Source organism: Dasypus novemcinctus, chromosome 17 (genome assembly GCF_030445035.2).
Source record: "Dasypus novemcinctus isolate mDasNov1 chromosome 17, mDasNov1.1.hap2, whole genome shotgun sequence".
Classification (NCBI taxonomy): domain Eukaryota; kingdom Metazoa; phylum Chordata; class Mammalia; order Cingulata; family Dasypodidae; genus Dasypus; species Dasypus novemcinctus.
Window position 1 is genome coordinate 63,718,247 of NC_080689.1, and position 144,179 is coordinate 63,862,425.

Sequence of the window (144,179 nt, forward strand, 5' to 3'; positions counted from 1 at the left end):
GCAAAGTCTTCAGCCACTCATCCCAGCTGAGAGTCGATGCAGGATCAGAACCTAGTCTGGCTATTCCAAGCAGATTCAAAGAGCTTTCCAAGGGCTTTCTGTGCTCACTGATGGGGAGAGTGGAGTGCCGGCTCCTGCAAGACCTGGCCCTCTGATCAGCCCCACAACACCAGCCAAATGACCTGCCCTGGAGCACCTGTCTGTGATGCTGTTACTGGAGCTCTGAGCTCAAGGACATACCACAAACGCTGCGCTCCGTGTTCAGGAAGCTTCTGCCACTACAGCTGCCACCTGACACCCACAAAGCTAGTGAGTGGATACGGCGAACTTCACATCTCCACCACCTTGCTGGTCCACAGAAAATAGACAAAAAGGCAGAAAGATGAGTCCTGCCTGCATTCCACCACCTCCTCAGTCTCACACAACTGCTTCTACTTAAATCATCTTGACTAGTGTCCGGAATCCTGGACACAGGGGATTCTGGGAAATGAAGCTGGGCCTTCCTGCCTCTGCAGTGGAGAAACACACCCTGGGGCTAAGGGGCCCGAGCCTCATCCTTCTCCTCTTGGAGACTCAGCAGAATTGCCCTCTCTCCTGCGCATGCTTCAGCGGATCCACCTCAGGTGTCTTTCCTCCATCTGTTGCCCTGGGACCCAGCTGAGATGACCAACCCCCTCAGGGACCACCCCTCCCACTGATCAGATTTGGCTCAGACACAGATTTGGTTCTCTCTTCTTATCAGGGAAGGCATGAAAGAGTTTCCACAAAGCAGACTTAGTAAGAGAAGGCAAAGAGTGATGTAAAGAAAGGATCAAGGGGAGCAGCTGTGGCTCAAGCAGTAGAGCTCCTGTTTACCATAGGGAGGACTGGGCTTTGATCCCAGGACCTCCTGGTTAAAAAAAGAAAGGCTTCCCAGACCTGCCAACAGGCACAGGCCCCTGTGCAGCAAAGTGACACACCAAAACATGATGAGGGAACAAGATTTATATAAATTAAAAAAAAAACTTTGTCCAGAATACCTATGTCTAGAACTCAGGTCTGCCACCTCCATTGCAGTTCTTTTACCATGAGGTATGAGCGGACTCCCCCCAAAGCTGCCCCCCAGTCACACATTCCTGGTCCACCCAGCCCTGCAGGTGGTCCTGCTTACCAGGCTCCATATTTCACTTTGCTTGGGGCCCCTCCTGCCCTGCCCCCATGGGAGGAGCCAGGGTTATTCTCTTGGTGACACTAGTAGAGTCAACAGAGGTCAAACATGCCTCTAGGCAAAGACCAGAGAAGAACAGCAGACAAGCAGGCGCTCCCATAGGCCATCATCCCAGGAAACCGAGAAAAGCTCTGTTCCCCACAGAGACCCTCAGGTCAAGACCTTCCTGTTGCTGGAGCAGCCAGTAGGCCTCGAGCCCTGCCAGGATGCAGAAAGCTACCTGGCCAATTCCTGGCACCTGCATGGCCTAGCAGAAGAGCAGACGTTTAAGCAGGGTCTGGGGGCTACATGCAGAGGGTGGACGCCTTCGTGGTCAGAGGGGAAAGAGTGTTTACAGCACCGGGGTTCATATGCACTTTGAGCAAGTCATCCAAATTCTTGGCCTCAGCTTCCCATCTGTAAAATGGGGTTGAAATGTTTAGAGAAGTTGGGTGTATGTGGTTGAGAAGTTGGGTTTATGCAATATCGAAGGCCAGGACACAAGGACTCTGAGAAGGAGGTTGATCTATTTCGATTGGCCAGACTCAGCAGACTCCTGTCCTAATAAAAACTGAGCCCCAAATCAAAGTTTTTGGTCCCTTTTATACAGAGGAAATAAGAGTAGGGAGACAAATGGTGCTTGTATAAAAGACTTCTTGTTAGTTTCTTCAAGTGTTTTATCTGAGTATTAGATAGATTATTTCTTCCAGATAAGCTTGATTTAACACATATTCCCCACATTCCAAGCCAGCTTGGATTGAGCATATCCTCCACATTTCATATGGGTGCAACCTTGAATCCACTTTCAGTCTTACATCCTTTCTGAGCATTCAAAGACTGTAGGGCCTTTATTACTTATTTGGATTTCTAGAGACTAGGTACACTTGGAAACAATTTTGAATTGATGCACAGGCTATATTATATTCCTCCCTCTGAGGCCAAGCTTAAGTTATTAAGTTTCAGCATCACTATTGTCTGAGTCCCTCTGGACTGACTGGTATGTATATAGAGCCATGAGATGGGCAGCTGTTTGCCTTGTTACTATACCATTTATTAGGGTGCACATTCTGTTTACGATGAAAGGGAGGAGGCAAGGAAGGATGGTGCATGCTCCTATGACGAAGGCAATTATTCCCAGTAGAAGCTTGAAATTTTTTACTATTGACTGCCAGCTTCCAAAGGGATTATTTAAATTCCAACCATTCCAGGTTTGCACTGGGACATGAGCAATTTTTCCTATTTTGCTTGTAATTTCATCAATAACCTTTTCAGTGCTATCTAATTCAAGGCAGCGGTTAGAGAGATTGAATTTTTCACAAAGTCCCCTTTCAGCTGCCAAGAGATAGTCTAGGGCAAGACGGTTTTGATAGAGAGCATTTCTGAATTTAGTTTGCTGTTGGGCTAGTAAGTTTAGTGCATGGGCAGTTTCATTAGTTATTATCTCTGCCACAGTTTGTAGGTGGATGATTCGGTTTAGCATATAGATAGGGTTTCGATAACCCCACATGCCATTCTCTGCCCAAATATAGGATTATATGCTCAGGGGGCCGTTCTTCACTTCCTGAGGTAATGACAGCCCTTTTTTTCTCTTATGTTTTTATATACTGGCTGTTTTGGCTCTTTCCCTTCTGTTAAGGGAATGAGGGTGAAGGAGGGTTTTATTGTACTGAGCATACAAGTACCACACCAGTTTCACAGAAGTTCGACCCAGCAACCGTCCCACAAATCCAGTACAAACCATTTGGGGCAGTAAAGGGGCCCTTTGTGGTGGAGTTCCACACTGTGATAAATTTGGGGAAAGTACGATTTATGAGAACAAGGTCAGATTCATTCCATGTTCCGCAAGGCTCGTTTGTATTTGTGGTATAATTTTGGAAGTTTCCCCCTGTACATGTTAGGTTTCCAACAGCTATAGAGGAGCTTAGGCAGGCCCTTGAAGCACAATATTTTCCTATGACAGAAGTTTGCAAGGGCCACATACTATCTCGGGGGACAGCCGGGAGGCCAGTTGCATTATATGGTTGGCGGTAATTGTATTCCCTGGTTTCCCAGGGCCATTGGTCTCCCATATTAGTACCTCCACATACCTAGCATGAGGAGACATTTAAGGCTGCCCCTACCACTTCAGCCAGGCTTATACAGAGATTTCTTGCTGCTTGTGGGATGGAACAGGGCCTTTCGATTTCTTCATAGAAGGAGTGGAACACAGAATGGGCTTGACTTGTGAGTGGGTATTCCCGATACCCAACCCAAATGTAGGCTCCTGGGTCTATTCCTTTATCATCAATACAGAGGCCCATTTGGACTCCCTGAGTCTGCCAGGATTCAGGTTTAAGGATGGTGAGGTTTAAGGGGTTACATGGACCATGTGGACAGTTAGCTGGGGCCATACCCCTTGGTGAGGATGGCTGTTTGTTTAGCTGTGTCTGTGTTGCAGGTGGCCCAGGTGACACAGGACCAGGAGGGGCAGTAGTATGCACCTATGTATTTCCACCAAAAGCCCCCCTCCTTGGGCTTCCCTTTACATTTCCACATATACTTATTGTTATGAGTACAGGTCTGCTCCCAGCTGAGCCCTCCACAATCTGTGTTCCATGGTATCCCGGAGTCTATAACTTGACATGCATCAAATAGGAGGGACACTCGTTGCTTCTGGCTAGTGACGGAGGTAGAGGAAAGTAGCTGCCCATGTTGATCAAGCACTCTTATTTCCCATTTATGGGAGACTGTTGGGGTCTAGAGTCATAGCAGGTTATTTGGCCAGATGCGTTACAGACACTACAGGAGATTCCCTGAAACTGACACGTGGTTACCTGGCCCTTGCAGGTGTAATGGCTATGACATATTAATGTGGTATTGACATGGGTCCCTGTATGCACCTTTTGAACACAAGGCTCACACTCTGTGGTGTCGACCTGGAACCAGGGGAGGTTCAGGGCTAGAAGCAGGAAAAATAGCCAAAGGCGCATTGTAATGGATTAAACCGGATTCCTATTCTTCGTGTGTGTAGACCAGTCAGCTTCCAGGGTGTGATTGGAGCAGGACTGGGTGTTCCATCCTCAGTCTTCAGCAGTGGGTGAACCAGTCAGCTTCTGGGGTGTGACTGGAGCAGGGCTTGGTGTTCTGTTTTTTTTCACAAGATGAGTTTGGTTGAGCTGTGGGTATCTGGAATACAGGTCCAGGACTCTGGGGCAGCTCGCTTGACTCGGCTATGCTGTATCCACGGGGTGATTTCAGCTACTTTAACTGCAGTGGGGGTGGATAAAATGACAAGATGGGGCCCTCGCCATCGAGGGGCTAGTGGAGCTGACTTGCAGTCCTTGACCCAAACTGCGTCTCCTGGCTCATACGGGTGTACAGCACTGCTTAAGCTAATGGGGCCCTTTTTTGGACCCAGTGATGCAGGCTCTGTAGGGTTTTTCCTAAGCTGGTCATCTGCTGAGCTATTGATAAGTTTCCTCTTTCTCTAAGATCCCCTTCTATATTTCTGATTAAGGGAGGGGCCTCCCAAAGAGGATTTCATAAGGGGTTAGGCTTAGTTTTCAGCTTGGGCTATCTCTAACTTGTAGGAGAGCACTTGGAAGTACTTGCACCCATGTTAGCTCAGTTTCTTGGCAAATCTTGGCAATATAAGTCTTTCTGGTATGGTTCATTCACTCTACTTTTCCTGAGCTCTGAGGATGGTAAGCCGTGTGCAGTTTCCATTAGATGCTCAGTGCCTTTGCAATCTTTTATGTGATTTCCGAGATGAAGGCACGTCTCCTGTCAGAGCCAATTGAGAGGGGTAGCCCATAGCAAGGAACGATTTCGCTAAGGAGAACCTTGGCTACTTCTTCAGCTTTCTCTATTCATGTGGGAAAGCCTTCCACCCAGCCAGAAAATTTGCAAACAAGGAGTAGGAAATATTTATAGCTTCCAGATCGTGGCATTTCAGTGAAAATCAACTACTAGATCTTCAAGAGGCATACTGCCAATGCTCTGGACTCCTGGGGCTCCTATGGGCCCCTGGCAAGGGTTATTTTTTGTACATGCCACACACCTCTGGCATACAGCATGGGTGATAGCGACTAGTCTTGGGATGTAGAAGAATCTCTCTAACAGTTCCTTAAGATGGGTTTTTCCCAAGTGTGTGTTCTCATGGTAGTCTTGAACTACAGGTGCTGCTAATACTTGTGGCACAACTATTCTGTGATCAGGCCATGTCCACCATCCATTTTCTCCTTGTGTGCCACCCTCAGAGAGTATCCACTCTCTCAGCTTGAGTATATTGTGGCTCTCAGTGACTCAGAGGCTGCAGGCCAAGAGCATGTAGTGTATACTGGAGGTTCTGATAATTAAGAGGTTGAGAAATGAGAGCAGTGGCCAGGATTTCAGATAGGGATCCTTCCCATGCCACTCTTTTTGCTTCAGCATTCACCCTCTGATTTCCCTGGGCATTGGGGCTGTGGCTTGCCTGGTGTCCCTTACAGTGCATTACAGCCACTTTGACAGGTTTCCAAACTGCTTCTAGTAGCTCCAGAATCTGTGTGCCTTATTTAATGCCCTTCCCTCCCAAGTTAGTGAGTCCTTTTAGTTTGTAAAAGGCTCCATGCACATGCAGGGTAAGGAAGGCATGTTTGGAGTCTGTGTGGATGTTAACTTTGGCTCCAGCTGCAAGTTGCAGGGCTCGGGTGAGGGCAAGGAGTTCAGCTTTCTATGCTGATGTGTTATCTGGGAGGCACTGATCCTCTACTGTGGTCTCAGATGTTACTACAGCTTATCCTGCTCAGCTATTGCTGCCCTGCTTAAAACCACTCCCATCTGTGAAGAACTCCATGTCAGGATTTGCCAGTGGCTGGTCTTGGAGGTCTGGCTGGAATATGCTTCTTGCAATGTTTCCAGGCAGTTATGGGCTGGAACCCCTGGCTCCACGGGCAGCAGGGTGGCGGGATTTAGGGTTTATACAAGTTCCAGCTGGATGGATGGATTTTCACATCATAGGGTTTGATATTTCACCAGGCAGCTGTTAGCAAGCCAATGTGTTCCTTTGGCTTCTAAGATTGTGATTACTGCATGCGGAACCCAGACAATTATAGGCTGCCCGAGAGTTAATTTTATAGCTTCTACTGTAAGCATGGCTGCAGCTGCTATGGCTTGCAATCACGAGGGACATCCCTGGGCTACAGTGTCCAGTTGTTTGGATAGATACGCTACAGGTCTTTGCCAGGAACCGAGGTATTGCGTGAGTACTCCTACTGTGATGCTTTGGCTGCTGTGAACATAGAGGTAGAATGGCTTAGTGAATTCTGGAAGTCTGAGGCTCAGTGCTTCCATTAGAGCTTGTCTGAGAGCAGTGAAAGCATTTTTCTGTGGGCTTCCCAGAGCAGGGGATCATGATCTCCCCCCTTTGCAGCTTCATATAAAGGGCGCATGAGGACCCCAAAATTGGGGATCTGATTGCAGCAGACTCCAGCCGCCCCAAAGAACTCTCACAGCTTCTGGTGGGTATTGGGCTCAGGGAGACTACAGATCGCTTTCTTTCTTTCAAGTCCCAATTCATGGCACCCCTGTGTTATTTTATAGCCTAGATATTTGACCTGAGGTAGGCAGACGGGCTTTTCTCTTAGACACCTGATAGCCTTTTTGCTGTAGATGCTTTAAAAGACCACGGGCTCCACCAGTGCAGTCTTGGTAGGTGGAACTTCCAAGAATGAGGTCATCTACATATTGGAGGAGAAAACAGTTATGGCTTTCTGCTTTAAAGGATTTGAGATCACTGACCAGGGCTTGTCCAAAAATAGTGGGTACATTTTTAAATCCCTGAGGCAATCGCATCCATGTAAGCTGCTGCTTTTCACCTGAGTTTGGATTTTCCCATGTAAAGGCAAAAATTGGCTGGCTCTGGGGTGCTACCCAAATGCAGAAGAAGGCATCCCTGAGATGTAGGCATGAAAAGTAGATTGCTGATGAGGGTATTAACCTGAGAAGAGTGTATGGATTAGAAACCGCAGAATGAAGGGTTATTACTGCCAAATTAACTGCTCTTAAGTCCTGGTCTGGGTGGTAATCCCCATCAGCCTTTTTGATTGGGAAGAGTGGGGTGTTCCATGGAGACTGGCATGGCCTCAATATGCCTTCATTCAGTAATCTCTGAATATGTAGCTGGACCTTTTCTTGCACTTTGAACGGAACTGGATATTGCCTTATGCTTACTGGACTGGCGGTAGCCTTTATTTCAATGATGATTGGAGGAATGTCACTTGCCATCCCTGTTGGGTTACCCTTTCTCCCTACTTCAGGCACATCTTCAAAGGGGAGCTGTGTGGCCATGGATTGGCCAGTCTCACTGAGGCAAAACAGTCTCCATTCCTCCTGCAGAGGAAGGGTTAGTGCTATTTTTGGAGGTTCCTATGGCCCCAGTGTCAGTGTGGATTTCCCTGTGGCATCAAAGGTAATTTGAGCCTGCAGTTTTGACAGCAGGTCTCAACCCAGGAGGGGGACTGGGCATTCTGGAAGGTAAAGGAATTTGTGAGTGACCTCCTTACCCACAATGTGCAGGTCCTGGCTTGAAGGAAGGGCCGTTGGGGACTTTTGCCAGCTGCCCCTACGATAGTGGCTTGTCTCTTTGATAGAGGCCCAACAGGCTTGGTCATGACAGAATGTTGAGCCCAGTGGCAACCATCATATGTATGGTGTGGCCCCCAATTTGGACTCCGACCATAGGCCCTTCGGGGCTGAGAGAATAGGAAACCGGTCTGTCCTAATAATCTCTATCAGAGTCCTCCATTCCTGCCAGCCCAATGATCTGATTTGCAGGGTTTTTTCCAGAACCTTTAGGGAGCCAGCATTTGGACTGTGATGCCCCACTAGCCTTTCAGGCTAATGTTTTGGCTGCAGAGGCCGGGTCAAGTGGCCGGCTGGGACACTCTTGCTTCCAATGCCCATCCTCTTTGCAGTATGCACACTGATTTTGCCCTAGACATGGGCCTTTCCCTCTCCTTGGGGCTAGGGCTTGCCAGGTTACTCTCCTTGACACAGGAATGGATTTTTCCACCATTGCCACTTCTAGAAGATCTGCCTATATTTTCATCTTCTGATTTTCTTCCCTTCTTGTTTCTACATCACAGTTGACATAGACCTTAGTAGCTACTTCCAAGAGCTGAGAGATATTCATTCCAGCAAACCCATCCAACTTCTGCCGCTTTCTTTGGATGTCAGTCTGTGACTGGGCAGTGAATGCTGCATTGACCATTGTTTGGCTCTCAGGTTCATCTGGGTTAAAGGCGTGTATACATGTAACGCTTCACACAGTCTATTATAGAACTGACCCAAACTATCATCCAGAGCCTATAGAATTTGACTGGATTTTGCCATATTCACTGCCTTGTGGCTCCCTGCCCTGAATCCTTCAACTAAGGCCCTGTGCAATGTTTCTAGTTGGCTGAGCCTGGCAGCACTCTTTGGATCCCGCAGGGGTCCTCCTCTGGGAACTGCAAGTGGGCATATTGATCACTGTACAAAGTTCCCTCAGGTTGGTGCTCTCTAAGCCAGGTTAGAGCTCCCTGTGTGACATGCATTCTTTCTTCAAAGTTTAATAAAGTCATTATAAGTTGTTTACAATCAGCCCAGGTGGTTGTGGGTCTGTGTGATGGACTGGAAAAGGTCTGTCATGGCCTGAGGCTTCTCCAAGAATGGTGGGGTATGGCTTTTACAGTTAAAGAGGTCCCTTGTCCTAAAGGGCTGATAGATGACTGTGTGGTTCCCCCCTCCTGAACCTGGTCATCTGCATAAAAAACTGGGGTCGGGGTTCAAGGAGATGTAGCTGGAAGGCAGCCTTTCTCTCTGCTCCCTCTGCCCCTGGGGCTCCCTGTGGTTTGAGTTGCCGCCTCTCAGCATCTCCCTCCTGACTGATGGGCAGCTCTGCAGTGGTGTTGCCTGGGGCAACCGGCCATTAAAGCAGCTGGTCTGCATTTTACATTGTGGAAAGTGCCAAAGACCAATGCGGAGACGTTAAAAGTTGCTGCAGGGATGGCGTAGGGCTCTCAGGTTCCGATGGCGGTAAAGGCAACTGCAGGGATGGTATAGGTGCCCTCTCTGATGGTGATAAAAGCAGCGGCAGGGATGGTGTGGGCGTCGCACTTCCCCAATCGGATGATGACAACGCGGCACTGCCTCGGGAGCCTAGCTCATTTTCATTCCTTAGTACTGCCAGGGCAGGAGTCATCGCATAAGGCCGTGGAAATTCATGTTCATATGTCCCTTCTAAGATGGGCGGATTGGCACTGGACTTGGGACGCACTTTCTCTGGGCCCTTTGCATGGTGATTGTTTGGTCTGGTGCCTGGGACGGCACTCCTCAGTTTTTGTATTAGGCAAATTCTAGCTTCCTTAGTCATGCACTTCCCTAACCAAGGTGGGTTTTAGCTCACAGCATTTTCCCAAGCATCGATGTTGGGGAATTGGTCTGGATGCCCTGGATTTCCAGTTACTGCATCGTGGACTTTATGGATGATCCAGGGATCTAAAGTGCCCTCCTGGGGCCAGCCCATGCTGAAAGTTGGCCATTCTAAAAAAAAAGATTTATTTATTTATTTCTCTCCCCTTCCACCCCCTACCCCAGTTATCTGTTCTCTGTGTCTATTCGCTGTTTGTTCTTCTTTGTCCACTTCTGTTGTCAGCGGCATGGAAATCTGTGTTTCTTCTTGTTGCATCATCTTGCTGCATCAGTTCTCCATGTGTGCAGTGCAATTCTGGGGCAGGCTGAACTTTCTTTAGCACTGGGCAGCTCTCCTTACGGGGTGCACTCCTTCTACATGGGGCTCCCCTATGTGGGGGACACCCCTGTGGTGCTTGACTCTCCTTGTGCGCATCAGCACTGTGCATGGCCCAGCTCCACATGGGTCAGGGAGGCACGGGGTGTGAACTGCAGACCCCCCATGTGGTAGACGGATGCCCTATCCACAGGGCCAAGTACACTTCCCTAATAAGTTTATTTAAATGTAAGGTAGCTAGTCTATGAGGTTGTGATTAATTGTAAAAAAGTTTGTGAAAACATCTTTCAAACTGAAACATCTAAACAGTTCTAGTTCTAGAAGTCATTGGATCTAAAAACCTAGGTTGGTATTGATGGCAAAAGGTAACCTTGTGGTAATAAAATCTGTCTGAAAGTCACCACTAGGTGCATTGTTAAGTAAATGGTAATCCAATGTCCTCTTTTAAAAAACAGGCAATCCAAACTTATAATTAAGTTTGTTTCTTTCAGAATGAACATCATATTAACCATATGAAAACTTTATCCAGATTCATGCAGAATGCCAGATCCATCTTCCTCAAGTCGAAATAAAGAAACAAACTTTTTACACCTTGTTCAGTGCTGGAAAGAAATCTTCTTCTGGAAGAAAATAAGGCTTGCCTGATTGTGGAGAAGAAAAGGATTTATTCTCAGTCTTGCAAGAAGGGGCGCACAACCAGAAAACGTGGCTGGCATGCCTAACAAAGAAAAGTGACACTATTTATACCCCTAAGCCTGGCATGCAATCCTTTCCTCTGTTTCTCCATAGATTGGATACTTCAGAAGTTACAGCTTATCTGAGAAGATCGAACTTTCCCATGCAAAAGTTTGTGATTCAGAGCTTCCCCCATCACATTCCAACCATTTTAGTTTTTACCTGCTTCCCTTTGCCAAATAAGGAATGGAACTTAGTGCTGAATTGGTATTGACTTGGCTCTTTCTTGGGCATCTTTTTGACTGCCTATACGGCTGGCTTAAACTGGTTTCTTTTGTTCTTGCTTACCCCAGGAGTGGGAGACTGAGGCAGTAGGCTGCCAGGTTACAGTTATCAATATTTTCTTCCTTTATGTGAAAACTAAACTCATCTTCATTTCTTACAATTGCCCCTCTTTCTTTTAAACTCTTTTTAGTTTTCACATGTCCATTCTTCAAATTTTCTAAGCGCTATCTCACACTCTTCATAGTAAGAATCTCCTTCTTTAAGGGCGTACAGATTGTTTTGCCTACACTGTATGGGCATTTGTTTGGTTAGGGCAGTTTCAATGAGTCTTTGAACTAGCCCTCATGCACAGGGAATGATACAGAATCCGACTGTTGTAAGCCCCCCGCTGAGATAATGAGGAAGTTAAGATAGACAGTGCAACCCCTTTCCATTTTCCAAACCAATTTTCCAGCCATCCTGTGAGTGAATTACTAATGCCAGAATTCTCTGCTAATTCCTCAGATAGGGCTGTTAGGCCTTATAAAGCTTTAGATTTCAGGGGCAGTGTTATTAGGGATGAATGTACAGCAACTACCTCCAATCATAACACAGACTCCCCCTTTCTCAGCTAGCATCCTATCTAAGGCCATTCTATTTTCCCATGCCATTCTGCTAGGAGCACCTAACTGTTCTGCAATTCCCTGAACTGCATTCCTGGTATAATTAATAAATCCCTGTTGATTATAATAGATATAATTAATCCAGTCTACATTTTTATTAATGGTGATCCACCAGAACAAGAATGACTGAAACCCCCCTGCTACCTGATTTATAGCCTTAAATTCATCTGGGACTCCTTGAGGAACTCCCATATTGTCTAAATAGATCCACTCATCAAAAGAACCAAGGAAACTTCCTTTCTCGCTCCCTCAGTGGGATGATATTCTTGCATCTTTTTCAAAAGGCAAGGTGAATGGGATAGCCAATCGGACCAGAGCACAGGTTCTGCCCCACCTCTCAGGCAGTATTGGTTGGAGAACACCCTTTCCACAGTACCACCACAGGTCTCCTCGAGGTCTGAACAAACTGGAGAAATTCTCAGTATGATCACTGCTTACATTCCACACTTGTGTATATGAGGCCATAGTTCCAAGGTCCTGGAATCCTTTCCCCTGTCTAGAGAGACACACAGAATGATTTCCTGGGCCCAGATAAGAGGCAGATATGGCCTTGATGTATCCGATTTTGACTGATGCAGAGAGAGGACAACATACTACAATTTTCACCAGGCTTAGCATTTTCATGCTTTTCCATACCAAGCAGAAAGGGTCCAATTTAAGCTGTGGGCTGGCCTGCTGCACGAGCATAACAGTTGGTTTTGTTTATACTCTGGACTGTATATTTGATCCATTCAACCCAGGCACTTTTGTCCCTATATCCTGTCTCCATTTCTATGGTTTGCTTTAAATCTTCTGCCTTAAGTATCCTAACTGCTTTGGGATCATTTTGAATTGAGGAACTGGCCTTTGGTGAGTTTTCCTGTGGTCTTTCTGAAGGGTTAGGTGGAGAGGGCATTGTGGATGTCATATCTACAGGGGGAGGAAGGACACCCATATCTTTACCTGTAACATCTGGTCCCATTCCATATACTATATTGACCACTTGGTCCCTACCACTGCTCCCAGCTTCCAGTTTGTCTGCTTTCTTAATAGTTACTACTACTGAAGGCTTTTGCAGTCTGGTGGGGTGTTACCTTTATAAAAGGTTACCTAAGCCTTTAATGGCCTTGAACTTGGTGAGACCCATCCCTATTCATGGTCCATCCCTTAAACTGGGTAGTCCACCATATATCATCCCAGGAGGGGCAAGGAGGGGCTTGACTAGGCATTCCCCACAGCTCTGGGCATAGGTATTTATTTTTCCCACTCAGCCAGCACTGGTGCTCTAAATTCCCACAGTCTATTATTTGGCAGGCATCAAACTGCGCCATCTGGGACTCCAAACCTTCAGTCACATTTTTAACTAATTTGATGGGGCTAATTGCTTCTTGGGTTTGAAACATCATGGCTAGTAAGATTATTTTCATCTGTAAATTAAGGTCTGAGTTTCTCCTTTGGTAGTCTGATAGGATGGGGGCAATTGTTGACTAGGACAATACACACCTCAATTCCCTTCCCACCGCCCCCCAGTCATTGTTTTTTCAGTGTGATCTTTAAGGGATCTGGGGCAGAAATTATTGTCCAAGACTCAGACGAAGTTGTTGGGAATGTATTGTCCAGTTGAGGTACTGGTCCCTTTACTCGAGTGTAATGAGTCCAGCCTTTTTCTGCCATTAGGACTGCTGTTTCAGTTGTCAGCAAGACTTGATAAGGTCCTTCCCACGTCGTTTGGAGTTTGGACTCTTTCCACGACTTGATTAGGACCCAGCTGCCAGGTTACTGTTGGTGGGCTGCAAATTCAAGAGGCAGTTTGAGCCAGCAAACGCTGATGTCTGAGGGATGACAAAGTAGAAGTCAAGGACAGTATATAATTTTGAAGAAAGAGATCCTTCAACTCAAAGGAGGGGAATTCTCCAGGCTTCCCAGGGAAGGGCAGACCAGAAAGCATTTCATAAGGAGAAATTCCCAGTTCCCTCCTAGGGGCAGTTTCGATTCTTAACAGACCTACTGGTAAACATTTAACCCATGGTAATTTGGTTTCTAAGACCAACTTAGAGAGATGTTTTCTTAAGGTTTGGTTCATTCTTTCCACTTTCCCTGAGGATGGTGGGTGCAGGGTGTATGGAAATTCCATGTGACACCTAGACCCTGCATAATATTTTGCAACACTCTGGATGTAAAGTGACTACCATTGTTTGAATCTATGTTTTCTACTAACCCATATCCAGGAATGCTTTCTTCAAGGATAATTTTTGAAGTCCCTGATGCTGTAGCTGAAGCAAGAGGGTATGCTTCTACTCACCCTGTCAGGTGATCCACAATTACCAGAACATACTTTGGTCGACCTACATGGGCCAATTGAGTATAATCAACCTGAATGCTCTGGAATGCTCTGAGACCAGGCTCTCTGCCCCCTGGCACTTGCTTCCTTAAGACTTTCTGATTAACTTTCTGACAGATTAGGCATGGTTCACTTATTTGTGTCACTATAGTAGAAAGGCCCATACACCCAAAATGCTTGAGGATGAGGTCATACATGCCCTCTACTCACCACTGACTACCTTGGTGTAAAACTGCTAGTAATTCCCTCATTATTTGCTTATTCAACAACTGCTGGTTGTCTGGGAGGAGCCACTTCCCTTGGTTATCTAAGGTTGGCCCAGTTGTTCTAGTTCTTTTACTTCCTTTTCAGAGAATACAGCGATTCCAATTTCTTTGGGGATTGTTGGAGATTTGGGCTTGAAGTGTATCAGGAATGAAAGAAAGAAAAAAGGAGAGTGAAAGAAAGAGAAAGAAAGAAAAAGAAAGAACAAGAGAGCTGCGATCAGGGGGTCTGCAAGTAGAGACTCATCAGACAACTTTATTGTTTACAAGGAGCTCTCTATATACCCCAATCTACGTGATAACAAGCAGGAACATGTAGCTAATGTGAGAACAAGGAGCAACACATAGCCTATGTGACAACAAACAGTAAATGCAGTTAACTGTCAGAATTACCCATAGTCTAAGGAATTTTTAAAAATCTCATCTGAAGGTACAAAGTCTATGTTTTCTATTCACTACAAAAGGTATGTGCTCATCTTTTCTTTCAGCCTTTAACTGCTTCATCCCATTTGATGGGAACTCTTAATTACTGCATTCCTGAGAGTGCAAGCATAGCCATGGAGACAGCACTAGCATGGAGACAGTACTAGCATGGAGACAGCATGTTTCTCCTTGTGAGGCCACTGTGCCTCAGTTTCCAACATCTCCCCTTTTTGTTTTAGTCGAGGTGACTGTGCCTGTCTTAGGTTGCCCTCCTCTGAGAGTCTTACCCGTCACTGACTACCAGCCAAGCTCTTCGACTAGGGGAAGTGTTTGAAGTGCTTTTCCTAGAACCAGATTATTCGCATGTCTCTTGGCTATTATGCTTTGCAATGTTCTTCAAAAGCAGTGTCCAGCACAGGCAAGAATCATGAGCAACAGAACAAATATGATTAACCCTATTCTGAAAGCTGACAGGAAATGCTGTGATTTCCACCAAGTAACTAGGTTACATTTTGTAATATGTGAATCATCTGAGAAAATATCCTTGATATTGGCTACATGAATTTGATTTTGAGACATTTCTAATATTTTTCTTTGTAAGTCAATTATTTCCTGAGAGATATTACTTTACTGGCCTAGCAAATGATTAATCTTTTTTTCTATATCAGATGAATTACAGGCAAGAGGAGTAATACAAAAGTGGCTTTCATTCCAATCACATTTCAATCCCCTTAACAAGTTTAAATTATACAATTTATCTCCAATATGCAAAACAGCTATTTCTAAATCATTAACCCGATTATTAAACTGTTCATCAATGTGTTCTTGGCTATGCCACAAATCACTAGCATTTTTACGCCAATCGTGCACGTATTATTGAGTCTGAACAGTCTCATGCAAAGCGTCAGCAGCAGTTGCAGCAGCTCTGATGATTCCAATTAGTCCCATTATACTAATTATTAGGAGTCCAATAAATCTTTTTGTCCATTTCATGATTTCTTGCGCCATGTGTAGCAATAGCTGACTTTCACATGATGACTGCCATATTCGGTTCATTTGCATGGGAATCCATATACCTCGTCGTCTTCTGGCTATTGTGACGGTGTCTCAATCCTGCAACACACTTTCTGACAGATAAGTATACAAGGCACCATTTTTATAAAACAAGGCATTATCTTTTATAGTTATTTTTCCAATAATGAATATGAAAGGATCCCTGACACATGCTTTCAATGGATAGATTTGATTTAATTGTAGATATTAACCTGTTTGACTGTAATTATCAATCCATTCATAAGCAGGGGCAGTTCCAAGAAATACTTTCCACAAGTTTTTATGTATATTAAGACTATAGGTGTCATTAATTCAAGGGGTTGGTAAACATTTTCCTTTACATTTCCAAACAGTAAAATTGTTAGTATATACCACTTGTTCACCCAAGAATAGAGATTCTGAAAAAGGATATTGCATATGTCTAACTTGTTGACCCTTGTTAAGTCCATACCATATAAATCTACCATTATATTCTTTGGGGTCTCCATAGAAGCACTTTCCCTCACTATTCAATAGGAATCATTAAAAATGGCAGATCCTCTTCCTATATGGCATTCCTGCCATCCCTGTTTTCAGGATTTTTGGGTGGACAATTATCATTTTGCTTTTCAGTTACTGAAGAATTATATGAAGGAAACAAAGTTATGAATAATTTTGTACCATTATTTGTCATGGTAACCATAGTCCAATTTTTTGTTTGCATGCAAGGAGGACTTTTTCCAATATATAATGGTGTATGATCAAAAGGAAGGATAAGATTATATATTTCCTCCCTTCTTCATCAGGTTTTAAGGGTAGTCTGTCATCTATAGGCCCAGGAAACACATGCATTTGATTCACAAATATAGGAAATGATGGGTCTCTCCATGTTTCTACCTGGTTGGGATGTACAACAAAGGGCTTACAGTTTGATTGTCTACCTAACAAATATTAGTGGTAGAAAGAATGGGGACCTCAAATCCTTCTCCTTTTATCCATGAGACTGTAAGGGAACTTCCAGAAAATTTGGTTCCTCTGGGGAGATAAGTCACAGAGGATCAGGCTGTGCCAGTGTCCACTAGAAATGTAATTTTTTTATGACATGGGCCTACCGTTAGATTTACTAAAGGCTCCCAGTGGGCTTTAGAAGTGAGGAGCCTCAGACCCCCCGAATGCTCAAAATTCATGAGGGGAATTACCGGACTCTCTTTCATTAAACTCCGGCAATCCCTTTTGAAATGACCCATCCTCCCAGTCAGAGCACTCTGCAGAGCCTTGCATTCTCCTTGTCCCCTTATCTAAATAAGACCAAGTTGCATCTTTATCTTGCCTCTGCCTATTCCCTCCCTGACCCATCTCCAGTCTTTTTCTTACCATTTGATCGACTTTGCTAATCACCACCTTTGCTTTCTGTTTCTGCTTTTCCTTCTCTCTTCTTACAAACACTTTCTGGGATTCTCTCAATAACTCTTCCAACGGCTTATCCATCCATCCTTCTTTTTTCTGAATCTTCTTCTGGATGTCAGGCCAAGAACCTTTTACATAGCTGACTTTTAACATTCCCTGAGCCACTGGATCTTCAGGGTCCATCCCAGAATATTTCCTCACTTGGTCCCTCAATCGTTGCAGGTAAGCAGAGGGCATTTCATCCTTCTCCTGGGCTACTTCAAAGGCCTTCTTCAAGTTTTGAGATTTGGGTATGGCCAATTTGATCCCCTGTATAATGAGGTCTCTAAAATCTTTCATTTGTGTTCTGTCACCCAGGTCATTATGATCCCAATTAGGGTCTGTGTTTGGGAACTTCTGTTCTATTGCCATCACCCCCTGTCCAGGTGGATGCTGCCTGTCCCACTCCTTCATAGCTGCCCTCCACACCATTCCTCTTTCTTCTCCCGTAAAGAGGATATTCAGTATGGACATAAGTTCAGGCCAGGTGTATAATCTAGGACCCAGGAATTGATCTACTTGTTCAGCCAGCCCCACTGGATCTTCCATTAGAGATTTCATCTCCTCCTTGAAGTTCCTTACTTCAGTACTTGTCACTGGGGCATTGACATAGCCAATCTCCCCTGGCCCCATTGGGACTTCTCTCAGCGGATACAACGGCTGAATGAAGTTTTGTTTTTTCACTCTCTTCTCCTCAGATGCTCTGGCGAATGGAAAACTGTGTATATCTTTCTTACACTCTTCCAGTTCTTTCCTCAGCTGTTGGTGGGTGGTAACCGGTGTGGCTGTTGACCCTGCTTGATTCTCCAGTTCCCAAGGGTTTAGAATGGGTTCTATTGGGCCCTCCATGTCTAATGACCCTTTTCCTGGGAGGAGAGGGGGAACATGTGGAGGAGGGAGATTAGACAGGGGGTCCCAGGCTTTAGTTTCTACAGCTTTTCTTTCTGCAGCCATAGTTTCCGCAGCCTTAGTTTCTGTAGCCTTAGTTTCTGCAAGCTTAGTCCTGGAGCCTGGATTTTCAGCTTTCACAGGATAGAAAGTGGCCCCCTTTCCCTTTAACCAGCACATGGCATAGTCAGACTCTTCTTTGGAGAAGGGTATTTTTCCATTAACATACAGTACAAGGTCAGCACAAAGCCAATCCTCATCTGACCCATATTTTGGCCAGAATACACCAGGCAGTAAAATACTTTCCTTGGTCCAGATACAACAGCAGTATTGAATCATTTTCTTCTTGTCTTTTCCCTTGGTCCAATCACTATCGGTCCAATGCCTTAACATCCTCCCTAGTGGAGTATCTGGAGGAATGTCTCTGGGGGATCCTGCATATACCCCCTTCTGCTTTTTCCCAGTTGACCGACTGCCTCTATTTCCCATTCTGAATCTTGTCTGGGTCTCTTTCTTATGAATCTTTTGCTTTGTCTGTCTCTGGACCTTTCCCTCAAGGGAGAAGGGAAATGCGAATCGGGACTCTGCACTCACTTCCCACCGTATGTCACAATTCTCAGGCACACACAGTGAACCTCAGACTCATTAGAATTCCCATCCACCAAGGTAATATTTAATAGCCTTTCTTGTTACCGTGGTCCATGCATGGAGTCACCTGGCCAACGAGAGGAAGATTTTCCCTTCCCTTTTTCTGGTCCACAATTGGCAGATCTAAGCGTCTGTTCTTGGGCTTCTTGTCTGCAAGAAGTGGGGCCCCTGCCGGTGGAGTCCAAGACCACTTAAACAGTGGGGCGTGCCTTCTCGTCGTCCACTCCAGGGGTCTGCTTTCTGAAGGCTCAGAATCCCAGATGAGACCCCAAACCTGTTGGAAAAAAATCTTCTTCTGGAAGAAAATAAGGCTCACCCGATTGTGGAGAAGAAAAGAATTTATTCTCAATCTTGCAAGAAGGGGCGCACAACCAGAAAACGTGGCTGGTGCACCAAGCAAACAAAAATGCCACAATTTATAGCCCTAAGCCTAGCACGCAAGCCCTTCCTCTCTTTCTCCAGATTGGATACTTCAGAAGTGACAGCCTATCGGAGAAGATCTAACTTTCCCACGTAAAAGTTTGTGATTCACCGCTTCCATCATCACATTCCAACCATTTTAGTTTTTACCTGCTCCTCTTTGCCAAATAAGGAATGGAATTTAGTGCTGAATTGGTATTGACTTAGGTCTTTCTTGGGCATTTTTTGGCTGCCTATAGCACTGGCTTCAGCTGATTTCCTTTCTTCCTGCTTAACATGGGAGTGGGAGACTGAGGCAGTAGGCTGCCAGGTTACATTAAAAAATATTTTCTTCCTTTATGTGAAAACTAATCTAATCTTTGTTTCTTACATTACGGAATGACTACAAGCCAAGGCCAGCAGGAAGTAGTTACAGAAAAGAGAGCATCGCCCTTCATCACCTCTTTAAGACAAAAGTATAAACCCTTGAAGGGTAAAATAAAATTAGTAGATGGATCTGGAGCCACGGGAAATGCAGGTAAATGCCAGTGGCCCCCAGGCTATGGGTGGGAGGCTGTTTATCTCTTCATAGATAAAACTAAGTTGTGCCTGAGGGACAGTGAGAAGGTGCAGCCCTGCCCTTGATAATCATGGCAACCACTCCAGTCCTGGGAAACAATTTAGCAATGCAAACTCTATATACATACCAGTCAGTCCAGAGAGATTCTCAAAATAGGGCTGCCGAATCTTAAAAAATATTAAACTTTGCTTCAAGGGGAAATAAAATATAGCCTGTGTTTGAATTCAAAATTATCTAATTCTGTATCCAACTGTGCCTAGAAATTCAATTAAGTAATATAGGCCCTTTAGACTTTGAATGTTCAGAAAGGATGTGTATTCAAAGTTGCATCCAGAGGGAATTTGGGCTATATGTTAATTCAAAACCTTTCTGCTAACTCAAACCCTATCTGGTACTCAGGCAAACACTTAACAAAGAAAGTCATTTTTTTTTCATAAAATCACCATGTGACTCCCCACCCTGTGCAAAAGGAACTTGAAAATCTTGTTGCAGCTCGGGTTTTGAACAGACAAGTCCTGAGTCCTGCTGGCCTTACTGAAATCTTTTTCCTTCCCAAGATCATTCCAGAGTCCTGGCCTTTCTATATGCAAATAATTGAATCTCTCTCCTCTTCTACAACAGTAAATGAAAAAAAAAAAAAAAGACAGCATGACTAAACTATCAGGAATTCAAATCCAGCAACATACTAAGAGAATAATATACCATAACCAAAGAGGTTGCTACTCAAGAAACACAATGATAATTCATCATTAGGAAACTATTAATGTGATCAATATGTTCACAGAGTAAGGGATAATGATGAGTACTTTGATAGACATTGAAAAACACTTGTACAATTCAACATTCAATCTAATTTTAAAAATACACTCTTGTTGATTTGGAACTGAAGGGAATTTTCTTTACCTTATAAGGGGTAATTATCCAAAACCAACAACAAGCAATAAACAATAGTGCAAAACCAGAAACAGTCACATTAGTGGAAGGAAGGAGACAGGAAGGTCTACTATCACTCCTTCCAGGCAACACTGTTCTGGAAGCTTTACCAATGCAACAACAAAAGGAAAAGGAAAAGGTCTAAATTCTGGAAAAGAACAAACATGGTTATCATTATTGGCATAGAATTTCATTTACACAGAAAACTCAATGCAATTAACTAGAAACAAATATGAGAATGAATAAAAATTATGATGTCTATATTGGTTAAAGTGGCTACATATGAGATAGACAAAATTCAATGCCATTCCCTGGTATCCTAATACCTTATTAGAAAATATCATGAACTTCCAGTTAAAAGGGCTAGATTAAATATATACATTCGTAGCTGCTTCCTCCCAGAAACAATTATAATGACAGTAAAGGAATAAAGAAGAGAATAGCCCATAAGGATGAAGACAATGGAAGAGGAATTAACAGAAGACAAGAAATGGCAACAAAAGTTTGGAGGCTAGCAATGGGTAAATGAATGGTAAGTGATTTAGCAGTAATGGGGGGAGTGAGTAAAAAGTGGGACAATCCATGCTATAGAACACTGGCAAGCTCACAACTCACAAGTATCCATTACCTCTAAAGGCAGGGGAGGCTGAAAACAGGAAAACTGTTTATAAGAGTTTTATGGAGATCATTGAGACATACCCATCCACTCCTCTACCTCCCGTAACCAGGCATTAGCCCCTTACAGAAGAGAAAGGAGGTTTATCCCAGGAGAGGTTTGCACAGCCAGGCTGAAAGCAGAGGGATTCAGGAGACATCTCTATACCAAATGGTAAAATGCCGTGTCTCCTTACCCCACTAGGCCAGTAGAAGACTGGCAGCTGAGCTTCTATCTTTCTTGCAAAAGACTGGAGGACTCCTTTGTGATAAAACTGACAGACTTCAGAAAAAGGAGCAATAAAGAAAAACATGTAGGAATGTTCCAGCCAGCCACCTGTGGCCCTTCAGTGAAATTCAGCAGTCACCAAGACCTGGCCAAAAACAGAGCTAGAAATTTTTGAAAAAGCCAGAGGGGCTTGCCCCAGGTGATAACAAAACATAAAGATATAACAATGAAAACAGTGTGGTTCCAATAAAGGAAAAGTGAGCTCAGTGAAATGCAGTCAAGAATCCAGGGACAAGCTCATACATTTCATATTAGATAGAGTTGGTGTTGGAGAAAAACAGTGCTCACTGGGACACGGAGACTGATATGACCACAGGCAGAGAATTGACTGAGGAGCTCTCCCATCGGAAGGGGTCTGAAGAACAGACTTGAGCCCCAAAACCACCATGGTGGGGGTCTGAAGAGAGACTTCAGCCCACTCCTGGAAGGGGGGGAATTGAATTTTTGAATTGATATGGAACTTTCCTAGGTGGGGAAATGATGGTCAGTGGGAGAGGGTTGAGGGACCCAGTGAGGTGCAGGGGCCAATGGGGAGCCCTAGAAGTGAAAAATTTCCCTTGTATGGCTAGAGGGTAGTGGGATAGGGAGTTAGGCTTTCTTGGAAAGCTGGAGGACTGGCTGTTTCTTAGATCTGTAGGGAGTAAAGGGTTTCTTTATCTCCCTTTGACATGCAGGCACTGAAGGTTTTCCTCTCCTTCTGATATGCACACAGCCAAGATCTCTGTCTCCCTTACTCCTGCCTCTACCTGGTTTCTTTGTTTAAACTGCAGGGAAGTGCAATATCCTTAGACATATAGGCTTATGAGGGAGGGGGTAGCCTTTCCCCAGTGCATATGATGGTAACTGAGCTACAGCTTGTTAACTACTGCAAACCATTAACACTTGGCTTACCAATTGAGTGAAGAATAGGTTATGATTTAATATTTGAGCAAAAGTAGATGACTATCTCACAATAGTCTCAAAAACAAATTCCAGGTGATTAACCATATAAAGGTAAAAATAAACAAATATAGGAACTAGAATATAGCAAAGTGTTATTTCAATCCTGGCACAGAAGAGGAGTTTCTAAGATTGATTAAAAAAAAAATCGAAGAAGCCATAAAGCAAAAGATTGATAAACATGAGTACCATAGAATTAAGTTTCTGTTCAAGAAAAGGTATCATCAAAGACAAAATTAGCACTTCTGGTTATGGTGGAATAATTCAACTAGCCCTTTTGCTGCAAGCAATGAGGGAACTGGACAAAATACATGAAATAATTGTTTTTAGATATTGAACAGGCAGAGCAAAACTGAGACAAGGAAGCCTTCCAACCCCTGCGTTTCTTCCTGGAGGCTCTTTCTGGATCAGGTCGTGCAAGAAGGGGGTTTTCAAATGGGGCATGACAGTCTCACTGAGCTCAGGCAAGGTCCAAGTGGGATGGGGGCTTCAGGAGACTGAAAGCAGAGGAAGTTTACGGAGGAGGAACACTGCAGAGGCTTGTCTCCAGAATTCTGCATAGTGTTCCCTGTGCATGCACACAATGGCTATAAGAGATAAACGAGCAAAAGCCAAGGGGAGGAGCTAGAATCTGGAAGTCTATGGAAGCTGCAAGACAAAGGAGAGGGCATCTTCAAAAGATCAGAAAGTCAAGCAACCTGAGAATTGTCAGCCAGCCAGAGTGCTGCTGACCCCGGGAGGAAGCAAGTCTTCTAACCTCTGATACTAGAACTATTTAGAAGTTCAAAATGCTGATGCATCTGCTTCCTCACGAGCCTTTTACCTAGACAAGGTGAGAATGTCACCTTAGTTCAACCCCAGGTTTTATCCCACTCAGAATTCTGCCTTAAGCAATGGAAACAAGGAACTGATTTAGGGAGAGCATAGCCAATTTTCCTGAGAGTGTATTCAAGGCTGTTGTGTTTGGAACAAAGAATGATCCTTCTTTAATCAGAATAAAGTATCATGTCCTAACAGAGATGTGCAATGTCTGCATCAACAATAATGAAATGGAAACAAGAAAAATTCCATTTTCAGTAAGGACCCAAATGTTTTTCCATGTCTTTTTAATAAAGAAAAATAGAACCAAAAAAATTAACAAGCCAAGGGCTTTCATTCATTCAAGTGTTTACTGAGGACCTGCTGGGTGACAGCCTGTGCTGGTTGTGGAGGTGGACACTGAGGAGCACACCAGGGCACACCATTGGTCCCCCTGCTTATGTGGGGTCAATGTCTTGAAGTGTGATCAGAACCAGTATCTAGGTTCTCAGCTTCTTCTCAAAAAAGAATTCAAGGACAAGCCACAGATTAATCAGGCAAGCAAAGAATTTAATGGGGTTGAGGAAAGAGAAGGAAAGTATACCTGCAGGGATGCAGGCAAGGGGGGGAAATGCAAAGTTCTACCATGGGGTCCATGATTCATGGGGGTACAGGACTCCAGGTGTGCCCTGATTGTCATGCTTGACACACAGCAGGGGAACTCTACTAGGTGATCCGATTCCCTTAATGGGTTAGGGGCTGGGTTAGGGGATGCTGGTGGGGGGTGATTGACTTCTGGCTGCTGTCCACGAGCTCTGCAGGCTGTGCTGACCGCTGGTGATCGGCCTCTGGTCACTGTCAATGAGACGTGAGGTAACCTGTAAGTGGGGGGGGGGCGGTGCTGCCCCCCTCGCCCTGTCCCTCTTTCCGCCATGTGATGAGGTTGCCTCCTGATCACAGAGCCGCTGGGTGTGCGCTGTGTGCTGTAAGCTGCAGGGTGTGTGCTTGTTAGCTGCCCCTTCCTAATTTGCCCCTGTGCTCAGCACATTCATGCTAGCCAGCAGGCCAGTGCCTCAGTTTCTCTTGCCAGGCTTATTAGGTTTTTCTACCCTTCCTCCTTAGGTCCCTATCTATCCTGCCTCCAAAGGGTTAAACAACAGTTCAAGGCAGGACACCCAGGAGGCCAAGTGGAAGCCCCAGATAGCAAGTGGAGGCCAGAGGCTCGCAGGCAGCACAGAGGAGGCCCAGAGCTGGCTGCCGGGAGGGACCGCCCCCCCCCCCGCTCTGCTCTGCACTCAGGCCACATCGTGACCCACGGATTTCTTGCAGACCCACTGGTAGGTGGCATCACAGTATATGTCATTCCACATCTGCTGAGTATGGACACAGTCCTCTGTGGGCCCGTTCCTGTGCTGCCAGTTGTCCAGCTGCTCCTTGCTCAAAAACCTGGAAATAGAGGGACGTTATTCAGCTAGACACAGGCAGTGGTCCTTGTCCCTGCTATGGCACAAGGAGCTAAACTGACGTGGCTCCCCAGTCCCCTTGCAGCCCCAGAACAGGGACAGAGCTGTGATGCCTGCGGACCTGGGTCTGGGGAGGACATCCTGAGTCACTGATGACCCAAGGATGGGGAGGGTGTCTGTGAGGCGGCAAGTTGGGGAGAAGAGAGGGGAGGGGTCTTTCCTTTCAACTTCCACCCCAGAACTCGCACGTCCCTGCAGAGCTGGACCCCTCCCTGCACCTTCCCTGGTGTGTCCAGGGTCGAAGCAGCAGCCAGGGCCCCTCGGGGAGGCCCAGCATCCCGTCACGTGACTTTCCCTACCTAGTCCCAGCCCTGGATACGAGGTGTGCTGTCCTGGGACAACATCTGGCCAGAGCTTCTCAGGATGCTTTACAAAGCAGCACGGCCTTTTTCACACCCACACAACAGTCTCAGGAGCACCCTGTGGCCTGGGCGGTCATGTCAACTGAAATGACCAGAGGTAGTGAGGTCTTTTGTTAATAACCTTGACACATCCTGATGCTGACCCCCACCAGATGGCCACCCTGGGCATCGATGGCCTTGGTGCTCCTCAAATCGAATGTGAGTGCCTGGCCTTCCCAGGAAGCCTGGGTCTCCTGCTCACGTGCCCTCCACAGCCATGGGATTGACTGACATTAAAATCGAGATTGATCTGCACCTGTGGAGCAGGGGGTGTGTGGGGGGGTGCCGGTGCCACCCGGATGCTGCACACCGGCCCTGTCTGCTCTCAGTGCAGAAATTCCCAGGCAAGCATGAACAGATAACAGCAGAAAACAGTGCTGGAATGCGGGACTCGGCAGTTTTGCACAGGAAGCTTTCGGACATGTTGTTTCCTCTAATCTTCTCAAAGTTGGGACAAAACTGAACAAACGAGATGAGCTGGGTGCTTCAGAAAGTGCAAAAGCTACTAGTGAATCCTATTCTCCTCTATCAGGAGAAACAATAGAAATTTATGAAGTTGCTGCAGAAAATCCAGGACTTGTCAACAAATCTTGTTACCCAGGTGGTAACAAGAAGACACTGGGGAATTGGACTTGGCCCAGTGGATAGCGCATCTGCCTACCCCATGGGAGGTCTGTGGTTCAAAAACTAGGCCTCCTTGACCCGTGTGGAGCTGGTCTACGCACAGTGCTGATGTGCGCAAGGAGTGCCGTGGCTCACAGGGGTGCCCCCACGAGAGGAGCCCCACGCGCAAGGAGTGCGCCCTATAAGGAGAGCTGCCCAGCACGAAAGTGCAGCCTGCCCAGGAATGGCACGGCACACACAGAGAGTTGATGCAGCAAGATGACACAAAAAAAAGAAACAAAAAAACAAAAACAACAACAAGAACTCACAGCAAATAGACACAGAGAACAGACAACTGGGGCGGGGGGAGAGAGAAATAAATAAAATAAAAAAATAAATCTTCAAAAAAAAAAAGAAGATACTGAGTAAATCTTCAGAAATTGTTCAATGAAGGAATGGAGCAGCATTTGAGAAATATGTAACATCTATTTAGGAATGAAAATAAACTAATCTGAAGCAACTTAATCCAGAATAGTTATTTTAAATTGTGGTGGATAGAAGTTTAAAATGGCAACTTGTAGTAATATCAATGGAAAAGCTACATGTTGCAGCTATACTACTGAAATAAACTTTCAAATGATTGTAGATAAACATAATACAGGGTGTTTCTTTTTTTTCACAGCACTCTGCGACATAGGCTACAGTCTAGTTATTATATTCAGAATTCACAAAATGACCTGAAAATAAAAACTACTTCTAAAAATTATGTAATTCAAGGGTAACATTGTTATCATAAACCTTCTATAATAGTGTAACTATTGCTTATTATCCTACTAATGAAACATTCAACTTCATTTTAAAAAGTCAAGATTCTGGAAGTGGCTGTGGCTCAATCAGTTGAGCTTCCATCTACCATATGGGAGGCCCTGGGTTCATGCCTCAGGGCCTCCTTGTGAAGGCAGCCTCGCCCGCACATCACCGAGAGCCACTGGCCTGCAAGTGCTATGTAGAGCCGACTCAGCAAGGTGACACAGCAAAAAGGGAGACAAGTAGAAACACAGAAAAGCACGCAGCAAATGGACACAGAGAGCACACAACAAGCAAGCCTCAAGGATGCGGTGGGATAAATTCAAAAATGAGTAGAGAGATACAGAAGAATGCACAGCAAATAGACACAGAGAGCAGACGGCAAGCAAGCCTCAAGGGGGGGGGGATAAAAAAAAATCAAGATTGATGACAGGAGAGGAAGCCCAAAGGGACCTGAGGGGCTGAGGGAAAAGCATGCTCCCTCATGCTCTCAGAGTGCTGCCCTGCCACCCGCCTCTGACATGCCCTGCTGCTGACATCTGTCGACCTCCGGGAATCCCCCTCAGTCATGAGGACAGTGGGGTTTGTTGTCCAGATTTCCGCCTCCAGTGCAAGATGCTTAGAGGAATTCAGTATTTGTTACCACCTGACAGGAGACATGAAGGTTATGGGCTGTGCCCTCCCCTAGAGGAGGAAGGTCAAAGCACCAAAGTCCCTTGTCACACACCAACCCTGTCAGAACCACCCCAAGCCTCCAGCTCTGACCAGCCCTTCCTCAGAGGACACCGATGCCAGGTGAGTTCCTTGGGACACACAGAACTGCTCAGCCTCCTCCAAGACTTCTTGACATCAGAAAAGTAATGGCAGCTCCCCCTGAAGAACTTCCAGCCTTGCAGGAGCAGCCAGAGAAGCTGAGCTGCAGCAGAGGTGGGAGGAGAGGGAATCAGGGGCTGATGGCAGATGTCCCAGAGCTGGCCTTCCTGAACCCGCCAGTGGCTGGCTACTGAGACCCACGTCCTTGAGGTTTGGTTCCCCAAGGGCAGGTGCTGCTGAGACCATGCCTCCATCCCACTACCCAATTAACCAGGGAGGGGCAGCTCAAGACGCCTGGCTCAGTACTCCTGGGACACTCGGCTCTGCTACCCAGAAAAACTCTCTGCTGAGACATGTGTTTTGTGATCATGTCACTTTATTTCCCATCTCACTGCTGCCACCGTACAGTCCTCTCCATCTCAATTCCCACCATCTGTCTAGGAAGTTGTCCATCCATCCAGAGACTCCCTTACTTCCTTGACTTGATCTCCATCCACTCTGGCTGCCCACACCCAGGACTATCCCAGGACTTCCTCATCACCTGCTCTACCTGCCCTCACAGGTGTCACACACTAAGAGCTCATCTTGTCACCAGGAGCCCCAAGTCTCAGCTCTTTCCTCCCTCCCTGTCACCACATCCTGCTCTGTAACATCATCTCTACTGCAGCTATTTAAAATGGTACCACAACACTCATTTCTTCATTCATATGTTCAACATTCATGCATTCGTTGCTCGACATTCTTAAGATTCTATGACCCAGGGACTGTTATAAAAAGACCAATAAAACACAATTCATGCCCTCAAGGAATTTACAGTCTTGTGAAGTGAGAAAGATATAAGAAGGGTATAGAAGATGCACTAATTAAACACCATGTACAGGTTAGAACAGAGGCACGAAAGAGGGTGTCATCTCTGTCACCTGGGCTGGGTGGGGGGTGGGGTTTAGGAAGGGAGTCCAGGATGAGATGTTCCTAGAGATGAGTCATAAAAAAAAAAAAAAAAACTGAAGGATTGGGGAATGGGGAATTAATACTTACTTGGTAGAGAGTTTCTATTTGGGGCCAAGGAAACCTTCCAGCCAGAAAAGATGGCGATGGTTGCACAATATTGGTGAATGTATATACAGAAATAGATAAAATGGGAGATTTTATGTTATATACATGTTACCACAATAAAAAAATTTTAAGAAAACAAAGAGCTGTACAAAACAAAGAGTGAACCCTACTCTAAACTATGGACTCTAGTTAATCATATGATTATAATAATATTGGTTCATCGATTGTAACAAATATACCCACTAAGGGAGAACGTTAATCATGGGCAAAGCTCTGAACTTTCCACAGGATTTTCCTGTAAACCTACAACTGCTCTAAAATTTAAAATTTTTAATCAGAAAATCACTTTTAAAAATCCAAAAAAAAACTGAGGAAGATTTTCCAGGTGATCAGGTCCAAGAAAAGCCTTCCAGACAGGGGAAGTGGCAGGTGCAAAGGCAGGCAGGCATGAAACCACATGGTTGGAGCTGACATGTGCAAACCTGGGCTATGGCCCCCATGCAACGGGTGGGAAAGGAGCCTGGAGAGGCTTCCAGCACTACATCTTATGCACATAACAAGGAATTTGGATTTTTCCCTGTGAGCAATGGGAGGCCCTGAAGGGTTTTACCCAATGGCTCAGGTTTGCACTGTAAATATTTCAAAGTGGCGTAATGTGAAGGCACAACAGGAAAAAAAGACCATCCCATCTGGGCCAGAAACATCCATCAGAACCCAAATGCAAATCTCAGGAAGAGACAGACAGCGTGGACCAGGCGTTCTCAAAGTGTGTTCCCTGGACGAGCAGCATCGCGCCTCCTGGGAATGTGGCAGAAATGCCCCTTCTCAGGCCCAGCGCAGAACTGCTTTTTCTGAAATTGTTTCTGAACCGTCTGTTTTTAACAAGGCCACATGTGATTCTTATGCTCTGAGGCCTCAGAACCAGTCATCCAAACCCAACCCAATTAGGGCCCACCAGCAGCCTCTTTTTATAAACAGTGTCACTGGAGCAGCCACACCCATTCATTTACACGTTCTCTTTGGCTGCTTCAGCAGTGCAAGAGGACAGCACTGAGGAGCCCTGACAGAGACTGTGGCCCACATGTCTCAATTTTACTATTTGGCCCTTTAAGGAAAAGTTAAAGTAATGATACTGCACCCTGACTGCCCATGTTTTAAAACTTGGTGGTGCTCAGGCTAAATCCCAGACCAAAATCCATAAGATTTCTGTACATGAGTCCCAGGCATGTGCTTGGGTGACTCCAATGCACAGCCAGGAAGGAGCACCTCTCAGTCCATACTAAAGCAGGAGGGCAGCAGTGGGGCTCGAGGAGAGGCAGGAAGGAGGAAAGACTTCCAGGCACTGGTCCGCATGGCCAGTGATTCCTTAGACTCAACTGGAAACAGGGGAAAGAGCAGGGGCTCGGCACTGCCTGCCAAGTCCTCATTTGTCAGCCCCCATCTCTCCAGCAGCTTCTCCCAACCATCCCTTCTCTCCCCCAGCTCCCTATAGGCATCCTCCTCCTTAGCAAGTGACCTCCTATGCCACCCCAAAAGAGATGTGGTTAACACTAGCTCTCGCAGTCTTGTGTTCCACAGCTGCACATGGACACCAACTTCCACACCTGCTCCCCTCCCAGCCTCAGAGATTCAAGTACCATCCCAACCTCCTTCAAGGCCAGTCATGCAACGTGCATTTGACTCTCCTCCCTATCTTCAGCCTCCACCTCTTTCCTGTTCCCTTCCTTGAACCTCAGGTGAAGCCTATCTGAATCTAGAAACTCACTCTCAAGTTCACCAAAATATTAGCAAGTGGTTCTGATGGAAAGCAGGCAAATTTTCATGGCAATACTGATGCTTGTTTTCTCATCTTGCAATTTTTTAATATTTGTCACACTGTCTATAATTAACAGATAGATGTTGTAATGGAGGAATAGATGGTTTGAATTTTACTCCTCCCCCCTTCTCACCTTCCCTCTCAGCTATGTTCCTTGACAGACTTATACACCTGATCGATTCACGCCCAACAACCATGATCTGCTTCCACCGAAATTTCATTCTAATGACTTATTAATTGCCTAGCCTCGGTGGACGCTTTTTGGTTCTTATTTTACATGGCCTCTCTGGCATGTGCCAGAACTGACCACTCCCATCTGGAAATTCTCTCCTCTTTTGGCTTTCCCACATGCACATCTCCCAAATCCACTGTCCTCAGTTGGTTCACACACACGTCTTTCCCTTCTTGACCCCTGAACCTTGATTCCTGACCCCACCCTAAGCCCTCTTCTGTGTTTTGTCTCATGCAAACCACCCACTCCGACTGCTGCAACCAGAACCAACATACCCGGGCACCCAAGCCTATGCCTGCAGTCCTGGCCTCTCTCCTCAACTCCAGACAGCCTGCAGGCGATGTCCACTTGGATGTCCCCCAAAGCACTGCAGCCAGCATGTACAAACCTTGCTGCTCCTCTTCCTCCTTTATTCCTCAGTTGGGGAACCCTCTGTTCAGTCACCCAAGTCAGAACCTCAGGGTTCTCCTTAAAACCCTTCAGTGGCTCCTCATTTTCTGGAGGATGAAAGCCAAGCTTACTCAGAGGCCTTCCAATCTAGCCCGTGTCTCTCCAGCCCTGGCCACCCCTCTAGCCCAGGGTTTTTCAAATTGCAATCACCAACTCATTAGTGGGTCATAAATTTGGTTTATCAGTTTTCACAAGCTTTGCTCTTTTTTTAAAGAATAGAATATAAAATGTCAGAGTTCATGCAGGAAAGGTTTTGCTTTTTGAAACTTGCATAGATAGATTACATAGATGATTAGATAGAAAGATAATAGATTTCCTTCCGCCCTTCCACAAAAGGTCCCTTCTCCCCTTCTTTTTGCCTCCCCCCCTCTCAGTTCCCAGTACTTGCTTCTAACTTAACACCTCTTCCACCAATCTATATGACTTTGCTTACAGGTCTGTCTCCATTTTGCATCTTGTAACCTTCTCAAGAGCAGGCATCATGTCTTATTCATCTTTAACCCCCTGACACATGGTAGATGTTCATGAAAGTTTTGTCAGACACATGCGCGAAAGCTGGCTACAAGGTTAAGTGCGTTACGTATGTTGATTCATTTGATCCTCCCTGTGAAGCAAATCCTATTGCCCCCATTGTGCAGGTGAAGCTCAGCAAAGGTAAGGAACTTGTTCAGGGTCACACCGTTTGTGATAGCTGGAGGTCACAAACAGGTTATCTGGCCCTACAAGTACACTCTGCCATTTCCACACACCTTCATCACAAAGATCTGGTTTGCAAAAGGTGAAATTTTGTGGAGAGATTATAAGCCACCTGAGAGCAGGGACATAGTTTCTCATGTCTTTTGCGCTACTGCCTGGGCACGGAGGAGCCACGGCGTTTATTGGATTTGTCCTCTCTCCACCACCCTTGCTCTTTCCCAGAGGGGACACATGCTTGAGGCTAAATGGGCAGAAACATCCCAGCAACTCCGCCCTCTGCATGGTGGACTCTCCCTACCACTTACTTTGGGTCCTTTGTAGCTGTTCCTGTGAAGCAAAGGCTGTGTGGAGGGTCTCCAGGCTGCTCTCCTGCTCCTGGATTTTCACGCTTAGTGAGTTGGTATTACTCACATTAACTTGTAGCCTCTGGATCTCAGCCTGTGCCTCCTGCAGTCTGTTTTCTCACATGTGGGTCTGGGAATTTAAGGCAGCACCCTTCATTCCTTGTGTTAGGGTCTCTAACTCCCCTGGCATTTTCCAATACTGCTCTTATTCCTGGGAGATCAACTTTTGTCTGCTCCATCCTGCCCTTTGTCATTTGGGTCTGGGCAATGGCAGTTTCCAAATCTTTTTTAACAACTGAATCACTTCACCAGCCCCGTCCAACCGACCTCTTAATAACTGGATCTCAAAAGTGCTGTTGTCTACTCTGCCTTTTATAAAGTTCTGGGTCTGGGAATTGAAAGCACTTGCATTTCCCAGACCTCCCCAGGGCCTCTAGATCTCAGTATTGGGCCCTTCCAAACTGCTGCTTAAAACCTGGTGCTGGGTCCTTAAAACACTGACCTTGTGCAGGTTGTCTTTCAAAAGGTGGGTCTGAACACTGGCATTCTGTAAACTCATATTTGCAAAGTGTAAACCTGCCTTTAACACCTGAATTTCAGCGTTGGCATTTTCTAGGCCTCGGCTTCACATGTGGGGTACAACCCTTGTGTTTTCTGAACTGCTTTGTAAGAAATCTTGGGTCTGGGAATTCAAAGGGTTTGCATTCTCCAGAGCTCTCTTTAGGCTCTGTATCTCAGCATCAGACCCCTCCAAGGAATTCCTTAACATCTGGGTCTGGATATGAAAGGTGCCAGGATCCTCTAGAGCTCCTTTGACCATCCGGATGTCAGCACTGGTGTTTTCCATGTGGCTGCTAAGCGTCTGGATCTGAGCACAGACATTGTCCACCTTGTACTTCGGCATCTGCATCGCCACAGCCCAGGTGCTAGAATGCTCTTTAAACAGCTGGAGAGCTTCTTTATCTCAGCCACTGGGCCAAAATGTTGGGAATCTTCAGGGGAGGAAATGCAGAGGTCGGGCAAAGAGGCCCATTTCATGGGGAAGCACAGAGATCAACCAGTGTGTTCTAAAGTTTTCCGTGTGGAGATGCCTACACCATGGCCCTGAGAGCACCACCAATGGCCTGTGCCCTCCCTGACCCTGGACCAAGCAATAGCCAAAGACCTAATTAGCCATCACACATGAACTAACGGATCCAAAGCATTGAAATTGTTGCTTACTGTAAACTAGTTACCCGCACACACACCAAAAGTCATGCTGGTGAGACTTGGATTCTTTTGCTGTTGTAACAGAACTTGAAAATAACTCATTATATAACTTAGAGCTGTTGAAGTTTAATTCCACAGAAATTTCACCATTAGAAGAATCATAGAGAAAAAGAAGATGTGAATAAGGCCCATGTTTAGTCCTGAGCTATATTTGTACAACAACCATTGAGCCTCTTGATTCATCATCGTTACTCCTTGAAACCATGTAGACACAAACATAAATTTTCTGATTACGAATTCCAGGGGGGAAAGAAACCACAGGAACAAAATAGGTGCTCCTGGCAGAAGGCCCCTGTTCAATTCACAGTGCTATGATGGAGGGGTGCCACACCTTCAGGTCACCCGGGGCCTCTGAGCTGAAATTGCCTCTGAAAGGGCTGGGCACCCCTACAGAAAACAGAGGACAAGAGTCCCTTCAGAGCAATTTGGGGATATGAGAGCCCTGAGTGAGAGATCTTGGCCACCAGGGCCGTTCAAGGAAACTGCAGCCCTTTCCTCTGCAGGGTCTTTCCCAGCAAGCCCAGCGGCCACTGCCCCTGGTCTTGCCATCACCCTTGGCTCTCCTCATGAGCGAGGACTCAATTTCACACATCCATGGTCACCGCCTGGTTCCATCCTCCCCTCAGGATCCATGCCCTATTCCTCAAGCCCTGGCTAGGGGACGTGTGAGACCACCTGGCCTTTGGAGGTGTGAGAACAGAACAGGAAGTCAGGGTTGATCTTCAACAAAGAAGCAAAGGCAATTCAGTGGAGAAAACATAATCCTTTCAAGAGATGGCCCTGGAACAATTGAATAGTAATATCCAAACAAATAAAAATGAACTTTAGGGAAGCAGACTTCGCCCAACAGATAGGGTGACCACCTACCACATGGGAGGTCCTCGTCAAACCCCGGGCCTCCTTGACCTGTGTCGAGCTGGCACATGCGCAGTGCTCATGGGCACAAGGAGTGCCGTGCCACGTAGAGGAGCACCAAGCTCAAGGAGTGTGCCCTGTAAGGAGAGCCACCCAGCATGAAAGAAAGTGCAGCCTGCCCTGGAGTGGCACTGCAACAAGGAGAGCTGACACAAGAAGATGACACAAGAAAAAGAAACTCAGATTCCCGGTGCAGCTGATAAGGATGGAATTGGTCACAGAAGAACACGCAGCAACTGGACACAGAAATAAGAAAACTGTGGCGGGGGGTGGGGGTGGAATAAATAAATTAATTAAATTAATCTTTTAAAAAATTAACTTCAATCCACACCTCACGCCTTTACACAAACACTAACTCAAAATGAAACATTGACCTAAACTTTAAAATTTCTGGAAGAAAATGGGAGAATATCTTCATGACCTCGGGCAAGGCAAGCAGACTGAGAGAAGATATTTGCAAATCACACATTTGAGAAAGGACTTGTGTCTAGAATGCATAAAGAACTCTCAATATTCAACAAGATGACACACTCATTTTTTATTTAGACAAGAGTTTGAATGGATAAATTTTTTTTCAGTGACGTATTTAACTATACGAAGTAAAATGCTCAAAATCATTAGTAATTAGAGAAATGCAAACTAAAACCACTATGAGATATCACTCCTACCTACTTATTAGCCTGGCTGAAATGAAAAAGACCCATCATCCCAAGTGTTGAAAACGATGTGAAGGAGAAGGAACTCTCATCTCCGTGGGTGGGACTACAAATCCTACAAACATTTTGCAACTTGGCAGTTTCTTAAAAAGTTAAACATGCACATACCCTATGACCCAGCCATTCTACTCCTAGGCGTGTACCCATGATAAAATAAAGATTACTCAATAAAAGGACTTACAGATGAATGTTCACAGCACCTTTATTTGAAATAAAAAACTGGAAACAATCCAAATTCTGTCAACAGCTAAGTGGGTAAGTCGTGGCGTAGCCATTAAATGGATCACTGATCAGCAATAAAAAGGAATGAACTACTGTGCATGCCATGGCATGGGTGAAACTCAGGATAGTTATGCTGAGTGGAAGAAGCCAGAGAAGAAAAAAAAGAGTATGTCCAGTCAATCCCTTATATGTCTATAAGGAGAAAATGTGAACTAATCCACAGAGACAGAAAGTAGAGCCGCAGTTGCCTGGGGAGGAGGGAAAACTGAGCAGAGGGATTACAAAGGGTTACAAACTATGGTGCAGGTAGGGCAGGTGGCGAATGTGTTCAGCATCTTGATTGTGGTGATGGTTTCATGGGTGTACACGTATCAAAACATATTAGACTGTGCACTTTATGTGCACTTTGAGATGCACATTATACTTATAGCTACATTAAAAAGAAAAAGATTATGCCTTCCTCTAAAGAGGTCAGACCCACTGAGGGGCCTGGGGATGGCAGGGGAGAGGCTTGTCCTGGGTTCTGGGCCTCCCGACACCGGCTCCCTTCCCACCCTCCCTCCCTTCCACCGTGGCTACTCACTGTCTGGTTCCACAGGTGGTGGCCAGGTGGTGTCTCCCAGGTGGGACTGAAACTTCTGGAATGAGGGATCTGCCTGCGTCTGTAGAACTGAAAGACCCCACTCCTGGGTCAACACCACCTCTCAGCCTGGGGCTTGGGGGACACGGTGCACACACCCCCTAGCGGTTGGATTCCAGAAGGAGGGAGTTGGCTCCAAGCCCCTCTCAGGGTCTTCCCTCACGCGCTTTGGCTCTCCTTATGGGGCGCACTCCTTCCTCAAGGGGCTCCCCTATGCAGGGACACCCTGAATGGCAGGGCACTCCTTGCGTGCATCTGGACTGCACGTGGGCCAGCTCCACACGGGTCAAGGAGGCCCAAGGTTTGAACTACGGACCTCCCATGTGGTAGACGGACGCCCTATCCAGTGGGTCAAGTCCGCTTCCCTTTTCTAAGTTTTGACTTTGGTAATACTGACACACACCACACAAAACATGTTGTACAGGAAAATATTAACTTCAAATATGTATTTACTCCATGAAGGTAATCTCATGCCATAATGAAAACCTCTATGAAACCATTCTGGAATGACCACACAAATGGTATCAGTACATACTAATGAAAATAGTGATAGCTAAGATATAGTGAACCTTACATATGTTGTACACTTCTCACATATAACTTATTAATCTGCTCATTAATCATGAAATACTGATTTACCAGAAACTAATCTCCACATTAGAAGAGAGACTGAAGAACAGAAAAGTAGAATCACTTGCCCAAAGTCTCACAGCTAGTGAGGAGAAAGCAGGATCTGAAGCCAGGCAGTCTGGCTCCCCTAAACCATTACACCAAAACATCTGCCTCAAGCTACTGGACGCAAGGTCGGTTTTGCAGCATTACTAGATCTGCATTACATGGAGATCTAACCCATTACTACGGAAACCAGCAACAGGAACTTTTTCATTATGCTTTTACTACCAAACCTGCTGCTGGTAAATTACAGCAACTTTCATCCACGTGAAGATAGAATTGGCATAAGACAGCTCCTTTCTTTGCTGATAGGGCAGTGGTCACCAGGTGCAGCCTGTGCAAGCCTGGGCACCTCCTCTCCCCCACACGCCTCTATTCATACTCCTCTCCCCTTCACCCTTGCCAGTGAGCCAAGGTCACCAGGTCTGCCCCTGGCTCAACTGGGAAAATAAGCAGCAAATAGAGGCCCCAGCGTCTGTTTTAGGCTTGCCATCAGGATGATTGAAATGAAGCCACTAATTTGAGAGAATTCACAGACCCCTCGGTAGACATATTCTCAGAACCAGAAAGGGGCTGAGAGATGCTGCCCAATCTGATGGTGCTACAGGAGGGTAGCGGGAGCTCGTGGAGAGGGACTCCATTAAAAAATGACCCTGTGAAACTAATCCTTATATCTGACAAGGAAATGATGTGTACCATGCTTGGAAAAAGCATGGTCTTGGAATCAGGAATGGTTGTGCTTCCCTTAGGAAGTGTGTCTTTTTGTGTTTTCATCTTCTGGACATGGTATATTTTGTGTCTCCCTTCATAGCTATTATCACAGTGTGTAATTAGAGGATCATTAGAGAGATTTCCTGATGAATGTCTGAAGTGCTATCTGAAGAGACAGTCTGTTTTCTGCCCTATTAAGTGCCATTAGGATGTCTGTCTGCTTCACTGTACCTCTCACAGAACTTGGCACAGTAGGCCCTCACCAAATGTCTGTTGAATAAGTGAGTGCATGAGACAATGAATAAATAAAACATGAGCAATGGACTGGTCAATTTCCTTTTTTGTGTGGGCTGCTACAAAATTTACAGTTGAATGATTCTTGCATAACATAACAAGTGAAGAGGATCTTATACTTGTGTTTTTGTATTAGCCTCCTCCTCAATACCATTTTGTGTCTCTACACTTAATTTCCTTCTTTCTTTCCCATCTTCTTAGTCTGCCTTGCTATATTTTATGAATCTCTATAGACTGCCTTAAAGCCCTTTAGAACAAAGTGATAAATAGATGTTTGCCAAGGTCTTACATATATATTTAAAGTCTTCACACTAAACCCTCTGCCAAACATCTGATCATCTGTGAGCTCTTAAGAACAGTTGAGGGGAAGTGGACTTGGTCCAGGGATTAGGGCATCTGCCTAACACACGGGATGTCCCGGTTGAAACCCTGGGTCTCTTTGATCCGTGTGGAGCTGGCCATGTGCAGTACTGATGCGTGCAAGGAGTGCCCTGCCATACAAGGGTGTCCTCCGTGTAGGGGAGCCCCACGTGCAAGGAGTGGGCCTTGTAAGGAGAGCCTCCCAGTGCAAAAGAAAGTGCAGCCTGTGCAAGAATGGTGCCGCACACAAGGAGAGCTGACATAACAAGATGATGCAAGAAAAAGAAACACAGGGAAATGGACCTGGCCCAGTGGTTAGGGCATCCGTCTACCACATGGGAGGTCCGCAGTTCAAACCCCGGACCTCCTTGACCCATGCACATGCTAATGTGCACAAGGAGTGCCCTGCCACACAGGGGTGTCCCCCGCGTAGGGGAGCCCCACGCTCAAGGAGTGCACCCGTAAGGAGAGCCGCCCAGCGCGAGAGAAAGTGCAGCCTGCCCAGGAATGGCACCGCCCACACTTCCCGTGCCGCTGGCGACAACAGAAGCAGACAAAGAAACAAGATGCAGCAAAAAGACTCAGAGAACAGACAACCGGGGGAGGGGAGGGGAATTAAATAAATAAATAAATCTTTTAAAAAAAGAAAAAGAAACACAGATTCCCAGTGCTCCTGCTAAGGATAGAAGCGGTCACAGAAGAACACACAGGAAATGGACAGAAAGAGTAGAAAACTGGGGGCAGGGGAGGGGAGAAGGGGGAAAAAAGAAATGAAAAAATCTTAAAAAAAAAAAAAAGAATAGTTGACGTTTGGTAGGTCCAGCACTATGCTAATTCTTAGAGCAAATTTGCTCCAAGCGTAGAAACTACAATGTGGTCATTTCAGTCACTTGTGTGTATTGTGTATGTGACAAGCCCTTTTCTAGGAGATCTAGGCAACCTAGTATCTAAGAACCAACATAGAGTTATGGATTTTGGACCAAAAAGGATCTCGCTTTAGAGGATTCCCAAATATATGGACATCCTAATAGACAGTTTGCTTTCACTTGTGCCCTATTTGGAGGGGAATGGAGACTGGGGGCAGTGAGGCGGGCTGGGCAAGATCCTGGTCTGGCCTTGAGAAGAGTCTGCTCACATTACAAAAAAGAAGGCAGGGCATCATGAAGTAAAACTATTAACAAATAACTTAAACCCCTTTTAAAAATCTCTACTATAAATTATTTACGTGCTAGTGGGAGGATTTACTTTCAAGTCTGAAATTCTACAATTATTTTCTTTAGCCATATCACTTCATATCTTGACCAAGTACTTTCCCTTAAAACAATTTCAAAATCCCATAATGAGAACACCTCACGCTGCACAAGTTAAACATTTCATATCCTCCAACCTGAGAAGAGCTGAGTCCACCCCCAGTGCATTTGCTTCTGTCGGGAGGCCAGACCAGCGCTCCTTAGGGGTTAGTCAGAAGACACAGAATGTCCATTTATGAAACTGAAATTTGGTTTCTATTATTAGGCTCATTTGAGTCAGTTAAATCTTAGACGACAAACTGGAAGAGGAGGAAGGAGTGGGTGTAAAGAAACACATGACCAATAGTCATATGTTGTAGATAAATGAGAGTTTCTGGAAGAATTGGATAGGGTGTGGGCTGGAGTTTTTTCATTTTTAGGGGATGGAGATTAGGATCGAGAAGAAAAAAGGCAAGACAATAGGCCAGACCAGAGCGCCTGCTCAGCACCCTAAAGCTGCCTGCCCTTCCCATCCCCCTCCTGCCCCCACCCCCAACACCAGGTACTCTGCGGTCTGGATATCAAAACCAGCAGACGTGGACCCGGACTCCCCGCTGCCTCCCTGGATGGAGGAGGGGAGGGAGGCAGGGAAACCAAGGAAAGGAGACGGAAGGTAAGATCAACAGACTGTCAAGACCTCCTCAGGGACCTTGGGGGTTTTTTGTTTCCCTCCAAAGTGGTTGAGTTGCACAAAAATCCAAATCCACCGGGGACTGGTCACCTTCCAGCTCCCTTTATCAAAGTGCTAGTGGCTGCAGACCTGGCACCTGCTCACCTGCAGCTGCAACCGCGCTGTGGGCGCCCCAGGCGGAGGCCAAGCAGGAAGGCAGGGAACCCAGAGGAAAGCCCCGGCAGAAGTCGTTCTCCAGACAAACCGGCCCACAGCCCCCCATGCGCAGACCAGCGCCTGGCAGCCCTGATTTCTGAAAAGCCTCCAATGTTACATGAGCAGAAATCAGTAGGTGTGAAATACATACCCTTTCGCTGGGAAGAAATGCAGCGCAGATGCGAACAAGATCAGAGAGGGCACTCCTCTGTCTGGACCCAGCAGCTCTGGGAAGGGGAGGGATGCCGGAAGGCTAGAGAATTCCATGAAAATTAACAAAACCAAGGCAAGCCTAAGGGTCTTACCTCCTGCGCGGCATCGCATCCATCTCTGGTCTTCGCTGTAGGATTCTCCTCTAAGTCAGCTGAATAAATCCACCCAGCTAACCTGCAGGACAATATTTCCTACCCCTCCTGCAGTCCCGCGCTGGTCAGAGCGGGCGAAAGGGTTTCTCTACCCACATCTGCCTGAAATCCCCCAGCCATTCGCTGCTTCTTCGGGTCAGTGGGGATCACAGACAACAGAGGCTGCTGCTCCTTGACGAAGTTTTCCTTCCAGCGCCTCCCTTACAGCGCTGCCATCAGAACTAAATCCATCTCCCACCCCGGGCTGCGAGGAAACGCGCTCCTCCCCGTGCGCGCTGACGACAGCCCGCGCCCCGGCGCCCATACAGCCCCCTCTAGCGGGCCGCGGGGCGCAGACCCAGGCCCCCGCGGGCAGCTCCCCTGCTCTCACGCCCACCTTCACCCACTAGGGAGCCCCTCACAGCAGCCGAGAGCTAATAGCAGTAACTTACCAGCGGGAAATCTGAATCCTCCCTGGGGTAAAAATGAAGCCTCACTTAGAAGGTTTTTGTCCAGGAAGTAGGTACATCCTGGGCTTCGAAGTAACGCTGTTAGTGATTTTTATAGGAACTATTAGACAATTTAAGTTCAAAGCCAAGATTACCCCTATACTAATTCTGATTCCATTTCCAACTAGGACAAAAGTCTTTGTCTTGCTGAGCCCGCTGGGGTTATGGGACTTGTCCAGCTCCCTAAATTCTAGTTACTAACTCGCCTCACCCCTTCATCCTCGGTGACCACCCACTCCTCAAGAAAAGGTGTGAGGAGGAAACTGGATGCGGAGCCAGGACACCTGGTTGCAATCTGAGTCCTGCCATTAATTCGCTGTGTGACCTTGATAAAGTCAGGACCTCTCTGGGTCTCATCTTCAACCGGAAAATGACAGTGTACCTAAAAAGGCAGCTTCGGGGTCTAATACTTGCTGGCAGTGTTTCTCAAGAGTGCCCTCGAGGAGCAGCATATCAAAGGGTACCTTGGATGTTAGACCCCCAGGCCCGCTACCAGCACCCAAAATTCCCCTCAGTCAACACTCCCTCTAAGGGGTTGGAAGGCTGTGTCTGCAGGGCAAGCCCCCGTCACGGACACCCAGATCATTGCTCCCCCAAGGACCTGAACCACCACAGCCCTCAGACCCCACCATGGGGCCTGCCCGAGCTCAGTCTCTGGAGGTGAGACCAAGAACTGAAGTTTGGAAACAAGCAGCCCACGTGACCCCTTTGCACACTGACCAAGAGAACCCACCACAAGGGCCCCAGAACCACCAGCAGGCGGTCCCTGGCCAGTGCCAGGGAAAGCTCCTTCCTGCTCTAGCGTCCTCACGTCCACTCCTGCACCTTCTCCCCCCACCCAGGGTTTCCCACTCATTCCCATTCCTTCTCCAGAAGCACCGAGTCCACAAGCCCTTGCCCATTCTGCTGTCAAAACCTGCTAGAAGACTCAGGGCAAACGCAGCTCCCCCCTGAGGCTCCCATCTGTGCAAAGCTACGAGGTGATGTGTCTGAGACCCTTCAGGGGGCTGTGGCACTGTTAGTGCCAGCGAGCAACAGCAGGGGGAAGGCAGGGCCCAGGAGGCACAGGTAATCAAAGCCCAATCACAAAATGAGCCCCTAAATGAGGAGTTTTCATTTAGTCCTGAAATACCAGGTCTGAGACTGCATGGTCACTTGCCTTCAGATGCCCTCCCTGGTGCATGCAGGGCTCAAGTCACAAGCCGCTGGTGGCTCCTGGTGTTTTTCTGAGGCTTTCCCTGCATTTCTACTCATTTAACCCACACAAGAGCTCTGAGGGTGGTACTATTATTCCCATTTTTCAGGGGAAGAATCTGTGGACAGAGGTTTGGTAACTCATCCAAGGTCACACCAGTGGGTGGCCCAGCCAGGATTCACTCAGGAGCCCTGGTTCCAGAGCATTCCATGGCATGGCCTCTCAGAGACAAGAGCAAAGCTGCTCTAGGTTATCTCATTTCTACATGCTGCTGTGTTTCAGATTTAAGGCTGCTACCCTAAGATTTTATTAAATGTGATTTTTTAACAAAAGCAGTGTAACACACTGGTAACACCACACTTTTCTATAAAGGAAAATGAGGGGACAAAGGGGGGCGGGGGTGGAGGAGGGAATAACTATCCTCTAACAGAACCAGGTATAAAAAAAACTGCATCCAGGGACGCCTATGTGGCTCAAGTGATAATACCACTGCCTACCATACAGGAGGACCCAGGTTCACGCCCTGGGACCTCCTGGTGAAAAGCGAAAGCATGCCTGCGGCCAGCCGAGTGCCTGCCCTACTGGGTCACGCAGCAAGACGACACAACCAGAGAGAGATGAAGGGGAGAGTCAAAGTAAAGCACAGCAGAGACCAGGAATTGAGGTGGCACAATTGACAGGGAACCACTCTCTACATCAGAGGTCCCTAAGACCGAATCCTTCTGAATCCTAGAGAAAGATGAGAAGAGAGCAAAGAGGAAATAGATGCACAAGATCACACAGTGAATGGAAACAGAAACAGCAGGGTGAGGGTGGGCATGGGGAAAAATCCTAAAAAAAAAAAAAAGTCCATCCAAATGCTAATACATACCACAAAATGGGTGAACACCAAAGACATGTTGAGTAAAACAAGCCAGACACTAGAGGACATACTATACAGTCACTCCCAAAATAACTAGACTACACATTCACATGGAACAATGACAGGCTACCAGAGGCGGGAGTGGGGAATGGGTTGCTAATCCCTAGCACACAGCTGCTGGTTAGGGGGAGGGAAGTTTTGGTGATGGATGGTGGTGGCAGCAGCACACTGTGCAGTTACTACCTGCGAGTTATATACGCAGAAGTGGTTCAGATGGGAAGTGTTATATGAAATGGCACAAAGTTTTAAAGTGTCTAGCTCCTCCCAGACACCACCTGATTACAGGTGCTGAGAAAGTGGCACAAGTCCATGTCCTTTGGAATTTTTCATCTGTGAGACAAGAAACAAGACTTCTTTCTTCTTTGTATTAGTTTTCACACCAATAGCCTATCAGAAATTCTTCCTTGAAGGTCCCATGCCCTCCCCCGGACACACACACATCCACCCAATTCCAAACTCACCTTGAAATTCAATGAGAACCATCACTGTTTGGCCCCACAGTCTATCCCTGTAAGACCATGAAGATTCAGAGCTCCTACAGCAGAAAGTGTGAGAGGCCTGGCCTTCAACTAGGCACAGCAAAGCACAGGAAAGTAGTACCAGACCCCAAAAAGTCACATTTGACTAGCCACCAAGTGCCAGGTCAGGATTTTAGTGTTAGATTTGATTGATTTGCACGTTTTTCAACCTCCAAGTCTTTTTGACAAGTGTTTCTAGCCAGGAGTCACTTGTGGAGAGTAGGTGGAAGTACGGGGAAACTCCAGCAGCACGAATGCTAGGTGGTTTCCAAGGTGGCTCAGTGGCCCCCACCTCCTGGCTTCACATTCTTACAGAATCCCTCCCGAGATGCCAGCAGAACCTGTGACTTGCTTCTAACCCATAGAACATAGCAGAGGGAATGGGATGTCACTTCTGTGTAGGTTACATAAAATTCATCATCCTGTCACACTCTAGAGCCTCATTGGCTTACATGCCTTGGTTAGGCTAGTGGTCATATTGGAAAGGCCGATGTGGCAAGGAACAGAGGGCCATTTCCAGCCATCAGCCAGCTGCAAACAGAGGCCGTGAGCCAAAGAGTCCCAGAGGAAGTGAGTTTACCCAGTTACAACTCCCGTCAAGCTTTTAGACGAGACCCCAGCTATGACTGACACCTTGAATTTTGCCTTGTGAGGGACCTCAAAACAGAAGATGCAGCTAGACTGCTCAAACGGACTCCTAAACCACAGACACTGAGTAAAACATGTTGTTTTATGTTGCTAAGATTGTGCTTTGTTTCACAGTAGTGGACAATCTTGCCTAGGATCTGAGGGTGACAAGGCACTACTCTGGCTGGCCTTCCCCTAGGGCAGGCCAGAAGTGCTGAAGGAAGCCACATGCCCTGGGATCTGGCCAAGTTCAATGATGGTCAGGCTTCGTATACACCTGGCTTCCTCATCCCTGAGTACTGAGGGGACAATGCTGGGACAAGTTCCACAGTGCCTCCCAGCATTGCCCACAGCAGTAGCCTGCTCAGTTATACATCTTTTATGGGTATTCCTCCCTCTGACCTGTTGGTGCTTCACGTAATAACTACTACTTAAAGCTCTGTCTCAGAATCTGCATTTCAGGGAACTCAATTTAAGGTTAAGAAGGCTAGAAGTGTTAATGGGGGGTAGTATATGGGAACTCTTCAGCAGGATGTAAGCCTACAACTTCTCTAATAAGAGGCAAGACAGTGCTTTCAAGCCAAGTCAGTGGCTAATTCTAAATCTAGATGTCCAAGAGATGCCACCCTTGAGATAAATGAACATTCAACCAATTCTGTGGTGAGGCCTGTGGAAAGAACAGAAAGTCCAGAGCCTAGAGCTCCAGACTCAATCCCAGTGACTTTATGGCATAAGGAGAAAGGGGTAACAGTGCATGCCCCCCTCCTATCCTATACCCCAGGGTTGTCATGCAAATAAAGTGGTACCCCAAGTACTTATGGTCCAATTACTGAATAAAGTGAGACAATGGGCAACTATAACTCCAGCCATACCAGAGAATAAACAACAGGCTCAAGGACAGGGGAGCGGGAGTGAGGACCCCCGGATTGCAATTCCCACCTTCATGGAAGCTCTACATGTCAAGGGCTATAGCTAGAACTGTGTTCAGCCTTGATGAAACAAAAGTCTCTCATGGCATGGGAGTGGGGTCCAGGCTACGTCATTATTAGTTCCTCCCTCCCAGTCCGGTGGAAGGTACAGGAAGGTTTCAGAACTTTTCCAGTGATGACTTGCCCAGCAGGACTCACTATATTCCAGAGTTGTTATTCTTGGAGTCAGTGTTGAGCCTTAGGGCTAATGCCTCTGAACAAAAGACCAGAGCATTTTGTTCCCAGGACTCTGGTTCTCTTAGTTAGCCCAGTGCCCCTCAGTAGCCTAGAACCAGCAGACTGGTCTCATTCCACAGATCCCACTTAGGGCGTATGACGTCAGTAGGGGCCTCCTTGTCCTTGCCCTGAGACCCAGTGACACACAGTCCCATGTTCAAAACAACTCCCACTTCCAACACCTTGGGAAGTTTTGCAAGTCTTTAACCAACTTAGTCTTATACCATCAGGAGTCCCTAGCCTTCCTCCTCCCTTCCTTTCTTCCGTGGGCAGCACCATTTCTTCTCTAATTAAGATAGTTGGCTCTCCCCGATCCTTCTTGCATTCTTTCTGTTTCTATTCACTGCCCCCAATGAGCAAATGCCCCAAATCCAAAAGATAGAAAACCAAAAACCCCTCTTTAGTGGTAAGGCTGTAGGGCACATTGAATTTAAGGCAACTGTAGGTATTGCCAGAGATGAGGCATTTGGAGTTTTCACCAGCAGGTAGCTGTTACCAAAGTAATTGCCACTTTGTATGTGACCTTGAGCAAGACCTAAGACTTTCAGCCTTTCTGTGCCAGTTTGTTCATGTGTAAGACAGGGATAGTGGTACCTACTTCATAGGATTGTTGTGAGAACAAATTAGCATATACAAAACATGGTGAACAAAACCCAGCGGACATTAAGTCCTGCATCATTGTTAGTTATTGTGAAAAGTGAAGACTGTCTTCATGGTCAAGGCCCTTGGGTGTCTAACTTGCACAATTGTGCCATATAGCCCTGGCTGCGTATTTACTTAGAGAGTCCTAAATTCTCACTCCCTTTGGTCAAAGTGTACTACTATAGCTATCATTTTTATTCCTATTAAAGGCTAGTTTCCCCAGAAGGGTTACAGTCCCTTATTCCTAAGTGATGAAAATAGAATAAGATATTAGGTGTAAGTCCTAGAGAAGATAGAAAGCCCCAAAGAGTGGGAGGGGAGCTGGGGAACACTGCAAGGGCTATAGGCCCTGAAGCTTTTTTATTCAAGTTAAAAAGTTAAGATAAAAATAGAGTTGTGTAAATTTGTGACAAGCAAGGTCATTTAAAGGGTAATTATTAAATTGTCAGAGACTCCAAAACTTTGAAGACTGAACATACTTTTCTCTAGAAGGCAGCTCTGGGCCTTTTCACTTTTCATACTTGGGGAAGGCTGAAACAGAAGAAAACCTCTTGTAAATGGCTAAAGGATAAAAGCAGACAGAAGAAATGTAACTAAACAAAATGTAGAACATTTACCTTCAGTAATAGATGCTTCAATTTAAAGTTACCATTTTGTACTCATTAAAGTCCCATCACTTTAATATATCCCGCTGCTGGCTAGGATGTGAGGAGGTCAGGAGCCTTTTGGTATTAGAAGGTGGTATCGTACATCAAGTCATAGGACGGACCTACACCCCGTGACTCAGGAGTTCCACTTCTCAGGATCTATCCTGAAAAACAAAAGTACAAACAGAGAAAGGGCTAACCATGTCAAGGTATTTGCCATGTTTGAGAAGAAAACAAGCCCATTTAAATGGCAGAGAACTGTCTATTTGGTGGGCTACTAAAATTTGTTAGAGAGATTATATAAGTAGTCTCTGAACATGCCAATGATAAAAGAAAACAGGACATAGTGTTATGTACCCTCAGAAAACTTAATTCGGTTGTATAGGGAAAAAAGCAACATTTAGAGTTTTTCCATCAGTGGTTCCACCAGGGTGGTAAGATCACTGAGTCTTCTAAATTTCCTGAAATTTCAACTTCAAAAGTGAATCCACGATTAAAAAGATAGTCACTCAAATCATAATCAGGCAGTTCAGATATTAGAAACCATGAAGAAACTCACTGATTACAATCAAATGCTTTAACTCAAATTTCCTAGTCCACTAGTTTACATTGAGTGTAGCTTGTCAGATTAAAGTATATCAGGAGGTAACATTATTATTACATCCTTCCCCAACACATCACTGACTCTCATTCCAGCCTCTGTGTACATATATTCATCACTGGACTGAGGAAAGACAGAGGATGCTTAAGAGGCAAAGAACCCCCACAAGGATTCAGACATTGACTTTAAATCATGAACACAGTTCTTTATTTACTCAAAGATGATGGGCCTTAAAGGGGCAAGTTAAAGGTTCTTATCATCTGAATTATAAGGGTTTATCAGGGAACTCATTGACAAGCTGAGGATGCTACAGAAAGTAAAGTTACATTTCTTCCCATCTAATCATGTTCATAACTGACAATCATGTTTTGGGTGCATGAAAGTCCAGCAGGAACCAGAGACCAGAACCAGGCATTGTGGCCACAGCCAGGCCTTCCCACATCCAGAGGGAAAGTCACACAAATGATCCTTCCCCGAACCCCTCATAACAAGTAGAGGTTTGGCCACCAAGCCTGATAGAGCCTTAGTCTCTTCCAGGGCTCCCGGTGCAGATCACACAACGCTGGGGGACTCTGCCACTTGGTTCCTCTCCCCCCAAACCCCCTCAACACAGAGAACAGACAACAGGGTGGGGGGAGAGAAATTTAAAAAAATAAATCTTAAAAAAAAAAAAAATAGGTCAAATCTTTCCAAAGAGAAAGGAAGTAATACAAAGAAGACCAGAAGAGTCCCTAAAATAATCTAGTATTTATAACCCTCTACTCTTCCCATTAAAAGATCTGCCATTAACATACTTCTTGGAGCAATTTTGTCCTTGATCTGTTCTGGACACCACAGCTATACCAAACGAGACATGTCTTTTATAAAGCTTCTCCTAGCGTCTCCTAGAAACATTTCCTCTAGAAGCCACTAGGATGGATGAGGACTAACTTCAGTCAACTTAACCACCAGGCCCAGGATGTCAAAAATAGAATTTGTGGCTCTTTCAAATTATGCTCAGCTCACTGACAAGCTTGGGCAGCACAAACCAGTGAGAGTTCTTGTCCAACATGCCAGACTTCATACCATAAACCTACTTCCACGATTAATTCAATTCCCCCCCAAAGAAAAATGAGTTCCAACAAAGGGAATCTCCCTCTTAGGTTCAAGAGATAGAAGCCTGTGTTCCCTCTGACATTTTCTTATCTCAGTCAGATTCAGCCTTAAGAGTCTTCCTTGGGTGTCTGGTTTCATCGCTTGCTCAGTGGCCCCAGTCTGGAGAATCCACCACTGGAAGGGGCATCACTCCAAGGTTACTTCCATCCCATCTACATGCTCTGGATCCCCCACCTTTTCAAACTGCCAGACAACTTCCAGAGCACATACCACCCCAGCACCAGCCCTTAAACCACCCCCAAGGATTGAGAAACAGTCAAGTCTCAGAGCCCAGTGAACCACTTCCCTCTGAGCCCTAACGTCTTTAGTCCAGGGCAAAAAGTTAGATATCTGAACAAGTAGAATGGGCTAGTGAGATATAATAAGGGGTGCGTGGGGCTCTGCCAAGCCAGAGAACATCTCCATCAAAAGCAAAATTCAGTTTGGAATACTCTTCTAGCCAACCTCCTCAGAATATGCCCTGTGAGCCTCCCGTGGTCAGAGATTCTTAACGTTTCCTGTTCCATGGACTCCTTTGCTAGTCAGGTGAAAACCACAGACCCCTTACTAAGCCCACAGTATACTGTGTACTATTTAATAAATATATCACACCCACACTGACATATCCCCACAGGAATGTCTGAGTTTCAAGTTCTCGGCCCCTTGTTAAGAAGCCCTGCCCTGAGGGAACGCTGGAGCAGATGAGCCGCTCCCCAAGCAGAATCCTAGGGCAGCTTCAGTGAGGAAAATTTCCTGTCACAAGTAGCTCCTACCTGGGGAAAAGGAGAGACAAGGAGGCTTCGGGGTGTTTCCAGGGTGCTAATAAGTTTATCCCAACTGTCTAGGCCATCTCATCTCAGAGCTTAAACTGTTCAAGGAAGTTTCCGAGTGATCAGTTTTATGCACCGATGATCACAAACTGAGGAGGGGGTTAGTGGGACTCCAGCACCCACAGAGCAGCCTCCTCTCAGCAGCTTTCCAAGGAAGCTCCTGGGACATGCCAACACTTGAATCTTTGACTCTGCCTTATCCAGGCCCCACACAGGGTCTTCATCCATATGTGTCCCCAGCTCTCATGGCATCTCACTCCAAAACTGAATGGCTTGTTTATTTTTTTAAGATTTATTTCTCCCCACCCCCACATTCTTTGCCCTTTCTGTGTCCTGTGTCTTTAGGAGGCACACAGGAACTGAACCCGGGACCTCTGGTATGGGAAGGCAGTGCCTAATCGCGTGAGCCACCTCCTTTCCCTGCTATGCATGTCTCAATGTTTCTTCTTCTTGTGTCTCTACTTGCATCATCTCTATACATCACCTTGTTGCGCCCGCCGGTCACATCATCTTGCTGTCTTGTTCATTTTCTTTGGGAGGCACTGGGAACCTCTGCTCCAAGATTTTGTTGTGTCTCTTATTATGTTTTTTTTCTTCTTGTATCTCTTGTTTCATCATCATGTTGTGTCAAAATCCCCACCTATCCATCACACTAGGTCGTGGTCTTCTACGGTCAACCACAGACCTCCCACGTGGTAGGCGGGAGCTCAGTCGCCTGGGCTACATCCACTTCCTGAGTGACCCTTTTCCAGAGACACAGCCTCGACAACATCAAAGACAATTCTGAACAAAAGTTACACTCTTGAATGATGAGACATACTCACCTCACAGCCATGCGTGACAAAGAATAAATAAAGTGAGGCAGCAAACACCTTTACCACCCAGCAATACCCAACCCCTACACAGTAAAAGCCTCCATCCTGAAACTCCACCAGTTCTACATGAGCCTCTCCTGGACTTTTATTAATCCCCATCTCCAGCAAAACCACATGCTGTGGCTACACACAGCTCTAGTCCCTCTATCAGGACACATCCTTGCCAATTCAGTCCCCAAGTGAACCTGCTCTGGCTACACAAGTCAATCTCCATCCCCGCGATCAGCAAATTCTCATATACTTTAAGGACTTTGCCTTCCAGCGATGTTGATTTTGTACTACCTGTTTTTACCCCCAGCCTCCCAAAATAAATGCCCATCCTTGCCAGCACCAGGATTCTACTTCCCAGGTCCTCTCCAAGGGCAGGAAGAGGAAACTACTCTGCAAACTGCCTCCCAAATCTTAGGCCTTTCTGCACACCAGCATTCAGTCCAATGTGGGGTATCAGCTGGCACCGGGTTTCCAGTTAGGATGTCTGACCAGGATCCTGAAAACCTTACATAGCCACCCCCTTTGGATAAGCTGGACAGGACTCTAACCAGAGCCAGGAACCTTTAGTCAAATAAAGGGCAGCCAAAAAATTGTGGGAAGACGGCAAAGCAGGAAGTTCTGAGAAGTATTAGACAGTAACTGTCTCAATCAACTATTTCCAAACTCTGGAGTCCAGTAGAATGCCGTACAGCATTCAGGGAACAATGGGGAGAAAATGCTCGTACATGGAAATAAATGCCAGTGAATCACACGTGCCACACAGCTGTTACAACCATCCAACCCCCATTCTCGTGGCAGGCAGCAGAGGGGTTCAGCCCTTGGCATAATTTGCTTATGCCAGAAGGGGACAAAAGCTAGTTCCAAGATCCAGGGGGTGGGAGGAAGAGAATGGTCCAAATGCTCCTTTGGATTAGCTACTTCAAACCACTAGGCACCCAGCACTGAGAGCTGCCAGTGTTCTAGCCCACGCTGGACAGAAGCAGCAGAAGAGACTTAAAAGACGACATACTTCTCAGAGCTGCAGGAGGACAGTGGAGGGGATGCATTTGGTAGGCAAATGCCAAGTCAAGAAAGCACAGCTTTGGGGAGCCATAGAAGCAGCTCTAGGTACCCACCCTGGCTGCCCCCTCAGGGCAGTTTGGAGCCAGCCAGTGCTCCCTTTGTGGGGCCCTGGCCTTGCTCCAGCTGGCAAAGACCAACTTAGGATATTCCTCTCTGGTGTACCCCCTGCCTCTTCCCAGAATCTGCCCCCCAGGGAAAAGCAACTGGAGACTACAAAGGCAGTGAGAGAAACCATGGAGGCCAGTGGCTGGGGCAAAGGCTGCCAAGGCTGGCCTGCTTTACCCCATGCAGGGGAACACCAGGGAGAGGGAGGATGTCTGTGGCCTGAGAAGTATAGGACAGGGAGCTTTCAAACGCCATAAACAGGGAACTCCTAACACCACTAGCAAGCACAAGCCCAGCACAAGACACAGGCCAGAAGAGACAGGGAGGCCCCTGCACTTTGCATTCACCACGGGCTGACCTCCCTGATCAGAAGGCTCACCCCTGCAGAGAGTCCAGCCAATGCATATCCAATTTGCAAACTGCTGAAAGGGTTTCTGCTAAGGTTTATTTGGTTTTCTTAGCTCCTACATACAAGAAAACCTGTCATATCATGAGCTGGATACAAACTCAAGAAACAGGTCAAGGAATAAGTCTGAGCTAACGTTAATATATGAGTATGTATAGTATGCCATGAGAAATCAAAGAAACTGGAAACAATGATCCATTCAAAGAAAAGAGATACAAATCCAGAAGACAATGAAGGTGACCTGACTGTGGATGTACTAGACAGACTTAAAATGATCTTCAATTTGCGCAAGGAGATGAAGGTGGGGGGCAGGGGCGGGAGAAATGAAAGGCTTCTGGGGATTTAAAAAAAAAAAAAATGAACATGTGAATCTCAAAGAGTCAGAAGTTTTAAAAAGGAACCAAACAGAACTGCTGAAGACCACAATAACGAATATGAAAAATTCCCAGGAGGCTTTCAACAGCAGATCAGAGCTGGCTGAAGAATGAATCAATGAACCTAAACACAAGACAAGTGAGTCAGGTGAAGAAGAATTCAAAAAAGCAAAAAATAGTCCAAGAGACCTCTGGGATACCATCAGGCACACCAATATTTGCATTCTGGGAGTCCCAGAAGAAGAGGGGACAAGGAAAGTTCAAAGAAACAACAACTTCCTAAACTCAGCAAGAGATGTTAATATGAACATGCAAGATTCCCAGAGAACACCAAACAGGATAAAGTGGAAGAAATACACCCTGTCACATCCTGATCAACCTGGGGAAAGCAAAGGACAAGGAGAATGTTCTGAAGCTGCCTGAGGAAAGCAATGTTATGTGCAATGGAGTCCCAATTAGATTAAGTGCACAGCTCACCAGAAATGGTGGAGGCAAGGAGGCAGTATGTTGAAATACTTTGCGTGCTGCAAAACGACAAATGCCAACCAAGAATTTTATATCCAGTGAGACTTCCTTTAAACAATGAGGGAGAAAATAAGACATTTCCAGATAAAAAAAAAAGCTGAGGGAATTCACCCCCACTAGACCTGCCCTACAGGCGATGCTAAAGGGAGCTATTTAGAGTAAAAGGGAAGGACAGTAGACAGTGGTTCAAACACACAGAGAAACAGAGACTCCTGGTAGAGGTAACCATAGGGGCAGTTACTCCAGTGCTGTCGTGTTTTATGGTACGCAACCCTAACTCTTACCGCAGCAGCTAAAATGCAATTTAATAAGAACAGAGAGATAGAGAATAGATACAGGAATGGTATATGTGGATGCTAATCAAGTAGGTACCAAATTAAATGACTGTTAGAGTTAAGGTGTTAAATTTCAGCTCCACAGCGTAATCACCAAGTAAACACATGAAAAATATCATCAAAGGAATGTTTTTCAAAATGGCATAGTACCAAAAGCCAAATATGAGAGTAGGCATTAAAAGAAATGAGGGTCAAAAAAAAATATATATATATATATATATAACTTGCAAATTCAAAATAGGAAAATGGCAAAAGAAAGTTCTGCATTATCAGCAGTTACTTGAATGTAAGTACATTAAACTCCCCAGTCAAAAGGCAGAGATTGGCAAAAGTGGATAAAGTATTACCTAATTATATGCTGTCTACAAGAGACTCATCTTAAATTCAAAAGGCATAAGTAGGTTGAAAGTGAAGTGATAGAGGAAAAAAAATATGCCATGCAAGAAGTAATATAAAAAAAGGGGAAGGGAGGGAAATGTATGTGATTCAAGTGGTTGACCACCTGCTTCCCTCACGGGAGGCCCCAGTACCTCCTAAAACAAACAAAAACACAAGCAAGATTAAAAAATCAACTCAGGACAGCCAATGAAGCTCAGTGGTTGAGCACTGGCTTCCCACATACAAGGTCCTGGGTTCAATCTAATACCTCAAAAACAACAACAATAACAACAACAAAACAGAGCTGGTATAGCTATACTAATAACATAAAATAGACCTTAAGTCAAAGCAGCTATGGGGGACAAAGATGGTCATTATATACTAGTAAAGGGTTCAAGGCAACTAGACAGTAATAAATACATACATATACTTAGCAGCAGACTCCTAAAATATATTCAGCAAATATTGACAGATTTGAAGGGAGAAATAAACAAAATAAACAGTTCTACATTAGGAAATTTCACTATACAACTTTCTTTTTTTTTTTTTTTTAAGATTTATTTATTTATTTCTCTCCCCTTCCTCCCCATCCCCGCCCCAGTTGTCTGTTCCCTGTGTCTATTTGCTGCATCATCTTCTTTATCCACTCCGACTTTTTATCCACTTCTGTTGTTGTCAGCGGCATGGGAATTTGTGTTTCTTTGTTGTTCTGTCATCTTGTTGTGTCAGCTCTCTGTGTGTGCGGCGCCATTCCTGGGCAGGCTGCACTTTTTTCATGCTGGATGGCTTTCCTTGTGGGGCACACTCCTTGTGTGTGGGCATCCCCTATGCGGGGAACACCCCTGCGTGGCACGACACTCCTTGCGCACATTAGCACTGCGCATGGGCCAGCTCCACACGGGTAAAGGAGGCCCCGGGTTTGAACCGTGGACCTCCCATGTGGTAGACAGATGCCTAACTACTGGGCCAAGTCCAACTCCTATACCACTTTCAATAATGTCTAGATCATCTAGTCAGAAGATCAATAAGGAAAGAGAAGAATTGAACTATACTCTCCACCAACTAGACCTAACACACATATACAGAACACTTCATCCATCATCAGAGTATACATTCTTCTCTAATACAAATGGATAATTCTCCAGGGTAGACCATATCTAGATCATAAAAGAAGTCTCATTCAAAAATATTGAAGTCGTACAAGGTATCTTCTCTGAACATAATGGAATGAAACTAGAAATATCTGAGGGAGAAATGGAAAATTCAAAAATGTGGAAATTAAAGAACCAATGGGTTAAAGAAGAAGTCACAAGGCAAGTTAGGAAGTGATTTGATGTGAATGAAAGGGAACACACATCATACAAAAAGTTAAGGGATGAACAGGCAGTGCTGAGGGAAATGTTTAGCTATAAATGCTTAAATACGAAGAAAGATCTTAAATCAGAGACCTTACCTCAAAACTGGAGGACCTAGAAAAACAACTAATCTCTAAACAAGCAGAAGAAAGGAAATAGACATTAGAGTGGAGTAAATGAGAATTAAATAGAAATCAACCAGAAGTTGGTTCTCTGAAGAAAAAAACCATTTATCTAGAAGGGAGAGGGAAAGGGGCCAGAGAGGGGTAGAAAGAGGGAAAGAGGGGAAGAAAATCAGAAATGGAAAAAGAATACCACTAGCCCCACCGGAATAAATAGGAAAACCTAGATGAAATGAACAAAGTCCTAGAAACACAAACTACCTACACTGACTCAAGAAGAGACAGCAGTGATCCAATAACTAATAAAGAAATCAGATCAGTAAGCATCTCCCAAAGAAGAGCCTACCAGCACATGGCTTCAGGGGAATTTTACCAGTGTTCCAGAACAATGAACACCAAACCTGCTCAAACACTTCCCCACACCCCAAAAACAGCTGAAGAGGAAGGAAAACTCCCTAACACATAGGAAGCCAGTATCATCCTCATGCCAAAGCCAGATAAAGATACTGCAAGAGAAAACTATGCACCAATATCCTTATTAATAGTGATGAAGAAATCTTCAGAATACTAGCAAGCTGAATCCAACAGCATATTAAAATTATACACCATGATCAAGTGGGATTCCTAACAGGTATGTAAGGGTGGGTCAACATAAGAAAATTAATGTAATATACCACATTAACAGAATCAAGGGGGAAGAGCTAAATGATCATCTTAGTTGGTGCAGAATAGGCGTTTGGTAAAATCCAGCACTCCTTCTTCATAAAACACTCAAAATTACAAACAGAAGCAAACTTCAACACGAAAGGGGGCATCTATGAAAAACTCACTGCTAATATAATTAATGGTGAAAGACTGAAAGCTTTTTCCCCTCTAAGATCAGGAACCTGACAAGGATGTCCACTTTCCCCCCTGTTAATTCAACATTGTACTGGAATTTTTAGCTAGTGCAATTAGGCCTTAGAAAGAAAAGCCATCTAAGTTGAGAAGGAAAAATTAACTTCCTGATTTGTAGATTGCATTATCCTATATAACAAAAAAATTGAGGGGGGGAGGGGGGAGAGAAGAACCATAGAGCTGCTGGAACTAATAAATGAATTCAGAAAAGCAGTAGGGTGCAAGAGCAATATGCAAAAGGCAGTAGTGATTATATGCACTAGTAATGACCAATCATTCAATAGCAACCACAAGGATCAAATATCTATGGGAAAGGAAAAAAAAATATCTAACGAAGGATGTAAAGGACTTCTACAGAAAAATATAAGACATTGCTAAAAATTCCAAGATGGCCAATGGAAGGGCATTCTGTGTTCATGTATTTGAAGACTAAATGTCATTAATATGTCAATTTTACACAAAGAAATTTACAGATTCAAGGCAATCCCAGTCAATTTCAACAGACTTCTTTGTAGACATGGAAAAGCCAATCAACAAATTTATATACAAGGGTAAAGGCCCTTGAATAGACAAAACCATCTTGAAGAACCACCAAGTTGGAGGACTCACAGTTCCCAATTTTAAAACTTATTACAAAGCTACAGACATCAAAGCAGCACGGTATTTACAAGAACAAAGACTATGGAATCTAACCCAGTTCAGAAATTAACCCTCACATCTATGATCAACTAATTTAACAAGGATGCCAAGTCCTGTCAATGGGGAAAGAAGAGCCTCTTCAACAAATGATTCTGGGAAAACAGGATGTCCATGGTGCAAGAGAATGAAAGTTCACCCCGATACCTCATAGCATATACAAAAAAAACCCTCAAAATGGACCATAGACCTAATATAAGAGCCAGAACTACAGAACCCCTAGAAGGAAACATAAGGAAGCATCTTCAGGACTTTGTGTTAGACGAAGGTTTCTTAGACTTTAGACCCAAAGCACAATTAATAAAAGATAAATGAGACTTCATCAAAATTAGTTTTCATACAAAGGTTTTTATCATGGAAGCAAAAACATAAACTAATCAGGGGGACAAAATATTTGGAAGCCATATATCCAATAAGTGTTTAATATCTAGAATATATAAAGAAATCCTACAATTCTAAAAAGACAACCAATTTTTAAAATTGGCAAATTACTTGAATAGACATTTCTCCAAAAAAATATACAAGTGACCAAAAAGCACATGAGATATTCAACATCACCCATTATGAAAATGCAGATCAACACCATAATGATACACCAATTCATACCCATTAGAATAGTTACTATTAGAAAAAACCAAAACTCAAAGTACTGGTGAGTGGAAATAGGAACAAATTAATTCATTGCTGGTGAGAATGTAAAATGGTGCAGCCACTGGGGAAGACAACTGGCAGCTCCTCAAAGTATAGAGCTACCATGTGACCCAGCAATCTCACTTCTAGGTATATATCCAAAAGAAATGAAAGCAGGGACTCAGATATTTTCATACCAGTGTTCATAGTGGCATTATCTACAGTTGCCCAAAGATGGAAACAACCCAAGTATCCATCCACAGATGAAGAAAAGGGGATATATAAACAATGGAATATTATTCAGCCTTAAAAAGGCAATTCTGAATCATGCCACAACATGCATAGCCCCTGAAGGCATCATGTTGAGTGAAAAAGTGAGACACAGAAGAATCTTGTATGATCTCATGGATATGAAATAACTAGAATAAAACTCAGTCAATCTAGAATATCCTTTACCAGGGGATTGGCGGGGGGGAGGTAATACTAGGAGTTAATGCTCAAGATGTACTCATTTTCTCTGTGGGATGATGAAAAGTTTTGGCAAAGGATGGTAGTGATTGTAGTGATTAGAGCACAACATTATGGACATATCTACATAATTAAAAGTAATTAAAAGGAAACTTAAAATTTTAAGAATATTTTTAAAAGGAGACATTTTATTTTGTATGCATGTTACTAGAATAAGAATTTTTTAAAATCCAAGGAACACAGTGAACTGCAAGTGAAATCATTGACTACAGCAAGTAGAACAATTACATAAGTGTGCTTTCAACTATTTTAAATGGATCACACCAATGCAAGTTGTGAACAGCATGGTAAATTTTCACAAAATTGTTGTAATGTTTTAGCATGGAAATAGCCACACTTCAAGTTATAGACTTTGACACCTAGATGACTTTAAGAAGGAATACTTTACCAGTCTCCTGATGGGGCAGATAACTCTAGTTGTAGACAGCATACTCTGGTGACAAGTGTATGCTGAGTCGCCACTGCCGCCCTCTGCCCAGAGCCTGTCCTTGTTTTTCAAGCCCACCATACAGCTGGCAGGCAGGATGATGCTTCTGGATGATTCTCTAACCACAGATACATGTGATGCAGAAGTATTGTTCTATAGTTCAGGCCTGGGTCTTGTTTCTAGGAAGCATAATTGGTATCGAACAGTATAATATGACAAACTTTGGTGATTTAAATCAATATATTTCAGAGGTTTAACTGACCACAGTTCATTTAAACAGTAAGGGCAAAGTTGACGGTATAGAGAAAAAAGTATTACTCAGTCGACTATTCTGATATTCTATAATCTTAAGACCTTCTGTCCTGGGCATCTAAATATTACAGCATAGGAAAATCTTAACTGCTCTGCCCTTAAGCTGAAAAAAAAATCATTTCTGTTGCACAAAACACAAGGAATATATAAGGCAGCACCTGCACAAGTCTAAACACTATGACCACAGCACAACCCAACCATTCACTTTGGCCAATAAGACAATCCATCCCCATTGCAGGACGTGTCCTCCCAGCACCACCTGACCAGTACTGGGGGACAAGCAGAAGGAAAGAACCAATTCAGTAATACATTGTACACCTGGCTGTTTCTGCCCTAACTTGACGTAATATTTCTCTTCTCCTTTTTCTCTCTCCCCATCTGTCTTTAAATACAAACCTATGACCTTCACTTGATCTGACGGCTTTTCTCTTGCTTCCATTCTTTTGATCCCTCTTCTAACAGACTTACAGGTTGACTGGAACTTGAACTCCACCACTTCTCTCTGTTTGATTCCAAATCTTTACCAATAATATTCCCTAAACCCTCTCTGTACAAGTTGACTTCCAGCCCACTCCTCCACTAACAAATGCTGAATCTGGTTGCTTCCTCAGCACCCCTGTAGCTTCTCACAGCTTCCCATGGTGGCCAAAACTCTCTCTCCTTGATCTTTTACCCCACCTTGGCTCCTCTACCTTCTTTCTCATGGCTCCTCCTTCCTCTAGCCAACAGGTATTCCCTGGGGCTCACTTCTAAGGTCTCTCTTCTTCCCTTTATTAATCCATTTTCACACCTTCTGTGGAACAAGCCCATAAAACCAGCCCAGCCTTCCAATGCCTTTTGGACACTTCGGAACTATGCCCCCCTGTAACGGCGGTGATACCCAGGGTTTCATTTTGCAAAGCAGGCTCTCTACCTGCAAAGGTTCACTTAAACATTTAGCAGTTAGGATCCAGGTGCCCTGGACAGTGACAAGAACTAATTATACAGATGGTTCGGAATGTGACCAAAGCTCATGTAAACCTGGATTCAAATCCCAGCCTTGACATTTCTTAGCTCTGTGGTCTTAATTTTAGTTGCTCCTTCTATAAAACAGGGATTGGGACTAGCCAACAGCCTTGTCAGACACGAACTGGAAGTATACATCAAGTACCAGGCACACAGAAAGGGCTCATTAGATGATAGCTGGTGACATTCTGAATTCTTAAGCCTTTACCTCAGCATCTTTGGCTCCTTCCAACACATCACTGAGAATTTGAATGTATTCAGTTGCCCCTTTAAGGACAGCAACTTTGCTAGGCTTCCTGCTTTGTGGAGGAATGGCACAAGTGCCTTCAGTTTGGCAAAACCACAATTGAGATTTTTTATCTGGAAAACAAAAAGGTACAGTCACACAGAGAAGCTAATTTGTACATATACCTCCCGAACCCATGGAACGGGGCTGTGAAGCTCATTTCTACAGCCCTTTGATCTGGCTGGCGAATCTAAGCATGCATATTCTGAAGAGCAGTAGTTCCACTGGCAGACACTTTCAGGGAAAAAGGAGCAGCAAAACTCAGCACTGTGGGTGTACAGGGGGTACGTCTACATCGTCCCTTGACTGTCCCCCACCCACTGGAGAGGGCACCCACTGCCCTGTGGTAGAGAAGCACTAGGAAGTCTTTGTCAAAAACTCCAAGTCAACTACACACAGATGGAAAAACCCCTCCCCCATTCACTACCTTATAAAGCCTGTAGGGTGTTTAATCACTCAGCCTCAGATTGTTTATATGCAAAGTAAGGAACACCACCATTGCAGCTTTTTGTGGTGAATAATGTAATGGACACGTAAAAATACCTCACCAAGCATCGCAGACTTAGAAAGTCATCAGTAAATTGTACTGATGACTAAAATGGACACACCCTTGTCTACTCAAACACTGTGCCACCAACCCTTCAAGCTTTTATAGCTGAGCTAATGTTATAGTGGCCAAAGAATCTGTAGTTGATGACACTTGAAATGTAGCTTGAGGTGACTCATTTTTTTTTTGTCAGACAGGCCAGAGGCCCTGGGCTACCAGCACCTCATTTCTCTGGAGTGTGACACCTCAGCACCCTCTTTTCCAGCTCTAAAGTCCTGGAACTCTGACGACCTTGCCCCTGGAGGACACAGGCCCTGGAAAAACTGGCTCCCCCTGGACACCACCAGGGATTTGCTTAGAGATCGAAATGTAGAGGAAAAGGTGGAATGGGGCGTCCTTTGCGACCTGAGCACTGGACCAGCACACACGGTCAGGAAACTGAGGCTCAAAGTACATGCACTAATGAGCTCTTTAAAAGCACCTGTCCGCGAGAGACATTTTCGCAGCTTTCGCGAGCCTCCCCTGTCCTCTTCCCGGACCCCATTCCCGCGCAAGCACAGGCGGTGAGGAGGCCACCCGCGCGGCGCCCAAAAAGCAGCCTGGGGACGGTAAGGTCACCAAAGCCACCGTCTCTCCCCCGCCAACCAGGCAAACGAGGCGGAACTCAGGAGGTCTGAAGCCGCGGCGAGCAAGGCCGCCCGGGGAGGCTGAGAGGGCAGGGCCAGCCCGCCCGCGGGAAGGGGTCGGAGGCGGCGGAGCAGCAACGGCCCTGGACGCCCGCGCTCCTTGGCCTTGGCCCCGCGCCGCCGCTCCAGCGCCAACTGCTCGTCCTGGGTCGCCGAGTAGTGGCCGAGGGCAGACGCCTGAGTCACCAGGTGGCAGCCAGCTGGGCAGCGGCCCGAACTGCTCCCGCAGCACGTCCTGCAGCACCTCGGCCTCCGGGGCGTCCAGGAAGGCGGCGGCGCCGGGCTGGGCCCTGACGGCTCAGGCGCAGCGTCCATGGCTGAGCGCGAGGCCGGGCCCGCCCCCCACAGCCCCTGCCCTGCTGGGCAGAGGAGAGGCCGCGCTCAGGGAGAATTGGGCCGCCAGGGTTAAGGGCAGGAGCCCCTTTTTAACTAGCTCTAAGGGTGATTACCAGGAGCCTTGACTAAGGGCACTGGTTCCCGAACTTGACTGCACCTGGAGGGGGACAGGGGACGGGGGGGGGGGGGGGGGGGGGGAAGCAAGTCAATAGTAGACGATTCCAGCCCTATTTCTACATGTGTATTCAAAAAGACACCGGTACATATGCATAAATTCACATACGTGTACACGTATGCATAGACACAAATTAACTGCACATGCAACTTTCTAAAAATCCATTTTCACATAAATGTTGTAGAAAAGGTGAAAGAATAATAACAAAGAGCTCCTGCCTCCACTTCTCTCTACTATTTAATTACATTTGCTCCATCACCCTTTTCTATGAATTGTCCCATTTTCATTATTCTTTTTCTGAACTATTTAAGTGGCAGAAATGATGTTCCAACAGGGAGGGAGGAAGGAAGAGGAAGAAGAAATCCTCATTGTGTCTGGCCTATGCTGATTCCAGAAATTCATGGGCCCATACTGATACGAATTGGGGAAGGGAAAGTGCTCTCTCATAATAGACGCCACCAATTTGGCCACCATCAGGGAGTCAACAGTGGACACCAAGGAGTTGCTCCTCACGAAATAGTTCTCAATGACAAAAGGAAAACTAGTCAGTTTAGGGTGAAACCACCTGGCAGGCACCCCTTTGACCAGGTGATCAAGGTTAGCATCAGCAGTGGGGGCACAGGTAACATCATGCACCTCCTGATGAGATGCGCGGAGAAGAGCCGAGCTCCGTTTCTATGGGATCCCTGCCAAAAGGCCTGAGCTAAGTCTCAACATGAGGAAACACTGGGCAGATTCAGCCTACAGAAGGCTTGTGTGCTTACACGTATACACCTATATCTACATCTATGTGTGTGAATATCTCATGCATGTGATTATTTTTAAAGCCATGAGTGCACATTAATATTTCCAGTTCCAACCCAACACTTCAGATTTTTCTCTACTCTTCCCCCTTTCCTTATTTTTAATTCCCTTCTCCAACAGTGAAAATCCTGACCCCCATTATCCTCAATATATTGATTTATTTGCCCAGTGCCTGTACATAGCCAATTTCCTAAGCACACCAGCCAGTCCCTTGGCTCCCTGCCATCTGCTTGGCCCCACCTCCTGCCCAGCTCCCAGCCATGCCACTCTCTAAGGGAAGGGCAAAGGAAAAAGAAAAGGACACACCAAATTGTAAACCATGGTTCCCGAGCAGTGAGCCTGGGATTGAGGTATGATCTGTGCATCACATCTTTTACATTGTTTGCATTTTTCACAGTAAACATCAGCCACTTTTGTAGAAAAAAAAAAAAGAACAAAGGATTTTTTTTAAAGAAAAACAAGTTTGTTTGGCCTAGGTACATTTGATGTTATCTTCTGGTAGGCAGACAGAAGGCAGCAGAAACCATCTGTGTAGGAATGAAGATTAAAATGGAGATAGTTCACCTATTCACTTAGTTTTCCTTGAGAACAGCAAAAATATCATTATTCTAATTTATTGCCAAACCCTTGAGTGGGCAAGCTGGTGTGCATCAGGAGTCCAGTGTGAGAACCCCAGAATTTACCCCTTCTTCCTTTCTTTTTTTAAGATTTATGTATTTATTTCTCCCCTCCCCCATTGTTTTTGCATTCCCTATCTGCTTTCGTGTCCATTGGGTGTGTGTTCTTCTGTGTCTGCTTGTCTTCTCTTTAGTTGGCACCAGGAACCAATCCTGGGACCGTCCAGAAAGGGAGATGGTTGCTCAATCTCTTGTACCACCTCAGCTCCCTGTTCTGCTGCATCTTTTACTGTCTCTCCTCTGTGTCTCTTTTTCTTGCATCATCTTGCTTGCATCAGGTCTCCATGTGGGCCTGCTCTCCTACTTGGGCCGGGACTCCGCTCCTGCCAGCTCACCACACGAACCAGCTTGCCTACAGCAAGAGACCCCAGGAATGGATCCCTGGATCTCCTATATGGTAGATGGGAGTCCAGTCACTTGAGCCACATCCTTCCCGTTATTCCTTCTTCCTCCTGCACCAACCCCAGCTCTAACTTTTGGCCTCTTGTGTGTTAGCCATCTGTTCTGAAGGAAAGCAATCATAAACTCATTTGAGCTAACATGTTAAACATGAGAGTGACTGGTGTTGATACCTTGACACCACATAGCATTTAGTTGACACAAATATTCATCTGTGTAAATCTCATTGGTTCCTCATAATCCTGTGTTAAAGGCAGAAGAAGTATAGTTACTCCTAATATATTCATTCACTCAAATATATTCATTGATGACTCATATGACAGACATTGTCTTAGGATCTGGGACATAAAGGACTATTAACTTACTTTTGGCCTGGGACTTGCCATGGAGTAGGTTCTCTGGGGTTGCTTGGCTTTGAACTACAGCAAGAATTGCTAGCAGTAGAGATAGAGCCACTTGGATGTTGTGAGTGCAAAACAAAGACCTACAAAACGGATATGTGTGCTACTTTCCTTGACTGCTTGGAATTTGCTAAGTCCAAGGGTGGGTATCAGTGCTGTAAGAATTTTAGAGCACCGGAGAGCTGGGGCATTAGTTGGTAGAAGATACTCAAAGTGGCTCACTATAAGCATGTGCAGATTTTCCTCTAAGCTAGTGATTTCCCTCATCCTCAAAATGCTGTTATATATTTCTCTAGAGTGTGTTTACTTTCTTTCCTTAGAAAGTGCTTCCCAGCCCTAGAAAGCCAGGCCTGAGTGGCCATTTCTGGGCAACTATAATGACTATGCCTTCCTTCCACCATGTGAGCGTTGGTCTGTCCCCTAAATCACAATATGTGGGACCCCAACCTGCAGTCTGGGTTATTACTCTGAGAAAGACTGAAAAACAGGTCTGAGAGAAAAGTCTTGTGGACACCAGGGTGGTGGCCATTGTCCATCCAGCAATCCAGAGTCATGGAGGGGGACAGCTGTGCAGGCTTCCCACAGAGGAGGCAGGGCAGAGCAGGCATTCCACAGCACAAACTGATGCCTTCCCTCCAGGTCAGCTGAGCAGTCACTGTCTCCTCAGAAGGCTCCAGTCAGGCTACAGAGAACTTAATTATGCCTTTCTGACATTCTTTTGGGGAATTTTCAGCATTATTCAGAAGGAGCAAAGGGGCCATTCCATGCCTGAGAAGTGGCTCTGGGCATTAGCAGGTAGGGGGGTTACAGCGGGCGTCCCCTCAGGCCCACCTGCCTCCTACAGGCCACCTCTCCCTGTATCTTTGGAGAGCCCCTGGCTAAGGGGGCTGGATTAATGATGAACAGCTGCCTGCTCCTCCAGACTGTCATACCCCCAGATTTCCAGCTCCACAGGACTCCTTCCTGCGGCTCTGAGGAGGGACTTGAGCTGCTCACTACCTCGCCTCCTTATGAAACACAGGCTTCATTGGGGGCGGGGCTTTTTATCTGTTTGGTTCACTGATGAATCCCTAAAACCTAGAAGAGTGTTTCCTACATAGTAGGGCTATAATAAATATTCCTTGAATTAATGCATATTGCTTAAAAAGTACAATTCCTGGGAAACGAACTTGGCCCAGTGGTTAGGGCATCCGTCTACCACATGGGAGGTCTGTGGTTCAAACCCCAGGCCTCCTTGACCCATGTGGAGCTGGCCCATGCACAGTGCTGATGCGCGCAAGGAGTGCCCTGCCACGCAGGGGTGTCCCCCGCGTAGGGGAGCCCCACGCGCAAGGAGTGCGCCCGTAAGGAGAGCTGCCCAGTGCGAAAGAAAGTGCAGCCTGCCCAGGAATGGCGCCGCCCACACTTCCCGTGCTGCTGACCACAACAGAAGCGGACAAAGAAACAAGATGCAGCAAATAGACAAAGAGAACAGACAACTGGGGTGGGGTGGGGGGGATTAAATAAATAAATAAATCTTTAAAAAAGTACAATTCCTGAGTGCAGATTTAGCTTAGTGGTTGAGCTCGTGGTTCTCAGATACGATGTCCTGGGTTCAATCCCTAGTACCTCCTAAAAAAAAATAAAGAAGTTTTTAGATTTAGTGGTTATAAATCTTTACATATTAAATAGTAACACTGAAATATATACAGCAAAAGCTATTAGAAATACAAGGAGAAAGTGGCAAAATCATCATCATATTAGGAGAGTTTAAAAAAATCAGAGAAATCGACAGGTTGAGTAGACAAAACATAAGTTTTATTGTAGTCTCTTGGAATACTAAAAATTACAATCCTAATCTAATAAATATTTAGCCCATGGAGCAATTTTAGAAAATCAACATGCATTAACCACAAAGAAAATCTCAGTAAATTCCAAAAACATGGGACATGTTATTGAATACTGGCTTCTAATGACGCAAAGCAAGAAAACCCTAAAAAAAACAAAAGAAATACAGGCCAAGAAATCAATAAACACATCTCATTTACAGTTATAAATGACACAAAATAAGAAAACAATGAATAAACTATCAGGAAGTCAAATTCCAGCAACATACTAAGAAAATCATACACTATAACCAGAAAGGTTACTATTCAAGACATGCAAAGGTCATTCATCATGAGGGAATTTTTCATGTGATTCACTATGTTAACAGAGTAAAGGATAAACATTATTATTATTATTTTGATAGACATTGAAAAACCATTCAGTAAAATTCAACATTCAATTGAAATTTTAAAAATACCTCTTTTTGATTTGGAACTGAAGGGAATTTCCTTTACTTTATAAAGGGTAATTATCCCAAATCAACAAGCAATAAGCAATAGCGCAAAACTAGAAATAGTCACATTAATGTAAGGAACAAGACAAGGATGTCTGCTATCACTGCTTCCAGGCAGCATTGTTCTGGAAGCTTTACCAATACAACAACAACAAAAATGTAAAAGATGTAAATTCCAGAAAAGAACAATCATGGTGTTAGACATTTGCCATGATTACCAGGTCATCAGGCTGTGGCTCCATTCCGACTGACTGAGCAAGCTGCCTACGTGTGGAAGACAGCGTCCCCCCCAAGAATGAGCCATATCACTGTGAGTATGGAGCAGAGAAGGACCTTCATCCCTTCCAGGACACCAAACTCTCCTGCATTCCAAGAAAACCCTACTGCCTAACCCACCACCCCAAGCCATACACAAGAACTCACTCTTACAGCCCTTTATTGAACCAAGGCTGTACTTGGACCCTAACCCCCTCCCCCTGAACTAACATTTCCCCACGTACTGCTGTGCTGTATAAATTCACATCTGCACCTTCCACGAGGGGGCTGAGATCTCTCTTCAGAACCCACCATGCTGGTGGGGGGACTAAAGTCTGTTCTTCAGACCCTCTCTGTTGGGAGAGCTTCTCAATAAATTCTTTGCTTATGCTCAGTCAGTCTCCGTGTCCCAGTGAACAGCATTTTTCTCCAGCATATGGTGCCGAAAGCCCGGGACTGGGGTCCTGTTGAAACTGATTGACTGGTGAGGGTCTCCCCTCCTCCACGGCTGAATGCCCATCCAACGACGGACATCGGATCTCGGCTGGGTGAATTACGGACTTCTCCACCAGAGGATCCTGCTGTCTCTCTCTCTCTCCTTTCTCCCTGTCCAGGACAACCCACTGGGAAAACCTAGCGGTAGGTCAGGATCCTCACCATTCCCCAAGGGCCACGCCAGGCGGTTTGCCTGCGTCCTTGTGGGAAGAAACCCCTTGGCTCCAGGGATGTCTGGCTGCAAGAGCCGTTTCCCATTTCCTTGTAGATATCTGACTGAATCTCGGGGATGCCTGTCTCTCTCAGAATCTCCCCCATTCTAGAGATCCCTGGTCTCACCCAGGCCACCTAAAATAGGGAATTCAAGTTCGCCTCCCACCAAACCACACCTCTAGGCTCTTTCCTTCATAAACTTAAAACTCTGTACCCAAAAGGAGACATGAGACCTAAAAAACTCATTTTCTATTCGACCTCTGTGTGGCCGCAATACTGATGTAGGCTCTGGGTGGGGGCTGTTCATATTTTCGTAGATCACCTGAGCGGTATGTTTTCTGAGCGGTGCCTTTGGAACAGTAAGAACTGCAGCCCTGCCCTTGGTAACTATGACAACAACTCCAGTCCCAGAGAAACAGTCTATAAACTTTAAATATTCAGGGGAAATGCAAATCAATATGCTAAAAGCTTATCTAGAATGTATAAAGTCCATGTTAAAAGCTTACCTAGGATGTGAAAGATATATGCTAATTCAAGCCTATTGAGCACTGAGACAAAGAACCATTGGCCCTTCCTCTGTATGAAAGGAACTCAAAAATCTTGTTCCAGCTCAGGTTTTGGAATGAGAAGCTCCGAGCCTGGGTGGTTGTAAATAAGTCATTTTTCCTTCCCAAAAATTATTCCTGAGTCCTGGTCTTTCTAAATGCAAATACTTGACCCTCTTGACTTCTACAGCAATACCAATTGGACAATAAAAATCATTACATTTTAATTCCCAAGTTCTCCAAAACTTAAACAACTTTATCCAGACCAGTGGCAGACATGCAAGATTCCTTACGCTCAGGCCTTCTCTCATCTTATATCCTGTTCTTCTTTTACACCAAAAAACTCTTCAAAAGCTTTCTTCTTCCTTCTTTCTGCCCCCTAAATCCTCCAAAAGCCTTGACTTTGATCCAGCTGATCAGACTCCCCTGCACTGCCTCCATGTATTCCTGGGACATCACCCTACCCCCACCCTCCTCATTCTCTGACCTCCCTTCTTCCCCTATTGTAGAAGTCAAGAGAGATTCAATTATTTGGGTATAGAAAGGCCAGGACTCAGGAATGATTTTTGAGAAGGAAAAATGTTTTATTGAATGGCTGGCCAGACTCAGGAAATTTCTGTTTCAAACCAGAGCCTTGAACAAGATTTTCAAGTTCCATTTATACAGGGTGGGAGTCAAATGGTGCTTTTATGAAAGAAAATGAACTTCTTTGTTAGTTAAGTGTTTGCCTGAGTACAGGTAGGTTTGAATTAACATATCTCCCACATTTCAGGTGAGCTTAAATTAGCATCTCGACTACATTCCCTCTAGATGCAACTTTGAAAACGCATTTACCCTTACATCCTTTCTGAACATTCACAGCCTATAGGGTTGATATTGCGGCGGCTTGCTCGGTCGGTAGAGGTGGGGTCTGGCTGCGGACGAGGGGTCGGTCCAGCTCTGGACGAGGGGTCGGTCCCGCTTGGGACGAGGGGTCGGTCCCACTTGGGACGAGGGGTCGGTCCGGCAGCAGACGAGAGATCGGTCTCACAAGGGGTTGCGCGGTTCGGCTGACGGGGTCGCCCGGCGAAGCCGGCGACGAAGGGGTCGCCCGGAGAAGCCGGCGACGAAGGGGTCGCCCGGAGAAGCAGGCGACGAAGGGGTCGCCCGGAGAAGCAGGCGACGAACTGGGGACAAGGGAGGCCAGGCCCTTGTCGGGGGCTCTCAGGACTGGAGGGCGCACGGCAGAAGAACTACCGCGGAGACAAGGTAAACACGCAAGTCCACTTTACTGAGGGAGAGGCAACAGTTTTATAGGGGCTGGGGAAGGCTGATTGGTCAAAGCCACGCCCTGTTCTGATTGGTTGCCGGTGAAAGGTCAGTGGGCGGTACTGGACGGGGGAGGGGTGGTGGTTAGGGATTGGCTGTCGCTGTTGCTGGGGGAAGGGGCAGGGTTTAGGGATTGGTGGCTGCTGTTGCTGGGGTGGAGGGCAGACTTGAGTTTCCCGCCCACGCCTGGCTGTTGCTGCTGTCGGGGGAGGGGAAAAGGGCGAGCTGGATTTTTCCGCCCACACCTGGCTGTTGCTGCTGTCGGGGGAGGGGAAAAGGGCAGACTGGAATTTTCTGCCCTGCGCCTGCGCAGGGAGAAAGAAGAAGGGTGCTGCCCCACAAGGCATTGTGTGGCGCTATCCGGGAGGAGGGGTGGCCGCGGAAGCATGGCTGCCGAGAAGGGGAGACCCGAGGGCACTCTGCGCCCATGCCGAGCTTCCTTCAGGGGTGGCGGTGAGTCCGACCAGCCACCCTATTATGGGGGCAGCGGCTTGGCCTGCCGCGGCTGCTCCCCCGCCAGGCCAGCAAACCACACTTCAGCCTGAGGGGTGACCGCATTTCCCCCTTCTTTTCAAATAAGCACCAGGATGGCAGCAGCAACAAGTAGCTGAGGCCCAAGAGGCAGTAAGCAATGAGGGAAGCGGGGCTGAAGAGGGAGGTGAGTATGACGGGGATACAAATGTACAATTTGGGGGGCAGTATCTTGCCGTTGCAAGCAAGGGTGGCCAATGTCCAATTCTCGTTAATCTCGGCGGCTATAAGGTCCATGTGCTGTTAAAAGTCCAGGATGATAGCGCGTTACAGGTGGTTGATCTCTTCTTGGTGGCGAAGAGCGGCAGAGGCAGACTGTGTGATGGTCTGGAAGATTGCAGCGGTGAGGACAAGTCGCGTCAGGGCACCAGCGTTGGGAGTGGTGGAGACGTAGGCGAGGACAAGAAGGCCAAGGTCTCCACGGGCCGAGAGAGGCCGATGTTAACGGGGCAGGCCGACATGGGGCGGCCCAATCTGCAATGTAATGGGGGTTCAAGCAAAAAAGGAGGGGGGCGGGGGACGAGAAGGGACGCTTTGGATGGCTGAGAAGAGGAGTGAGGTTGAGACAGGAGGAAGCTCCGCAGAAGTATGGGGAGGCAAAAGCAGAAACGTTATTAGATGCTAGAAAGCAGGCCGCAGGCCGGGGAAAGCGGGTTGCGGGCCGTTTTGCGGGCCTGGAGCTGCTTGAGAGCGATGGCGGCATGGGGGGCCGCGGTTACAGAAGACTTGGGGTTGTTTCAGAGAGATCTTACACCGGTGAGTGTCTAGGAGACTGGTGAGGGCCCGAACTTGTGGGGCTTGCTTAGCAGATAGGATGTTGAAAGAGATCTTACACCGGTGAGTGTCTAGGAGACCGGTGAGAGCCCGAACTTGTGGGGCTTGCTTAGCAGATAGGATGTTACCCATTGCTAATGGCCTTTTGGAGCCGATAAGAAAAGGGGCCCTTACCTTGAGAGCGCGGCGATGGGAGCCGAGGTGCGCGGTGAGACGAGGGGTCGGAGCCGGTGGGGCTCCGACGGTGGTCGCGGGCCAAGAGAAGGCCCCGACGAGGGGAGGGCGGGACGACGAGCAGTGGAGCAAGGCAAAGGGGAGCAAGCGTGAAGGGGAGGAGGCAGAGGTGAAGGCAGGGGTGGAGGTGCTCAGGCACGTGCTCCTGAGAGTTTTATTGGCGCCTCTTAATCATAGCGGGTCGGTATAAGCCCCCGACATGGAAGGAGAAAGCCATCCAGCGATTCTCCCAGACCGCCGTGGATCATATGAGGTCGCCAAGGTTCAGGAGCAGCAATGCAGAGCGAAAAGATAGGGGTGAGAAGAGAGGAGAGCGTAGGGCTATGGTAGGGTTACTTCAGACGTGCAAGCGCGCGCTCCCGAGAAATCCAAGGCTCCTCTTAATCATAGCGGGTCGGTATAAGCCCCCGACATGGAAGGAGAAAGCCATCCAGCGATTCTCCCAGACCGCCGTGGATCGTATGAGGTAGCCAAGGCTCAGGTAGCAGCAATGTTGCATGAGAGAAGTCCCAAGGTGAGAAGAGAGGAGGGCGTAGGGCTGTGGTAGGATTACTTCAGACGTGCAAGCGCGTGCTCCCGAGAAATCCAAGGCTCCTCTTAATCATAGCGGGTCGGTATAAGCCCCCGACATGGAAGGAGAAAGCCATCCAGCAATTCTCCCAGACCGCCGTGGATCATATGAGGTAGCCAAGGCTCAGGTAGCAGCAATGTTGCACGAGAGAAGTCCCACGGTGAGAAGAGGGGGGGGGGCGCCAGGTTATGGAGTGAGGCTGTGGTGGAGTTGCCTTGCCCCACGTTGTGCTGTGGTGGGGTTGCTTTGCCCCACGTTGGGCGCCAACTGCGGCGGCTTGCTCGGTCGGTAGAGGTGGGGTCTGGCTGCGGACGAGGGGTCGGTCCAGCTCTGGACGAGGGGTCGGTCCCGCTTGGGACGAGGGGTCGGTCCCACTTGGGACGAGGGGTCGGTCCGGCAGCAGACGAGGGATCGGTCTCACAAGGGGTTGCGCGGTTCGGCTGACGGGGTCGCCCGGCGAAGCCGGCGACGAAGGGGTCGCCCGGAGAAGCCGGCGACGAAGGGGTCGCCCGGAGAAGCAGGCGACGAAGGGGTCGCCCGGAGAAGCAGGCGACGAACTGGGGACAAGGGAGGCCAGGCCCTTGTCGGGGGCTCTCAGGACTGGAGGGCGCACGGCAGAAGAACTACCGCGGAGACAAGGTAAACACGCAAGTCCACTTTACTGAGGGAGAGGCAACAGTTTTATAGGGGCTGGGGAAGGCTGATTGGTCAAAGCCACGCCCTGTTCTGATTGGTTGCCGGCGAAAGGTCAGTGGGCGGTACTGGACGGGGGAGGGGTGGTGGTTAGGGATTGGCTGTCGCTGTTGCTGGGGGAAGGGGCAGGGTTTAGGGATTGGTGGCTGCTGTTGCTGGGGTGGAGGGCAGACTTGAGTTTCCCGCCCACGCCTGGCTGTTGCTGCTGTCGGGGGAGGGGAAAAGGGCGGGCTGGATTTTTCCGCCCACACCTGGCTGTTGCTGCTGTCGGGGGAGGGGAAAAGGGCAGACTGGAATTTTCTGCCCTGCGCCTGCGCAGGGAGAAAGAAGAAGGGTGCTGCCCCACAAGGCATTGTGTGGCGCTATCCGGGAGGAGGGGTGGCCGCGGAAGCATGGCTGCCGAGAAGGGGAGACCCGAGGGCACTCTGCGCCCATGCCGAGCTTCCTTCAGGGGTGGCGGTGAGTCCGACCAGCCACCCTATTATGGGGGCAGCGGCTTGGCCTGCCGCGGCTGCTCCCCCGCCAGGCCAGCAAACCACACTTCAGCCTGAGGGGTGACCGCAGATATCACTTAATTGGATTTCTAAAGACTAGGCACACTTGGATACAGAATTAGATAATTTTGAATTTATGCAGAGGCTATGTTATATTTCCCACTTGAGGCCAAGTCCCCTTAAGTTTCGGCATCACCACCATCAGAGTCTCCCTGGACTGACTGGTATGCATATAGAGTTTGCATTGCTAAATTACCTTCACGATTGGCATTGTTGCCATGGTTACCAAGGGCAAGGCTGCAGCTTCTCACTGTCCCACACCCACAAGTCAGGACACACAGCTTAGGTGATCTACGAAGAGATGAACAGCCTCCCACCCATAGCCCACATCAAGCAGGGAAAGCAAAATTGTGACCAGGAAGCCCTACAATGCCCTGGGTTTCTTCCTGGAAGCTCTTTTTGGATGAGGTCCTGTGAGAAGGGGGTTTCCAAATGGGGCATGACAGTCTCGCTGAGCTGAGGCAAGGGCCAAGTGGGATGGGAGCTTCAGGAGACTGAGAGCAGTAGAAGTTGGGGCCAGAGGATACAGTGGAGGAACTTTGCAGAGGCAGAGCTCCAGAAATCTGCATAGGGTTCCCTGTGCGTGCACAGAATGGTAGACCTCAGACCCAGCAAAGAATGTTCTAGAAATTCTCATTGTATTGTGGTAGCAGAGAGAAGTCAGGTGTAGGTGGTATCCATGGCCAGGACGCGAGAATTCTGAGAAGGAAGATGATTTGTTTCGACTGGCCAGACTCGGCAGACTCTTGTCCTGATAAAAACGGAGACCCAAATAGAATTTTTGGGTCCCTTTTATGAAGACTCTAAGAGTGGGGAGTCAAACGGTGCTTGTATCTAACAGGACTCTTTCTTAGTTTCTTTAAGTGTCTTATCTGAGTATTAGATTATTTCCTCCAGGTCAGCTTAACAAATATCCCCTACATTCCAGGGGGTCTTGACACATTTGGCTTGCATCCTCCTTGAGTATCCAAAGCCTATGGAGTTTATACTTCTCAACTGGCTTTCTAGACACATTTGGGTATAAAATAAGTATGAATTTATGCACAGACTATGTAGTATGTCTTGCTGAGCTGGCAGACAGCAGAGTCCCTAGAAGGGGGAATGGGGATCATGGGAAGAGGCTGAAGCCAAATATAAATCTTGATAGAGATGAGGCAAGTCCAAAGAATAGGAAAAAAAGGTTTTTGGAGTTGGAATATTGCTAGTAAAATCCAGCCCCAGCCTCCTTTGCACACAAAGGAAATCCAGGGAACCGGAGCAATGGCTAGGACTTCCTGGGGATTTGGAACCCCTACAAAGTCCCTATTGAAAAACCTCTACTGTTTTTCAATGCACTAACTAGCTGCAAACCCTGAAATAAAAAATAAAATTGTGCCTATTACAGGACAGACAGACCCTGAGGGCAGGAGAGTGGGGGGGAGGTGGCTATAAGAGAAAAACACGCAAAGGGCTTTCATTCACTCATCAAGTGTTACTGAGGACCTGCTGTGTGACAGCCTGTGCTGGTTGTGGAGGTGGACACTGAGGAGTGCACCAGGGCACACCATTGGTCCCCTGCTTACGTGGGTGGCGTCAACATCTTGAAGTGTGATCAGAGCCAGTACTGAGGTTCTTAGCTTCTTCTTGAGAAAGAATTCAAGGACAAGCCACAAGTTAATTAGGCAAATGAACAATTTATTGGGGTGAAGCAAGAGAAGGAAAGTGCACCTGCAGGGATGCACAGAAGGGAGGAAATGCAAAGTTCTGCCCTGGGGTCCCCTGATATATGGGGGTTCAGGACTCAAGGGGGTGCCCTGATTGGCATACTTGAGACACAGCAGGGGAACTCTACTGGGAGATCCGATTCCCTTAGCGGGTTAGTGGCTGGGTTAGGGGATGCTGGTGGGGGGTGATTGGCTTCTGGCTGCTGTCCCTGAACTCTGCAGGGTGTGCTGACCACCGGTGATCAGCCTCTAGTCACTGTCCATGAGGCGTGAGGTAACCTGAAAGTGGGTGGGGTGGGGGTGCTGCCCCCCTCGCCCTGTCCCTCTTTTCCGCCATGTAATGAGGTTGCCTCCAGATCACAGAGCCGCTGGGTGTGTGCTGTAAGCTGCAGGGTGTGTGCTTCTTAGCTGCCCCTTCCTAATTTGCCCCTGTGCTCAGCACATTCATGCTAGCCAGCAGGCCAGTGCCTCAGTTTCTCTTGCCAGGCTTATTAGGCTTTTCTGCCCCTTCCGCCTTAGGTCCCTATTCTATCCTGCCTCCAAAGGGTTAAACAACAGTTCAAGGCAGGACACCCAGGAGGCCAAGTGGAAGCCCCAGAGAGCAAGCAGAGGCCAGAGGCTCGCAGGCAGCACGGAGGAGGCCCAGAGCTGGCCGCCGGGAGGGACCCCTCTGCTCTGCTCTGCACTCAGGCCATATCATGGCACACGGATTTCTTGCAGACCCACTGGTAGGTGGCATCACATTATATGTCATTGCACATCTGCTGAGTATGGACAGTCGTCCGTGTGCCCATTCCCATTGTCCAGTTGTCCAGCTGGTCTCTGCTCAAAAACCTGGAAACAGATGGATGTTATTCAGCTAGATACAGGCAGTTGCCCTTGTCCCTGCCTGGGCACATGGAGCTAAAGTGACACAGCTCCCCAGTTCCCTTGCAGCCCCAGAACAGGGACAGAGCTGCCATGCCCTGCAGGCCTGAGTCTGCTGAGGACATTCTGAGTCACTGATGATCCAAGGATGGGGAGGGTGTCTGTGAAGCAGCAAGTTGGGGAAAGGAGAGGGTAGGGACCTTTCAACTTCCTTCCCAGAACTCGCACTCAGATCCCTTTCAGATAGGGCGCCTTGCAACAAGGCCTGAGCAGGTGTAGGAAGGGGGGTGTTAAAGGAGAGAACAGGAGGACCCTCTGCAGCCCCAGGCCCTGTCCTGTCCTGACGTCCTCTGGAGGCGCCCAGGCAAGGCTCCGTGCCTCTGTGACACACACAGCACTAACACTTACTGGGCAAGGACACACACGCAACTCCAGCCAGGCCTGAGGTGTGTGTCCTGCAGATGGACTCACCTTTGGCTCAAGGCAGCATTGAAAGGCGTCCCGTCCACCCAGCACCAGGAGCCCTCCTGCCCCTGTCAGTGAGGCCAATCCCATGGTGAGGGGCACTCGTGAACTTGGTCAGAAACATCTGTAGAGAGGAGGCAGTTGGTTGTCTGACTCTAGGTGTGAGGAGAAGCTTCTCCAAGATGTATGGAGAGGAGTCTGGGCCATCCCCAACTGGTCGCTGGGCCATGAGGCCCATGTCCCTGCAGAGCTGGACCCCTCCCTGCTCCTTCCCTGGTGTGTCCACGGTCTAAGGAGCAGCCAGGGACCTTCGGGGAGGCCCAGCTTCCCATCACGTGACTGTCCCTACCTAGTCCCAGCCCTGGATACGAGCTGTGCTGTCCTGGGACAACATCTGGCCAGAGCTTCAGGATGCTTCACAAAGCAGCATGGCCTTTTTCACACCCACAGAACAGTGTCAGGAGCGCCCTGTGTGCTGGGCAGTCATGTCAACTGAAATGACCAGAGCTAGTGAGGTCTTTTGTTAATAACCTTGACACGTCCTGAGGCCAACCCCCACCAGATGGCCCCCCTGGGCCTCGATGGCCTTGGTGCTCCTCAAATCGAATGTGAGTGCTTGGCCTTCCCAGGAAGCCTGGGTCTCCTGCCCACATGCCCTCCACGGCCATGGGATTGATGGACAATAAAATTGAGATTAATCTGCACCCTGTGGACCAGGGGCATGTGGGGGGGGCACTGGTGCCACTTGGATGCTGTGCAGTGGCCTCCTCTGTTCTCAGTGCAGAAATTCCCAGGCAAGCATGAGCAGATAACAGCAGAAAGCAGTGCTGGAACGCGGGACTCGGCAGTTTGGCACAGGAAGCTCAGGGACATGTTGTTTTCTCTAGTCTTCTCAAAGTTGGGACAAAAGTGAACAAACGACATGAGCTGGGTGCTTCAGAAAGCGCAAAAGCTACTAGCAAACTCTATTCTCCTCTATTAGGAGAATCAACAGAACTTTCTGAAGTTGTTGCAGAAAATCCAGGACTAGTCAACAAATCTTGGTACCCAGGTAGTTGGTGATCAAGAAGACACTGAGTAAACCTTCAGGACTTGTTCAATGATGGACTGAAGCAGCATTTGAGAAATATGTAAAATCTATTTAGGAATGAAAAGAAACTAATCTGAAGCAACTTAATCCAGAATAGTTATTTTCAATTGTGGTAGACAGAGATTTAAAATGGCAACTTTTTGCAAGATCAATGGAAAAGCTACATGTTGCTGCTATACTATTGAAATAAACTTTGAAATAATTGCACATAAACATAATACAGTATTTTTTTCACAGCACCCTGTGACTTAGGCTACAATCTAGTTATTATATTCAGAATTCACAAAATGACCTGAAAATAAAAACTACTTCTAAAAATTATGGAATTCAAGGGTAACATTGTTATCATAAGCTTTATATGATATTGTAACTATTGCTTATTATCCTACTAATAAAACATTCAACTTTTTCATTTAAAAAAGTCAAGATTGTAGAAGTGGCTGTGGCTCAATCAGTTGAGCTTCCATCTACCATATGGGAGGCCCTGGGTTCATGTCCGGGGGCCTCCTTGTGAAGGCAGGCTCGCCCGTACCTCACAGAGAGCTGCTGGCCTGCAAGCCCTAAGGAGAGCCGACTCAGCAAGGTGACACAGCAAAAAGGGAGGCAAGTAGAAACACAGAAAAGCACGCAGCAAATAGACACAGAGAGCAGACCACAAGCAAGCCTCAAGGGGGGTGGGCAGGATAAACTTTAAAATAAATGAATACAGAGACCCAGAAGTATGCACAGCAAATGGATACAGGGAGCAGACAACTAGCAAGCCTCATGGGGGGAGTGGGATAAATTTTAAAATGAATGATTACAGAGACACAGAAGAATGCACAGCAAATGGACACAGAGAACAGACGGCAAGCAAGCCTCAAGGGGGGGATAAAAAAAATTTCAAGCCTGATGACTGGAGAGGAAGCCCAAAGGGACCTGAGGGGCTGAGGGAAAGCATGCCCCCTCACGCTCTCAGGGTGCCGCCCCGCCACCCACCTCTGCCTGCCCTGATGCTGGCATCTGTCCACCTCCGGGAATCTCCCCCACTCATTGAGGACAGTGGGGTTTGTTGTCCAGGTTTCCGCCTCCAGTGCAAGATGCTCAGAGGAATTCAATATTGTTCCCTGCCTGACAGGAGACATGAAGGTTATGGGCTGTGCTCTCCCCTAGAGGAGGAAGGTCAAAGCACCAAAGTCCCTTGTCACACACCAACCCTGTCAGAACCACCCCAAGCCCCCAGCTCTGACCTGCTCTTCCTCAGAGGACACCGATGCCAGGTGAGCTTCTTGGGACACACAGAACTGCTCAGCCTCCTCCAAGACTTCTTGACATCAGAAAAGTATTGCAAGCTCCCCCTGAAGAACTTCCAGCCTTGCAGGAGCAGCCAGAGAAGCTGAGCTGCAGCAGAGGTGGGAGGAGACGGAACCAGGGGCTGATGGCGGATGTCCCAGAGCTGGCCTTCCTGAGTCCGCCAGCGGCTGGCTACTGAGGCCCGTGTCCTTGAGGTTTGGTTCCCCAAGGGCAGGTGCTGCTGAGACCATGCCTCCGTCCCACTACCCAATTCACCAGGGAGGGGCAGCTCAAGACGCCTGGCTCAGTACTCCTGGGACACTCAGCTCTGCTACCCAGAAAAACTCTCTGCTGAGACATGTGTTTTGTGATCATATCACTTTATTTCCCACCTCACTGCTGCCACCGTACAGTCCTCTCCATCTCAATTCCCACCATCTGTCTAGGAAGTTGTCCATCCAGAGACTCCTTTACTTCCTTGACTTAATCTCCATCCACTCTGGCTGCCCACACCCAGGACTATCCCAGAAAATGAAGAGCTGTACAATACAAAGAGTGAACCCTACTCTAAACTATGGACTCTAGTTAATCATATGATTATAATAATATTGGTTCATCAATTGTAACAAATATACCCACTAAGGGAGAACGTTAATCATGGGCAAAGCTCTGAACTTTCTGCAGGATTTTCCTGTAAACCTACAACTGCTCTAAAATTTAAAATTTTTAATCAGAAAATCACTTTTAAAACTTCAAAAAAAAACCGAGGAAGATTTTCCAGGTGATCAGGCCCAAGTAAAGCCTTCCAGACAGGGGAAGTGGCAGGTAGAAAGGCAGGCAGGCATGAAACCACATGGCTGGAGCTGACATGTGCAAACCTGGGCTATGGCCCCCATGCAAGGGGTGGGAGAGGAGCCTAGAGAGGCTTCCGGCACTAGGTCTTATGCACATAACAAGGAATTTGGATTTTTCCCTGTGAGCAATGGGAGGCCCTGAAGGGTTTTACCCAATGGCTCAGGTTTACACTGTAAATATTTGAAAGTGATGCAATGTGAAGGCACAACAGGAAAAAAAGACCATCCCGTTTGGGCCAGAAACATCCATCAGAACCCAAATGCAAAGATCTCAGGAAGAGACAGACAGCGTGGACCAGGCGTTCTCAAAGTGTGTTCCCTGGACGAGCAGCATCGCTCCTCCTGGGAACGTGGCAGAAATGCCCCTTCTCAGGCCCAGCGCAGAACTGCTTTTTCTGAAATTGTTTCTGAACAGTCTGTATTTAACAAGGCCGCGTGTGATTCTTATGCTCTGAGGCCTCAGAACCAGTCATCCAAACCCAACCCAATTAGGGCCCACCAGCAGCCTCTTTTTATAAACAGTGTCACTGGAGCAGCCACACCCATTCATTTACACGTTCTCTTTGGCTGCATCAGCAGTGCAAGAGGACAGCACTGAGGAGCCATTACAGAGACTGTGGCCCACAGGTCTCAATTTTACTATTTGGCCCTTTAAGGAAAAGTTAAAGTAATTATACTGCACCCTGAATGCCCATGTTTTAAAACTTCGTGGTGCTCAGGCTAAATCCCAGACCAAAATCCATAAGATCTCTGTACATGAGTCCCAGCCATGTGCTTGGGTGACTCCAATGCACAGCCAGGAAGGAGCACCTCTCAGTCCATACTAAAGCAGGAGGGCAGCAGTGGGGCTTGAGGAGAGGCAGAAGGAGGAACGACTTCCAGGCACTGGTCCGCATGGCCAGTGATTCCTTAGACTCGACTGGAAACATGGGCAAAGAGCAGGGGCTCGGCACTGCCTGCCAAGTCCTCATTTGTCAGCCCCCATCTCTCCAGCAGCTTCTTCCAACCATCCCTTCTCTCCCCCAGCTCCCTATAGGCATCCTCCTCCTTAGCAAGTGACCTCCTATGCCACCCAGAAACAGATGTGGTTAACACTAGCTCTCACAGTCTCGTGTTCCCACATCTGCACATGGACACCAACTTCACCTGTTCCTCTCCCAGCCTCAGAGATTCAAATACCATCCCAACCTCCTTCAAGGCCAGTCATGCAACGTGCATTTGACTCTCCTCCCTATCTTCAGCCTCCACCTCTTTCCTGTTCCCCTTCCTTGAACCTCAGGTGAAGCCTATCTGAATCTAGAAACTCACTCTCAAGTTCACCAAAATATTAGCAAGTGGTTCTGATGGAAAGCAGGCAAATTTTCATGGCAATACTGATGCTTGTTTTCTCATCTTGCAATTTTTTAATATTTGCCACACTGTCTATAATTAACAGATAGATGTTGTAATGGAGGAATAGCTGATTTGATTTTTACTGCTCCCCCCTTCTCACCTTCCCTCTCAGCTATGTTCCTTGATAGACTCATACACCTCATCGATTCACGCCCGAGAACCATGATCTGCTTCCACCGAAATTTCATTCCAATGACTTATTAATTGCCTAGCCTCGGTGGATGCTTTTCAGTTATTTTACATGGCCTCTCTGGCATGTGCCAGAACTGACCACTCCCATGTGGAAATTCTCTCCTCTTTTGGCTTTCCCACATGCACATCTCCCAATTCCCTTGTCCTCAGTTGGTTCACACACACGTCTTTCCCTTCTTGACCCCTGAAGCTTGATTCCTGACACCACCCTCAGCCCTCTTCTGTGTTTTGTCTCATGGAAACCACCCACTCCGACTGCTGCAACCAGAATCAACATACCCGGGCACCCAAGCCTATGCCTGCAGCCCTGGCCTCTCTCCTCAACTCCAGACAGCCTGCAGGCGACATCCACTTGGATGTCCCCCAAAGCACCACAGCCAGCATGTCCAAATCTTGCTGCTCCTCTTCTTCCTTTATTCCTCAGTTGGGGACCCCTCCTTTAAGTCACCCAAGTCAGAACCTCAGGGTTCTCCTTAAAAACCTTCAGTGGCTCCTCATTTTCTGGAGGATGAAAGCCAAACTCACTCAGAGGCCTTCCAATCTAGCCCATGTCTCTCCAGCCCTGGCCACCCCTCTAGCCCAGGGTTTTTCAAATTGCAATCACCAACCCATTAGTGGGTCATAAATTTGGTTTATCAGTTTTGACAAGCTTTGCTCTTTTTTTAAAGAATAGAATATAAAATGTCAGAGTGAATTCATGCAGGAAAGGTTTTGCTTTTTGAAACTTGCATAGACAGATTACATAGATGATTAGATAGAAAGATAATAGATTCCTTCCCCCCTTCCACAAAAGATCCCTTCTCCCCTTTCTTTTTGCCTCCCCCTTCTCAGTTCCCAATACTTGCTTCTAACTTAACACCTCTTTCACCAATCTATATGACTTTGCTTACAGGTCTGTCTCAATCTTGCATCTTGTAACCTTCTCAAGAGCAGGCATCATATCTTATTCATCTTTAACCCCTGACACGTGGTAGATGTTCATGAAAGAGTCAGACACATGCTTAAATGCTTGCTACAAGGTTAAGTGCGTTACCTGTGTAGATTCATTTGATCCTCCCTGTGAAGCAAATCCTATTGCCCCCATTTTGCAGGTGAAGCTCAGAGAAGGTAAGCAACTTGTTCAGGTTCACGCTGTTTGTGATAGCTGGAAGTCACAAACAGGTTGTCTGGCCCTACAAGTACACTCTGCCATTACCACATGCCTTCATCACAAAAATCTGGTTTGCAAAAGGAGATATTTTGTGGAGAGATTATAAGCCACCTGAGAGCAGGGACATAGTTTCTCATGTCTTGTGCACTACCGCCTGGGCACAAAAGAGCCGTGTTTATTCGATTTGTCCTGTCTCTACCACCCTTGCTCTTTCCCAGAGAGGACACATGCTTGAGGCTAAATGGGCAGAAACATCCCAGCAACTCTGCCTTCCCCAGGGTGGACCATCCCTACCACTTACTTTGGTTCCTTTGTAGCTGCTCCTGTGAAGCACAGGCTGCACAGAGGGTCTCCAGGCTGCTCTGCTGCTCCTGGATTTTCACGCTTAGTGAGTTGCTATTGCTCACATTAACTTGTAGCCTCTGGATCTCAGCCTGTGCCTTCTGAAGTCTGTTTTCGCACATGTGGGTCTGGGAATTTAAGGCAGCACCTTTCATTCCTTGTGTTAGGGTCTCTAACTCCCCTGGCATTTTCCAATACTGCTCTTATTCCTGGGAGCTCAACTTTTGTCTGCTCCATCCCACCCTTTGCCTTTTGGGTCTTGGCAATGGCAGTTTCCAAATCTTTTTTAACAACTGAATCACTTCACCAGCCCTGTCCAACCGACCTCTTAATAACTGGATCTCAAAAGTGCTGTTGTCTACACTGCCTTTTATAAAGTTCTGGGTCTGGGAATTGAAAGCACTTGCATTTCCCAGACCTCCCCAGAGCCTCTGGATCTCAGCATTGGGCCCTTCCAAACTGCTGCTTAACACCTGGTGCTGGGTCCTTAAAACACTGACCTTCTCCAGGTTGCCTTTCAAAAGGTGGGTCTAAACACTGGCATTCTGTAAACTCATATTTGCAAAGTGTAAACCTGCCTTTAACACCTGAATTTCAGCCTTGGCATTTTCTAGGCCTCAGCTTCACATGTGGGGTACAACCCTGGTGTTTTCTGAACTGCTTTGTAAGAAATCTTGGGTCTGGGAATTCAATGGGTTTGCATTCTCCAGAGCTCTCTTTAGGCCCTGGATCTCAGCATCAGCCCCCTCCAAGGAATTACTTAAAATCTGGGTCTGGATATGGCAGGTGCCAGCGTCTTCTAGAACTCCTTTGACCATCCGGATGTCAGCACTGGTGTTTTCCATGTGACTGCTGAGCATCTGGATCTGAGAATAGACATTGTCCACCTTGTACTTCAGCATCTGCATCTCCACAGCCCAGATGCTAGAATGCTCTTTAAACAGCTGGAGAGCTTCTTTATCTCGGCCAGTGGGCCAAAATGGTGGGAATCTTCAGGGGAGGAAATGCAGAGGTCAGGCAAAGAGGCCCATTTCATGGGGAAGCATAGAGATCAAGCAGCGTGTTCTAAAGATTTCCATGGGGAGATACCTACAACACGGCCCTGAGAGCACCCCCAGTGGCCTGTCGCCTCCCTGACCCTGGACCAAGCAATAGCCAAAGACCTAATTAGCCATCACACATGATCTAACGGATCCAAAGCATTGAAATTGTTGCTTACTGTAAACTAGTTACCCCCACACACACCAAAAGTCATGCTGGTGAGACTTGGATGCTTTTGCTGTTGTAACTGAACTTGAAAATAACTCATTATATAACTTAGAGCTGTTGAAGTTTAATTCCACAGAAATTTCACCAATAGAAGAGTCGTAGAGAAAAAGAAGATGTGAATAAGGCCCATGTTTAGTCCTGAGGTATATTTGTACAACTACCATTGAGCCTCTTGACCTATCATTGTTAATCCTGAAAACCATGTAAACCACAAACAAATTTTCTGATTACAAATTCAGGGGGGGAAATACAATAGGAACAAGATGGGTGCTCTTGGCAGAAGGCCCCTGTTCAATCCGCAGTGCTATGATGGAGGTGTGCCACACCTTCAGGTCACACGGGGCCTCTGAGCTGAAATCACCTCTGAAAGGGTTGGGCACCCCTACAGAAAACAGAGGACAAGAGTCCCTTCAGAGCAATTTGAATATGAGAGCCCTGAGTGAGAGATCTTGGCCACCAGGGCCGTTCAAGGAAACTGCAGCCCTTTCCTCTGCAGGGTCTTTCCCAGCAAGCCCACCTGCCACTGCCCCTGGTCTTGCCATCACCCGTGGCTCTCCTCATGAGCAAGGACTCAATTTCACACATCCATGGTCACCGCCTGGTTGCATCCACCCTCAGGACCCCTGCCCTATTCCTCAAGCCCTGGCTAGGGGAAGTGGGAGACCACCTGGCCTTTGGAGGCGTGAGAAGAACAGAAAGGAAGTCCAGGTTGATCTTCAACAAAGAAGCAAAGGCAATTCAGTGGAGAAAGCATAATCCTTTCAACAGATGGCCCTGGAACAACTGAATAGTAATATCCAACAAATGAAAATAAACTTCAGGGAAGCGGCCTTGGCCCAACAGATAGGGTGACCACCTACCACACAGGAGGTCCGTGGTTCAAACCCTGGGCCCCCTTGACCCATGTGGAGCTGGCACATGCGCAGTGCTCATGCGCGCAAGGAGTGCCGTGCCATGCAGAGGAGCACTAAGCTCAAGGAGTGTGCCCTGTAAGGAGAGCCACTCAGCATGAAAGAAAGTGCAGCCTGCCCTGGAGTGGCACTGCAACAAGGAGAGCTGACACAAGAAGATGACACAAGAAAAAGAAAGACAGATTCTCGGTACCGCTGATAAGGATAGAAGTGGTCTCAGAAGAACACGCAGTGATTGGACACAGAGAACAGACAACTGGGGGGGGGGGGAGGAATAAATAAATGGAATAAATAAATCTTTTTTTAAAAAAGTAAACTTCACACCTCACACCTTTATACAAACAATAACTCAAAATGAATCATTGACCTAAACTTTAAAATTTCTGGAAGAAAATGGGAGAATATCTTCATGAATTTGGGCAAGGCGAGCAGACTGAGAGAAGATATTTGCAAATCACACATTTGATAAAGGACTTGTATCTAGAATATATAAAGAATTCTCAATATTCAACAAGACGACAAACCCATTTTTTAACTAGACAGAGCAGATTTGAAATAAAAAACTGGAAACAACCCAAATCCCATCAACAGCTAAGTGGGTAAGTCATGGCGTAGCCATAAAATGGAACCCAGCTCAGCAATAAAAATGAACTACTGTGCACGCCATGGCAAGGGTGGAACTCAGGATAATTATGCTGAGTGGAAGAAGCCAGAGGAGAAAAAAGGAGTATGTCCAGTCGATCCCTTATATGTCTATAAGGAGAAAATGCAAACTAATCCACAGAGACAGAAAGTAGAGCCACAGTTGATTGGGGAGAATGGAAAATGGAGCAGAGGGATTACAAAGGGTTAAAAACTTTGGTGGGGGGAGGGCAGGTGGTGAATGTGTTCAGCATCTTGATTGTGGTGATGGTTTCTTGGGTGTACACGTATCAAAACAGGTTGTGCACTATATGTGCACTTTGTGATGCACATTGCACTCAATATAACTACATTGAAAAAAAATGGATTATGCCCTCCTCTAAAGAGGCCAGACCCACTGCGGGGCCTGGGGACGGCAGGGGAGAGGCTTGTCCTGGGTTCTGGGCCTCCCGACACTGGCTCCCTTCCGGCCCTCCCTCCCTCCACTGTGGCTACTCACTGTCTGGTTCCACAGGTGGTGGCCAGGTGGTGACTCCCAGATGGAACTGAAACTCCTGGAATGAGGGATCTGCCCGAGGTTGTTGAACTGAAAGACCCCACTCCTGGGTCAACACCACCTCTCACCTGGGGCCTGGGGACAGGGTGCACACACACCCTAGTGGTTGGATTCCAGAAGGGGGAGTTGGCTGCAAGCCCCTCTCAGGGTCTTCCCTCATGAGCTTTGGTTCCGGAGAGGAGCCTCCCCCCTTGGATGGCGGCCTCTATCTGCTCCCAGGAAGCATCTGGCCCAGACCTGGGGCTGGAGGTGGAGTGACCCTCTGGGTGCATTCGGGGTCCCCTAGAGGGCTTTATGCAGGACGAGGAGGAAGAGCCACTGGGGTTCAGATGCGCGAGGGGCTCACCCACAACAAGGAGAGCCACGAGGGGGGAGAGCACGGCCACCACCGCCAACACCAGCGTGGCCTCAACTCGCCTCCTCATCTTGGGGCCACAGAAACCACTGCCGCAGGGCCCGTCCCTGTGGGAGAAGCCAGTGTCCAGGACGAGCGTGTGCTCCGTGTTCCTGCCCCCTCAGTCTCCTTGTCTGTCCTGTGGGTGAGAACAACGGCCATGCTTATCACACAGGGATTCTGGAGAAGAAAAAGGAGCACCTGAGATGAGCAGGGCACCTGGGGCATTGTAGCATCACACAGCCAGGTAGTCCAGCTGGGAGCACAGCACCCAGCAATGGAGGAGGATGGTGGGGGCGGGGGGACCCACAGAAGAGGAGTTCTGCAAGCCTGTCGGAAGGAAGGATGGAGGAAACGAACAAACAGGAGCAAAGCTGCTTCACGGGTCCTGCCCACAGCAAGCTCACACCTGTGGGGCTGCCACCACCCCCACACCCCGGCACGGGGTCCCTGGATCCTGAGAAAGAGCCTCTGCCTCAGAGTGTCAGTCCTAGAGCCTCCCTGCTGGAGGTCACAATGCCCCCTGGGTTGTGAGATGGGCCGGGCCTGCAGCCCTAGCTTCAGAATAAAGCGTGTTCAGGGAAACCTGCTAAGGGTGGAGAGTGAGCGAGTCCCAGGACCCTGAGGTGTGCAGCTGCGATTTAAAACCAGGTCCATCAAGTTTACAGTTCACCCCCTTCCTCTTACCAGGGTGTCATCCCCAAGGGAAAGGCTCTGGGGACTGGGTGTGTGCTCCAGGGTCCTCGGCCTGACCCTGTTTATTCTTCAGGCCAGAAGAGCAACAAGCCAAGCTCTGGCCTGCCAGGGAGGGGCTCAGAGAAATGGCAGCAGGCTGGGGACTCCCCAAACCACGGAACGGGCTTGTGAAGCTCATGTCTACAGCCCTTTTATCTGGCTGGCGAATCTAAGCAGGCGTATTATGAAGAGCTGTAGTTCCACTGGCAGAGACTTTCAGGGCAAAAGGAGCAGCAGAACTCAGCACTGTGGGTGAACCAGGGGGTACGCCTACATCGTCCCTTGACCGTCCCCCACCCACTGGAGAGGGCACCCACTGCACTGTGGTAGAGAAGCACTAGGAAGTCTTTATTAAAAACTCCAAGTCACCTACACCCAGATGGAAAACCCGCTCCCCCATTCACTACCTTATAAAGCCTGTAGGGTATTTAATCTCTCAGCCTCAGGTTGTTTATCTGCAAAGTGGAGAAAACCAACTTTGTAGCTTTTTCTGGTGAACAATGTAACGGACAGGTAAAAACACCTCCCCAAGCATCCAACACTTAAAAGTCATCAGTAAATGGTACCGATGACTAAAATGGACACACCCTTGTCTACTCAGGCACTGTGCCACCAACCCTTCAAACTTTTCTAGCTGAGCTAATGTTTTACTGGCCAAAGAATCTGTAGTTGATGACACTTGAAATGTATCATGAGGTGCCTCATTTTTTTTGTCAGAGAGGCCAGAGGCCCTGGGCTACCAGCACCTCATTTCTCTGGAGTGTGACACCTCACCACCCTCTTGTCCAGCTCTAAAGTCCTGGAACTCTGATGACCTTGTCCCTGGAGGACACAGGCCCTAGAGGAACTAGCTCTCTGTGGACACCACCTAGGATTTGCTTTGAAACCAAACTGTGGAGGAAAAGGTGGAAGGGGGCGGCCTTTGCACCAGAGCACTGGAGCAGCCCACAGGACTGTGAAACTGAGGCTCAACGCACGTGCACTAATGAGCTCTTTAAAAGCACCTGTAGGTGGAGACGTTTTTGCAGCTGTTGGGAGCCTCAGCTGTCCCCTTCTGGGACCCGGTTCCCGCCAAAGCGCAGGCGATGAGGAGCCCACACGTGGGGCGCACAAAAAGCAGCCGGTTATGGTAAGGGCACCAAAGCCACCGTCACTTCCCGGCCAACCAGGCGCACGAGGAGGACCTCAGGAGGTCCAAAGCCGCGGGGAGCAAGGCCGCCCGTGGAGGCTGAGAGGGCAGGGCCCGGCCGCCCGCGGGAAGGGGTCGGAGGCCGCGGAGCAGCGACTGCCCTGGACGCCCGCGCTCCTTGGCCTTGGCCCCGCGCCGCCGCTCCAGCGCCAACTGCACGTCCTGGGTCGCCGAGTAGTCGCCGAGGGCAGACGCCTGAGCCGGCAGATGGCAGCCAGCTGGGCAGCGGCCCGAACTGCTCCCGCAGCACGTCCTGCAGCACCTCGGCCTCCGGGGCGTCCAGGAAGGCGGCGGCGCCGGGCTGGGCCCTGACGGCTCAGGCGCAGCGTCCATGGCTGAGCGCGAGGCCGGGCCCGCCCCCCACAGCCCCTGCCCTGCTGGGGCAGAGGAGAGGCCGCGCTCAGGGAAAATTGGGCCGCCAGGGTTAAGGGCAGGGATCGGTTTTTAACTAGCTCCACCGGTGATTGCCATGAGCCTTGACGAACAGCACTGGTTCCTTAAATTGACTGCACCTGCCATCCCCGGGCGGGGGGCGGGCGCGGGAGGGAAGCAAGTCCATAATAGACGATTCCAGCCCTATTCCTACATGTGTATTCAAAAAGACACCGGTACATATGCATAAATTCACATGCACGTACACGTATGCATAGACACAAATTGACTGCACATGCCCCTTTTAAAAAATCCATTTTCACATAAATGTTGTAGAAAAGGTGAAAGAATAATAGCAAAGAGCTCCTGCCTCCATTTCTCTCTACTATTTAATCACATTTGCTATTACCCTTTTCTATGAATTGTCCCATTTTCATTCTTCTTTTTCTGGACTATTTAAGTGGCAGAAATGATGTTCCAACAGGGAGGGAGGAAGGAAGAGGAAGAAGAAATTCTCATTGTGTCTGGGCTATGCTGATTCCAGAAATTCATGGGCCCATACTGATACGAATTGGAGAAGGGAAAGTGCTCTCTCACAATAGATGCCACCAATTTGGCCACCATCAGGGAGTCAACAGTGCACACCAAGGAGTTGCTCCTCACGAAATAGTTCTCAATGACAAAAGGAAAACTAGTCAGTTTAGGGTGAAACCACCTGGCAGGCACCCCTTTGACCAGGTGATCAAGGTTAGCATCAGCAGTGGTGGCACAGGTAACATCCTGAAACTCCTGATGAGATGCGAGGAGAAAAGCCGAGCTCCGTTTCTATGGGATCCCTGCCAAGAAGGCCTGAGCTAAGTCTCCACATGAGGAAACACTGGGCAGATTCAGCCTACAGAAGGCTTGTGTGCTTACACATAATCACCTTATCTACATCGATGTGTGTGCATATCTTATACATGTGTTTATTTTGAAAGCCATGAATGCACATTAATATTTCCAGTTCCAACCCAACACCTCAGATTTCTCTCTAGTCTTTCCCCTTTCCTCAATTTTAATTCCCTTCTCCAATAGAGGGAATCCTGACCCTCATTATCCTCAATATATTGATTTATTTGCCCAGCCTCTGTGCATAGCCAATTTCCTAAGCACACCAGCCACTCACTTGGCTCCCTGCCATCTGCTTGGCCCCACCTCCTCCCCAGCTCCCAGCCATGCCACTCTCTAAGGGAAGGGCAAAGGAAAAAGAAGAGGACACACCAAATTGTAAACCATGGTTCCCGAGCAGTGAGTCTGGGAGTGAGATATGATCTGTGCATCCCATCTTTTAGATTGTTTGCATTTTTCACAGTAAACATCAGCCACTTTTCTTGAAAAAAAGGATTTTTTTAAGAAAAACTAGTTTTTAAACCTCAGTAAATTTGATGTTATCTTCTGGTAGGCAGATAGAAGGCCGCAAGAACCATTTGTGTAGGAATGAAGCTTAAAATGGAGATAGTTCACCTATTCACTTAGTTTTCCTTAAGAACAGCATAAATATCATTTTTCTATTTTATTGCCAAACTCTTGAGTGGGCAAGAAGTGTACATCAGGAGTCCAGTGTGAGAACCCCAGACTTTACTCCTTCTTCTTTTCTGTTTTTAAGATTTATGTATTTATTTCTCCCGTCCTCCATTGTGTTTGCATTCACTGTCTGCTTTCTGTGTCCATTGGGTGTGTGTTCTTCTCTGTCTGCTTGTCTTCCCTTTAGTCGGCACCAGAAACCAATCCTGGGACCATCCAGAATGGGAGAGGGTTGCGCAATCTCTTGTACCACCTCAGCTCCCTGTCCTGCTGCATCTTTTATTATCTCTCTTCTGTGTCTCTTTTTCTTGCATCATCTTGCTTGCATCAGCTCTCCTTGTGGGCCTGCTCTCCTACATGGGCCGGCACTCTGCTCGTGCCAGCTCACCACATGAATCAGCTGGCCTTCAGCACGAGACCCAAGGAATGGATCCCTGGACCTCCTATATGGTAGACGGGCACCCAATTGTGTGAGCCACATCCTTCCCTTTATTCCTTCTTCCCCCTGAAGCAACCTCAGCTCTAACTTTCTGGCCTCTTGTGTGTTAGCCATCTGTTCTGAAGGAAAGCAATCATAAACTCATGTGAGCTAACATGTTAAACCTGAGAGTGATTTGGTGTTGATACCTTGACACCACATAGCATTTAGCTGACACAAATTTTCATCTGTGTCAATCTCATTGGTTCCTCATAACCCTGTGTTAAAGGCAGAAGAAGTATAGTTACTCCTAATGTATTCATTCACTCAAATATATTCCTTGATGACTCATATGACAGACATTGTGTTAGCACCTGGAACATAAAGGACTATTAACTTAGTCCTGAAGATTTGACATCTGAGAGAGCCCACTCTCTAACTGATAATAACCCTCTGATATGATGCAAGCTTCTAGTGACATGAACAAGGAAAGAAGGGACTGATATTCTTTGTGATTAAAAAGAGGTATCATTCAAAATCGACGGTGGGTAAGAACTGAGACACAGGAGTCTGACACTCGCCATGTGACCTTGGGCAAGTCACATCCTCTCACTGAGCCTCAACTTCCTCTTCTGAAAAATATAACCTACTCCACAGAAATTTCTGGGACAATGAACGAGAAAGCATGAATATATGGTGCTTGCAGTGAAACATGTGGAAACAAGAACCTGCTTATTCAGGCAAAATCTTTCACTTTTTTTGCCATAAATACCTGCCCCCATAATATGTATTTGTTGAGTAAATGAATGAAAGAGTGATTAGGTGGATGAGTGAATTAGACATACCTATAGAATACTGGTGGATAAGTATCCTCTTCTAGACTGATGATATCACTTGGTTGAGGTCCACAGCTCCTATTCCAGTTGCACTCATCTCGCACTGATCTAATGGCCTACCAAGGCTTTTCTCCTTTCCAGACTGCCTGACGTACCTGAGCACCTCTGCACCTCAGAATACATTGCTTTCACTAGGTTTGCTCCTGCCTCCAGCCCTTCCTTTTGGATCCACATTTATGCCATCCTCAAGTACTGCCATTTTATTCTCTGAGTCCTAACTTCCTTGCTGTCCAGTTAAATGCCAGCTTGCTAGAGTCAGTCCTTGGGATAAGGATGGGACCACACAGCTATGTCAGTGTATGGTGCTGTTGCAAAGAAGGAAGGGCTGCCTAGTTGGCTGATGGTATGGGTGCCAGGTCTCTGAGCAAAGGGGACAAGGGTGGGAAGCTGTGGCCTAAACTTTTACCTATTTCTTATTGGACAGAGTTGCTCTGTTTCAAAATGCAGGGTGTCCACTTGTTCCACATCATGCTTCTCAGGCCTGCTCCTGGAGTATGGTAGGTAGGGGTAGAACTTCTCCAGCAATGGAGGCACTCCTGCGTGAGTTTCCACTGCTGCTGCAAGCTTTGTCTTTTCCTCTGTCTTCCTAGCTACCTGAGAGGTAAATGAGAAGACCTCGAAGCAGGTGCCATTTTAAACAGAGTGCCCCTAGTAGGCACTTTCCATGAGACATTTTTTTTTCCACTTAAAGCTAAAAAAGGGAGAGTTATGCAGGCAGCAAGAAGTAACACCCGGCCTCTCCGGGGGTGAGATGCACTGGGACTTGGCACATGGTAGGCACTAAAAAATGTTGTCATTGCCATTATTTCTCCTGCCAGATGGGCCTGTGGACATCTAAAGGAAGGTCAGGCCTGCTCCCCTTACTCAGGAACAAATAACTGGCACTCCTCACACCTCCCCACTCTCTACCCAGAAGGAGGACTCGTGCTCTGGGTCGAGGTTTCCATCAGGTGAGAGAAGCAGAAGCTTTGAACAATTGGGGAACTGAACACCTGGATTTGGAGAAATTGGATTTTGGTGATTTAGTTTTGTATTTCTGTTTCCCTTAGGCTTTCAATAACTGTGGCCTCTAATCAGTCAGAGTGGACATCATCCCAAATCCCTCAAGACTGAGAAATGGACAAACATATGTGCCTCAACCAATTGGGCTCCCACCTACCATATAGGAGGTCCTGGGTTCAATGCCCAGGGCCTCCTGGTGAAGGAAAGCTGGCCCTGTGGAGTGCCGCCCCCATGGCATTGTGGCCCCACGCAGGAGTGCCAACTAACATGCAGAGCTGATGCAGCAAGATGATGCAACAAGAGACAAAGAGGACAGAAAATAAGAAGATGAAGCAGAATAGTGACATGAGGTGGCAGAAGAGAGTAAACAGCTCTCTCCCACTCCGGAAGGTCCCAGAGCCACCTAACAAGCAGATGCAGAAAACTCACAGCAAATGGACACACAGAGTAGACCATGGGGGGTGGGGGACAGGTGGGGACTGAGGGGAGAAATAAAAATAAATCTTTTTAAAAAATCAAGTAAAAAAATGACTGAGTAATGAACAAAAAGGGCTGATGGGGGAACCACTAACTAAACCGGATGTACTGTTATTGCAGCTATCTTGTGTAAACTGAGTAATTTTTCACAGTTACATAAAAATAAATTTTTAAAGTTATAGGCTATTTTATTTGTACGTAAGGGACAATGGACTCTATCCCGAATCCCAGGAATGGGTGACCATGTCGAGCAGAGGGAGATTATCCCAGGGTTTTGTTTTCTTTCAGGCAGAGCCTCCTTAACAGGCTCCACCTCCTTCATCAAACTGGAGCCCCTACCCCGGGTGTCCCCACCTCACCAGCACTTTGGGAAGGGGTTGAGACGACCATGCGGTGATTGGGGACCATTTCCAAAACTGGTGCTGTCCCGCTAGAGGGTCTCCTGCCACCCAACAGCAAAGGCTTCAGTCACTCATCCCAGCTGAGAGTCGATGCAGGATCAGAACCTAGTCTGGCTGTTCCAAGCAGAATCCAAGAGCTTTCCAAGGGCTTTCTGTGCTCAGTCATGGGGAGGGTGGAGGCGCCGGCTCCTGCAAGACCCGGCTCTCTGATCAGCCCCACAACACCAGCCAAATGACCTGCCCTGGAGCACCTGTCTGTGATGTTGTTACAGGAGCTCTGAGCTCAAGGACATACCACCAACGCTGCGCTCCGTGTTCAGGAAGCTTCTGCCACTGCAGCTGCCACCTGACACCCACAAAGCTAGTGAGTGGATACGGCGAACTTCACATCTCCACCACCTTGCTGGTCCACAGAAAATAGACAAAAAGGCAGAAAGATGAGTCCTGCCTGCATTCCACCACCTCCTCAGTCTCACAGAACTGCTTCTACTTAAATCATCTTGACTGGTGTCCGGAATCCTGCACAGGGGATTCTGGGAAATGAAGCTGGGCCTTCCTGCCTCTGTAGTGGAGAAAGACACCCTGGATGGGGCTAAGGGGCTGAGCCTCATCCTTCTCATCTTGGAGACTCAGCAGAATTGTCCTCTCTCCTGCACATGCTTCAGCGGATCCACCTCAGGTGTCTTTCCTCCATCTGTTGCCCTGGGACCCAGCTGAGATGACCAACCCCCTCAGGCACCACCCCTCCCACTGATCAGGTTTGGCTCAGACACAGGTCTGATTCTCTCCTCGTATCAGGGAAGGCATGAAAGAGTTTCCACAAAGCAGACTTAGTAAGAGAAGGCAAAGAGTGATGTAAAGAAAGGATCAAGGGGAGCAGCTGTGGCTCAAGCAGTAGAGCTCCCGTTTACCATGGGGAGGACTGGGCTTTGATCCCAGGACCTCCTGGTTAAAAAAAGAAAGGCTTCCCAGACCTGCCAAGAGGCACAGGCCCCTGTGCAGCAAAGTGACACACCAAAAGATGAGGGAACAAGATTTATATAAATTAAAAAAAAAACTTTGTCCAGAATACCTATGTCTAGAACTCAGGGCTGTCACCTCCATTGCAGTTCTTTTACCATGAGGTATGAGGGGGCTCCCCCCAAAGCTGCCCCCCAGTCACACATTCCTGGTCCACCCATCCCTGCAGGTGGTCCTGCTTACCAGGCTCCATATTTCACTTTGCTTGGGGCCCCTCCTGCCCTGCCCCCATGGGAGGAGCCAGGGTTATTCTCTTGGTGACACTAGTAGAGTCAACCAAAGGTCAAACATGCGTCTCAGCAAAGACCAGAGAAGAACAGCAGACAAGCAGGTGCTCCCATAGGCCATCATCCCAGTAAACCGAGAAAAGCTCTGTTCCCCACAGAGACCCTAAGGTCAAGACCTTCCTGTTGCTGGAGCAGCCAGTAGGCCTCGAGCCCTGCCAGGATGCAGAAAGCTACCTGGCCAATTCCTGGCACCTGCATGGCCTAGCAGAAGAGCAGACGTTTAAGCAGGGTCTGGGGGCTACAGGCAGAGGGTGGAGGCCTTTGTGGTCAGAGGGGAAAGAGTGGGTTTTGTCTAACTGCATGTTAGAATTTGGTACTGGTTTTGTCTCCACTGAGGTAATAAAGGCTTAATTATAGTAGGAAGGGATGTTTATAGGTTCGAGTCCAACATCCTGGAATTTGGTCTCGATTTTGAAAAACTTGGTCACAGGAAAATGAATCGGCCCTTTTTTTAGTGGAGCTTGGTCTGGGTGTCAAGTTAAACAATGAAAAAGGTCTAGCTGGAATCTTTTGATATGGTACTGAATAGCAAATGAATTCGCTTTATATCAAATGTTAATGTTAAGTGTTCTCTCTTTCTAAAGTTTGTAATGGCTGTGGGGGCAGTCATGCTGAAGATGATATATATAAAACTTGTGGGTCAGATTAATGAGTTTTGTGCCTCTATTTGTGTCAGCTCAATGCTGGTGTTGGAGTTGTGTGGTTATGTAAAGTGGTGGAATTTTGGAATTTGGTTGAGCTGGAACCCTCTTTTGCCATTGACAGTGCAGTGCGTAGACTGTAGTTTGTGAAGCAAAACTCCATGCAAAACCATGTACTTTCAGACTAATTTTAGCAACTTCTTTCCCCTCCTCCCATTATCTTCTTTCCGCTCCTCCCTGGGAAGGGGGAGCAGCTTGCCCATTTGCAGTCAGTCCTCACCTTCTATTTATAAGCCACATTCCTATCAAGTCATTGACCAAACTGGAAGGGGGGAGGTATGGGAAATATCTCTCTTTGTAAGTCTATGCTTTGAAATGTTTAAAGCTCTAAATGGGTAAAATACCTTGGACTGAGGAAGGAGGCTATTGCTTGAATACAATAAACCTCTAATTACCTGATAGCCCTTTTGAAGGTTTGAATAAATGCAGTCAACAGTGAGGGTCCTAAAACTACAGGGAAAAAAAAGGTATAAACCTCAACTTCAAAATCTGTGTTTGGCATTTTTTAAAAAAAGATTTATTAATTTATTTCTGTCCCCATCCACCCCCTACCCCAGTTATCTGTTCTCTGTGTCTATTCGCTGTTTGTTCTTCTTTTTCCACTTCTGTTGTCAGTGGCATGGGAATCTGTGTTTCTTCTTGTTGCGTCACCTTGCTGCATCAGTTCTCCATGTGTGCAGTGCAATTCTGGGGCAGGCTGAACTTTCTTTAGCACTGGGCAGCTCTCCTTACGGGGTGCACTCCTTCTGCATGGGGCTCCCCTATGTGGGGGACACCCCTGTGGTGCTTGACTCTCCTTGTGCGCATCAGCACTGTGCATGGCCCAGCTCCACACGGGTCAAGGAGGCACGGGCTGTGAACTGCAGACCCCCCATGTGATAGACGGACGCCCTATCCACAGGGCCAAGTACACTTCCCTAATAAGTTTATTTAAATGTAAGGTAGCTAGTCTATGAGGTTGTGATTAATTGTAAAAAAGTTTGTGAAAACATCTTCCAAACTGAAACATCTAAACAGTTCTAGTTCTAGAAGTCATTGGAACTAAAAACCTAGGTTGGTATTGATGGCAAAAGGTAACCTTGTGGTAATAAAATCTGTCTGAAAGTCACCGCTAGGTGCATTGTTAAGTAAATGGTAATCCAATGTCCTCTTTTAAAAAACAGGCAATCCAAAATTATAATTAAGTTTGTTTCTTTCAGAATGAACATCATATTAACCATATGAAAACTTTATCCAGATTCATGCAGAATGCCAGATCCATCTTCCTCAAGTCGAAATAAAGTAACAAACTTTTTACACCTTGTTCAGTGCTGGAAAGAAATCTTCTTCTGGAAGAAAATAAGGCTTGCCTGATTGTGGAGAAGAAAAGAATTTATTCTCAGTCTTGCAAGAAGGGGCGCACAACCAGAAAACGTGGCTGGTATGCCTAACAAAGAAAAGTGACACTATTTATACCCCTAAGCCTGGCATGCAATCCTTTCCTCTGTTTCTCCATAGATTGGATACTTCAGAAGTTACAGCTTATCCGAGATGATCGAACTTTCCCATGCAAAAGTTTGTGATTCAGAGCTTCCCCCATCACATTCCAACCATTTTAGTTTTTACCTGCTTCCCTTTGCCAAATAAGGAATGGAATTTAGTGCTGAATAGGTATTTACTTGGCTCTTTCTTGGGCATCTTTTTGACTGCCTATAGGGCTGGCTTAAACTGGTTTCTTTTGTTCCTGCTTACCCCAGGAGTGGGAAACTGAGGCATAGGCTCCCAGGTTACAGTAATCAATATTTTCTTCCTTTATGTGAAAACTAAACCCATCTTCATTTCTTACAATTGCCCCTCTTTCTTTTAAACTCTTTTTAGTTTTCACATGTCCTTTCTTCAAATTTTCTAAGCGCTATCTCACACTCTTCATAGTAAGAATCTCCTTCTTTAAGGGCGTACAGATTGTTTTGCCTACACTGTATGGGGATTTGTTTGGTTAGGGCAGTTTCAATGAGTCTTTGAACTAGCCCTCATGCACAGGGAATGATACAGAGTCCGACTGTTGTAAGCCCCCCGCTGAGATAATGAGGGAAGTTAAGATAGACAGTGCAACCCCTTTCCATTTTCCAAACCAATTTTCCAGCCAACCTGTGAGTGAATTACTGATGCCAGAATTCTCTGCTAATTCCTCAGATAGGGCTGTTAGGCCTTATAAAGCTTTAGATTTCAGGGGCAATGTTATTAGGGATGAATGTACAGCAACTACCTCCAATCATAACACAGACTCCCCCTTTCTCAGCTAGCATCCTATCTAAGGCCATTCTATTTTCCCATGCCATTCTGCTAGGAGCACCTAACTGTTCTGCAATTCCCTGAACTGCATTCTTGGTATAATTAATAAATCCCTGTTGATTATAATACATATAATTAATCCAGTCTACATTTTTATTAATGGTGATCCACCAGAACAAGAATGACTGAAACCCCCCTGCTACCTGATTTATAGCCTTAAATTCATCTGGGACTCCTTGAGGAACTCCCATATTGTCTAAATAGATCCACTCATCAAAAGAACCAAGGAAACTTCCTTTCTCACTCCCTCAGTGGGATGATATTCTTGCATCTTTTTCAAATGGCAAGGTGAATGGGATAGCCAATCGGACCAGAGCACAGGTTCTGCCCCACCTCTCAGGCAGTATTGGTTGGAGAACACCCTTTCCACAGTACCACCACAGGTCTCCTCGAGGTCTGAACAAACTGGAGAAATTGTCAGTACGATCACTGCTTACATTCCACACTTGTGTATATGAGGCCATAGTTCCAAGGTCCTGGAATCCTTTCCCCTGTCTAGAGAGACATGCAGAATGATTTCGTGGGCCCAGATAAGAGGCAGATATGGCCTTGATGTATCCGATTTTGACCGATGCAGAGAGAGGACAACGTACTACAATTTTCACCAGTCTTAGCATTTTCATGCTTTTCCATACCAAGCGGAAAGGGTACAATTTAAGCTGTGGGCTGGCCTGCTGTACGAGCATAACAGTTGCTTTTGTTTATGGACTGTACTCTGGACTGTACTCTGGACTGTATATTTGATCCATTCAACCCAGGCACTTTTGTCCCTATATCCTGCCTCCATTTCTATGGTTTGCTTTAAATCTTCTGCCTTAAGTATCCTAACTGCTTTGGGATCATTTTGAATTGAGGAACTGGCCTTAGGTGAGTTTTCCTGTGGTCTTTCTGAAGGGTTAGTAGAGAGGGCATTGTCGATGTCATGTCTACAGGGGGAGGAAGGACACCCATATCTTTACCTGTAACATCTGGTCCCATTCCATATACTCTATTGACCACTTGGTCCCTACCACTGCTCCCAGCTTCCAGTTTGTTTGCTTTCTTAATAGTTACTACTACTGAAGGCTTTTGCAGTCTGGTGGGGTGTTACCTTTATAAAAGGTTACCTAAGCCTTTAATGGCCTTGAACTTGGTGAGACCCATCCCTATTCATGGTCCATCCCTTAAACTGGGTAGTCCACCATATATCATCCCAGGAGGGGCAAGGAGGGGCTTGACTAGGCATTCCCCACAGCTCTGGGCATAGGTATTTATTTTTCCCACTCAGCCAGCACTGGTGCTCTAAATTCCCACAGTCTATTATTTGGCAGGCATCAAACTGCACCATCTGGGATTCCAGACCTTCAGTCACATTTTTAACTAATTTGATGGGGCTAATTGCTTCTTGGGTTGGAAACATCATGGCTAGTAAGATTATTTTCATCTGTAAATTAAGGTCTGAGTTTCTCCTTTGGTAGTCTGATAGGATGGGGGTCATTGTTGACTAGGACAATACACACCTCAATTCCCTTCTCACCGCCCCCCAGTAATTGTTTTTTCAGTGTGATCTTTAAGGGATCTGGGGCAGAAATTATTTTCCAAGACTCAGACGAAGTTGTTGGGAACGTATTGTCCAGTTGAGGTACTGGTCCCTTTACTCGAGTGTAATGAGTCCAGCCTTTTTCTGCCATTAGGACTGCTGTTTCAGTTGTCAGCAAGACTTGATAAGGTCCTTCCCACATCGTTTGGAGTTTGGACTCTTTCCACAACTTGATTAGGACCCAGCTGCCAGGTTGCTGTTGGTGGACTGCAAATTTGAGAGGCAGTTTGAGCCAGCAAACCCTGATGTCTGAGGGATGACAAAGTAGAAGTCAAGGACAGTATATAATTTTGAAGAAAGAGATCCTTCAACTCAAAGGAGGGGAATTCTCCAGGCTTCCCAGGGAAGGGCAGACCAGAAAGCATTTCATAAGGAGAAATTCCCAGTTCCCTCCTAGGGGCAGTTTCGATTCTTAACAGACCTACTGGTAAACATTTAACCCATGGTAATTTGGTTTCTAAGACCAACTTAGAGAGATGTTTTCTTAAGGTTTGGTTCATTCTTTCCACTTTCCCTGAGGATTGTGGGTGCAGGGTGTATGGAAATTCCATGTGACACCTAGACCCTGCATAATATTTTGCAACACTCTGGATGTAAAGTGACTACCATTGTTTGAATCTATGTTTTCTACTAACCCATATCCAGGAATGCTTTCTTCAAGGATAATTTTTGAAGTCCCTGATGATGTAGCTGAAGCAAGAGGGTATGCTTCTACTCACCCTGTCAGGTGATCCACAATTACCAGAACATACTTTAGTCGACCTACATGGGCCAATTGAGTATAATCAACCTGAATGCTCTGGAATGGTCTGAGACCAGGCTCTCTACCCCCGGCACTTGCTTCCTTAAGACTTTCTGATTAACTTTCTGACAGATTAGGCATGGTTCACTTATTTGTGTCGCTATAGTAGAAAGGCCCATACACCCAAAATGCTTGAGGATGAGGTCATACATGCCCTCTACTCACCAGTGACTACCTTGGTGTAAAACTGCTAGTAATTCCCTCATTATTTGCTTATTCAACAACTGCTGGTTGTCTGGGAGGAGCCACTTCCCTTGGTTATCTAAGGTGGCCCCAGTTGTTCTAGTTCTTTTACTTCCTTTTCAGAGAATACAGCGATTCCAATTTCCTTGGGGATTGTTGGAGATTTGGACCTGAAGTGTATCAGGAATGAAAGAAAGAAAAAAGGAGAGTGAAAGAAAGAGAAAGAAAGAAAAAGAAAGAACAAGAGAGCTGCGATCAGGGGGTCTGCAAGTAGAGACTCATCAGACAACTTTATTGTTTACAAGGAGCTCTCTATATACCCCAATCTACGTGATAACAAGCAGGAACATGTAGCCTATATGAGAACAAGGAGCAACACATAGCCTATGTGACAACAAACAGTAACATGCAGTTAACTGTCAGAATTACCCATAGTCTAAGGAATTTTTAAAAATCTCATCTGAAGGTACAAAGTCTATGTTTTCTATTCACTACAAAAGGTATGTGCTCATCTTTTCTTTCAGCCTTTAACTGCTTCATCCCATTTGTCGGGAACTCTTAATTACTGCATTCCTGAGAGTGCAAGCATAGCCATGGAGACAGCACTAGCATGGAGACAGCACTAGCATGGAGACAGCACGTTTCTCCTTGTGAGGCCACTGTGCCTCAGTTTCCAACATCTTCCCTTTTTGTTTTAGTCGAGGTGACTGTGCCTGTCTTAGGTTGCCCTCCTCTAAGAGTCTTACCTGTCATTGACTATCAGCCAAGCTCTTCGACTAGGGGAAGTGTTTGAAGTGCTTTTCCTAGAACCAGATTATTCGCATGTCTCTTGGCTATTATGCTTTGCAATGTTCTTCAAAAGCAGTGTCCAGCACAGGCAAGAATCATGAGCAACAGAACAAATATGATTAACCCTATTCCTAAAGCTGACAGGAAATGCTGTGATTTCCACCAAGTAACTGGGTTAAATGTGATATGTGATAATATGTGATATGTGTAATATGTGAATCATCTGAGAAAATATCCTTGATATTGGCTACATGATTTTGATTTTGAGACATTTCTAATATTTTTCTTTGTAATTCAATTATTTCCTGAGAGATATTACTTTTCTGGCCTAGCAAATGATTAATCTTTTTTTCTATATCAGATGAATTACAGACAAGAGGAGTAATACAAAAGTGGCTTTCATTCCAATCACATTTCAATCCCCTTAACAAGTTTAAATTATACAATTTATCTCCAATATGCAAAACAGCTATTTCTAAATCATTAACCCGATTATTAAACTGTTCATCAATGTGTTCTTGGCTATGCCACCAATCACTAGCATTTTTATGCCAATCGTGCACGTATTATTGAGTCTGAACAGTGTGATGCAAAGCGTCAGCAGCAGTTGCAGCAGCTCTGATGATTCCAATTAGTCCCATTATACTAATTATTAGGAGTCCAATAAATCTTTTTGTCCATTTCATGATTTCTTGCGCCATGTGTAGCAATAGCTGACTTTCACATGATGACTGCCATATTCGGTTCATTTGCATGGGAATCCATATACCTCGTCGTCTTCTGGCTATTGTGACGGTGTCTCAATCCTGCAACACACTTTCTGACAGATAAGTACACAAGGCACCATTTTTATAAAACAAGGCATTATCTTTTATAGTTATTTTTCCAATAATGAATATGAAAGGATCCCTGACACATGCTTTCAATGTATAGATTTGATTTAATTGTAGATATTAACCTGTTTGACTGTAATTATCAATCCATTCATAAGCAGGGGCAATTCCAAGAAATACTTTCCACAAGTTTTTATGTATATTAAGACTATAGGTGTCATTAATTCAAGGGGTTGGTAAACATTTTCCTTTACATTTCCAAACAGTAAAATTGTTAGCATATACCACTTGTTCACCCAAGAATAGAGATTCTGAAAAAGGAAATTGCATATGTCTAACTTGTTGACCCTTGTTAAGTCCATACCATATAAATCTACAATTATATTCTTTGGGGGTCTCCATAGAAGCACTTTCCCTCACTATTCAATAGGAATCATTAAAAATGACAGATCCTCTTCCTATATGGCATTCCTGCCATCCCTGTTTTCAGGATTTTCGGGTGGACAATTATCATTTTGCTTTTCAGTTACTGAAGAATTATATGAAGGAAACAAAGTTATGAATAATTTTGTACCATTATTTGTCATGGTAACCATAGTCCAATTTTTTGTTGGAATGCAAGGGCGACTTTTTCCAATATATAATGGTGTATGATCAAAAGGAAGGATAAGATTATATATTTCCTCCCTTCTTCATCAGGTTTTAAGGGTAGTCTGTCATCTATAGGCCCAGGAAACACATGCATTTCATTCACAAATATAGGAAATGATGGGTCTCTACATGTTTCTACATGGTTGGGATGTACAACAAAGGGCTTACAGTTTGATTGTCTACCTAACAAATATTAGTGGTAGAAAGAATGGGGACCTCAAATCATTCTCCTTTTACCCATGAGACTATAAGGGAACTTCCAGAAAATTTGGTTCCTCTGGGGAAATAAGTCACAGAGGATCAGGCTCTGCCAGTGTCCACAAGAAATGTAATTTTTTTATGACAGGGGCCCACCGTTAGGTTAACTAAAGGCTCCCAGTGGGCTTTAGAAGTGAGGAGCCTCAGACCCCCTGAATGCTCAAAATTCATGAGGGGAATTACCGGACTCTCTTTCATTAAACTCCGGCAATCCCTTTTGAAATGACCCATCCTCCCAGTCAGAGCACCCTGCAGAGCCTTGCATTCTCCTTGTCCCCTTATCTAAATAAGACCAAGTTGCATCTTTATCTTGCCTCTGCCTATTCCCTCCCTGACCCATCTCCAGTCTTTTTCTTACCATTTGATCGACTTTGCTAATCACCACCTTTGCTTTCTGTTTCTGCTTTTCCTTCTCTCTTCTTAGAAACACTTTCTGGGATTCTCTCAATAACTCTTCCAACGGCTTATCCATCCATCCTTCTTTTTTCTGAATCTTCTTCTGAATGTCAGGCCAAGAACCTTTTACATAGCTGACTTTTAACATTCCCTGAGCCACAGGATCTTCAGGATCCATCCCTGAATATTTCCTCACTTGGTCCCTCAATCGTTGCAGGTAAGCAGAGGGCATTTCATCCTTCTCCTGGGCTACTTCAAAGGCCTTCTTCAAGTTTTGAGATTTGGGTATGGCCAATTTGATCCCCTGTATAATGAGGTCTCTAAAATCTTTCATTTGTGTTCTGTCACCCAGGTCATTATGATTCCAATTAGGGTCTGTGTTTGGGAACTTCTGTTCTATTGCCATCACCCCCTGTCCAGGTGGATGCTGCCTGTCCCACTCCTTCATAGCTGCCCTCCACACCATTCCTCTTTCTTCTCCCGTAAAGAGGATATTCAGTATGGACATAAGTTCAGGCCAGGTGTATAATCTAGGACCCAGGAATTGATCTACTTGTTCAGCCAGCCCCACTGGATCTTCCATTAGAGATTTCATCTCCTCCTTGAAGTTCCTTACTTCAGTACTTGTCACTGGGGCATTGACATAGCCAATCTCCCCTGGCCCCATTGGGACTTCTCTCAGCGGATACAACGGCTGAATGGAGTTTTGTTTTTTCACTCTCTTCTCCTCAGATGCTCTGGCGAATGGAAAACTGTGTATATCTTTCTTACACTCTTCCAGTTCTTTCCTCAGCTGTTGGTGGGAGGTAACCGGTGTGGCTGTTGACCCAGCTTGATTCTCCAGTTCCCAAGGGTTTAGAATGGGTTCTATTGGGCCCTCCATGTCTAATGACCTTTTTCCTGGGAGGGGAGGGGGAACATGTGGAGGAGGGAGATTAGACAGGGGGTCCCAGGCTTTAGTTTCTACAGCTTTTGTTTCTGCAGCCTTAGTTTCCGCAGCCTTAGTTTCTGCAAGCTTAGTCTTGGAGCCTGGATTTTCAGCTTTCATAGGATAGAAAGTGGCCCCCTTTCCCTTTAACCAGCACATGGCATAGTCAGACTCTTCTTTGGAGAAGGGTATTTTTCCATTAACATACAGTACAAGGTCAGCACAAAGCCAATCCTCATCTGACCCATATTTTGGCCAGAATACACCAGGCAGTAAAATACTTTCCTTGGTCCAGATACAAGAGCAGTATTGAATCATTTTCTTCTTGTCTTTTCCCTTGGTCCAATCACTATCGGTCCAATGCCTTAACATCCTCCCTAGTGGAGTATCTGGAGGAATGTCTCGGGGGGATCCTGCACATACCCCCTTCTGCTTTTTCCCAGTTGACCGACTGCCTCTATTTCCCATTCTGAATCTTGTCTGGGTCTCTTTCTTTTGAATCTTTTGCTTTGTCCGTCTCTGGCCCTTTCCCTCAAGGGAGAAGGGAAATGCGAATCGGGACTCTGCACTCACTTCCCACCGTATGTCACAATTCTCAGGCACATACAGTGAACCTCAGACTCATTAGAATTCCCATCCACCAAGGTAATATTTAATAGCCTTTCTTGTTACCTTGGTCCATGCATGGAGTCACCTGGCCAACGAGAGGAAGATTTTCCCTTCCCTTTTTCTGGTCCACAATTGGCAGATCTAAGCATCTGTTCTTGGGCCTCTTGGCTGCAAGAAGTGGGGCCCCTGCCGGTGGAGTCCAAGACCACTTAAACAGTGGGGCGTGCCTTCTCGTCGTCCACTCCAGGGGTCTGCTCTCTGAAGGCTCAGAATCCCAGATGAGCCCCCAAACCTGTTGGAAAAAAATCTTCTTCTGGAAGAAAATAAGGCTCACCCGATTGTGGAGAAGAAAAGAATTTATTCTCAATCTTGCAAGAAGGGGCGCACAACCAGAAAACGTGGCTGGCACACCAAGCAAACAAAAATGCCACAATTTATAGCCCTAAGCCTAGCACGCAAGCCCTTCCTCTGTTTGTCCAGATTGGATACTTCAGAAGTGACAGCCTATCCGAGAAGATCTAACTTTCCCGCGCCAAAGTTTGTGATTCACCGCTTCCGTCATCACATTCCAACCATTTTAGTTTTTACCTGCTCCTCTTTGCCAAATAACGAATGGAATTTAGTGCTGAATTGGTATTGACTTAGGTCTTTCTTGGGCATTTTTTGACTGCCTATAGCACTGGCTTCAGCTGATTTCCTTTCTTCCTGCTTAACATGGGAGTGGGAGACTGAGGCAGTAGGCTGCCAGGTTACATTAAAAAATATTTTCTTCCTTTATGTGAAAACTAATCTAATCTTTGTTTCTTACATTACGGAATGACTACAAGCCAAGGCCAGCAGGAAGTAGTTACAGAAAAGAGAGCATCGCCCTTCATCACCTCTTTAAGACAAAAGTATAAACCCTTTAAGGGTAAAATAAAATTAATAGATGGATCTGGAGCCACAGGAAATGCAGGTAAATGCCAGTGGCCCCCAGGCTATGGGTGGGAGGCTGTTTATCTCTTCGTAGATAAAACTAAGTTGTGCCTGAGGGACAGTGAGAAGGTGCAGCCCTGCCCTTGATAATCATGGCAACCACTCCAGTCCTGGGAAACAATTTAGCAATGCAAACTCTATATACATACCAGTCAGTCCAGAGAGATTCTCAAAATAGGGCTGCCGAATCTTAAAAAATATTAAACTTTGCTTCAAGGGGAAATAAAATATAGCCTGTGTTTGAATTCAAAATTATCTAATTCTGTATCCAACTGTGCCTAGAAATTCAATTAAGTAATATAGGCCCTTTAGACTTTGAATGTTCAGAAAGGATGTGTATTCAAAGTTGCATCCAGAGGGAATTTGGGCTATATGTTAATTCAAAACCTTTATGCTAACTCAAAACCTATCTGGTACTCAGGCAAACACTTAACAAAGAAAGTCATTTTTTTTTCATAAAATCACCATGTGACTCCCCACCCTGTGCAAAAGGAACTTGAAAATCTTGTTGCAGCTCGGGTTTTGAACAAACAAGTCCTGAGTCCTGCTGGCCTTACTGAAATCTTTTTCCTTCCCAAGATCATTCCAGAGTCCTGGCCTTTCTATATGCAAATAATTGAATCTCTCTCCTCTTCTACAACAGTAAATGAAAAAAAAAAAAAAAAAGAAAGCATGACTAAACTATCAGGAATTCAAATCCAGCAACATACTAAGAGAATAATATACCATAACCAAAGAGGTTGCTACACAAGAAATGCAATGATAATTCATCATTAGGAAACTATTAATGTGATCAATATGTTCACAGAGGAAGGGATAATGATGAGTACTTTGATAGACATTGAAAAACCACTTGTACAATTCAACATTCAATCCTAATTTTAAAAATACACTCTTGTTGATTTGGAACTGAAGGGAATTTTCTTTACTTTATAAGGGGTAATTATCCAAAACCAACAACAAGCAATAAACAATAGTGCAAAACCAGAAACAGTCACATTAGTGGAAGGAAGGAGACAGGAAGGTCTGCTATCACTCCTTCCAGGCAACACTGTTCTGGAAGCTTTACCAATGCAACAACAAAAGGAAAAGGAAAATGTCTAAATTCTGGAAAAGAACAAACATGGTTATCATTATTGGCATAGAATTTCATTTACACAGAAAACTCAATGCAATTAACTAGAAACAAATATGAGAATGAATAAGAATTATGATGTCTATATTGGTTAAAGTGGCTACATATGAGATAGACAAAATTCAATGCCATTCACTAGTATCCTAGTACCTTATTAGAAAATATCATGAACTTCCAGTTAAAAGGGCTAGATTAAATATATACATTCGTAGCTGTTTCCTCCCAGAAACAATTATAATGACAGTAAAGGAATAAAGAAGAGAATAGCCCATAAGGATGAAGACAATTGAAGAGGAATTAACAGAAGACAAGAAATGGCAACAAAAGTTTGGAGGCTAGCAATGGGTAAATGAATGGTAAGTGATTTAGCAGTAATGGGGGGAGTGAGTAAAAAGTGGGACAATCCATGCTATAGAACACTGGCAAGCTCACAACTCACAAGTACCCATTACCTCTAAAGGCAGCGTAGACTGAAAACAGGAAAACTGTTTATAAGAGTTTTATGGAGACCATTGAGACATACCCATCCACTCCTCTACCTCCCGTAACCAGGCATTAGCCCCTTACAGAAGAGAAAGGAGGTTTATACCAGGAGAGGTTTGCACAGCCAGGCTGAAAGCAGAGGGATTCAGGAGACATCTCTATACCAAACGGTAAAATGCTGTGTCTCCTTACCCCACTAGGCCAGTAGAAGACTGGCAGCTGAGCTTCTATCTTACTAGCAAAAGACTGGAGGACTCCTTTGTGATGAAACTGACAGACTTCAGAAAAAGGAGCAATAAAGAAAAACATGTAGGAATGGTCCAGCCAGCCACCTGTGGCCCTTCAGTGAAATTCAGCAGTCACCAAGACCTGGCCAAAAACAGAGCTAGAAATTTTTGAAAAAGCCAGAGGGGCTTGCCCCAGGTGATAACAAAACATAAAGATATAACAATGAAAACAGTGTGGTTCCAATAAAGGAAAAGTGAGCTCAGTGAAATGCAGTCAAGAATCCAGAAACAATCTCATACATTTCATATTAGATAGAGTTGGTGTTGGAGAAAAACAGTGCTCACTGGGACACGGAGACTGATATGACCACAGGCAGAAAATTTACTGAGGAGCTCTCCCATTGGAAGGGGTCTGAAGAACAGACTTGAGCCCCAAAACCACCATGGTGGGGGTCTGAAGAGAGACTTCAGCCCACTCCTGGAAGGGGGGGAATTGAATTTTTGAATTGACACAGAACTTCCCTAGGTGGTGAAATGATGGTCAGTGGGAGAGGGTTGAGGGACCCAGTGAGGTGCAGGGCCCAATGGGGAGCCCTAGAGGTGAAAAATTTCCCTTGTATGGCTAGAGGGTAGTGGGATAGGGAGTTAGGCTTTCTTGGAAAGCTGGAGGACTGGCTGTTTCTTAGATCTGTAGGGAGTAAAGGGTTTCTTTATCTCCCTTTGACATGCAGGCACTGAAGGTTTTCCTCTCCTTCTGATATGCACACAGCCAAGATCTCTGTCTCCCTTACTCCTGCCTCTACCTGGTTTCTTTGTTTAAACTGCAGGGAAGTGCAATATCCTTAGACATATAGGCTTATGAGGGAGGGGGTAGCCTTTCCCCAGTGCATATGATGGTAACTGAGCTACAGCTTGTTAACTACTGCAAACCATTAACACTTGGCTTACCAATTGAGTGAAGAATAGGTTATGATTTAATATTTGAGCAAAAGTAGATGACTATCTCACAATAGTCTCAAAAACAAATTCCAGGTGATTAACCATATAAAGGTAAAAATAAACAAATATAGGAACTAGAATATAGCAAAGTGTTATTTCAATCCTGGCACAGAAGAGGAGTTTCTAAGATTGATTAAAAAAAAAATCGAAGAAGCCATAAAGCAAAAGATTGATAAACATGAGTACCATAGAATTAAGTTTCTGTTCAAGAAAAGGTATCATCAAAGACAAAATTAGCACTTCTGGTTATGGTGGAATAATTGAACTAGCCCTTTTGCTGCAAGCAATGAGGGAACTGGACAAAATACATGAAATAATTGTTTTTAGATATTGAACAGGCAGAGCAAAACTGAGACAAGGAAGCCTTCCAACCCCTGCGTTTCTTCCTGGAGGCTCTTTCTGGATCAGGTTGTGCAAGAAGGGGGTTTTCAAATGGGGCATGACAGTCTCACTGAGCTCAGGCAAGGTCCAAGTGGGATGGGAGCTTCAGGAGACTGAAAGCAGAGGAAGTTTACGGAGGAGGAACACTGCAGAGGCTTGTCTCCAGAATTCTGCATAGTGTTCCCTGTGCATGCACACAATGGCTATAAGAGAAAAACAAGCAAAAGCCAAGGGGAGGAGCTAGAATCTGGAAGTCTATGGAAGCTGCAAGACAAAGGAGAGGGCATCTTCAAAAGATCAGAAAGTCAAGCAACCTGAGAATTGTCAGCCAGCCAGAGTGCTGCTGACCCCGGGAGGAAGCAAGTCTTCTAACCTCTGATACTAGAACTAGTTAGAAGTTCAAAATGCTAATGCATCTGCTTCCTCATGAGCCTTTTACCTACACAAGGTGAGAATGTCACCTTAGTTCAACCCCAGGTTTTATCCCACTCAGAATTCTGCCTTAAGCAATGGAAACAAGGAACTGATTTAGGGAGAGCATAGCCAATTTTCCTGAGAGTGTATTCAAGACTGTTGTGTTTGGAACAAAGAATGATCCTTCTTTAATCAGAATAAAGTATCATGTCCTAACAGAGATGTGCAATGTCTGCATCAACAATACTGAAATGGAAACAAGAAAAATTCCATTTTCAGTAAGGACCCAAATGTTTTTCCATGTCTTTTTAATAAAGAAAAATAGAACCAAAAAAATTAACAAGCCAAGGGCTTTCATTCATTCAAGTGTTTACTGAGGGCCTGCTGTGTGACAGCCTGTGCTGGTTGTGGAGGTGGACACTGAGGAGCACACCAGGGCACACCATTGGTCCCCCTGCTTATGTGGGGTCAATGTCTTGAAGTGTGATCAGAACCAGTATCTAGGTTCTCAGCTTCTTCTCAAGACAGAATTCAAGGACAAGCCACAGATTAATCAGGCAAGCAAAGAATTTAATGGGGTTGAGGAAAGAGAAGGAAAGTATACCTGCAGGGATGCAGGCAAGGGGGGGAAATGCAAAGTTCTACCATGGGGTCCGTGATTTATGGGGGTACAGGACTCCAGGTGTGCCCTGATTGGCATGCTTGAGACACAGCAGGGGAACTCTACTGGGTGATCCAATTCCCTTAGCCGGTTAGGGGCTGCGTTAGGGGATGCTGGTGGGTGGTGATTGGCTTCTGGCTGCTGTCCACGAGCTCTGCAGGCTGTGGTGACCGCCGGTGATCGGCCTCTGGTCACTGTCAATGAAGCAAGAGGTAACCTGAAAGTGGGTGGGGTGGGGGTGCTGCCCCCCTTGCCCTGTCCCTCTTTCCGCCATGTGATGAGGTTGCCTCCTGATCACAGAGCCGCTGGGTGTGCGCTGTGTGCTGTAAGCTGCAGGGTGTGTGCTTGTTAGCTGCCCCTTCCTAATTTGCCCCTGTGCTCAGCACATTCATGCTAGCCAGCAGGCCAGTGCCTCAGTTTCTCTTGCCAGGCTTATTAGGTTTTTCTACCCTTCCTCCTTAGGTCCCTATCTATCCTGCCTCCAAAGGGTTAAACAACAGTTCAAGGCAGGACACCCAGGAGGCCAAGTGGAAGCCCCAGAGAGCAAGTGGAGGCCAGAGGCTCGCAGGCAGCACAGAGGAGGCCCAGAGCTGGCCGCCAGGAGGGACCCTCCCCCACCGCTCTGCTCTGCACTCAGTCCACATCGTGGCCCACGGATTTCTTGCAGACCCACTGTAGGTGGCATCACAGTATATGTCACTCCACGTCTGCTGAGTATGGATACAGTCCTCCGTGGGCCCGTTCCTATGCTGCCAGTTGTCCAGCTGCTCCTTGCTCAAAAATCTGGAAATAGAGGAATGTTATTCAGCTAGACACAGGCAGTGGTCCTTGTCCCTGCTATGGCACATGGAGCTAAACTGACGTGGCTCCCCAGTCCCCTTGCAGCCCCAGAACAGGGACAGAGCTGCGATGCCTGTGGACCTGGGTCTGCTGAGGACATCCTGAGTCACTGATGATCCAAGGATGGGGAGGGTGTCTGTGAGGCGGCAAGTTGGGGAGAAGAGAGGGGAGGGGTCTTTCCTTTCAACTTCCACCCCAGAACTCGCACTTCCCTGCAGAGCTGGACCCCTCCCTGCACCTTCCCTGGTGTGTCCAGGGTCTAAGCAGCAGCCAGGGCCCCTCGGGGAGGCCCAGCTTCCCGTCACGTGACTTTCCCTACCTAGTCCCAGCCCTGGATACGAGGTGTGCTGTCCTGGGACAACATCTGGCCAGAGCTTCTCAGGATGCTTTACAAAGCAGCACGGCCTTTTTCACACCCACACAACAGTCTCAGGAGCACCCTGTGGCCTGGGTGGTCATGTCAACTGAAATGACCAGAGCTAGTGAGGTCTTTTGTTAATAACCTTGACACATCCTGACGCTGACCCCCACCAGATGGCCACCCTGGGCATCAATGGCCTTGGTGCTCCTCAAATTGAATGTGAGTGCCTGGCCTTCCCAGGAAGCCTGGGTCTCCTGCTCACGTGCCCTCCACAGCCATGGGATTGACTGACATTAAAATCGAGATTATCTGCACCTGTGGACCAGGGGGTGTGTGGGGGGGTGCCGGTGCCACCCGGATGCTGCACACCGGCCCTGTCTGCTCTCAGTGCGGAAATTCCCAGGCAAGCATGAACAGATAACAGCAGAAAACAGTGCTGGAACGCGGGACTCGGCAGTTTTGCACAGGAAGCTTTCGGACATGTTGTTTCCTCTAATCTTCTCAAAGTTGGGACAAAACTGAACAAACGAGATGAGCTGGGTGCTTTGGAAAAGAAGATACTGAGTAAACCTTCAGAAATTGTTCAATGACGGAATGGAGCAGCATTTGAGAAATATGTAACATCTATTTAGGAATGAAAATAAACTAATCTGAAGCACCTTAATCCAGATTAGTTATTTTAAATTGTGGTGGATAGAGGTTTAAAATGGCAACTTGTAGTAATAAAATGGAAAAGCTACATGTTGCAGCTATACTACTGAAATAAACTTTCAAATGATTGCAGATAAACATAATACAGGGTGTTTCTTTTTTTTTCACAGCACTCTGCGACATGGGCTCCACTCTAGTTATTATATTCAGAATTCACAAAATGACCTGAAAATAAAAACTACTTCTAAAAATTATGTAATTCAAGGGTAACATTGTTATCATAAACCTTCTATAATAGTGTAACTATTGCTTATTATCCTACTAATGAAACATTCAACTTCATTTTAAAAAGTCAAGATTCTGGAAGTGGCTGTGGCTCAATCAGTTGAGCTTCCATCTACCATATGGGAGGCCCTGGGTTCATGCCTCAGGGCCTCCTTGTGAAGGCAGCCTCGCCCGCACATCACCGAGAGCCACTGGCCTGCAAGTGCTACGTAGAGCCGACTCAGCAAGGTGACACAGCAAAAAGGGAGACAAGTAGAAACACAGAAAAGCACGCAGCAAATGGACACAGAGAGCACACAACAAGCAAGCCTCAAGGATGCGGTGGGATAAATTCAAAAATGAGTAGAGAGACACAGAAGAATGCACAGCAAATAGACACAGAGAGCAGACGGCAAGCAAGCCTCAAGGGGGGGGGATAAAAAAAAATCAAGATTGATGACAGGAGAGGAAGCCCAAAGGGACCTGAGGGGCTGAGGGAAAAGCATGCTCCCTCATGCTCCCAGAGTGCCGCCCTGCCACCCGCCTCTGCCCTGCCCTGCTGCTGGCATCTGTCGACCTCCGGGAATCTCCCTCAGTCACTGAGGACAGTGGGGTTTGTTGTCCAGGTTTCCGCCTCCAGTGCAAGATGCTCAGAGGACTTCAGTATTTGTTACCACCTGACAGGAGACATGAAGGTTATGGGCTGTGCCCTCCCCTAGAGGAGGAAGGTCAAAGCACCAAAGTCCCTTGTCACTCACCAACCCTGTCAGAACCACCCCAAGCCCCCAGCTCTGACCTGCTCTTCCTCAGAGGTCACCGATGCCAGGTGAGCTCCTTGGGACACACAGAACTGCTCAGCCTCCTCCAAGACTTCTTGACATCAGAAAAGTAATGCAAGCTCCCCCTGAAGAACTTCCAGCCTTGCAGGAGCAGCCAGAGAAGCTGAGCTGCAGCAGAGGTGGGAGGAGAGACAACCAGGGCTGATGGCGGATGTCCCAGAGCTGGCCTCCCTGAACCCACCAGCGGCTGGCCACTGAGGCCCACGCCCTTGAGGCTCGGTTCCCCAAGGGCAAGTGCTGCTGAGACCATGCCCCTGTCCCACTACCCAATTCCCCAGGGAGCTGCAGCTCAAGACTCCTGGCTCAGTACTCCTGGGACACTCGGCTCTGCTACCCAGAAAAACTCTGCTGAGACATGTGCTTTCTGACCATGTCACTTTATTTCCCATCTCATTACTGCCACCATGCAGTCTCCATCTCAATTCCCACCATCTCTCGAGGACGTTGTCCATCCATCCAGAGTTTCCCTTACTTCCTTGACTTGATCTCCATCCACTCTGGCTGCCCACACCCAGGACTGTCCCAGGACTTCCTCATCACCTGCTCTACCTGCCCTCACAGGTGTCACACACTAAGAGCTCATCCTGTCACCAGGAGCCCCAAGTCTCAGCTCTTTCCTCCCTCCCTGTCACCACATCCTGCTCTTTAGTATCATCTCCACCGCAGCTATTGAAATGGAGCCACAACACTCATTTCTTCATTCATACCTTCAACATTCATACATTCATTGTTCGACATTCCTCAGCTTCTGTGAGCCAGGGACTGTTATGAAAAGACCAATAAGACACGATTTATGCCCTCGAGGAATTTACAGTCTTGTGAAGTGAGACAGATATAAGAAGGGGACTGAAGATGCACTAAGTAAATGCCACGTGCAGGTTAGAATAGAGGCATGAAAGGGGGTGTCGTCTCTGTCACCTGGGCTGGGGGGGGGGGGGCTTAGCAAGGGAATCTGGGATGAGATGTTCCTTGAGATGAGTCTTTAAAAAAAATTGAGGGGGTGGGGAACGGGAAATTAATACTCAGTTGTTACAGAGTTCCCATTTGGGGCCAAGGAAAACTTCTAGCCAGAAAAGATGATGATGGTAGCACAATATTGTGAATGTATATACTGAAAGAGTTAAAATGGGAGCTTTTATGTTATGTATATGTTACCACAGTAAAAAATTTTTAAGGAAACAGAACTGTAAAATACAAAGTGTGAAGCCTACTCTAAACTATGGACTATAGTTAATCATATGATTATAATAATGTTGGTTCATCAATTGTAACAAATGTACCCACTAAGGGAAAACATTAATCATGGGCAAAGCTCTCTACCTTCTGCAGGATTTTTCACCGCTCTGCGGTGCCCACTGGGCCCCAAGGGAGCGCGCCCAGGGCGGAGGCCAAGCAGGAAGGCAGGGACCCAGAGGAAAGCCCCACCAGGCAGACGTCGTTCTCCAGACAAACCAGCCCACGGCCCTCCATGCGCAGACCAGCGCCTGGCAGCCCCGATTTCTGAAAAGCCTCCAATGTTACATGAGCAGAAATCAGTAAGTGTGAAATACATACTCTTTCGCTGGGAAGAAATGTAGTACGGATGCGAACAAAATCAGAGAGGGCACTCCTCTATCTGGACCCAGCAGCTCTGGGAAGGGGAGGGATGCTGGAAGGCTCGGGAATTCCATGAAAATTAATAAAACCAAGGCAAGCCTAAGGGTCTTACCTCCTGCGCGGCATCGCATCCATCTCTGGTCTTCGCTGTAGGACTCTCCTCTAAGTCAGCTGAATAAATCCACCCAGCTAACCTGCAGGATGATATTTCCTACCCCTCCTGCAGTCCCGCGCTGGTCAGAGCGGCCGAAAGGGTTTCTCTACCCACATCTGCCTGAAATCCCCCAGCCATTCGCTGCTTCTTCAGGTCAGTAGGGATCACAGTCAACAGAGGCTGCTGCTCCTTTACAAAGGTTTCCTGCCAGCGCCTCCCTTACAGCGCTGCCATCAGAACTAAATCCACCTCCCACCCCGGGCTGCGAGGAAACGCGCTCCTCCCCGTGCGCGCTGACAGCAGCCCGCGCCCCGGCGCCCGCACAGCCCCCTCTAGCGGCCGCGGGGCGGGCGCCAGGAGGGCGGGGGCTGCAGTGCCCGCCCCGCGCTGCCGCAGTCCCGGGCCCCCGCGGGCAGCTCCCCTGCTCTCATGCCCACCTTCACCCACTAGGGAGCCCCTCACAGCAGCCGAGAGCTAATAGCAGTAACTTACCAGCGGGAAATCTGAATCCTCCCTGGGTGAAAAATGAAGCCTCACTTAGAATGTTTTTGTCCAGGAAGTAGGTACATCTTGCCTTGAGAAGTAAAGCTGTTAGTGATTTTCATAGGAATTTTGGACCGTTTAAGTTCAAAGCCAAGATTACCCCTATACTAATTCTGATTCCATTTTCAACTAGGACAAAAATCTTTGTCTTGCTGAGCCCTCTGGGGTTATGGGTGTTGTCCAGCTCCCTAAATTCTAGTTACTAAACCCCCTCACCCCTTCATCCTCGTTGACCTCCCACTCCTCAAGAAAAGGTGTGTAGTGAGGAGGAAACTGGATGCAGAGCCAGGACACCTGGTTGCAGTCTGAGTCCTGCCATTAATTCGCTGTGTGACCTTGATAAAGCCAGGACCTCTCTGGGTCTCATCTTCAACCGGAAAATGACACTGTACCTAAAAAGGCAGCTTCGGGGTCTAATACTTGCTGGCAGTGTTTCTCAAGAGTGCCCTCGAGGAGCAGGATATCATGGGTACCTTGGATGTTAGACCCCCAGGCTCTCTACCAGCTCCTCATATTCCCCTCAGTCAACATTCCCTCTAAGTGGCTGGAAGGCTGTGTCTGCAGGGCAAGCCCCCGTCACAGCCCCCAGATCGTCGCTCCCCAAGGATCTGAGCCACCACAGCCCTCAGACCCCACCATGGGGCCTGCCCTAGCTCAGTCTCTGGAGTGAGCCAGGAACTGAAGTTTGGAAACAAGCAGCCCACATGACCCCTTTGCACACTGACCAAGAGAACCCACCACAAGGGCCCTAGAACCACCAGCAGGCGGTCCCTGGCCAGTGCCAGGGAAAGCTCCTTCCTGCTCTAGCGTCCTCACGTCCACTCCTGCACCTTCTCCCCCGACCCAGGGCTTCCCACTCATTCCCATTCCTTCTCCAGAAGCACCGAGTCCACTAGCCCTTGCCCATTCTCCTGTCAAAATCTGCTAGAAGAGTCAGGTCAAACTCGGCTCCCCTCCGAGGCTCCCATCTGTGCAAAGCTACGAGGTGATGTGTCTGAGACCCTTCACGGGGCTGTGGCACAGTTAGTGCCAGCGAGCAACAGCAGGGGGAAGGCAGGGCCCAGGAGGCACAGGTAAGCGAAGCCCAATCACAAAATGAGCCCCTAAATGAGGAGTTTTCATTTAGTCCCGAAATACCAGGTCTAAGACTGCATGGCCACACGCCTTCAGATGCCCTCCCTGGTGCATACAGGGCTCAAGTCACAAGCCGCTGGTGGCTCCTGGTGTTATTCTGAGGCTTTCCCTGCATTTCTACTCATTTAACCCACACAAGAGCTCTCAGGGTGGTACTCTTATTCCCATTTTTCAGGTGAAGAATCTGTGGACAGAGGTTTGGTAACTCGCCCAAGGTCACACTAGTGGGTGGCCCAGCCAGGATTCACTCAGGGGCCCTGGTTCCAGAGCATTCCATGGCATGGCCTCTCAGAGACAAGAGCAAAGCTGCTCTAGGTTATCTCATTTCTACATGCTACTGTGTTTCAGATTTAAGGCTGCTACCCTAAGATTTTATTAAATGTGATTTTTTAACAAAAGCAGTGTAACACACTGGCAACACCATACTTTTCTATAAAGGAAAATGAGGGGAAAAGGGGAGCAGCGGTGGAGGAGGGAATGACTGTCCTCTAACAGAACTAGGTATTAAAAAACCTGCATCCAGGGATGCCAATGTGGCTCAAGTGATAAGACCCCTGCCTACCATACAGGAGGACCCAGGTTCACTCCCTGGGACCTCCTGGTGAAAAGAGAAAGCGTGCCTGTGGCCAGCCGAGTGCCTGCCCTACTGGGTCATGCAGCAAGATGACACAACCAGAGAGAGACGAAGGGGAGAGTCAAAGTAAAGCGCAGCAGAGACCAGGAATTGAGGTGGCACAATTGACAGGGAACCTCTCTCCACATCAGAGGTCCCCAGGATTGAATCCTTCTGAATCCTAGAGAAAGATGAGAAGAGAGCAAAGAGGAAATAGATGCACAAGATCACACAGCGAATGGAAACAGCAGAAACAGCAGGGTGAGGGTGGGCGTGGGGAAAAATCTTAAAAAAAAAAAAAGTCCATCCAAATGCTAATACATACCACAAAATGGGTGAACACCAAAGACATGTTGAGTAAAACAAGCCAGACACAAGAGGACATACTGTACAGTCACTCCCAAAATAACTAGACTACACATTCACATGGAACAATGACAGGCTACCAGAGGCGGGAGTGGGGAATGGGTTGCTAATCCCTAGCACACAGCTGCTGGTTAGGGGGAGGGAAGTTTTGGCAATGGATGGTGGTGGCAGCAGCACACTGTGCAGTTACTACCTGCGAGTTATATACGCAGAAGTGGTTCAGATGGGAAGTGTTATATGAAATGGCACGAAGTTTTTAAGTGTCCAGCTCCTCCCAGACACCACCTGATTACAGGTGCTGAGAAAGTGGCACAAGTCCATGTCCTTAGGAATTTTTCATCTGTGAGACAAGAAATGAGACTTCTTCCTTCTTTGTATTAGTTTTCACACCAGAAAATCTTCCTTGAAGGTCCCATGCCCTCCCCCCGACACACAGACACATCCACCCAATTCCAAACTCACCTTGAAATTCAATGAGAACCATCACTGTTTGGCTCCACAGGGTATACCTGTGAGACCATGAAGATTCAGAGCTCCTATAGCAGAAAGTGTGAGAGGCCTGGCCTTCAACTAGGCACAGCAAAGCACAGAAAAGTAGTATCAGAACCCAAAAAGTCACATTTGACTAGCCACCAAAGGCCAGGTCAGGATTTTAGTGTTACATTTGATTGATTTGCAAGTTTTTCAACCTCCAAATCTTTTTGACAACTGTTTCTAGCCAGGAGTCACTTATGGAGAGTAGATGGAAGTACAGGAAACCCCAGCAGCACCCATGCTAGGTGGTTTCTAAGATGGCTCAGTGGCCCCCACCTCCTGCTCTTCACATCCTTATACAATCCCTCCCGAGATGCCAGCAGGACCTGTGACTTGCTTCTAACCCATAGAACATAGCAGAGGGAATGGGATGTCACTTCTGTGTAGGTTACATAAAATTCATCATCCTGTCACACTCTAGAGCCTTGTCGGCTTGCATGCCTTGGATAGGCCAGTGGTCATATTGGAAAGGCCGATGTGGCAAGGAACAGAGGACAATTTCCAGCCATCAGCCAGCTACAAACAGAGGCCCTCAGCCAAAGAGTCCCAGAGGAAGTGAGTTTCCCAGTTACAACTCCCGTCAAGCTTTTAGACGAGACCCCAGCTATGACTGACACCTTGAATTTTGCCTTGTGAGAGACCTCAAAACAGAAGATACAGCTAGACTGCTCAAACAGACTCCTAACCCACAGACACTGAGAAAAATATGTTGTTTTAAGTTGCTAAGATTGTGATTTGTTTCACAGTAGTAGACAATCTTGCCTAGGATCTGAGGGTGACAAGGCCCTACTCTGGCTGGCCTTCCCCCAGGGCAGGCTGGAAGTGCTAGAGGAAGCCACATGCCCTGGGATCTGGCCAAGTTCAATGATGGTCAGGCTTAGTATACACCTGGCTTCCTCATCCCTGAGTGCTGGGGGGACAACGCTGGGGCACGTTCCACAGTGCCTCCCAGAGTTGCCCACAGAAGTAGCCTGCTCAGGTATACATCTTTGACGGGCTTTTCCTCCCTCTGCCCTGTTGGTGCTTCACATAATAACTACTACTTAAAGGTCTGTCTCAGAGTCTGCATTTCAGGGAACTCAATTTAAGATTAAGAAGGCTAGAAGTGTTAATGGGGGGTAGTATATGGGAACTCTTCAGCAGGATGTAAGGCTACAACTTCTCTAATAAGAGGCAAGACAGTGCTTTCAAACCAAGTCAGTGGCTAATTCTATGTCTAGATGTCCTAGAGACACCACCCTCCAGATAAATGAACATTCAACCAACTCTGTGGTGAGGCCTGTGGAAAGAACAGAAAGTCCAGAGCCTGGAGCTCCAGACTTAGTCCCCGTGACTTTATGGCATAAGGAGAAGGGGTAACAGTGCATGCCCTCCTCCTATCCTACACCCCAGGGTTGTCATGCAAATAAAGTGGTACCCCAAGTACTTATGGTCCAATTACTGATTAAAGTGAGACAATGGGCAACTATAACTCCAGCCATACCAGAGGATAACCAACAGACTCAGGGACAGGGGAGCGGGAGTGAGGACCTCCGGATTCCAATTCCCACCTTCATGGAAGCTCTAAATGTCAAGGGCTATAGCTAGAACCGTGTTCAGCCTTGATGATACAAAAGGCTCTCATGGCATTGGGAATGGGATCCAGGCTACATCATTATTAGTTCCTCCCTCCCAGTCCGGTGGAAGGTACAGGAAGGTTTCAGAACTTTTCCAGTGATGACTTGCCCAGCAGGACTCACTATATTCCAGAGTTGTTATTCTTGGAGTCAGTGTTGAGCCTTAGGGCTAATGCCTCTGAACAAAAGACCAGAGCATTTTGTTCCCAGGACTCTGGTTCTCTTAGTTCCCCAGTGTCCCTCAGTAGCCTAGAACCAGCAGACTGGTCTCATTCCACAGATCCCGCTTAGGGCGTATGACGTCAGTAGGGGCCTCCTTGTCCTTGCCCTGAGACCCAGTGACGCACAGTCCCATGATCAAAAGAACTCCCATTTTCAACACCTTGGGAAGTTTTGCAAGTCTTTAACCAACTTAGTCTTATACCATCAGGAGCCCGTAGCCTTCCTCCTCCCTTCCTTTCTTCCGTGGATAGCACCATTTCTTCTCTAATGAAGAAAGTTGGCTCTCCCCGATCCTTCTTGCATTCTTTTCTGTTTCTATTCACTGCCCCCAATGAACAAATGCCCCAAATCCAAAAGATAGAAAGCCAAAAACCCCTCTTTAGCGTTAAGGCTGTAGGGCACGTTAAATTTAAGGCAACTGTAGGTATTGCCAGAGATGAGGCATTTGGAATTTTGACCAGCAGGTAGCTGTTACCAAAGTAATTGCCACTTTCTGTGTGACCTTGAGCAAGACCTAAGCCTTTCAGCCTTTCTGTGCCAGTTTGTTCATGTGTAAGACAGGGATAGTGGTACCTACTTCATAGGATTGTAGTGAAAACAAATTAGCATGTACAAAGCATGGTGAACAAAACCCAGCGGACATTAAGTCCTGCATCATTGTTAGTTATTGTAAAAAGTGAAGACTGTCTTCATGGTCAAGGCCCTTGGGTGTCTAACTTGCACAATTGTGCCATATAGCCCTGGCTGCATATTTATTTAGAGAGCCCTAAATTCTCACTCCCTTTGGTCAAAGTGTACAACTATAGCTAACATTTTTATTCCTATTAAAGTTTAGTTTCCCCAGAAGGGTTACAGTCACTTATTCCTAAGTGATGAAAATAGAATAAGATATTAGGTGTAAGTCCTAGAGAAGATAGAGAAGCCCAAAGAGTGGGAGGGGAGCGGGGGGACACTGCAAGGGCTGTAGGCCCTGAAGCTTATTTATTCAAGTTAGAAAGTTAAGATACAAATAGAGTTGTGTACATTTGTGATAAGCAAGGTCATTTAAAGGGTAATTATTAAATTGTCAGACTCTAAAACTTTGAAGACTGAACATACTTTTCTCTAGAAGGCAGCTCTGGGCCTTTTCACTTTTCATACTTGGGGAAGGCTGAAACAGAAGAAAACCAATTGTAAATGGCTAAAGGATAAAAGCAGACAGAAGAAATATAACTAACCAAAATGTAGTACATTTACCTTCAGCAATAGATGCTCCAATTTAAAGGTACCATTTTGTACCCATTAAAGTCCCATCACTTTAATATATCCCGCTGCTGGCTAGGATGTGAGGAGGTCAGGAGCCTTTTGGTATTAGAAGGTGGTATCGTACATCAAGTCATAGGGCGTACCTACACCCCATGACTCAGGAGTTCCACTTCTCAGGATCTATCCTGAAAAACAAAAGTACAAACAGAGAAAGGGCTAACCATGTCAAGTTATTTGCCATGTTTGAGAAGAAAACAAGCCAATTTAAATGGCAGAGAACTGTCTATTTGGTGGACTACTAAAATTTGTTAGAGAGATTATATAAGTAGTCTCTGAACATGCCAGTGATAAAAGAAAACAGGACACAGTGTTATGTACCCTCAGAAAACTTAATTCGGTTGTATAGGGAAAAAAGCAACATTTAGAGTTTTTCCATCAGTGGTTCCACCAGGGTGGTAAGATCACTGAGTCTTCTAAATTTTCTGAAATTTCAACTTCAAAAGTGAATCCATGATTAAAAAGATAGTCACTCAAATCATAATCAGGCAGTTCAGATATTAGAAACCATGAAGAAACTCACTGATTACAATCAAATGCTTTAACTCAAATTTCCTAGTCCACTAGTTTACATTGAGTGTAGCTTGTCAGATTAAAGTATATCAGGATGTAACATTATTACTACATCCTTTGCCCAACACATCACTGGCTCTCATTCCAGCCTCTGTGTACATATATTCATCACTGGACTGAGGAAAGACAGAGGATGCTTAAGAGGCAAAGAACCCCCACAAGGATTCAGACATTGACTTTAAATCCTGAACAAAGTTCTTTATTTACTCAAAGATGATGGGCCTTAAAGGGGCAAGTTAGAGGTTCCTATCATCTGAATTACGAGGGTTTATCAGGGAACTCTTTGAAAAGCTGAGGATGCTACAGAAAGTAAAGTTACATTTCTTCCCATCTAATCATGTTCATAACTGACAATCATGTTTTGGGTGCATGAAAGTCCAGCAGGAACCAGAGACCAGAACCAGGCATTGTGGCCACAGCCAGGCCTTCGCACATCCAGAGGGAAAGTCACGCAAATGATCCTTCCCCAAACCCCTCATAACAAGTAGGGGTTTGGCCACCAAGCCTGATAGAGCCTTAGTCTCTTCCTGGGCTCCCGGTGCAGATCACACAATGCTGGGGGACTCTGCCACTTGGTTCCTCTCCCCCCAAACCCCCTCACCACAGAGAACAGACAACAGGGTGGGGGGAGAGAAATTTAAAAAAATAAATCTTAAAAAAAAAAAAATAGGGTAAATCTTTCCAAAGAGAAAGGAAGTAATACAAAGAGGACAAGAAGAGTCCCTAAAATAATCTAGTATTTATAACCCTCTACTCTTCCCATTAAGAGATCTACCATTAACATACTTCTTGGAGTCATTTTGTCCTTGATCTGTTCTGCACACCACAGCTATACCAAAAGAGACATGCCTTTTATAAAGCCTCTCCTAGCGTCTCCTAGAAACATTTCCTCTAGAAGTCCACTAGGATGGATGAGGACTAACTTCAGTCAACTTAACCACCAGGCCCAGGATGTCAGAAATAGAATTTGTGGCTCTTTCAAATTATGCTCAGCTCACTGACAAGCTTGGGCAGCCCACACCAGTGAGAGTTCTTGTCCAACATGCCAGACTTCATACCATACACCTACTTCCACGATTAATTCAATTCCCCCCCATAGAAAAATGAGTTCCAACAAAGGGAATCTCCCTCTTAGGTTCAAGAGATAGAAGCCTGTGTTCCCTCTGACATTTTCTTATCTCAGTCAGATTCAGCCTTAAGAGTCTTCCTTGGGTGTCTGGTTTCATCGCTTGCTCAGTGGCCCCAGTCTGGAGAATCCACCACTGGAAGGGGCATCACTCCAAGGTTACTTCCATCCCATCTACATGCTCTGGATCCCCCACCTTTTCAAACTGCCAGACAACTTCCAGAGCACATACCACCCCAGCACCAGCCCTTAAACCACCCCCAAGGATTGAGAAACAGTCAAGTCTCACAGCCCAGTGAACCACTTCCCTCTGAGCCCTAATGTCTTTAGTCCAGGGCACAAAGTTAGATATCTGAACAAGTTAGAATGGGCTAGTGAGATATAATAAGGGGTGTGTGGGGCTCTGCCAAGCCAGAGAACATCTCCATCAAAAGCAAAATTCAGTTTGGAATACTCTTCTAGCCAACCTCCTCAGAATATGCCCTGTGAGCCTCCCGTGGTCAGAGATTCTTAACGTTTCCTGTTCCATGGACCCCTTTGCTAGTCAGGTGAAAACCACAGACCCCTTACTAAGCCCACACTATACTGTGTACTATTTAATAAATATATCACACCCACACTGACATATCCCCACAGGAATGTCTGAGTTTCAAGTTCTCGGCCCCTTGTTAAGAAGCCCTGCCCTGAGGGAACGCTGGAGCAGATGAGCCGCTCCCCAAGCAGAAGCCTAGGGCAGCTTCAGTGGGGAAATTTTCCTGTCACAAGTAGCTCCTACCTGGGGAATAGGAGAGACAGGGAGGCTTCAGGGTGTTTCCAGGGTGCTAATAAGTTTATCCCAACCCTCTAGGCCATCTCATTTCAGAGCTTAAACTGTTCAAGGAAGTTTCCGAGTGATCAGTTTTATGCACCGATGATCACAACCTGAGGAGGGGGTTAGTGGGACTCCAGCACCCCCAGAGCAGCCTCCTCTCAGCAGCTTTCCAAGGAAGCTCCTGGGACATGCCAACACTTGAATCTTAGACTCTGCCATATCCAGGCCCCACGCAGGGTCTTCACCCATATGTGTCCCCCAGCTCTCATGGCATCTCACTCCAAAACTGAATGGCTTATTTATTTTTTTAAGATTTATTTCTTCCCACCCCCACATTCTTTGCACTTGCTCTGTCCTGTGTCTTTAGGAGGCACACAGGAACTGAACCCGGGACCTCTGGTATGGGAAGGCAGTGCCTAATCGCGTGAGCAACCTCCTTTTCCTGCTATGTATGTCTCAATGTTTCTTCTTCTTGTGTCTCTTCTTGCATCATCTCTTTACATCATCTTGTTGCGCCCGCCAGTCACATCATCTTGCTGTCTTGTTCATTTTCTTTGGGAGGCACTGGGAACCTCTGCTCCAAGATTTTGTTGTCTCTCTTATTATGTTTTTATTCTTCTTGTATCTCTTGTTGCATCATCCCGTTGTGTCAAAATCCCCACCTATCCATCACACCAGGTCGTGGTCTTCTACTGTCAACCACAGACCTCCCACATGGTAGGCGGGAGCTCAGTCGCCTGGGCTACATCCACTTCCTGAGTGACCCTTTTCCAGAGACACAGCCTCGACAACATCAAAGACAATTCTGAACAAAAGGTACACTCTTGAATGATGAGACACTCACCTCACAGCCATGCGTGACAAAGAATAAATAAAGTGAGGCAGCAAACACCTTTACCACCCAGCAATACCCAACCCCTACACAGTAAAAGCCTCCATCCTGAAACTCCACCAGTTCTACATGAGCCTCTCCTGGACTTTTTTTAATCCCCATCTCCAGCAAAACCACATGCTGTGGCTACACACAGCTCTAGTCCCTCTATCAGGACACATCCTTGCCAATTCAGTCCCCACATGAACCTAGTCTGGCCACACAAGTCAATCTCCATCCCCGCGATCAGCAAATTCTCATATACTTTAAGGACTTTGCGTTCCAGGGATGTTGATTTTGTACTACCTGTTTTTACCCCCAGCCTCCCAAAATAAATGCCCATCCTTGCCAGCACCAGGATTCTACTTCCCAGGTCCTCTCCAAGGGCAGGAAGAGGAAACTACTCTGCAAACTGCCTCCCAAATCTTAGGCCTTTCTGCACACCAGCATTCAGTCCAATGTGGGGTATCAGCTGGCACCGGGTTTCCAGTTAGGATGTCTGACCAGGATCCTGAAAACCTTACATAGCCACCCCCTTTGGATAAGCTGGACAGGACTCTAACCAGAGCCAGGAACCTTTAGTCAAATAAAGGGCAGCCAAAAAAGATGGCAAAGCAGCAAGTTCTGAGAAGTATTAGATAGTAACTGTCTCAATCAACTATTTCCAAACTCTGGAGTCCAGTAGAGTGCCGTACAGCATTCAGGGAACAATGGGGAGAAAATGCTCGTACATGGAAATAAATGCCAGTGAATCACACGTGCCACACAGCTGTTACAACCATCCAACCCCCATTCTCGTGGCAGGCAGCAGAGGGGTCCAGCCCTTGGCATAATTTGCTGATGCCAGAAGGGGACAAAAGCTAGTTCCAAGATCCAGGGGGTGGGAGGAAGAGAATGGTCCAAATGCTCCTTTGGATTAGCTACTTCAAACCGCTAGGCACCCAGCGCTGAGAGCTGCCAGTGTTCTAGCCCACGCTGGACAGAAGCAGTAGAAGAGACTTAAAAGACGACATACTTCTCAGAGCTGCAGGAGGACAGTGGAGGGGATGCATTTGGTAGGCAAATGCCAAGTAGAGAAAGCACAGCTTTGGGGAGCCATAGAAGCAGCTCTAGGTACCCACCCTGGCTGCCCCCACAGGGCAGTTTGGAGCGAACCAGTGCTCCCTTTGTGGGGCCCTGGCCTTGCTCCAGCTGGCAAAGACCAACTTAGGATATTCCTCTCTGGTGTACCCCCTGCCTCTTCCCAGAATCTGCCCCCCAGGGAAAAGCAACTGGAGACTACAAAGGCAGTGAGAGAAACAATGGAGGCCAGTGGCTGGGGCAAAGGCTGCCAAGGCTGGCCTGCTTTACCCCCTGCAGGGGATCACCAGGGAGAGGGAGGATGTCTGTGGCCTGAGAAGTAGAGGACAGGGAGCTTACAAACTCCATAAACAGGGAACCCCTAACACCACTAGCAAGCACAAGCCCAGCACAAGACACAGGCCAGAAGAGACAGGGAGGCCCCTGCACTTTGCATTCACCGCGGGCTGACCTCCCTGATCAGAAGGCTCACCCCTGCAGAGAGTCCAGCCAATGCATATCCAATTTGCAAACTGCTGAAAGGGTTTCTACTAAGGTTTATTTGGTTTTCTTAGCTCCTACATACAAGAAAACCTGTCATATCATGAGCTGGATACAAACTCAAGAAACAGGTCAAGGAATAAGTCTGAGCTAACATTGATATATGAGTATGTATACTATGCCATGAGAAATCAAAGAAACTGGAAACAATGATCCATTCAAAGAAAAGAGATACAAATCCAGAAGACAATGAAGGTGACCTGACTGTGGATGTACTAGACAGACTTGAAGTGATCTTCAGTTTGCTCAAGGAGATGAAGGTGGGGGGCAGGGGCAGGAGAAATGAAAGGCTTCTGGGGATTAAAAAAAAAAAATGAACATGTGAATCTCAAAGAGTCAGAAGTTTTAAAAAGGAACCAAACAGAACTGCTGAAGACCACAATAACGAATATGAAAAATTCCCAGGAGGCTTTCAACAGCAGATCAGAGCTGGCTGAAGAATGAATCAATGAACCTAAACACAAGACAAGTGAGTCAGGTGAAGAAGAATTCAAAAAAGCAAAAAATAGTCCAAAAGACCTCTGGGATACCATCAGGCATACCAATATTTGCATTCTGGGGGTCCCAGAAGAAGAGGGGACAAGGAAAGTTGAAAGAAACAACAACTTCCTAAACTCAGCAAGAGATGTTAATATGAACATGCAAGATTCCCAGAGAACACCAAACAGGATAAAGTGGAAGAAATACACCCTGTCACATCCTGATCAAACTGGGGAAAGCAAAGGACAAGGAGAATGTTCTGAAGCTGCCTGAGGAAAGCAATGTTATGTGCAATGGAGTCCCAATTAGATTAAGTGCGCAGCTCACCAGAAACGGTGGAGGCCAGGAGGCAGTATGTTGAAATACTTTGCGTGCTGCTAAACGACAAATGCCAACCAAGAATTTTATATCCAGTGAGACTTCCTTTAAACAATGAGGGAGAAAATAAGACATTTCCAGATAAAAAAAAGCTGAGGGAATTCACCCCCACTAGACCTGCCCTACAGGTGATGCTAAAGGGAGCTATTTAGAGTAAAAGGGAAGGACAGTAGACAGTGGTTCAAACACACAGAGAAACAGAGACTCCTGGTAGAGGTAACCATAGGGGTAGTTACTCCAGTGCTGTCGTGTTTTATGGTACGCAACCCTAACTCTTACCACAGGAGCTAAAATGCAAATTAATAAGAACAGAGAGATAGAGAATAGATACAGGAATGGTGTATGTGGATGCTAATGAAGTAGGTACCAAATTAAATGACTGTTAGAGTTAAGATGTTAAATTTCAGCTCCACAGCGTAATCACCAAGTAAACACATGAAAAATATCATCAAAGGAATGTTTTTCAAAATGGCATAGTACCAAAGCCAAATATGAGTGTAGGCATTAAAGAATTGAGGGTCAAAAAAAAAAAAAAAATATATATATATATATATATAACTTGCAAATTCAAAATAGGAAAATGGCAAAAGAAAGTTCTGCATTATCAGCAGTTACTTGAATGTAAGTACATTAAACTCCCCAGTCAAAAGGCAGAGATTGGCAAAAGTGGATAAAGTATTACCTAATTATATGCTGTCTACAAGAGACTCATCTTAAATTCAAAAGGCATAAGTAGGTTGAAAGTGAAGTGATAGAGGAAAAAAAATATGCCATGCAAGAAGTAATATAAAAAAAGAGGTGCTCGCTTCGGCAGCACATATACTAAAATTGGAACGATACAGAGAAGATTAGCATGGCCCCTGCGCAAGGATGACACGCAAATTCGTGAAGCGTTCCATATTTTTGCATCTTCGGGACATGGAGCTACCCTGGATGGTGCTTCAGAGGTAATCACCGGACATTGTAAATCCTCACAGGGCCTACATGATGGAATAGAGGAGAGTATGGGCCATGATGTGAACCAATGTATATGAGGTGCAGAGGTGCCCAAAGATGTACTTACCAAATCCAATGGATGTGTCATGATGATGGGAACGAGTGTTGTTGGGGGGGGGGGAGAGGGGGGGTGGGGGGGTGGGGTTGAATGGGACCTCACATATATATTTTTAAGGTAATATTATTACAAAGTCAATAAAAAATAAAAAAATTAAAAAAAAAAAAAAAAAAAAAAAAGAGGAAGGGAGGGAAATGTATGTGATTCAAGTGGTTGACCACCTGCTTCCCTCACGGGAGGCCCCAGTACCTCCTAAAACAAACAAAAACACAAGCAAAATTAAAAAATCAACTCAGGACAGCCAATGAAGCTCAGTGGTTGAGCACTGGCTTCCCACATACAAGGTCCTGGGTTCAATCTAATACCTCAAAAACAACAACAATAACAACAACAAAACAGAGCTGGTATAGCTATACTAATAACATAAAATAGACCTTAAGTCAAAGCAACTATGGGGGACAAAGATGGTCATTATATACTGGTAAAGGGGTCAAGGCAACTAGACAGTTATAAATACATACATATACTTAGCAGCAGACTCCTAAAATATATTCAGTAAATATTGACAGATTTGAAGGGAGAAATAAACAAAATAAACAGTTCTACATTAGGAAATTTCACTATACAACTTTCTTTTTTTTTTTTTTAAAGATTTATTTATTTATTTCTCTCCCCTTCCTCCCCATCCCTGCCCCGGTTGTCTGTTCCCTGTGTCTATTTGCTGCATCATCTTCTTTATCCACTCCGACTTTTTATCCACTTCTGTTGTTGTCAGCGGCACAGGAATTTGTGTTTCTTTTTTGTTGTGTCAGCTCTCCGTGTGTGCGGTGCCATTCCTGGGGAGGCTGCACTTTTTTCACGCTGGATGGCTTTCCTTGTGGGGCACACTCCTTGCACGTGGGCATCCCCTATGCGGGAAACACCCCTGCATGGCACAACACTCCTTGCGCACATTAGCACTGTGCATGGGCCAGCTCCACACGGGTCAAGGAGGCCCAGGGTTTGAACCGTGGACCTCCCATGTGGTAGACAGATGCCCTAACTACTGGGCCAAGTCCGACTCCTATACCACTTTCAATAATGTCTAGATCATCTAGTCAGAAGATCAATAAGGAAAGAGAAGAATTGAACTATACTCTCCACCAACTAGACCTAACACACATATACAGAACACTTCATCCAACATCAGACTATACATTCTTCTCTAATACAAATGGATTATTCTCCAGGGTAGACCATATCTTAGGTCATAAAAGAAGTCTCATTCAAAAATATTGAAGTCGTACAAGGTATCTTCTCTGAACATAATGGAATGAAACTAGAAATATCTGAGGGAGAAATGGAAAATTCACAAATGTGGAAATTAAAGAACCAATGGGTTAAAGAAGAAGCCACAAGGCAAGTTAGGAAGTAATTTGATGTGAATGAAAGGGAACACACATCATACAAAACCTTAAGGGATGAACAGGCAGGGCTGAGGGAAATGTTTAGCTCTAAATGCTTAAATACAAAGAAAGATCTTAAATCAGAGACCTTACCTCAAAACTGGAGGACCTAGAAAAACAACTAATCTCTAAACAAGCAGAAGAAAGGAAATAGACATTAGAGTGGAGTAAATGAGAATTAAATAGAAATCAACCAGAAGTTGGTTCTCTGAAGGAAAAAAAAACCATTTATCTAGAAGGGAGAGGGAAAGGGGCCAGAGAGGGGTAGAAAGAGGGAAAGAGGGGAAGAAAATCAGAAATGGAAAAAGAATACCACTAGCGCCACGGGAATAAATAGGAAAACCTAGATGAAATGAACAAAGTCCTAGAAACACAAAGTACCTACACTGACTCAAGAAGAGATAGCAGTGATCCAAAAACTAGTAAAGAAATCAGATCAGTAAACATCTCCCAAAGAAGAGCCTACCAGCACATGGCTTCAGGGGAATTTTACCAGTGTTCCAGAACAATGAACACCAAACCTGCTCAAACACTTCCCCACACCCCAAAAACAGCTGAAGAGGAAGGAAAACTCCCTAACACGTAGGAAGCCAGTATCATCCTCATGCCAAAGCCAGATAAAGATACTGCAAGAGAAAACTATGCACCAATATCCCTTATTAATAGTGATGAAGAAATCTTCAGAATACTAGCAAGCTGAATCCAACAGCATATTAAAATTATACACCATGATCAAGTGGGATTCCTAACAGGTATGCAAGGGTGGGTCAACATAAGAAAATTAATGTAATATACCACATTAACAGAATCAAGGGGAAAGAGCTAAATGATCATCTTAGTTGGTGCAGAATAGGCGTTTGGTAAAATCCAGCACTCCTTCTTCATAAGAACACTCAAAATTACAAACAGAAGCAAACTTCAACACGAAAGGGGCATCTATGAAAAACTCACAGCTAATATAATTAATGGTGGAAGACTGAAAGCTTTTTCCCCTCTAAGATCAGGAACCTGACAAGGACGTCCACTTCCCCCCTGTTAATTCAACATTGTACTGGAAATTTTAGCTAGCGCAATTAGGCCTTAGAAAGAAAAGCCATCTAAGTTGAGAAGGAAAAATTAACTTCCTGATTTGTAGATTGCATTATCCTATATAACAAAAAAATTGAGGGGGGGAGCGGGGAGAGAAGAACCATAGAGCTGCTGGAACTAATAAACGAATTCAGCAAAGCAGTAGGGTGCAAGATCAATATGCAAAAGGCAGTAGTGATTATATGCACTAGTAATGAACAATCATTCAATAGCAGCCACAAGGATCAAATATCTATGGGAAAGGAAAAAAAAAATATCTAACGAAGGATGTAAAGGACTTCTACAGAAAACTATAAGACATTGCTAAAAATTCCAAGATGGCCAATGGAAGGGCATTCTGTGTTCAAGTATTTGAAGACTAAATGTCATTAATATCTCAATTTTACACAAAGAAATTTACAGATTCAAGGCAATCCCAGTCAATTTCAACAGACTTCTTTGTAGACATGGAAAAGCCAATCACCACATTTATATACAAGGGTAAAGGCCCTTGAATAGACAAAACCATCTTGAAGAACCACCAAGTTGGAGGACTCACAGTTCCCAATTTTAAAACTTATTACAAAGCTACAGTCATCAAAGCAGCATGGTACTTACAAGAACAAAGACTATGGAATCTAACCCAGTTCAGAAATTAACCCTCACATCTATGATCAACTAATTTAACCAGGTTGCCAAGTCCTGTCAATGGGGAAAGAAGAGCCTCTTCAACAAATGATTCTGGGAAAACAGGATGTCCATGGTGCAAGAGAATGAAAGTTCACCCCGATACCTCATAGCATATACAAAAAAAACCCTCAAAATGGACCATAGACCTAATATAAGAGCCAGAACTACAGAACCCCTAGAAGGAAACATAAGGAAGCATCTTCAGGACTTTGTGTTAGACGAAGGTTTCTTAGACTTTAGACCCAAAGCACAATTAATAAAAGATAAATGAGACTTCATCAAAATTAGTTTTCATACAAAGGTTTTTATCATGGAAGCAAAAACATAAACTAATCAGGGGGACAAAATATTTGGAAGCCATATATCCAATAAGTGTTTAATATCTAGAATATATAAAGAAATCCTACAACTCTAAAAAGACAACCAATTTTTAAAATTGGCAAAATACTTGAATAGACATTTCTCCAAGAAAATATACAAGTGACCAAAAAGCACATGAGATATTCAACATCACCCATTACGAAAATGCAGATCAAAACCATAATGATACACCAATTCATACCCATTAGAATAGCTACTATTAGAAAAAAGCAAAACTCAAAGTACTGATGAGTGGAAATAGGAACAAATTAATTCATTGCTGGTGAGAATGTAAAATGGTGCAGCCACTGGGGAAGACAACTGGCAGCTCCTCAAAGTATAGAGCTACCATGTGACCCAGCAATCTCACTTCTAGGTATATATCCAAAAGAAATGAAAGCAGGGACTCAGATATTTTCATACCAGTGTTCATAGTGGCATTATCTACAGTTGCCCAAAGATGGAAACAACCCAAGTATCCATCCACAGATGAAGAAAAGGGGATATATAAACAATGGAATATTATTCAGCCTTAAAAAGGAAATTCTGAATCATGCCACAACATGCATAGCCCCTGAAGGCATCACGTTGAGTGAAAAAGTGAGACACAGAAGAATCTTGTATGATCTCATGGATATGAAATAACTAGAATAAAACTCAGTCAATCTAGAATATCCTTTACCAGGGGATTGGGGGGGGGTAGGTAATACTAGGAGTTAATGCTCAAGATGTACTCATTTTCTCTGTGGGATGATGAAAAGTTTTGGCAAGGATGGTGGTGATTGTAGTGATTAGAGCACAACATTATGGACATATCTACATACTTGAAAGTAATTAAAAGGAAACTTAAAATTTTAAGAATATTTTTAAAAGGAGACATTTTATTTTGTATGCATGTTACTAGAATAAGAATTTTTTAAAATCCAAGGAACACAGTGAACCGCAAGTGAAATCATTGACTACAGCAAGGAGAACAATTACATAAGTGTGCTTTCATCTATTTTAAATGGATCACACCAATGCAAGGTGTGAACAGCATGGTAAATTTTCACAAAATTGTTGTAATGTTTGAGCATGGAAATAGCCACACTTCAAGTTATAGACTTTGACACCTAGATGACTTTAAGAAGGAATACTTTACCAGTCTCCTGATGGGGCAGATAACTCTAGTTGTAGACAGCATACTCTGGTGACAAGTGTATGCTGAGTCGCCACTGCCGCCCTCTGCCCAGAGCCTGTCCTCATTCTTCAAGCCCACCATACAGCTGGCAGGCAGGGTGATGCTTCTGGATGATTCTCTAACCACAGATACATGTGATGCAGAAGTATTGTTCTATAGTTCAGGTCTGGGTCTTGTTTCTAGGAAGCATATTTGGTATCGAACAGTATATTATGACAAACTTTGGTGATTTAAATCAATATATTTCAGAGGTTTAACTGACCACAGTTCATTTAAACAGTAATGGCAAAGTTGACGGTATAGAGAAAAAAGTATTACTCAGTCAACAATTCTGATATTCTATAATCTTAAGACCTTCTGTCCTGGGCATCTAAATATTACAGCATAGGAAAATCTTAAGTGCTCTGCCCTTAAGCTGAAAAAAAATCATTTCTGCTGCACAAAACACAAGGAAAACATAAGGCAGCCACCTGCACAAGTCTAAACACTATGACCACAGCACAACCCAACCATTCACTTTGGCCAATAGGACAATCCATCCCCATTGCAGGACATGTCCTCCCAGCACCACCTGACCAGTACTGGGGGACAAGCAGAAGGAAAGAACCAATTCAGCAATACATTGTACACCTGGCTGTTTCTGCCCTAACTTGACGTAATATTTCTCTTCTCTTTTTTCTCTCTCCCCATCTGTCTTTAAATACAAACCTATGACCTTCACTTGATCTGACGGCTTTTCTCTTGCTTCCATTCTTTTGATCCCTCTTCTAACAGACTTACAGGTTGACTGGAACTTGAACTCCACCACTTCTCTCTGTTTGATTCCAAATCTTTACCAATAATATTCCCTAAACCCTCTCTGTACAAGTTGACTTCCAGCCCACTCCTCCACTAACAAATGCTGAATCTGGTTGCTTCCTCAGCACCCCTGTAGCTTCTCACAGCTTCCCATGGTGGCCAAAACTCTCTCTCCTTGATCTTTTACCCCACCTTGGCTCCTCTACCTTCTTTCTCATGACTCCTCCTTCCTCTAGCCAACAGATTCCCTGGGGCTCACTTCTAAGGTCTCTCTTCTTCCCTTTATTAATCCATTTTCACACCTTCTGTGGAACAAGCCCATAAAACCAGCCCAGCCTTCCAATCCCTTTTGGACACTTCTGAGCTATGCCACCCTGATAACGGCGGTGATACCCGGGGTTTCATTTTGCAAAGCAGGCTCTCTACATGCCAAGGTTCACTTAAACATTTAGCAGTTAGGATCCAGGTGCCCTGGACAGTGACAAGAACTAAGTATACAGATGGTTCGGAATGTGACCAAAGCTCATGTAAACCTGGATTCAAATCCCAGCCTTGACATTTCTTAGCTCTGTGGGCTTAATTTTAGTTGCTCCTTCTATAAAACAGGGATTGGAACTAGCCGACAGAATTGTCAGACACGAACTGGAAGTATACATCAAGTACCAGGCACACAGAAAAGGCTCATTAGATGATAGCTGGTGACATTCTGAATTCTTAAGCCTTTACCTCAGCATCTTTGGCTCCTTCCAACACATCACTGAGAATTTGAATGTATTCAGTTGCCCCTTTAAGGACATCAACTTTGCTAGGCTTCCTGCTTTGTGGAGGAATGGCACAAGTGCCTTCAGTTTGGCAAAACCACAATTGAGATTTTTTATCTGGAAAACAAAAAGGTACACACAGAGAAGCTAATTTGTACATATACCTCCCGAACCCATGGAACGGGGCTGTGAAGCTCATTTCTACAGCCCTTTTATCTGGCTGGCAAATCTAAGCAGGCATATTCTGAAGAGCAGTAGTTCTACTGGCAGACACTTTCAGGGAAAAAGGAGGAGCAAAACTCAGCACTGTGGGTGTACAGGGGGTACGTCTACATCGTCCCTTGACTGTCCCCAACCCACTGGAGAGGGCACCCACTGCCCTGTGGTAGAGAAGCACTAGGAAGTCTTTGTCAAAAACTCCAAGTCAACTACAGGCAGATGGAAAACCCTCTCCCTCATTCACTACCTTATAAAGCCTGTAGGGTGTTTAACCACTCAGCCTCAGATTGTTTATATGCAAAGAAAGGAACACCACCATTGCAGCTTTTTGTGGTGAATAATGTAATGAACACGTAAAAATACCTCACCAAGCATCGCAGACTTAGAAAGTCATCAGTAAATTGTACTGATGACTAAAATGGACACACCCTTGTCTACTCAAACACTGTGCCACCAACCCTTCAAGCTTTTATAGCTGAGCTAATGTTTTAGTAGCCAAAGAATCTGTAGTTGATGACACTTGAAATGTAGCTTGAGGTGACTCATTTTTTTTGTCAGACAGGCCAGAGGCCCTGGGCTACCAGCACCTCATTTCTCTGGAGTGTGACACCTCACCACCCTCTTTTCCAGCTCTAAAGTCCTGGAACTCTGATGACCTTGCCCCCGGAGGACACAGGCCCTGGAAAAACTGGCTCCCCCTGGACACCACCAGGGATTTGCTTAGAGACGGAAATGTAGAGGAAAAGGTGGAAGGGGGCGTCCTTTGCCACCTGAGCACTGGACCAGCACACACGGTCGGGAAACTGAGGCTCAAAGTACATGCACTAATGAGCTCTTTAAAAGCACCTGTCCGCGAGAGACATTTTCGCAGCTTTCGCGAGCCTCCCTTGTCCTCTTCCCGGACCCCGTTCCCGCGCAAGCCCAGGCGGTGAGGAGGCCACCCGTGCGGCACCCAAAAAGCAGCCTGGGGACGGTAAGGTCACCAAAGCCACCGTCTCTCCCCCACCAACCAGGCAAACGAGGCGGACCTCAGGAGGTCTGAAGCCGCGGCGAGCAAGGCCGCCCGGGGAGGCTGAGAGGGCAGGGCCAGCCCGCCCGCGGGAAGGGGTCGGAGGCGGCGGAGCAGCGAAGGCCCTGGACGCCCGCGATCCTTGGCCTTGGCCCCGCGCCGCCGCTCCAGCGCCAACTGCACGTCCTGGGTCGCCGAGTAGTCGCCGAGGGCAGACGCCTGAGCCGGCAGATGGCAGCCAGCTGGGCAGCGGCCCGAACTGCTCCCGCAGCACGTCCTGCAGCACCTCGGCCTCCGGGGCGTCCAGGAAGGCGGCGGCGCCGGGCTGGGCCCTGACGCTCAGGCGCAGCGTCCATGGCTGAGCGGGAGGCCGGGCCCGCCCCCCACAGCCCCTGCCCTGCTGGGCAGAGGAGAGGCCGCGCTCAGGGAGAATTGGGCCGCCAGGGTTCAAGGCAGGAGCCCCTTTTTAACTAGCTCTAAGGGTGATTACCAGGAGCCTTGACTAAGGGCACTGGTTCCCGAACTTGACTGCACCTGGAAGGGGGCGGGGGACGGGGGGAAGCAAGTCAATAGTAGACGATTCCAGCCCTATTCCTACATGTGTATTCAAAAAGACACCTGTACATATGCATAAATTCACATGCACATACACATATGCATAGACACAAATTGACTGCACATGCAACTTTCCTAAAATCCATTTTCACATAAATGTTGTAGAAAAGGTGAAAGAATAATAACAAAGAGCTCCTGCCTCCACTTCTCTCTACTATTTAATCACATTTGCTCCATCACCCTTTTCTATGAATTGTCCCATTTTCATTATTCTTTTTCTGAACTATTTAAGTGGCAGACATGATGTTCCAACAGGGAGGGAGGAAGGAAGAAGAAGAAGAAATCCTCATTTTGTCTGGCCTATGCTGATTCCAGAAATTCATGGGCCCATACTGATACGAATTGGAGAAGGGAAAGTGCTCTCTCACAATAGATGCCACCAATTTGGCCACCATCAGGGAGTCAACAGTGCACACCAAGGAGTTGCTCCTCACGAAATAGTTCTCAATGACAAAAGGAAAACTAGTCAGTTTAGGGTGAAACCACCTGGCAGGCACCCCTTTGACCAGGTGATCAAGGTTAGCATCAGCAGTGGGGGCACAGGTAACATCATGCAACTCCTGATTAGATGCGGAGAAAAGCCGAGCACCGTTTCTATGGGATCCCTGCCAAGAAGGCCTGACCTAAGTCTCCACATGAGGAAACATTGGGCAGATTCACCCTACAGAATGCTTCTGTGCTTACACGTATACACATATATCTACATCTATCTGTGTGAATATCTCATGCATGTGATTATTTTTAAAGCCATGAGTGCACATTAATATTTCCAGTTCCAACCCAACACCTCAGATTTCTCTCTACTCTTCCCCCTTTCCTTATTTTTAATTCCCTTCTCCAACAGTGAAAATCCTGACCCCCATTATCCTCAATATATTGATTTATTTGCCCAGTGCCTGTACATAGCCAATTTCCTAAGCACACCAGCCAGTCCCTTGGCTCCCTGCCATCTGCTTGGCCCCACCTCCTGCCCAGCTCCCAGCCATGCCACTCTCTAAGGGAAGGGCAAAGGAAAAAGAAAAGGACACACCAAATTGTAAACCATGGTTCCCGAGCAGTGAGCCTGGGATTGAGGTATGATCTGTGCATCACATCTTTTACATTGTTTGCATTTTTCACAGTAAACATCAGCCACTTTTGTAGAAAAAAAAAAAGAACAAAGGATTTTTTTTAAAGAAAAACAAGTTTTTTGGCCTAGGTACATTTGATGTTATCTTCTGGTAGGCAGACAGAAGGCAGCAGAAACCATCTGTGTAGGAATGAAGATTAAAATGGAGATAGTTCACCTATTCACTTAGTTTTCCTTGAGAACAGCAAAAATATCATTATTCTAATTTATTGCCAAACCCTTGAGTGGGCAAGCTGGTGTACATCAGGAGTCCAGTGTGAGAACCCCAGAATTTACCCCTTCTTCCTTTCTTTTTTTAAGATTTATGTATTTATTTCTCCCCTCCCCCATTGTTTTTGCATTCCCTATCTTCTTTCGTGTCCATTGGGTGTGTGTTCTTCTGTGTCTGCTTGTCTTCTCTTTAGTTGGCACCAGGAACCAATCCTGGGACTGTCCAGAAAGGGAGATGGTTGCTCAATCTCTTGTACCACCTCAGCTCCCTGTTCTGCTGCATCTTTTACTGTCTCTCCTCTGTGTCTCTTTTTCTTGCATCATCTTGCTTGCATCAGGTCTCCACGTGGGCCTGCTATCCTACTTGGACCGGGACTCCGCTCATGCCAGCTCACCACACGAACCAGCTTGCCTTCAGCAAGAGACCCCAGGAATGGATCCCTGGACTTCCTATATGGTAGACGGGTGCCCAGTCACTTGAGCCACATCCTTCCTGTTATTCCTTCTTCCTCCTGCACCAACCTCAGCTCTAACTTTTGGCCTCTTGTGTGTTAGCCATCTGTTCTGAAGGAAAGCAATCATAAACTCATTTGAGCTAACATGTTAAACATGAGAGTGACTGGTGTTGATACCTTGACACCACATAGCATTTAGTTGACACAAATATTCATCTGTGTAAATCTCATTGGTTCCTCATAATCCTGTGTTAAAGGCAGAACAAGTATAGTTACTCCTAATATATTCATTCACTCAAATATATTCATTGATGACTCATATGACAGACATTGTCTTAGGATCTGGGACATAAAGGACTATTAACTTACTTTTGGCCTGGGACTTGCCATGGAGTAGGTTCTCTGGGGTTGCTTGGCTTTGAACTACAGCAAGAATTGCTAGCAGTAGAGATAGAGCCACTTGTATGTTGTGAGTGGAAAACAAAGACCTACAAAACGGATATGTGTGCTACTTTCCTTGACTGCTTGGAATTTTGCTAAGTCCAAGGGTGGGTATCAGTGCTGTAAGAATTTTAGAGCACTGGAGAGCTGGGGCATTAGTTGGTAGAAGATACTCAAAGTGGCTCACTATAAGCATGTGCAGATTTTCCTCTAAGCTAGTGATTTCCCTCATCCTCAAAATGCTGTTATATATTTCTCTAGAGTGTGTTTACTTTCTTTCCTTAGAAACTGCTTCCCAGCCCTAGAAAGCCAGGCCTGAGAGGCCATTTCTGGGCAACTATAAAGACTATGCCTTCCTTCCACCATGTGAGCGTCGGTCTCTTCCCTAAATCACAATATGTGGGACCCCAACCTGCAGTCTGGTTTATTACTCTGAGAAAGACTGAAAAACAGGTCTGAGAGAAAAGTCTTGTGGACACCAGGGTGGTGGCCATTGTCCATCCAGCAATCCAGAGTCATGGAGGGGGACAGCTGTGCAGGCTTCCCACAGAGGAGGCAGGGCAGAGCAGGCATTCCACAGCACAAACTGACGACTTCCCTCCAGGTTAGCTGAGCAGTCACTGTCTCCTCAGAAGGCTCCAGTCAGGCTAGAGAGACCTTAATTATGCCTTTCTGACATTCTTTTGGGGAATTTTCAGCATTATTCAGAAGGAGCAAAGGGGCCATTCCATGCCTGAGAAGTGGCTCTGGGCGTTAGCAGGTAGGGGGGTTACAGTGGGCGTCCCCTCAGGCCCACCTGCCTCCTACAGGCCACCTCTCCCTGTATCTTTGGAGAGGCCCTGGCTAAGGGGGCTGGATTAATGATGAACAGCTGCCTGCTCCTCCAGACTGTCACACCCCCAGATTTCCAGCTCCACAGGACTCCTTCCTGTGGCTCTGAGGAGGGACTTGAGCTGCTCACTACCTCGCCTCCTTATGAAACACAGGCTTCATTGGGGGCGGGGCTTTTTATCTGTTTGGTTCACTGATGAATCCCTAAAACCTAGAAGAGTGTTTGCTACATAGTAGGGATATAATAAATATTCCTTGAATGAATGCATATTGCTTAAAAAGTACAATTCCTGAGTGCAGATTTAGCTTAGTGGTTGAGCTCATGGTTTCTCAGATACGATGTCCTGGGTTCAATCCCTGGTACCTCCTAAAAAAAAATAAAGAGGTTTTTAGATTTAGTGGTTATAAATCTTTACATATTAAATAGTAACACTGAAATATATACAGCAAAAGCTATTAGAAATACAAGGAGAAAGTGGCAAAATCATCATCATATTAGGAGAGTTAAAAAAAATCAGAGAAATCGACAGGTTGAGTAGACAAAACATAAGTTTTATTGTAGTCTCTTTGAATACTAAAAATTACAATCCTAATCTAATAAATATTTAGCCCATGGAGCAATTTTAGAAAATCAACATGCATTAACCACAAAGAAAATCTCAGTAAATTCCAAAAACATAGGACATGTTATTGAATACTGGCTTCTAATGATGCAAAGCAAGAAAACCCTAAAAAAAACAAAAGAAATACAGGCCAAGAAATCAATAAACACATCTCATTGACAGTTATAAATGACACAAAATAAGAAAACAATGAATAAACTATCAGGAAGTCAAATTCCAGCAACATACTAACAAAATCATACACTATAACCAGAAAGGTTACTATTCAAGACATGCAAAGGTCATTCATCATGAGGAAATTTTTCATGTGATTCACTATGTTAACAGAGTAAAGGATAAACATTATTATTATTATTTTGATAGACATTGAAAAACCATTCAGTAAAATTCAACATTCAATTGAAATTTTAAAAATACCTCTTTTTGATTTGGAACTGAAGGGAATTTCCTTTACTTTATAAAGGGTAATTATCCCAAATCAACAAGCAATAAGCAATAGCGCAAAACTAGAAATAGTCACATTACTGTAAGGAACAAGGCAAGGATGTCTGCTATCACTGCTTCCAGGCAACATTGTTCTGGAAGCTTTACCAATACAACAACAACAAAAATGTAAAAGATGTAAATTCCAGAAAAGAACAATCATGGTGTTAGACATTTGCCATGATTACCAGGTCATCAGGCTGTGGCTCCATTCCGACTGACTGAGCAAGCTGCCTACGTGTGGAAGACAGCGTCCCCCCCAAGAATGAGCCATATCACTGTGAGTATGGAGCAGAGAAGGACCTTCCTCCCTTCCAGGACACCAAACTCTCCTGCATTCCAAGAAAACCCTACTGCCTAGCCCACCACCCCAAGCCATACACAAGAACTCACTCTTACAGCCCTTTATTGACCCAAGGCTGTACTCGGACCCTAACCCCCTCCCCCTGAACTAACATTTCCCCGCCTACTGCTGTGCTGTATAAATTCACATCTGCACCTTCCACGAGGGGGCTGAGGTCTCTCTTCAGACCCCACCATGCTGGTGGGGGGACTAAAGTCTGTTCTTCAGACCCTCTCTGTTGGGAGAGCTTCTCAATAAATTCTTTGCTTATGCTCAGTCAGTCTCCGTGTCCCAGTGAACACCATTTTTCTCCAGCATATGGTGCCGAAAGCCCGGGACTGGGGTCCTGTTGAAACTGATTGACTGGTGAGGGTCTCCCCTCCTCCACGGCTGAATGCCCATCCAACGGCGGACATCGGATCTCGGCTGGGTGAATTACGGACTTCTCCACCAGAGGATCCTGCTGTCTCTCTCTCTCTCCTTTCTCCTTGTCCAGGACAACCCACTGGGAAAACCTAGTGGTAGGTCAGGATCCTCACCATTCCCCAAGGGCCACGCCAGGCAGTATGCCTGCGTCCTTGTGGGAAGAAACCCCTTGGCTCCAGGGATGTCTGGCTGCAAGAGCCGTTTCCCATTTCCTTGTAGATATCTGACTGAATCTCGGGGACGCCTGTCTCTCTCAGAATCTCCCCCATTCTAGGGATCCCTGGTCTCACCCAGGCCACCTAAAATAGGGAATTCAAGTTGGCCTCCCACCAAACCACACCTCTAGGCTGTTTCCTTCATAAACTTAAAACTCTGTACCCGAAAGGAGACATGAGACCTAAAAAACTCATTTTCTATTCGACCTCTGTGTGGCCGCAATACTGATGTAGGCTCTGGGTGGGGGCTGTTCATATTTTCGTAGATCACCTGAGCGGTATGTTTTCTGAGCGGTGCCTTTGGAACAGTAAGAACTGCAGCCCTGCCCTTGGTAACTATGACAACTCCAGTCCCGGAGAAACAGTCTATAAACTTTAAATATTCAGGGGAAATGCAAACCAATATGCTAAAAGCTTATCTAGAATGTGTAAAGTCCATGCTAAAAGCTTACCTAGGATGTGAAAGATATATGCTAGTTCAAGCCTATTGAGCTCTGAGACAAGAACCATTGGCCCTTCCTCTGTATGAAAGGAACTCAAAAATCTTGTTGCAGCTCAGGTTTTGGAATGAGAAGCTCCGAGCCTGGGTGGTTGTAAATAAGTCATTTTTCCTTCCCAAAAATTATTCCTGAGTCCTGGTCTTTCTAAATGCAAATACTTGACCCTCTTGACTTCTACAGCAATACCAATTGGACAATAAAAATCATTACATTTTAATTCCCAAGTTCTCCAAAACTTAAACAACTTTATCCAGACCAGTGGCAGACATGCAAGATTCCTTACGCTCAGGCCTTCTCTCATCTTATATCCTGTTCTTTTACACCAAAAAACTCTTCAAAAGCTTTCTTCTTCCTTCTTTCTGCCCCCTAAATCCTCCAAAAGCCTTGACTTTGATCCAGCTGATCAGACTCCCCTGCACTGCCTCCATGTATTCCTGGGACATCACCCCACCCCCACCCTCCTCATTCTCTGACCTCCCTTCTTCCCCTATTGTAGAAGTCAAGAGAGATTCAATTATTTGGGTATAGAAAGGCCAGGACTCAGGAATGATTTTTGAGAAGGAAAAATGTTTTATTGATGGCCGGCCAGATTCAGGAAATTTCTGTTTCAAACCAGAGCCCTGAACAAGATTTTCAAGTTCCATTTATACAGGGTGGAAGTCAAATGGTGCTTTTATGAAAGAAAATGAACTTCTTTGTTAGTTAAGTGTTTGCCTGAGTACCAGGTAGGTTTGAATTAACATATCTCCCACATTTCAGGTGAGCTTAAATTAGCATCTTGACTACATTCCCTCTAGATGCAACTTTGAAAACGCATTTACCCTTACATCCTTTCTGAACATTCACAGCCTATAGGGTTGATATCACTTAATTGGATTTCTAAAGACTAGGCACACTTGGATACAGAATTAGATAATTTTGAATTTATGCAGAGGCTATGTTATATTTCCCACTTGAGGCCAAGTCCCCTTAAGTTTCGGCATCACCACCATCAGAGTCTCCCTGGACTGACTGGTATGCATATAGAGTTTGCATTGCTAAATTACCTTCACGATTGGCATTGTTGCCATGGTTACCAAGGGCAAGGCTGCAGTTTCTCACTGTCCCACACCCACAAGTCAGGACACACAGCTTAGGTGATCTACGAAGAGATGAACAGCCTCCCACCCATAGCCCACATCAAGCAGGGAAAGCAAAACTGTGACCAGGAAGCCCTACAATGCCCTGGGTTTCTTCCTGGAAGCTCTTTTTGGATGAGGTCCTGTGAGAAGGGGGTTTCCAAATGGGGCATGACAGTCTCGCTGAGCTGAGGCAAGGGCCAAGTGGGATGGGAGCTTCAGGAGACTGAGAGCAGTAGAAGTTGGGGCCAGAGGATACAGTGGAGGAACTTTGCAGAGGCAGAGCTCCAGAAATCTGCATAGGGTTCCCTGTGCATGCACAGAATGGTAGACCTCAGACCCAGCAAAGAATGTTCTAGAAATTCTCATTGTATTGTGGTAGCAGAGAGAAGTCAGGTGTAGGTGGTATCCATGGCCAGGACGCGAGAATTCTGAGAAGGAAGATGATTTGTTTCGACTGGCCAGACTCAGCTGACTCTTGTCCTGATAAAAACGGAGACCCAAATAGAATTTTTGTGTCCCTTTTATGAAGACCCTAAGAGTGGGGAGTCAAACGGTGCTTGTATGTAACAGGACTCTTTCTTAGTTTCTTTAAGTGTCTTATCTGAGTATTAGATTATTTCCTCCAGGTCAGCTTAACAAATATCCCCTACATTCCAGGGGGGCTTGACACATTTGGCTTGCATCCTCCTTGAGTATCCAAAGCCTATGGAGTTTATACTTCTCAACTGGCTTTCTAGACACATTTGGGTATAAAATAAGTATGAATTTATGCACAGACTATGTAGTATGTCTTGCTGAGCTGGCAGACAGCAGAGTCCCTAGAAGGGGGAATGGGGATCATGGGAAGAGGCTGAAGCCAAATATAAATCTTGATAGAGATGAGGCAAGTCCAAAGAATAGGAAAAAAAGGTTTTTGGAGTTGGAATATTGCTAGTAAAATCCAGCCCCAGCCCCCTTTGCACACAAAGGAAATCCGGGGAACGAGAGAAATGGCTAGGACTTCCTGGGGATTTGGAACCCCTACAAAGTCCCTATTGAAAAACCTCTACTGTTTTTCAATGCACTAACTAGCTGCAAACCCTGAAATAAAAAATAAAATTGTGCCTATTACAGGACAGACAGACCCTGAGGGCAGGAGAGTGGGGGGGAGGTGGCTATAAGAGAGAAACACGCAAAGGGCTTTCATTCACTCATCAAGTGTTACTGAGGACCTGCTGTGTGACAGCCTGTGCTGGTTGTGGAGGTGGACACTGAGGAGTGCACCAGGGCACACCATTGGTCCCCTGCTTACGTGGGTGGCGTCAACGTCTTGAAGTGTGATCAGAGCCAGTACTGAGGTTCTTAGCTTCTTCTTGAGAAAGAATTCAAGGACAAGCCACAAGTTAATTAGGCAAATGAACAATTTATTGGGGTGAAGAAAGAGAAGGAAAGTGCACCTGCAGGGATGCACAGAAGGGGGGAAATGCAAAGTTCTGCCCTGGGGTCCCCTGATATACAGGGGTTCAGGACTCAAGGAGGTGCCCTGATTGGCATACTTGAGACACAGCAGGGGAACTCTACTGGGAGATCCGATTCCCTTAGCAGGTTAGGGGCTGTGTTAGGGGATGCTGGTGGGGGGTGATTGGCTTCTGGCTACTGTCCGCAAACTCTGCAGGGTGTGCTGACCACTGGTGATCAGCCTCTGGTCACTGTCCATGAGGCGTGAGGTAACCTGAAAGTGGGTGTGGGTGCTGCCCCCCTCGCCCTGTCCCTCTTTTCCGCCATGTAATGAGGTTGCCTCCTGATCACAGAGCCGCTGGGTGTGTGCTGTGTGCTGTAAGCTGCAGGGTGTGTGCTTCTTAGCTGCCCCTTCCTAATTTGCCCCTGTGCTCAGCACATTCATGCTAGCCAGCAGGCCAGTGCCTCAGTTTCTCTTGCCAGGCTTATTAGGTTTTTCTGCCCCTTCCGCCTTAGGTCCCTATCTATCCTGCCTCCAAAGGGTTAAACAACAGTTCAAGGCAGGACACCCAGGAGGCCAAGTGGAAGCCCCAGAGAGCAAGCAGAGGCCAGAGGCTCGCAGGCAGCATGGAGGCGGCCCAGAGCTGGCCGCCGGGAGGGACCCCTCGGCTCTGCTCTGCACTCAGGCCATATCGTGGCCCACGGATTTCTTGCAGACCCACTGGTAGGTGGCATCACAGTATATGTCATTGCACATCTGCTGAGTATGGACAGTCCTCCGTGTGCCCATTCCCATTGTCCAGTTGTCCAGCTGGTCTCTGCTCAAAAACCTGGAAACAGAGGGACGTTATTCAGCTAGATACAGGCAGTGGCCCTTGTCCCTGCTGGGGCACATGGAGCTAAAGTGACACAGCTCCCCAGTCCCCTTGCAGCCCCAGAACAGGGACAGAGCTGCGATGCCCTGCAGGCCTGAGTCTGCTGAGGACATCCTGAGTCACTGATGATCCAAGGATGGGGAGGGTGTCTGTGAAGCAGCAAGTTGGGGAAAGGAGAGGGTAGGGACCTTTCAACTTCCATCCCAGAACTCGCACTCAGATCCCTTTCAGATAGGGCCCCTTGCAAGAAGGCCTGAGCAGGTGTAGGAAGGGGGTGTTAAAGGAGAGAACAGGAGGACCCTCTGCAGCCCCAGGCCCTGTCCTGTCCTGACGTCCTCTGGAGGCGCCCAGGCAAGGCTCCGTGCCTCTGTGACACAC

The 144,179-nt window shown here is 46.3% G+C and overlaps 3 long non-coding RNA genes, 1 other non-coding gene and 3 pseudogenes across 5 annotated transcripts; 1 reads left to right on the forward strand and 6 right to left on the reverse strand.

Annotated features, from left to right (window-relative positions):
- The window catches only part of LOC131273766 (C-type lectin domain family 4 member F-like), a 19,291-nt pseudogene extending 17,840 nt beyond the window's left edge, over positions 1-1,451 (reverse strand).
- A 12,909-nt stretch (positions 1,452-14,360) lies between these two features.
- On the reverse strand, positions 14,361-40,484 carry LOC131274014 (uncharacterized). 2 transcript variants are annotated; one of them, XR_011646177.1, is made up of 2 exons: positions 40,130-40,484; positions 14,361-24,615 (listed from the first exon to the last, which is right to left on the reverse strand). It is a non-coding gene; the product is annotated as an uncharacterized lncRNA (long non-coding RNA). The 2 variants fall into 2 exon arrangements; XR_011646178.1 differs by lacking the exon at positions 40,130-40,484 and adding an exon at positions 28,355-28,961.
- A 20,491-nt stretch (positions 40,485-60,975) lies between these two features.
- On the reverse strand, positions 60,976-84,955 carry LOC131273767 (C-type lectin domain family 4 member F-like; annotated as a pseudogene).
- A 14,180-nt stretch (positions 84,956-99,135) lies between these two features.
- On the reverse strand, positions 99,136-103,636 carry LOC139436766 (uncharacterized). Its single transcript, XR_011646179.1, has 2 exons — positions 101,770-103,636; positions 99,136-100,475 (listed from the first exon to the last, which is right to left on the reverse strand). It is a non-coding gene; the product is annotated as an uncharacterized lncRNA (long non-coding RNA).
- A 49-nt stretch (positions 103,637-103,685) lies between these two features.
- On the reverse strand, positions 103,686-113,687 carry LOC101435328 (uncharacterized). The gene is made up of 3 exons (XR_011646180.1): positions 113,283-113,687; positions 111,532-111,682; positions 103,686-109,402 (listed from the first exon to the last, which is right to left on the reverse strand). It is a non-coding gene; the product is annotated as an uncharacterized lncRNA (long non-coding RNA).
- Positions 113,688-126,311: 12,624 nt separating this feature from the next.
- On the forward strand, positions 126,312-126,418 carry LOC111762839 (U6 spliceosomal RNA). The gene has a single exon (XR_009181359.1). It is a non-coding gene; the product is annotated as a U6 spliceosomal RNA (small nuclear RNA).
- A 17,190-nt stretch (positions 126,419-143,608) lies between these two features.
- LOC131273768 (C-type lectin domain family 4 member F-like) overlaps positions 143,609-144,179 on the reverse strand; it is a 13,812-nt pseudogene continuing 13,241 nt past the window's right edge.